Source organism: Mustela putorius, unplaced genomic scaffold (genome assembly GCF_011764305.1).
Source record: "Mustela putorius furo isolate JIRA1106 unplaced genomic scaffold, ASM1176430v1.1 tig00003962_pilon_pilon_pilon, whole genome shotgun sequence".
NCBI classification, from domain to species: Eukaryota; Metazoa; Chordata; class Mammalia; order Carnivora; family Mustelidae; genus Mustela; species Mustela putorius.
In genome coordinates, this window is record NW_025422106.1 from 13,365,468 (window position 1) to 13,502,001 (window position 136,534).

At 45.9% G+C, this 136,534-nt stretch overlaps 1 protein-coding gene and 1 long non-coding RNA gene across 8 annotated transcripts; one reads left to right on the forward strand and one right to left on the reverse strand.

Annotated features, from left to right (window-relative positions):
- Positions 1-41,219: 41,219 nt before the first annotated feature.
- TBX4 (T-box transcription factor 4) lies at positions 41,220-72,580 on the reverse strand. Of its 6 annotated transcripts, none has more exons than XM_013053633.2 (9): positions 72,384-72,580; positions 67,584-67,790; positions 66,712-66,806; positions 58,279-58,398; positions 56,822-56,969; positions 46,081-46,233; positions 45,033-45,121; positions 44,659-44,894; positions 41,220-43,419 (listed from the first exon to the last, which is right to left on the reverse strand). In XM_013053633.2, the coding sequence occupies exons 2-9, from the start codon at positions 67,785-67,787 to the stop codon at positions 42,800-42,802; spliced, it is 1,665 nt and encodes a 554-aa protein (XP_012909087.1). In that variant the 5' UTR covers positions 67,788-67,790; positions 72,384-72,580; the 3' UTR covers positions 41,220-42,799. The 6 variants fall into 6 exon arrangements, with proteins under 6 accessions (XP_012909087.1, XP_004747304.1, XP_012909088.1 ...); XM_004747247.3 differs by having other exon boundaries at positions 72,378-72,580; XM_013053634.2 differs by lacking the exon at positions 72,384-72,580 and adding an exon at positions 72,249-72,371.
- Positions 71,904-121,527, forward strand: LOC101675378. Of its 2 annotated transcripts, XR_006603701.1 has the most exons (7): positions 71,904-72,290; positions 108,492-108,661; positions 114,006-114,064; positions 114,165-114,342; positions 114,517-114,688; positions 115,344-115,556; positions 120,114-121,527. It is a non-coding gene; the product is annotated as an uncharacterized LOC101675378 (long non-coding RNA). The 2 variants fall into 2 exon arrangements; XR_001178604.2 differs by lacking the exon at positions 114,006-114,064 and having other exon boundaries at positions 71,908-72,290.
- Positions 121,528-136,534: the final 15,007 nt, after the last annotated feature.

The window sequence follows — 136,534 nt, forward strand, 5'->3', positions numbered from 1 at the left end:
TTAAAAGTAAACAGATATTCACTTTTTCTATTTATTGCCAATTTACTCAACAAAGTGGTAAATCAAATTATACTCCCACCAGCAGGTTCCGCTTCACTATTTCACCAACACTAAACATTATAAAGCGTTTTAATTATTGTTAATCTGATGGGGGTGAAATACCTCATTTCTTTGATTACTTAATGAGGTTTAATATCTATTTCTTTATTGGCTTTTCATTTTTCATCTTCTGTGCAATATAAGCTTATGTCTTTTGTCCTTTTGGGGGGCAAGGGTATTACTTGTCTTTTTCATACAGATTTGTAGAAATTCTTTTTTTATTTCAATATTTTATTTATTTGTTTGAAAGAGAGAGAGCATGAGTGGGGAGAGGGCACAGGGAGAGGGAAAAGCAGACTCCTCACTGAGCAGGGAGCCCAACATGGGGCTGGATCCCAAGAACCCCACAAATTCTTTATATACCCTGAGCATTTATCCTTTGTTGGTTCTATGTATTACCAGTATATTTTTCTAGTGTGTTTCCTTTCTTTTCAACTTTTTTTTTATGATGTCATTTGATAAACTGAAGTTTTAATATTTAAAATAGTCAAACTTTTCATTCTTTATGGTTTGTGTTTATTGTGTCTTAATTACTGTAGCTTTATAATAAATCTTGATTTTTGGTGGGACAACCCCCCCCCCATTTTTCTTCATGACTATGTCCTTGGTTGGAAGGGTGCTTATTCCTGGCTTTTTTAATAGTGTAACTTTATTTTAAATATCTATTTCTAGCCATCTGATAATTTCCACAAATGAGCTGAATATAACTTCCCTGATTCTGCTCCTCCTTTAAGTCCATCTCCATCCCAACCTTTCTTTTGCCTTCTCTGATTTTCAGAAAAGTGTGAAAAATTATGGTTATCCTTATGCAGATTGCCAAATAAATGGTTCTATAAAGAACCATGATTGGGGCGCCTGGGTGGCTCAGTGGGTTAAGCCGCTGCCTTCGGCTCAGGTCATGATCTCAGGGTCCTGGGATCAAGTCCCGCATCGGGCTCTCTGCTCAGCAGGGAGCCTGCTTCCTCCTCTCTCTCTCTCTCTGCCTGCCTCTCTGCCTACTTGTGATCTCTCTCTGTCAAATAAATAAATAAAATCTTTAAAAAAAAAAAAAAAAGAACCATGATTCATGGCCCCTGGGTGGTTCAGTTGATTAAGCATCCACGTCTTGATTTCAACTCAGGTCATGATCTTAGGGTCATGAGATCAAACCCCATGTCAGGCTCTGTGCTCAGTAGGGAGTCTGCTGGAGATTCTCTCTCCTTCTCCCATCCCCCATTGCTCTCTCTCTCTTTCTCATAAATAAATAAATCTTAAAAAAAAAAAAAAAAGAACCAAGTGGTGCCTGGGTGGCTCAGTGGGTTAAAGCCTCTGTTTTTGGCTCAGGTCATGTCCCAGGGTCCTGGGATCGAGCCCCATATCAGGCTCTCTGCTCAGCAGTGAGCCTGCACCACCCCCACCCCCACTCTGCCTGCCTCTCTGCCTACTTGTGATCTCTCTCTGTCAAATAAATAAATAAAATCTTAAAAGAAAGAAAGAAAGAAAGACTCACCCATCTTTAGTTTGGGGCAATTAAAAAAAAAAAAAGAAGAACCAAGATTTATAAACTTGTTTTTAATGACCTAGCTTTGAAAGTCATATAGCATCATTTTTTAATATATATTTTTTATTTCTTTTCAGTGTACCAAAATTCATTGTTTATTCACCACACCCATGCTCCATGCAATATGATTCATAAACTTTAAATACGATTTAAAACTTTTTATTCTAAAAGGAATCAAATAAATTATTGATTAAAACCCCACCATAAATGGTATGAAGATGAGAAAAATTTAGACTAAATAAAATTTGTCTAAACAATAGGAAACTAACTCGTGATCAAGTTCAAAGGATATATGCTATAGATTCAGGTAGTTCTTCCTCTTATATATACCTTATTCAACCTCTCTAAACTTTGGTGTCCTAATTTATAAAATTATCTCACAAGATTTTTGTAAGCATGAAATGTTAAGGATCCTGCATAATGTCTGAAAGATGGTAAATACTTGACATTATTCTCTCCATAGCCTCAACCTAAATCTTCCCCATAATGGTAAGCATAATGTTATGGGAAGAGGTAATGCCTTAGCTAAAACCTGAAAAATATGTAGTAGTTAATAGTAGGGAAGGACCTTTAGGGTTGCCAGCTTCAGCAAATAAAAATACAGGATGCCCTATAAAATTTGAATTTCAGTTAAGTAACAAATAATTAGCATAAGTATGTCCCAAATATTGCATGGGATTTAAATTTAATTGGGTGTCTTGTATTTTATCTGGCGGCCCTACTTCCTTTTCCAGGTCTCAGTTTTCTCATAAGATGAAGTTTCAGGCTAAATTACTATATGTCTACTCTTGAAATGATACTGGGCTATGATGGTAAAATGAGAAAAATCAGCAATATATAGCATGTTTGGGGACATGTATTGATATAAAGTTGTAAACTATTCTGTGTTGAGAAGGCCCACCATTTATTTTGAGGTTATTCTTCTACCACATGAATTCATAGCTTCGATGTCTACCATCTTCAACCCTACTTCTGATTCCATTATTCCAAATTCTGTTACTTTTTTCTTTAGAACCCAAAGTTTCTTCTCCCTCTAATACCAGCAGTTATCAAACTTTCTGGTCTCAGAGTGCTATAATATCTCCTCTTTTCATAAAATGACAGGTGTTGCTTCTCTAGTGTCCTTTTCTGGGATAAATTTATGGTTAATCCTTAAAATTGTTTTAAAATCTAACTTGTAAAAAATTTTACTTGTATGTAAAATCCAGACTATCAGGAATCACTCCACTAGATGATGTCCGAGTTTCTTCCCAACATTAACATTCTGTGGACTTTGCCATAGTCATGAGGGGCATACAGATTCTTCCCCCACAACACCCTATGTGACTCTAACACAATTTCTTTTCTAAGCCACATTTTCCTCAATATGCAATAAAAAAAAAAAAAAAAAAAAAAAGCTCTCACTCTCCTCTGCACTGTTACTGGAGAGTGAATGAAGTCATGTCTGGAAAGTGCTCCGAGCTCTTAAGAAAAGTACCTAGAAGGAGAGAGAGGTGCCATTACTCTGTATTGGGAGTAATAGTTGATTTTTTAGGATGAACTGAAAAGCTGAGAATATGTTTAAAGTATTGTTTTTGATTTGCACATCTTTAGTTTGATCCTTAACAACATGTTTGCTAGGATTCCAGAAATTTTGTGATCTTAGTTCAGTAATGACATTTTACATCCTTCCCAGGACTTTAAGTACCCTTTAAGGAATGCATGGTTAATGTAGTAGAGAGAAAAATTTTAAATCACACTGTATCTCAGAGCCAAAAAGTCCAGCCTTTTTATTGGCTTTCAATACTGACCTTAAACAAGCATGACTTGTTTTTCTAGAAACACCTGTCAACTTAAAAATAGAAAAAAGGACAAAGCCAGAATTCTTAAGGTTCACTGAATAGCTAAGTCAGACATCATTTCTATTCTTCCAAAGGTTGTGATTATTTGTTTTTCCACACAATTTCTTAGACTATCTATGCTAAATCTGATGCATCATGGGCAGAGAATTCTTGGTCCAAAGCCCCAGAGATTACCTGACTTGATTATTCCACATACTCTGTATTCTCAACCAAAATAGACTTCTTTTTAAAGAGAATCCAATTTCCAATGGGTTTAACCTAGAAAAATAGCAGAAAGCTAATAAAAGCTAGGAGGCTGGTCCAAGGAAAGCATTGTGGCTGCTACACATTTGGAGGCCTGGTCTGGTGGAGAAATTTGGAGTAGCTGCCAGTTCCTCTAGTGAATTTGCTGTTCTCTGAGATGTGGGATGGGGCACCTGGTAGACTCCTGGCAAATCTTATTCAGGAACAAATTTTACTTGACTTCTTTCCTGTATTGCCAAGACTCGGAGTAATTGAGATACTAGAGTTGCTAACAGAGTCTTGGGAAAGAAAGAAAGAAAGATATGAAGATAAATTCTTCTCCAAGTTCTTCCTACTCATTCCTTATCACTCAAATTCATATTTTGGCAAATTCATATTTTGTGGTGCATCGGAGAATCAAAGTTCTTTAGGAAAGCATATTTTAAATGCCCAGAATAATGTCTGCCACTCCCCTATCCATTTTCTGCCATAGTATCCCACACCAGGAGTTTTTACTTATTTTACCAAGGAAATATAACCTACAATCACTATTCAAAGTTGAGTTGATTATTCTTTTACCAGTAGCTGGATAATCTCAACAAGCATCAGCTGGGCAATGACCTTTCCTTTTCTCCCCATACTTATAAAATCTCTGAGTACAGTGCTCTAAGTTCTATGTCTCTAAGATCCATGTATCTACATATATTAAATGTATTATCTTCTAGTGTAAGATCTGACTAGGAATTTCTTCTTTCTCTCCTCCTGGGTTTCAAAATCAACCTTGTTTTCCTCATTCTCAGCTAGATTGACTGAACACAAGAAGCTCATACAAATTTGGCTGTCAAAGCTATTAAAGTGAGGGAGTCCCCCCCGAGACAAAGGACATAGTATGTCCCAATACTTCTCTGAGTTCCAAGCTTTTTGACTGCTTCTCTATATCTTAGAAAAACTGATGGCACCCTCTCTAGACAAGAAGTTGTACCTCATCGGTAAGTGTAAAGTGAACAATTATGAAGCATCATGACCTCCAAGCAGAAAATAGTAAATATCGCTATGTATAGAAATCTATTGAGGCATGGATTGATGCCACCATGATATGTCTCATTTCTAGAGCATTATACACATGAGATCCTAACATTAATTAGTGTCTTGGGAAGGCAAAGGCCAAACAGAAAGGTTTTTATGTTAAATGAATTGAACCTATTGGGTTATGATGGGCTTCAATGACTGAGAAAGACAAATGATTCCAAACCAGCTCTTAAGACAGGTTCATAGAACTTCCCTCTCTGATGCCAAGATGAATGTACTAGATCACTCCCCTGGACCATAGAAAAAATTGATAACTATCATTATCTAAAAACATAACAAAATTCATTTGTTGAAGGCCTATCATGTACCAGTAAGTATGCACATGTCATTCTCCCTTTTTTTAAGATTTTATTTATTTATTTGACAGAAAGAGATCACAAATAGGCAGAGAGGCAGGCAGAGGGAGGGGGTAAGCAGGCTCCCTGCTGAGCAGAGAGTCAGATGTGGGGCTCGATCCCAGGACTCTGAAACCATGACCTGAGCCAAGGAAAAACCCACTGAGCCACCCAGGCTCCCCTGCTTTGGGTTTTTATAGATGCTTTTCATTAGAGTGAAGTACCTGCTTTATATTCCTAGCCTGTTGAGTGGGGTTTTTTTTAATCGTGAATGTTTGTTGAATTTTGTCAAATGCTTGTCTCTGTCCATTGAGATGGTTATGAGGTTATGTTTTGTACTCTCTTAATATGGTGCACCACATTAATTGATTTTTAAATGTTAAAACAATCTTGTATTCCTGGAATAAACCCCATTGCTCATAGTATGTAATTCTTTTTATAAGTTGCTGGATTCAGTTTACTAGTATTTTGTTGAGAATTTCTGTGTTCATTTTCATAACAAGTATTGCTCTATAGTTTTCTTCTCTTATCTTCATCTGGTTGTAGTATCAGGCTAATAATGGTCTTATACAATGATTTGGAAAGTGTTTCCTCCTCTTCTGTTTTTTTGGAAGGGTTGGTGAAGAATTGATATTAATTCTAATTTATATGTCTGGTAGAATTCACTTGAGAAGAGATTTGGTCCTGGGTTTTTCCTCTGTGGGTAGGTTTCTTTTTCTTTCTTTCTTTCTTTTTTTTTTTTTTTTACTAATTCAATCTCTTATAACAGATCTACTCAGTTCATCTATTTATTCTTGTGTCAGTTTTGATAATTCTTGTGTTTTTAAGAATTTGTCCATTTCATTTAGATAATCTAATTTAGGGGCATATAATTCCTAGTTTATTGTAGTTCTTTATAATTCTTTTTATTTATTTATTTATTTGATGCAATGTCTTCTCTTTATTTCAGATTCTAGTAATTTGAGTATTCTCTCTTTTCCTTTGGTCAATCTAACTAAAGTTTTGTTAGTTTTGTCGAACTTTTCAAAGAGCCAGTTTTTTGATTCATTAATTTTCTCTATTGTTTTCCTATTCTTTCTTTCATTAATTTTGTTGTAATCTTTATTATCTCCTTTCTTCTGCTTGCTTTGGGTTTAGTTTTTCTCTCCTTTTCCCTGTAAGGTGGAAAGTTAGGTTATTTATTTGAGATCTTTCTTTTTTAAAAAAATATAGGCATTTAAAGCTACAAAGTACCCTCTATGTATTGCTTTAGCTGCATCTCCTAAGTTTAGTATGTAGTGTCTTCATTTTCATTCATCTCAAAATTTCCTTTTTTTGAGTTCTTTGATCCATTGGTTATTAAGGAGTGAGTCAATTTCCCCATATTTGTGAGTTGCCCAAATTTCTTTGTGTGATTGATTTCTAATTTCATTTCATCATGATAGGAGAAGATACTTTGTATTATTTCTTTCTTTTTAAATCTATTGAAGTTTCTGTCTTATCGTCTACCATATGGCCTATCTAGGTCCTCTTAAGCTGAGGATGAAGAGTCATGAAGAATCCAAATACAATAGAAGAAGCACCATCCAACTGAATTTTAACTCCAGGTTTTTCTACTTACCAACAATATGGACTTAGAAGTCCATTTTTTTCTCTGGTATTTAGTGTCCACATTTGCATAGAGAGGACCACTTAGACTAGAGCACTTCTAAGACCATAGGAATGATTTTAAACTCCAGTTCTTTTACTAGCTTGAATAAATCCTTTAATCTGTCTGAAGCAGTTTCCTTATTTCTAAAATGGGGAGAGTAAATCTCAATTTGCAGAGTTGTCATAAGAATGACATGTGCAGGGTACCTGGGTGGCTCAGTGGGTTAAAGCCTCTGCCTTTGGCTCAGGTCAGGATCCCAGGACCCTGGGATTGAGCCCTGCATCGGTTCTCTGCTCAGCAGGAAGCCTGCTTCCTCCCTCACTCTCTGCCTACCTCTCTGCTACTTGTGATCTCTGTCTGTCAAATAAATAAATAAAATCTTAAAAAAAAAAAAAAGCAAAAACCAAAGCTAACATCCATACTTAATGGTGAATGACAGAAAGCTTTCCCTCTTAGATCAGAATAAGGCAGGATTGCCTACTCTTGCCACTTCTATTCAACATTGTACTGGTAATTCTAGCCAGAACAATTAGACAAGAAAAATAAATTAAAACATCCAGGTTAGAAAGGAAGAAGTAAATCTGTTTGCTAATGGCATGATCTGTGTAGAAAATTCTGAGGAATCCACTAAAAACTATTAGAACTAATAGACAAGTTCAGCAAGGTTTCAAGACATGTAATCAATATACAAAAATCAATTGTATGTATAATTGTATATGTAATTTACATATGATATAAAGAATCAGTTGTGTTTCTATATTTTTGCAATGAATAATTCAAAAATAAAATTTTTAAAAATTACATTTACAATAACACCAAAAAGAATAAAACTTAGGAATTAATTTACAAAAGAAATATAAAACATATACTCTGGAAACTATAAAAATTTCTGAAAGAAACTAAAGGTGATCTTAAATAAATGAAAAAAATTGCATGTTCATGAGCCAGAAGATATATAATTAAGATGGCAATATTCCCCAAGTTGATCTAAGATTTGATCTCTATCAATTTGATCTCTATCAGAATCTCAGCTGGCTACTTGATAAAATTTATGTGAAAACTTCAACCTTGAAAAAGAACAAAGTTGAAGGACTCACACTTCCGATTGCAAAACTTACTACAAAGCAACGATAATCAAGATAGTGTGATACTGGCATAAGGATACCCATGGAAGAGAACTGAAAGTCCAAAAATAAACTCATGTGTCTATGTACAAGAGTGTCAAGACCATTCAGTGGAAAGAATTAGACGATTCAGCAATTGGTTCTGGGACAACTGAATGATAGCCACATGCAGAAGAATGACATTGGACCCTTACCTGATATAATATACAAAATTAACTAAAAATGGATCAAAGACCCAAATATGATAGCTAAATGTATACAACTCTTAAGAGAAAACATAGGGGTAAATCTTCATGACTTTGAGTTTGGCAATGGATTCTTAGATATGGCACCAAAAGCACAAGCTACCAAAGAAAAAAATAGATAAATTGGATTTTATCAAAATTAAAAAAAAAAAATCTTTGGGTCTCAAAGGACAATCAAGAAAATGAAAAGCCAACCCACAGAATGGAAGAATATACTTGCAATCATATTTCTGATAAGGGAATTGTATTTAGAATATAAAAAGAACTCTTACAACTCAATTATGGAAAGATAAATAACCCAATTCTAAAAGTGGACCAAAGATTTGAATAGACATTTCCACAAAGAAGATACACAAATGTCCAATAAGCACATGAAAAGATGCTCAAATGCTAATCAAAACCACAACGACATGCCAGGTCATATCAACTAGGATGGCTATAATCAAAAAAGTCAGAAAATAGCAAGTGTTGGTTTGGTGTGTCATAGAGAAACCAGAGCCCTCACACACTGCTGATGGAATGTAATATGGTGCATCAGTTTTGGCAAACTGTCTGGAAGTCCCGCAAACCATATGTTACCAGATGACCCAGCAATTCTACTTCTAGATATATACCCAAGAGAAATGAAAACATATGTTTTCAAAGAAACCAGTCACAAGAGACCATATATTGTATGACTGCTTTTATGAAATGTCCACAAGAGGCAAATCTATAGAGATAAAAGATGATTAGTAGTTGCTTAGGGCTAGAGTATGTGGGAAATATGGGAGCAAAAATTAATGGATACAGGGTTTATTTTTGATGTGATGAAAATGTTTTAAATTGATTATGGTAATGGTTGACTACTCTGTGAATATACTAAAAAATCATTGAGTTATACACTTTAAATAGGTGAATTATACGGTATGTGAATTATATCTTAATAAAGATGTATCAGTGGCAGAGAATATTATACAGTATTTATTTACTCAAATAAAAATTTTCCAAAAGTTTAAAAATGAATAAAGAAAAAAATGAAAAAGAAGAAGCTTAAATCAGAAAAAAAAAAGCTAAATGAAGTACAAATCTGAAAGTTTACAAAATTAAGGCTGGCTAGAATCAAATCACCTACCACGTTTTCATCTCATGTATTGGAATCTTTATATATCTCACAAGGGTTTCCAGTCAGTTTCAAGTCCTGTATATTTTCACACTTCTTTTAAAATTTTTGACCAAGAGGTAAAGATTTAGTTAGTGATATCAATGAAAAAAGAGGGAGAATCCCTTCTCAATTGGTTGGGGGGAGGGCCGTGAAAAGGGTGATTAAAATCCACAAAGATTTGAGAGCTTGCTGTATGTTTTGTACTAGGCTTTGTAGAGAAAACAAAGATGAATATGTTCACATGGATGTTATAGACTCTAGGAGAAATTTGACTAAGTGACCAAGCTATTTGGGAGTGAGAGACAAGAGGGAGGAGAGAATATCTACCTTGAAGTTTTCTGGGAAGTTTGCATGTTTCACAAGTGTAACAAATTGAAAAATACTAGTCTGGACTGGATATGGTTCACTACACTGTGATAGATGATCCTTTTTCATTTGTCTGATCGGTTTGGTCTAAACTTTTAGAGTTCGGACCCTCTAACAAATGCAAAAGTCTGTCAGCATTATGTGTTTTCTCCCTTCCTCCCCTGCTTTTTTAAATTCATCAACTCATCTCGTGTTGATCTCTCCACATCTAAGTGGAGGGCTCAAAGCAGAGTTCTTCCTGACCTTACTGATATCCTGCCCTATCTCCTAGGACAATCATAGTTTACCCGTTGGAGCCCTAAATTGACCACTTGTTACACACACAAGGTTTCTGTTGCTTTTTCTTTTTTTTAATAGAGCCAGTAATGTTCTGGATGACTCTGTGGTTAACTCTGGTCTGACCCTGCACCTTAGTGGTTTTATTAGCTGTGTGTTTGGCTCTGAGATCCTCTCTCTAGCTATTGTCGTTATTGAGACTATTTGTGTCTCCAGTGAATCTCTCCTAAATCCCCTGCTGTTATCTGGCTTGGGTATGTGTGTCTAAGAAGTGAGTGCATTCTTGTCTGAAGTATGTCCTGACTGTCTCTGATAGCAGCCATTTCTGTCCTAACTTTACTGGGTACTCAGATTGATATGATTAAGACTAATGAGACTTACTCTCAGTCAAGGACCTACTCAAGGATAAACTTGTAAATCCAATGAATTCTGAAAATGACTAGTAACTACTTACCTTTCAACCTTTAGAGGATTTGAGGGATGATTTATAACTACTCCTTTTCCATCCAACAACATCATTAGAAAGATGTTGTGAGAGATACTGCTGTGCAGCCCACAGATTCTCACTCACAAAAAATGTGCCTTTATTAACAATGGTTCATAAAATATATTTATATGTTTGTACAAACTCTACCAATGAATGGTGATTCAATAAAGTCATTGCCACAAAGGCAGGACAACACACACCCCAACTGAAAAGTGTATAGTTCTCATGATTACTATGACAACATTTTTCCTGAATTGGATTTTCTTCAAAATGTCACTGAGGTAACTATATCAGATCATCTACAAGAAATACAGACATGAAAATTACGATATTGCATGAAGAGTAAGGAAAAGGTGGGAAAAGTATAAGGCTCTGGATTACATAGCAGCTCCTTCGTTATTGTGTATCTGGTCATTCTGGAGAGCTAAGTCTTCCAGAGAACGGGGTGCTTTTCCACTTTTCCACTAGTTTAACCAATACGATTTCCTTGAATTTTTCCACAGTTTTAAAGTCATCTTCTTTGGGGGCGCCTGGGTGGCTCAGCCAGTTAAGCGTCCAACTCCTGATTTCATCTCAGGTCATGATCTCAGGATTGTGGGACTGAGCCCTGAGTGGTTGGGCTCTGTGCTCAGCTTGGAGTCTGCTTGTCCCTCCCCCTCCCCCTTTGCTCCTCCTCCTACTTCAGCTCACACTCTTTCTAAAATAGATAAATCTCAAGAAATATAGATTGATACTATTTTTAATTTGAATGATTTTAATGACTCAGAGCCATGCCTATGAATGTGGCGGCAACATGAGATGGGAAAAGCACAGGCTCTGAAAAAGACCTGCGTTTGAATACTGACTGGTTCCTCCTCTTCATAGCTACATGACCTTGGGGGACATTTCTTAGTAGTTTTTGAGCTCCAATTTCTCATCCATAAAATGGAAATGGTAGAATCAACCTGAACAGTGATGGGGCGCCTGGGTGTCTCAGTTGGTTAAACATCTGACTCTTGATCTCAGCTCGGGTCTTGGTTTCAGCTCAGGGTGGTAAGTTCAAGCCCCACATTGGGCTCAGCGCTGGGCCTAGGGCCTGCTTCAAAACCCCAAAAAACCAGAAGAGTGATGATTTGGTAATTAAGTGATATAACGCAATGGTTTCTCGGTATTTTTCACCCCAAAATTCTTTTTACAAATGAAATCTTGGCCAGAGCTGTGTCATGAACAAGTGAAAGTAGAAATGTTCTGAGTTTTTAAAATCGTGTCAGAGACCAACACTTAGTAGATACTGTTTAAATGATAGACATTTAGTTATTAAGATCACTTAATATGAAGCTTTTATTCATGTTTATGGTTTTATACTATGTCAGCTTTTATTTTTATTTTTTAAGTTTTTAATTTATTTATTTGACAGAGAGAGACACAGCGAGAGAGGAAAACACAAGCAGCGGGACTGGGAGAGGGAGAAGCAGGCTTCCTGCCAAGCAGGGAGCAGGAGCAGGGAGCCTGATGCGGGGGTTGATCCCAGGACTTGGGGATCATGACCTGAGATGAAGGCAGATGTTTAATGACTGAGCCACCCAGGCACCCCTTCTATATCTGCTTTTAAAGTTTTCTGTCTTGCCATCAAGCTGTCTGTCATCTTTCTCTTCTCACTGTCATCATCGTACTTTCTCACAAAACCTCTTCTCCCATCTTTTAATTTGCTACTTCTTTCTGATCAGCTCTGGACTTAGAACCCAGACAACTGTAACTTAGAATTATGTGTAAAATAACAGTGACCGAGTTCTGCGAGAAGGTTGTAGACTGCTTATGTGAGTACAATACATTATCACATACTTCGGGCCTGTACTTTGTAACACAACCCCTGGTTATTCAGAGACATTTTCAGAAAATAGTGTGGTCCAGTAGAAGGAATATGAGTTTGAAAGTTAGACCTACAATCTGCATCTTAACTCCTCTACTTGTTAATTGTGTGACCATTGGCAAGTTACTTGATCTCTCTGAACCTCAGATTTATTATCTTTAAAATACAAAGAATAAAACCTGTATCATAGAATTATGATTAAATGAAGAAAGTATATAATGGAGCCCTAGATACCTAGTAGATGGTATATAAAGTTTCGTTCTCTTTCTTTGCTTTGCCTTTCATTTTCCTTTCTTCCTGATTTTTCACTGTGTTTTTGGATAGATTAAATTGCTGACTGGCTCAGGTGCAGTATATGGTCTAATGGCAGAGATTTTGGGATATGTTAGGAACGGAGTGGTGGGGAGACTATAGAAGACTGAGACCATGAGAAGCTGTGACACAGAGGATGGCTATAATTTCCCACCTATAAAAGAAAAAGGGAAAGGCGCCTGGGTGACTCAGTCAATTAAGTGTTTGCCTTTGGCTCAGGTCATGATCCCAGGGTCCCAGGATGGAGCCCCACACTGGGCTTCCTGCTGGGCAGGGAGCCTGCTCTCCCACTCCCTCTGCCGCTCCCCCTTCTTATGCTCTCTCTCTCTCTCTCTCAGATAAGTAAATAAAATCTTGTGGTGCCTGGGTGGCTCAGTGGGTTAGGCCGCTGCCTTCGGCTTGGGTCATGATCTCGGGGTGCTGGGATCGAGTCCCGCATCGGGCTCTCTGCTCGGCGGGGAGCCTGCTTCCTCCTCTCTCTCGCTCTCTCTGCCTGCCTCTCTGCCTGCTTGTGATCTCTGTCTGTCAAGTAAAATAAATAAAATCTTTAAAAAGATAAATAAATAAATAAAATCTTTTTTTAAAAAAGGAAGAAAGAAAAAGGGAAGAAAAATACCAAGATGTTAAGGCAATTCTGTGAAGGCCATTGCGCAGTCAGCAATGCAAATTAGCATCCCGGATGCAGTTGCAAGTGTGGAGCCTCCTTATTCAGTCTGAGCTGTCTACCTTGCCTGTTCGTTTTTCACATAAAATCTTGACTTCAGCTGTGAGCTGGAATCCAGTTCATTCAAGTGTCATCAACAGTTAAATGGTTTTGTGCGTCTGAACTCAAGACTTCATAAAGACTTTTATAAGTTTCTTTTGATAATAACTACATGTTATAGAATGAACCATATTTTATCAAATAGTTAATTTAAACATAAATCTATAAATACAACTATAGGAATAAAGAACTCGGCTTTGACATGAAGCACTGGGGAGATAGATGACTTTCTCCTGGTCCTGTTAACACTGTTCTTCTTACACTGTGTGTCCTGTCTATCCTGTCTATAGGGCACTGTTGGCCCATATTCTGTGTCCCACACTGTCTCACAGTCATCCCTGTCCACCTAGTCCAAATGCTTTTAACCAAACACAGAGAATTTTCAGCTTTTCTGTCTGCAATTGCTCAAAGTTTAGTCTTTAATTATAGGCCTTTTGAACTATATTTCCACAGCACTAGCAAAACTGTTCCACATCTGCTCCTGAACAGAACCATTTAAAGCTATAACATATGAAGGTTCATTTTCTTTTACTGTGCACCCTGCAAAATGCAAGCCACGACCATCTACTCTTTATCTTGTACAGCTTTGATATCTCTTGCTCTCACTTACTTGTTTGTGTTCTCTCCCTTTCTCTTGCTCTGTTCCTTTTTTTTTTTTAAAGAAAGAGAACAGTTTCCAGGTTGGTAACAATCTGAAAAGTCTTCTCCACTGTACAGAAAAAAACGATAGTTCTTATAGCACACCATTTCCTCTCTGGTTGTAGTGAACTAGATTTGTGTATGTTTAATTATTTCAGGCTCATATAAAAGCACATTTTACCAAGTTGTGAAAAATTTCCTGGCAGTTCCCTTTGATTTTATATTGTTTTACTCTACTGTTTGCTAATTAAAGTCTGATCATGGAGTGAAAGATTTTTAAGACAGTTTTTGAGGAAAAGAAAATAACTAAAACCAAAGTTGGAGAAAGTGTGAAAGAAAGAGGAATTAAGTTAGTTCCACTTAGTTCCATTTAAAAACATGCCGTGGGGAGCCTGGATGGTTCAGTGGGTTTGGAGTCTGTCCTTGGCTTGGATTATGATCCGAGGGTCCCGGGATTGAGCCCCACGTTGGGCTCCCTGCTCAGTGGGAAGCCTGCTTTTCCCTCTCCCTCTGCCAGATGCTCTGACTGCTTATGCTCTCTCTCTCTTTCTCTCTCTGTTTAATAAATAAATAAATAAAATCTTTTTTAAAAAACATGCTAGAATTAAAATAAATGGAATTAACATATTCCATTTTAAAACATTTGAGCCTTGATTGTACCAATCCCAAAGTATTTTCTGGGGTTCTCTCTTAAAAAAAAAATGGGATATGCTTTCTTTAGATAGTGAGTGTTCTAAAAGGTGTAATATCAACCTTTTAGAGTAAGATCCCATAAGGTGGGGGCACCTGCATGGCTCAGTCAGTTAAGTGACTGACTCTTGGCTTTGGCTCAGGTCATGATCTCAGGGTCATGATCTCAGGGTGGTGAGATCAAGGCCCACATCAGTCTCTACACTCAGCATGGAGTCTGCTTGTTTCTCTCCCTCTGCTCCTCCTCCTGGCTCATGCTCACATTCTCTTTCCTTCTCAAATAATAAATAAACAAACAATAATATCTTAAAAAACAAACAAACAAAAAAGGAGCCCACTGGGTGATGATGACTCCACCATCAGCCATTCCTTCTAGTTCCATGAAATCCAGGGAACGTTGAAAGGAGTACCAAACTTAGTATCAGGATATGGTTCGAGCCCTAGTTTTTCACTTTTTAGCTTTTTGGTCATGGCCAAGTACTTAATCTCTCTGAACGTCAGTCTGTAAAATGGAAGTTCTAATTAAATTATGAGACCATAAATGTAAAGCACATCGAATTTTATTTTAATTTCTATCTTCTCTCCTTTGGTTCACTCATGTGCAGGCCTTCCAGAGTCAGTCCTCTTTGTTCCTGATCCTGCCTCTTGATTCCGTTGTATCCTAGTGTCAGGCACGTGGTTATATTACCTCACTGAATCTTGAAAACAATCCTGTGAGGTTGGTACCATGTGGATTTGAATCCAGGCATTCTGACAAAAGTCTGCGTACTTGAAATCATGCTGATTTGAGGTAACTTTCAGGTAGCTGTCAATACCTATCACTCTTGCTGCCATGAAGGAAGAAGTCTCTGGTAGAGGTTTTCTTTCAGGAAGATGCACCAGCCAAAAGCCACTGATAAATCCGGGTTGGGGTGGGGGGGTCCTGGATACCTCAGGAATGGTGGCCTTTTGCATCATGGGAAGGATTCCCAGGAAGGTGGTGGCCTGCCATAGGACAGGAGCTCAATGTAGTACCTCTCAGGGTCACTTGGGAGACGTTAGACTAAGAGACCTTGTAGACAGCTCTGAGACGCACCACAGAGCTCTGAAAATAGGAAGCCTTCCACAGGCTGGCCTCGGCAGTCAGTCCAGACATCACCCTGAACATCTCCAGATGGGCCTGTATCTAAGCTGCCTTTCCTAGCTGGGCTAGGGGAAGGCTTGGTGAGATCTGAAAGGAGAAAAAGAGGCCCCAAAGTAAGGAAAGCTGGACAGGAAGTTTCCCAGCACAGAAGAGGACAGGAGTGGCAAGAGGATAGCATCACCCCCACCAGCACTCGACGTTCTGCGAAGTGCAAAAATTGTGTCAGCATTTCCATTTTAAACCCCTCATTTCATAGGCTTACAGCTCAGGTCATAAAAATTCACTCCGGGCTGAAGTTTGGCATCCAGTCTCTTAGCTGTTCTTAAGCAGTGTGCCCCAAAATAGAGATGTTTCTAGTTTCAGACATTTGGGGGACTGCTACAAACATGCCCCCAAAACTTCATCGGGTAAAATGGGCTTCTAAGCTGTTGATCTACAGTGCGTCAAAAGCTTGCCTCTATAAACCTATAGGAAACATGTTTTGAAAAAGTAGTATCATTCCACCGCAAATATGGATTCCCTACACGCTGAGCTGGAGAAGTGGATGTCAGAATCTGCTGCTATTATTACTGCGTGCTTGGAGTAACACGTCAGGTACCCTTCACTGCCGCTCATCACCAGAGCTATTCTCACCCCAAAAGCCATTTGAATTTCCAACCATTGTAGAAGTCTGGAGTCAGCAATTGATTCAGATTTTTACAGGTTATTGGACTTTGACCAACATGTATTTAAGCCTCAATTACACTTTCCTTACAAATTTAGTATGAACAGAAAAGATAATATATGTCAATACAGCCTGATGTAAAATAGACCCACCTTTATTGGTAGCAACTGATTGGCATTTTGGAGATGAGAAGGTATCTATGGTAGTCATTAGTGAAAAGTCCTTTAACTTCTTGACTGTGAGGTTTCCACCTATTCTCCTTTTCCCCTAATACCCCTCACTGGCCTCCTAAGCTATACAGACATTCAAAATAGTAGACAAATTGAAACATAAATTCCCAAGAGAAGACTCCCAATGTTTTAGAAATCAGACAAATGACAAGGAGCTAATAATTATACCAGAATGATGGGGGTGCCTGAGAGCTATGCAAACTCGAATCAGATAACTTAGCTCAGGTAAGTAATACTCAGCCAGCTTGGGGCATTATAACAGCCTGACCTGAGGGAATTTTGAAGAGACTGATCTCCTCAAGTGTTAGGACTTCAGCAGTTAACAAAGAAGAGGAATAACCGTAATTTCAACATATGCCCTAGCTGAAGGAACGGCAGAGCAGTAGCCAGGCAGCCACCATTTTGGACCTCCGCATCGCTGGGCAAGAGGTTGCCCCTAATTCTCAAGTAGTCTGTGACTTGGGGTGTCAACGCTTATCTTAGGGGTAGAAAGGCAATGTCTGGCTATGGCACCTGGTTTGGGAGCAAACAGAGGAATCCATGGCTCTGAGCCCCAATCCTAAACTTCCCACTTAGTATCTATCTCTGGAAACAAACCTCCAACAACCGAAGGATTTTCAAAAACATCTTCTTCACTAATGGAGGCACTGCTGAAAGGTCCATGGAGCTTTTGGGGGTCAGTTAAACCTGAAGGTTAGCTTTTATTTTTAAATGTCAAAAGTAAACTGCAGATCTACCAACAGTTAACAGTTTTACCTACTTCTGTCTAATCCTTTTATCCACTGCACATTTCATTCCAAAGGGAGTCATTAAGGTAAAGTAAAAATGATGAATACTGAGTACAGAGGGGAAAGTAGTGAGGTCCTATTAAAACTAATGCATTTCTAAGCCCTCAACGCTATTTCTTTCTTCATATTGTTAAGTTATGGACTCAAAGGAATGCATTTTATATATATATTAAGATAAACACTTTTGTACCCAAACACAGGCTAAGAAAAAGAACACCATCCATACCACCAAAGACTTCTATGTGATTCTTCCTCATTTCAAATTCTCTCCCTCCTCCCTGGAGGTTAACCTGTCCTGAATATCATGTTTATCACTCCTTGACTTTCCTTTAGTGTGTGACTCACTTATGGGAGTAAATATTCCTAAACTAACCTGCTCAGTTTTTTGTTTTGAGCTCCGTAAAAATGGTATCATACTGTATGTATTCTTCTGCAACTTACTTCTTTCATTCAGCATGCTTGCAATATTCACTCATGTTGATCTACATGGCAAAATTCATTTTCACTGCTGTATAATATTCCATTATCTGACTATACTGGAATTTATTTAACCATTGTCCTCTTGAGAGACATTTGGGTTGATTCCAGGGCTTTGCTATTGCAGACAATTCTGCTTCGAACATTATTGTACCTGCCCCTTGGGGAACATAGCAAGAATTTCTCTAGGGATTTATTTCTTCTAAGTCATGGAGTTTATACATCCTCAGCATCCCAAATCATGCCAAACTGTTTTCCAAATGGTTGTACATTGTACACAATAGCCAGCAGTGTGTATTTCTTCCAGTTGCTCCATAATGTTATCCCTTTGTGATTTTAGTTAGCATTTTCTTTCTTTCTTTTTTTTAAGATTTTATTTATTTATTTGAGAGAGAGAGATCACAAGTAGGCAGAGAGGCGGGTGGGGAGGGGGGAAGCAGGCTCCCTGTTGAGCAGAGAGCCTGATGCGGGGCTCTATCCCAGGACCCTGAGATCATGACCTGGAGGCAGAGGCTTTAACCCACTGAGCCACCCAGTGGGTGAGCCACCCTAATTAGCATTTTCTTGATTTCCAATGAGGTTAAGCATCTTTCCATATACTTATCAATCTTATTTATTCTTTTATGAAGTGTTTATTCAAATCTTTCAGCCAGTTTTATTTGGAATTATTTGTCTTTTTCTTGTTAATTTGTAGAAATTCTTTATATACACTATATCTTCGTCACTTGGTATGTTGCACATATATTACTGACTTGTCTTTCACTTATTTATGCAGACTTTTGATAAGCAGAATTTTCAATAGTTTGTTATTACTATCTTTGTTCTTTCTTTGCATAATTGTTTCTCACAGGAGGAAAAATAAGTTGGAATTTGGTTCATCCTTAGTGAGTGGCTCCCCTAGTCCCACTTGGATAGTATTGGTTGGGATGAATCTGGACTTGATTCAGTTTATTTTACACATATTTTTTTCCGAAGCAAGAGTCTGTCTCTAGAGGCCCTCAAAAAGTGTGGGCTTTTGTTGATAACTTTCACCTGTTTCTGGGGGAATTCTGCTTAGCATCAAACAACCATCAGAGTCTCACAGAGATTTTTTTTTCCCTGAGAGTACGTAAGAAATTGTAAAAAAGAGTCTTACTTAGGGTTCAGGGTAATGTGGTAATAGGGTGATATGGAGCTAACAGACCTGGTATCTAAACCAAGTTCCATTCTTTACCCACTGCCTAAGCTCTCAGACCCTCAAACTTCTTGTTTGTTAAATGAAGATAATTGCACTTGTTTTATTCCCTTGTGAGAATCAATAAGATGATATAGTTCAAGTGCCTGCATGACACACAGCTCTCAACAAATGTTTGTCCCCTTCACCTTAGGAAGTGGGGTCCTTTTGCAGTCAGCCTACTCAGTCCATCTGTGATCTTTGGCCTAAAACCTTTCTTCCACCACTCTCCTCAAATTGCATCTGCACATTGGGCATAGGGGAAGACTATAGTAGACAAATAACTGTTGGCCAGGGATTCTGATTTCTTTTTTCTCTTCTTTAAATACTCAGGAATATTAGCACCGTGTGCTTAACCATTCCAACTCAACTCACTCACCATGTTCCATATATTTGTCAAATGAAAAGCCAATATTATTTTTGCAAGTACAAAATCTGGGGAGGAATCCTTACAACAAAATATAATTGGACATATTGATTTTCATTTTGTCAATCACAATGTTTCACTACAAATGCCTCATACACCTTCATTCATATTCTCTTCCCCTCTCTCTCCACTTTCTCTCTCTGCCCCCCCTCTTTCTCACTCTTTCTCATTCTCTCTCTCTCTCTCTCTCTCTCTCACACACACACACACACACACACACGCATGTGCACACACACACACAGGCCTCCTTGCTTCGTGCACTGGTATTTCTTAGTTATCATAATCAGCGATGACCCCATTGGTGTCATAAAGTTATGACCCTGGAATGAATCAGGAACCGTTGCAGTGAGGCAGTGAGGTTTTAGTTAAAAGCCTCCAATTCCACCTTTATGGCTCCTCATACCAGAATTTAAGAAGCTTCTAAGGCCTTGATCAGTCTTCCTCAGTTGACCTCACCCTGGCTGCCACCAGGGTTTGTGATCTTGATAAAGAGCATCTATGCTGTTCATTCTTTCTTTAGTCAAATTTATTTTGTAGTCATGCACCCGTTCAGGATCTCAGACACTCTTTGTAAGCCATCCCTTATTTTACAGTCTTTCCTGCTTGATCCATTACACTGGTTCATTTATCACTTTCCCTTCTGCATTACTTTAACAAATTCTCTGCTCATTATTTATTTAAGCAACAAACGTTGTGTTAAGTTTCACTTTTAGGGATGTCTGGGTGGCTGAGCTGGTTATGCCTTGGGCTTAGGTCATGATCTTAGGGTCCTGGGATGGAGCCCCATGTCGGGCTTCTTGCTCACCGAGGAGTCTGCTTCTCCCTCTCCCTCTACCTGCCAACCTTCCTGCTTGTGCTCTCTCTCTCCATCAAAAAAAACCAAAAAAACAATCTCTAAAAAAAATTAAAATGAGCTCCTAAATTTACTATTGGAGAAATCACTGTTAACAGTTTTCAGTAACTCGTAGCACATTTATCTGTGTGTTATTGGTATGCATGTTGCTTTTATTATATGTGCATTCAGATACTTCTATCTCATTCTACTTTCATTAATATCAAAGCCCTCCTTGGTGTGGTGATTTTTAATGTTGCTATTTTCCTATTCTATACTCCAGTAGTTCTTTGTATATACACCTGTCTTACGGCGTGTATTTTATGGTTCTTTGTATCATGATTTTACTCATGTTAATCTCCTTTCTAAACTGTAAGTATAACCTAAGTGACTGCTTGGGCCCTTTCAGAGGTCACTTTCTTCTGATATCCTTTCTGAAGGCTGTTTTGTTTAAAGAAAATAGTCCTTAATCATCCTCCCTCAACAAAGTGCTGCTACCGGCCACACTGGCCTTGAGGAGGGGTGATATAGGGAAAGCTTCATTTCTTTTTATTGTCCACACCTCTACTTTCCTTCAACACCATTTATGCAAGTCTGTTATGGCTAGTATACTTTTATGAGAGTCACAGAAGGGCTAACACATAGCACAGCAAACAACTTGGAAATGAACATCATTGTCATAGAGTTTCCACGCCATCCACCTTCCAGAAAATCTCTCAGGAAGAAAGGAAATTTCTTCCCTTTGGTTCTAGCTTCCGGGCTATCTTCTTGGGCCCTCTTGTCTCCCTAGGCCATCTTCACATCTCTGGACATCTCTGGTCCCACCTCATCTCTTTCACAATGATTCTGTAACTCAAGCCTTCTTCCTTTCTTCCTGGAAATACTCAGCTTTCTCTTTGTTTAGTACATTGAGGCTGTGCCTTTCTCAGCCAAAAAGTTCCATCAAAGTGTTTTCCTTGACCTTGAAAATCAATTTTGCAACTTTCCTGTAAGTAAGAAGGGGCTGCGATGTGTGTGTGTGTGTTTTAATAGCATTTTTTCCTACCACTACAAATGTGAGGATCTTATTTCACATCATTCATAATGCCTTACACATGAGATGATCTGATTGTGCTCTTCCAACCCTGTTGACCCCCATTTAATAAAAACACCTGCATTTCACCAGTATGTATATATATATATATATATATATATATATATATATATATATATATATATTTCACCTTCTCCTATAAAAAGGAGAGGGGAGGAAAAGGAAGGAGATAAAAGTTTTCCTCCTTAGATGACCAGGTGATTGGTAAATCATGAACTTCTGCTTAGGGCACACAGGAAGAGGGGCTTTTTTGTGGGAAAAAAGATTTCAATTTTGAACACATCAAGCTTGCAGTATCCATCAGGTAACAATACCCAGAAGGCACTAGGAATACAGATGTTAGTGCTCGGGACAGAAGTGATTTTTCTCTTGATTTGGAAATCATTAGTGTGTAAGGCATTGGTTAAGCTGTAAAAGAAATCACGCAGAATACCAAGGAAAGGAGGAAAACTATGAGAGACCAGATGATAGATCTAGAAGTCAGTGGATAAATGAGGCTCCTAGAAAGGATAGTATAAATGGGGACAGATGCAATAATCAGATGTATTATATAAGAAACGTAAGGATAAAATACCAGAGGATTTCAATAGAAGTCAGGGTCAGGAAAGAAGGCCCACTATCACTACACTTATTTATCATTGTTGTTGACATAAATTCTATCTAATAAAAAGATAGAAAGGAAGGAAAGGAGGGAAGAAGGGGGGATGGTTTATTATTTGCAAATATTATCAGTATTTACAAATAATAAGATTGTGTAACTAAAAAATCTAAGAGAATCAAAGCTACTAGAACAAAGATAGTAATAGTACCCATTTACAAAATAAAAACTGTTTTCCAGGGGCACCTGGGTGGCTCAGTGTGTTAAAGCCTCTGCCTTTAGGTCAGGTCATGATCTCAGGGTCCTGGGATCGAGCCCCGCATCGGGCTCTCTGCTCAGCAGGGAGCCTGCTTCCTCCTCTCTCTCTGCCTGCCTCTCTGCCTACTTGTGATATCTATCTGTCAAATAAATAAATAAAATCTTTAAAAAAAACTGTTTTCCTATTACATCTCAGAAACAACCCTTTAGAAAATATAATGGAAATGGAAAAATATTGAAATAAATATCATGCACAATAAAAAGCAAATAAAGACAGGGCTACGTTTGGAAGTGCAGAGGAAAAAAGTTAAAGGGACTTCCTTCTTAGGGCCCATGTTAGGGGTGGTAACTATATCCTACCTTTTTGCTGTTTGTTGCACGTGTGCTAGTCCTGAATCCCCAGTCAAATAGCAAGCTCCTAGACTATCGGACATGTCTTCCCTTCTGCTTCTTAGCTGAAATTTACTAGAAAGGCTTAAACTATCTGATTCATGCTGTTTTTGTGCATTTTTTTTCAATTTGACTTAAAGTAGAGATTTAACCGGAGAAAACAACCACTTTGTAAGCTAACGAAAAAATATCACTATATCAAAATTAGAGTACCTCCCCCCACTGAGAACTAATAGTTCCACAACACAAGATTTAGTGTCCACATTCCTGTTCAATTTCCTTGCTTCAACTAAGCACATTTTATAAAAAAGACCTTGTAAAAATGAATCCACTAGAATAACCGTAAGAACCAGCATCCTCAAACAGACTAAGATCAGGGAAAGTGAAAGCAAATTCTTTCAAACCAGTTTATACTCCCCTGTCATTTCTCTCTCCTCATGTTGCTGGCTGGGGGATTACCTGGTGGTACAACAAGGAAAATACTTAGTACATCTAATTCATAAGGAAGTAAGTCACAACACAGAAGATAATTAGTACATCTAAGTCAGAGTAAGACAAATACTGTATGATCACACTTACATGTGGAATCTAAAATAAACAAACAAACAAAACTCGGAAAAAGAGATCAGACTTGTTACCCAAGGTAGAAGGTGGGGAGAGAAGGAATTGAAGAAAAGTGGTCAAAAGGTACAAACTTCCAGTTATAAGATAATTAAGTACTAGGGATGAGGTATACAACAATAGCTAAATCTATTGTGGCAATCATTTTACGATATATGTAAATCAAACCATCATGTTATATGCCTAAAACTTAATACAGGGCTATATGTCAATTATTTCTCAATAGATCTGGGAAAAAAAGATCCAGAGGAATCCAGAGTAATATATGAAGAATCATTTGTTAACTTAAGACTTTTTTTTAAATATTTATTTATTTATTTGAGAGAGAGAGAGAGAGTGTGAGCGCACAAACAGGGGGAGGGGCAGAGGGAAAGAATCTCAAGCAGACTCCCCACTGAGGGCAGAACCAGACCTGGGGCTCCATCTCATGGCTCTGTGAGATCACCATCTGAGCCAAAATCAAAGGACGCCCAACCAACTGAGCCACTCAGATGCCCCAAGACTTTTCTAAATCACTTTTCTTTTGCTGTGTGGTTGACTAAGCCTAGATCCCTGCTTTAATTAGAACAGAGTCACTTGAGAAGTAAAAATGCTTAAGAAAATTCAAACAAGTGGGGGTTATAATTTGCATTTTCCTGATGACAATTGAAGTCAAACATCTTTTCAGAAAAGACTTTTGGTTTGGCAATATTGTGTCCTAGAGAACCTGAAAATGTGCTCCTGCTCAAAAACCTTTTGAAAGATAAAGTATAAGTAACTTTCTGCCAAGAGAGTAGATCTTAAAAGTTCTCATCACAAGAAAAAAAAATTGTAACTATGTGTGGTGGTGGATGGTAATTAAACTTCTTGTGGTCATCATTTCACAAGACAGTTCCTTGAACAACATGGCTGTGAACTGCATGGTCCACTTTTACACAGATATTTTTATAGTACAGTGATGTATTTTCTCTTCCTTATGATTTTCTCAGTAACATTTTCTTTTCTCTAGCTTACTTTATTTTTTTAAATATTAAATATTAAATTCAGTAGAGTTAACATACAGTGTTATATTAGTTTCAGGTAGACAATATAGTGGTTCAACTATTCCATACATTCCTCAGTGCTCATCACGAGTGTACTCTTAATCCTCTCCTACTATTCCACCCATCCCCCAGTCCACCTCCCCTCTAGCAACCACCAGTTTGTTCTTCACAGTTAGAGCATACTTTATTTGTACGAATACAGTATATAATACGTATAACATACAAAACATGTCAATCAGCGGTTTACTTCATCAGTAAAGTTTCCATCAACAGTAGGCTATGAGTAGTTAAGTTTGGGGAGAGCCCCAAGTTATAGCCAAAAGTTTCAACTACATGGAAGTTAATATTCCTAACCCCCAAATTGTTCCAGATTCAACTGTATATATGTATATCCAATCATTATGTTGTATACCTAAAACTAATATAATGTTATATGACCATTATATCTCAATTAAAAAAAATAAAAACAGAACAGGGGCACCTGGGTGGCTCAGTCGGTTGAACATCTGACTCTTGATCTCAGCCCAGGTCTTGATCTCAGGGTCACGGGCTCAAGCCCCATGTTGGGCTCTACACTGGATATGGAGCTTACTTAAAAATAAAAAACAAAGAAACAAAGCAATTTTCATTTAAGTGTATAACTGAATCTTAGGAAAGTAAGAAAAATCCTTAAAGATGAAAAATGTAGGAAGACTGAAGACAGAGTTGCAAATCAAAGCTGATGCTAGGACTGCCTAGAGATAAAGAATCTATCTTATTAAACCCAGGGGACTGAATTTTGTTTTTCTCTTTTCAGTTGGTTATGGAGTGTCTTTTTTTTTTTTTTTTTTTAAGATTTTATTTTTTTGACACAGAGAGACACAGCGAGAGAGGGAACACAAGCAGGGAGAGTAGGAGAGGGAGAACAGGCTTCCCAGAGAGCAGGGAGCTCTCAGAGGGGATGGATCCTAGGACCCTTGGATCATCACCTAAGCCAAAGGCAGACGTTTAATGACTGAGCCACCCAGGTGCCCCTGGAGTGTCTTTTCTAAGTTAACTTTTTTAAGTAAACTTTTATGAAGTATGACATGCATAAACCATAATTGTATTCTTCGATTAATTTTAGCAGCACGAACACACGCATGTAAGGAGGGCTCACACCAAGAGACAGACTTCTCTGCCATCACTCCAGTAGCCTAGCCTCCTTTGTGTCCCATTTAATCACTACTCGTGGCCTCAAGGGAAATCCTACCTTCTAACAGCATCAAATTAGTTTTGCCTGTTCTGACTTTGTATAATGAAAACACACAGTAAGAACTCATCTGAGTCTGGCTTTTTTTTTTTTTTTTTTTTGCTTCACATTATGTTTGTAAGATTTATCTATGCTTTTGCATTAAGTTGTAATTCCCTCATTCTCATTGCTGTATATGAGTCCAGTGTATGAATATATTGCAGTTTATCCTTTCTACTGCAGAAGGACATTTGGGTTGCTTTCACTTTTGAGTTACAATGAATAGTGCTACTGTTAACATGCTATACCTACCTTTTTGTTAACATCTGCACATATTTCTTTTCCATATATACCTAAGAAGGGAATTGCTTGGCCATAGGGTACATTCCTGCATTCCTCCTAACCATAATTGTAGGATGCTGACAATTCAGTAGATACTGCCAAATAATTTTCCGAAGTAGTTGTACCAATTTACATTTCTACCAGCTGTATGTGAAAGTTCCACAAACACTCAGTATTGTTTGTCTTTTTCATTTTGGCCATTCTGTTGGGAGTATAATAGTATAATAGTATTGTTTTATGGTCATAATTTACTTTTTCCCAGTCACTATTGAAGTTGAGCACTTTTTCACATGTTTCTTAGAAATTTGAATATCCTCTTTTGCAAAGAACCTGCATAAGTCTTTTGCCCATTTATTTTTTCAAATTGTCTGCCTTTTTCTTATTAACTTATAGAAGCTTTTTAAATATTCTGGACTTGAGTCCACATATATCCAAAGATTATTTTCATTTTTTTCTATTCTATTTCTATTCATTTTTTATTTCTATTCTATTTTTTCTATTCTTGTATTTGGCTTTTCATTGTCTTTTGATGACCATAAGTTTTTATTTTTTTTACTTTTATTTTTTTTTAAGATTTTATTTATTTATTTGACAGACAGAGATCACAAGTAGGTAGAGAGGCAGGAAGATAGAGAGGGAGGAGCAGGCTCCCTGCTGGGCAGAGAGCCGGTGTGGGACTCGATCCCAGGACCCTGAGATCATGACCTGAGCCAAAGGCAGAGACTTAACCCACTGAGCCACCCAGGCATCCTGACCATAAGTTTTTAATTCAATATAGACTAGTCTATCAGTTTCTTCCATTATGGTTAGTGCTTTTTGTGTCTTCTTTAAGAAATCTTTGCATAGCCCAAGGTCATGGAGACATTCCTCTTTGTTTTCTTTTAAATATTTTATTTCATATTTAGATCACAATCCACCTGGAATTTATTTTTTCTTTATGGTGAGTCAGGGGTCAAACTTCCCTTTGTTTCAAATGGATATCTAATTGACACAGGACCCTCCTTTCCTACTGCACTGTCATGTTTCTCATAACTCGGGTACTATAGGGGCACCTCAGTGGCTCAGTCAGTTAAGCATCTGACTCTTGGTTTCAGCTCAGGTAATGATCTCACAGTTAGTGAGATTAAGCGCCCTGTGTTGGACTTTGTGCTCAGCAGAGAGTCTGCTTGAGATTCTCTTCCTCAGCCCCTCCCATCACTCACACACTTGCTTTTTCTCTCTCTCAAATAAATAAACTTGGAAAAAAAATAATTCAGGTGCCATGTATGTGTGGGTGTATTTCTGGACTTTGCGTGCTATTCCATTGGTCTATCATCTATCTTTGCACTAGTACCATACTGGTAATACCAGTAAGATAAAGACTGGTGTAGGATGAATTTTTACAAAATTGCAAAACAGGGTGCCTGGGTGGCTCAGTGGGTTACACTTCTGCCTTCAGCTCCAGTCGTGATCCCAGGGTACTGGGATCAAGCCCTGCATCGGGCTCTCTGCTCAGCAGGGAGCCTGCTTTTTCCCTCTCTCTGCCTGCTGCTCTGCCTGCTTGTGACCTCTCTCTCTGTGTCAAATAAATAAACAAAATCTTTTTTTAAAAATTACAAAACAATAGAAGAAAATCCTGTTGTGAAACATCAGTAAACTCAGGAAATGTCATATCATTTCAATGATGGTTTCCCTAAGAACCTTAGATAACAGAACAGCCACAAGCAGAAGAATGAAACTGGACAATTTCTTTATACCACACACAAAAATAGACTCAAAATGGATGAAAGAACTCAATGTGAGAAAGGAATCCATCAAAATCCTTGAGGAGAACATAAGCAGCAACCTCTTCGACCTCAGCCACAGCAACTTCTAGCAACTTCTTCCTAGAAACATCACCAAAGGCAAAGGAAGCAAGGGCAAAAATGGACTATTGGGACTTCATCAAGACAAAAGCTTTTGCAGAGCAAAGGAAACAGTTAACAAAACCAAAAGACAAGTGACAGAGTGGGAGAAGATATTTGCAAACGACATATCAGATAAAGGGCTAGTATCCAAAATCTATAAAGAACTTATCAAACTCAACACTCAAAGAACAAATATTCCAATCAAGAAATGGGCAGAGGACATGAACAGACATTTCTGCAAAGAAGACATCCAGATGGCCAACAGACACATGAAAAAGTGCTCCACATCACTCAGCATCAGGGAAATACAAATCAAAACCACAGTGAGATACCACCTCATACCAGTCAGAATGGCTAAAATTAACAAATCAGGAAACGACAGATGCTGGTGAGGATGCAGAGAAAGGGGAACCCTCCTACACTGTTGGTGGGAATGCAAGCTGGTGCAACCACTCTGGAAAACAGCATGGAGGTTCCTCAAAAAGTTGAAAATAGAGCTCTGCCGTGACCCAGCATTCACACTACTGGGTATTTACCCTAAAGATACAAATGTTGTGATCCGAAGGGGCATGTGCACCCCAATGTTTATAGCAGCGATGTCCACAATAGGCAAACTATGGAAAGAATTTAGATGTCCATCCACAGATGAATGGATAAAGAAGATGTGGTGTGTATATATATATATATATATATATATATATATATATAATGGAATACTATGCAGCCATCAAAAGAAATGAAGTCTTACCATTTGCAGCGACATGGATGGAACTAGAGGGTATTATGCTGAGCGAAATAAGTCAATCAGAGAAAGACAATTATCATATAATCTCCCTGTTATGAGGAATTTGAGAGGCAACATGGAGGGTTTGGGGGGTAGGGAAGGAAAAAAATGAAACAAGATGGGATCAGGAGGGAGACAAACCATAAGAGACTCTTAATCTTACAAAACAAACTGAGGGTTCCTGGGGGGAGGAGGGTAGGGAGAGGCTGGTTGGTGGTTATGGACGTTGAGGAGGGTATGTGCTATGGTGAGTGCTGTGAAGTTTGTAAACCTGGCGATTCACAGACCTGTACCCCGGGGCTAATAATACATTTATGTTAATAAAAAATAATAAATTTTTAAAAATCAATCAAAATTTTTTTATTTTTTTTTATTTTTTTTTTAAAGATTTTATTTATTTATTTGACAGAGAGAAATCACAAGTAGGCAGAGAGGCAGGCAGAGAGAGAGAGAGAGGAGGAAGCAGGCTCCCTGCTGAGCAGAGAGCCCGATGCGGGACTCGATCCCAGGACCCTGAGATCATGACCTGAGCCGAAGGCAGCGGCTTAACCACTGAGCCACCCAGGCGCCCAATCAAAAATTTTTTAAAAGAACCTCAGATAACAAAATTATCACCTAGAGATTATTCTAAAATATGTTTAAGGTACATAAAAAGCAGAGATCACAAAAGAGAAAGCAGTATTTTTTTTTAAAAGACTATATTGACTTAAAAAAAAAAACAGAATTTCAAGGAATGTAACACATACTCCTCAAAATTGAGAGTATTCATTGATTCCAACAAGTGGCAAGTCTTAGTTAAATAAATGACAGGTTTTAACTGTGGAAGCATAAACATGACCCCTGGTTATTGTCCCTTCAACTGTAGGCATCAGGCAACCTTCCATCTTTTGTTGTGACCCACTAATGCCAGCAGACATGAAATAAGCAAGAAATGTGCTGAATGGGCTGGGCAACCCTATGGATTCATGTCCAGCGTATAGGTCTGTTTTAAATATTAGGTTGGCATTAAAAAATATATATTTTTTAAATTTAGTATTTATTTGAGAGAGAGCACACCAGTGGGTGGTGGGGAGGGGATAGAGGGAGAGGGACAAGCAGACTCCCCACTGAGCAGGGAGCCCAGTGCAGGGCTCGATCCCAGGACCCCAGACTCATGACCTCAGCCAAAGGCAGACACTCAACCTACTGAGCCACCCAGGCGCCCATAAATGTGGCATTTTTGTGAAACATCACCAGGAGGATAACGCTAAAAAAAATGACCCAGCAAAACAGAAATTTAAATGAAGCTTTCTGGGTAGCTACACAGTGAGCTTTGGAGGGGGTTTTTGATGCCTCATAAGCGGAACAAGCCCCATCTCGCTGATTCAGGCTTAGGCTGTGTTACAAGCAGCTGACATAATTCTCAATATTTACCAACTTGGAGAGTGGACTCCAAGGTTTTGGACTCCAAAACTCCAGGTTTGGGAGACAGACCTGAATGTAAATTCTGATTGCACCAGTTATTGCTATATCTGGCCCAGAATGGGAATCCAGTCTCTGAGGCCTCCCTTCTCCCACTCCAGAAGGCTGAACAACACCAGGGTCCACACAGCTGGTGCTTTTGCCCATCTGAGTCCTAATGACCCTTAGGAAGTAGGAATGGTAACAATTTGCAATCTCTGGCAGGCACAGCACTAGATGTTTTATATACATTACTTCATTTCGATCCTCACGATCACCCTGAGATAGACAGAGACACAGATATAGATGATTTCCCCCATTTTATTTGCCCTGAATCCCATGCTAAATTGTGCCAGAAATGAGATTTGAACCTATGTCTGTTCCTGGTTCTTTCCATAATGCTACGTGACTTATTTTGAGGCTTTTTACATTCATTTTCTTTCTTTCTTTCTTTCTTTCTTTTTTTTAAGATTTATTTATTTGACAGCGATCACAAGTAGGCAGAGAGGCAGGCAGAGAGAGAAAGAGGAGGAAGCAGGCTCCTCGCCTAGAAGAGAGCTTGATGCGGGGCTCGATCCCAACACCCTGGTATCACGACCTGAGCCAAAGGCAGATGCTTTAACCCACTGAGCCACCCAGACACCCCATTCATTTTCTTTCTGAACAAAATATTTTCATAAAACTTTAAACACTGGCCAGTAAGCAAAAGGACTCAGCTGATTTTCTTCTAGGCAGCTTTGTGGTCTTTGTGACAGTCGGGTTTCTGTTGCAGGTCAGGCTGCTCCCCTCCCCTGTGCTTGGCGCACACTCTTCTGTCAACCCCTCATCCAGAGACAGGCTTTATTGAGCTTTCTTGATGCTGCCTTCAAAGCTAGGGTGGCCATCTGAGGGGATGGAAGAAACCAGTAAAAGACGGGATTCTGAGGAGCCATCCCAGGTAGAGCTGTGTTTTCACGCACCCGCGCGTTGGTGGAGCAGCTCTGGTGTAGTGAGGACAGCGAATGAGCACAAGTGAAGTTCAGTTCTCTGTGTAAGCAAGGGGGAGAGCATGTGTCTGAATGTAATTCTGACGGCATCAAGGTCATGTTAGAGCTGGTGGAGCTCTATTTGTCTTAGGAAATCTCGAAAACTTTTATAGGGAATTCGGAAAATATTTTCAGCCGGCAGGAAAGATAAAATCCCTGCTCACAAAGTACAGGCACGGGCCCAGAGACTGAACAGACAGACTGCTGTAAAACCCCCATTTAATAAGGCATTAAAATGCCATCGACCTGGACACATTAAAAAAAGAGAGAGAGAGAGAGAGAGAGAGAGAGCAATGAAAACAAATACCATTCAAGTAATTAGGATCTTATGCCTGAGGCCCGCCTGGATGCCAAGCAGGGACTTCCCTGCAGGAATCCGCGTGGAGTCCGATCCCAGGAAGGAGGGATCGGCTAAGACAAAGGCAGCTCTGGGCCGGGATTTTTCTCCGCAGTCCCCCTCGACCGCCTGCCCCTGGATGCGGAAGGCGGGACATTGGGAGCGGTCCCCTTCCCCCCGCACCCCACCAGCGGCTGGGAGCACGCTCCTGGCTCCAGCTGCTCGGCCAGCAGCGCCTGGGCTTGTGCCTTCCTGCTCCGCCAAGGACAAGGAGGCATTTGAAGGTCTGCCTTATTGGGTAAATATGCTCCGAATTGGGGTGAGGGCTGGAGAGTGAACATTTGTTTACGAAGGTAGCTGTGAGGGGGAAAAAGCTGTCTTTTCACGAGCTCCTGCAAATACGGAAGCTGCCTCCCGGCTATTTCCTGCCGCCCCCGGGCTTCTGAAGAGTGGAAGGCCAGGTGCACAGCCTCCAGCCCGCACACTTCTTCCCCGCCACCCCCAACCCCGGAGGTAGTTCCCCAGGGCTCAGCCCTAGAAATGTAAAAAAAACAAAGGACTTGTCCTCTTCTTCTTTCTGGAGTGACCCCGTGTGTGTTTGTGGCACCAGCAGGGTGCAGGGCTGCGTGTCACCGAGCAATGCCTACTAGCAGGTCTCCCGGTAGGAGAGACCCGTTGCATTTTCAATCGCCTCATGCCTCTGGTACAAATTTGAGAGGGTCTGGTATTTTTCGCCTTTTCATTCACTTTTTAAAACTTCCCATCTGAATTTATGACACTGATGAGTAACTTTTGTTAAAGACTCCCACAGAGAAACTTGTTGACTCTGAATATGTTTCTGTTCGATTTCTTCGTCTTCCCGGACCCTTTCCTTTTCTTCCAGTACATTGTAATCGCCAGCAAAATGTGGCAGTGAGAGATGGGAGAAAAGGAGAGAGGAAGAAAGGGACAAGAATGAAAGAAAGACAATTAAAGTCTAAACATTTTCTGGGGTTACTTCGAATCGGACCAGTTGGTTTCGTTTTGCAATACAAAAGAAAAATTCAGGCCTTAGGGCCTAAAACTTTCATTAAGTTCAGCTTTGGTGAGTTCTAATAATACAGAGGTTTATTAAAAGCGTGAAAAATGTCATTGCGGAGGCCTTCCCTGGGCAGCAGCCTCACCTCTTGGGAATGACTCATGCTTCCTCCATGGCTGCCTGAGCTGTAAAGTTGTGGGTAGGATATTTAAGGTCCAGTGAATCTTTCTTGCCATTTTACTGGGATCACGTCCCAATTAGCAATCTTGCCATCCAGGGCGGTAGCCCGACAGCAAACGTGAGAGAAGGGCCGGGCGCTTAGGGCTGTTACAAATGATTAGTCCAAAAGGGTAGCGGTAAAATTTAGAACTTAGTCTCCGGCAGGAGTCTGCAGGAGGAAATGAAGGGATCAACAACATGAGAGGAGCACTGTGGCCGATTGTTCCCGACCACAGCCACAGGCTTTTCTGTGTGTGCTGGAAATTGACCTCGTCCAACGCTGAGGACGCAGGCAGGGCAAAGACACCGATAAGGCAGATGATGATGCTAAATCCTCCACCTCTCAGAGCCAAGGAGATTGCTCCATACCTTGCCAGCTGTTCCCCCTCCTTAGTCTATAAAAAGCGGTGATTTTTTTTTTTTTTCATGAAAATACAGACATGAGCCTGGATGGTACTAAGTGGACCAACAGGAAACATAATAATTGCAATCCCTTTCTTTTCTCACTAAGTATTTTCATGCAGGCCATCTCATTGGGCCCATGAAGCAGGCCTAGGAGGTTGGCGGCACAGATCGTACTTATCCTTCTTTGTAAAGAGGAAATCAAAGCCAAGAAAGACGGGGGTGGGGGGAGGGAACCTCCAACAAAATAGTGGCAGAGTTGGGACTTTCTTTCAGGAATAGGGTAATTCCCAGCATCCCTGAATATGGCAATGAGCTTTGAATGAAGGAGCAGAAAGCCCAAGCTTCCTGAGGCACCCGTGAAGATAGCTGTATCTCCGCTGGAGGGATACCCTTTCCTAAATGTCCTTGAATGTTGTCCGGAATCCTGGTTGAGTCCCAAGCCCCTGGAAGTGTGAGGTGCTCAAGGGGCTGGAAAGACCAGGCGGGGTTCTTCCCAGAATGGCCCTCCGTCTCCCTTTGGCACTCTATACCTAACTGCTCATAGGTTTTGGCGTCTGTTAAAGGAGGCTTAACTGTGAGACAGGAGAAGCAATAAAGTCCTGAAAAGCAATAAAAGGAATTTCCCAGAAAAAAAAAAAGTCTACATCTTTTCGGCATCTAAAATAAAACCTGTGCAGACTGGCATCCCATGTTGGGGGAGGGGACCAAGTTAATTGAGCTCGGTTTTATCTGTATTGTTGTATTTAGCCTTATCTATAACCTTGGAAGAGAGGGAGCACTTCATTACCCATAATTAACATATAGGGGTATAGAGGCTCACAGAGATTAGGCATACAGCTAATAAGTAAAGGGCTCCAGGACCATTCTCTCTCCACTGCCTTGTTTTGCCTCTCCATTTCTGGGAGGTCACGTAGAGCCCAGACTCTTGCAGGGACTTCTCTAGCACCCCTTAGCCTCCATACTTTTTTATTTATTTTTTTTTTAAGATTTTATTTATTTAAGAGAGAGAGAGAGAGAGGCAAGAGTATGAGCAGGGGAAAGGGGATGGAGGGAGAGAGAGAAGCAGGTTCCCCACTGAGCAGGAAGCCTGACACAGGGCTCTATCCCAGGACCCTGAGATCATGATCTGAGTCACTCAGGCATCCCTCCATACTTTTTTAAAAATCTCACCTCCCTTCAGCAAAAAGCTTTCAAGCACGTACCCTAATATATTATTTATTTTTTATAAATTTACTTATATAAATTATACATATTTACTACTGTATTAATCTAGACCTTAGATATTTGAAAAGGATGAGATAAATATAGAGAAAGAAGTTTCTGTATTTCCTACCATTATCCTTCTTTGGAGAGAGTCTTGCTATAGATTCAGAGTCCTGGATATAACTAAGAAATTCATGATTGCAGACATTATCCATGGAATTATAGACTTTCAGTGCTACAAGGGTTAAGAGGAGCTGCGCAGAAGAAGGAAAAGGAGGCTCAGAAAGAGGGCGAGTCACACAGCTGGCGAGGGACAAAACGGACCAGAACCTGCATCTTCTGCATCACCCAGTCCCAAGCACTTTTCACTGCTCACCATTGATAATAATATGCCAAAAGCTCATTTGGGAGGTCTTCAGATAATAATATGCCAAAAGCTCAGGTCTTCAGTGTAACTGGCCATAGCTTAATGCCTGAACCTTCGGGACCGAGTTTGGAGTAAATACAGGCCCATCAACTGCCCTGAAGAGACAGCCCTTGGCTTTGAGTCTGGGCCACAGAACATGTGGGCCAGGCCGTCAGCACGTGGGGTCTAAGGGGAGGAAGACTGTGCTGTGCTGTATTTGGTGTTAGTAAAAGCAGCTCACATAGTTTCCATCATTCCTAATGGAACAACGTCATTTTACAGACCCAGCCCTTGCTTCAGCCACCCTAGCTAGGAATTCTTGGTGTAAAGAACAGTGACTCCAGATCGAGTCTCTTCCAGGCCATCCCAAGGAAGAGTTCTGTGACCAGGAGTTGCAAAGGCAAGGAAAAGACACCCAGGCTCTGCCACCCAAGCCAAGAAGCCTTGGGGCCATCCCCCCCCCCCAACACTTTGAACAGTTGTTTTAGAGTGACCTGGATTATTTACTAAGTCTGCTAGTTTGGACCAAGCTGTCCGTCTCATGGATAGGATGAGACCTAATGCAGTGGCCTCCTACCCACCCCCACCTCCCCAACCCCCGCCCGGTGAGGCAGAGGCCAACAAGTTCATGGCCAGCCTATGGGGAGTGGTGGTAGAGGCAATGATAAATCTAAGTGCCACAAATTCTTTACTAAACTATGTTTAGACAAATCTCCAGCTTCCTTAGGCCTTGAATATAAAGAAGTTTCAGATTAGATCATTCTAAGGAACTCGTCTACTCAGGTGGGATGGTGAGGGGCTCATCTGCGGCTGTCCTAGCTCATAGGCACCTGTGTTCTAGGGAGAGAGGTCAAGCTGAGAAGGGATGTAGGACGAAGACGCACCATCCTTTCCTAAGCATATACCCTGTCCTAGGTACTTTATGCAGGGAGTCATGTTTGGGGGCTTCTTATCTGGCTTTGTTGGGGTTATCTCTTTCTAAGGGAGAGACAAGGCCAGTCCTATCTTGGCTTAGGCTGAGTGGTCTCTTATAGAAGGGCTTGGGAGAGGGTACTATTTGGAATCCCTGAAACAGAAAGAGATATAAAGACCTGGAGAGCAGAGGCTGGAAACAACCCCCGTCTAATACTCCCAGAGCTCATTTGCCCTGTAACAAGCAATTAGGTGAGACAACAGAGAGTTTTAAGTTTGGGCGTCACACTCTCAATGTAAGCCTGCTGTGCAGGAAGGTGCTCAGACTGCTTGTGAGCTTGGGGGGCCCCAGGCCTGGCCTGTGCGCCTACAGAAATAGCTGCAGGGTGTCCTGCTCTCTCACCACACCCCGGTGGTGGCCAGAGCAAAGCAATCAGGCCATACCAAGCTGAAAGCAGAGTCACCAGTGAAGACAACTCTCCCTTGCTTGAGCAACCTCTTGTCTTCTGCCTGGGCCATTCCCTGGCTCCAAGTCTGAAGAGCCATCACCTCACAGGCAATGCTTTTGTGCCCTGGAGTGCTGCTTCCCACAGCCCTATGCTCTGCAGCCTCACACTGACAACACTAAACACTGGGCAGCCCAGACCCAGGGATTTGCCGCCATGGCGGACTCTGCCAGCCCCGATGACAGAGCAAGAAAGTATACAGATGTAAGCCAGCTTTAGAAAATAGAATCTGCCTCAATTAGCACGGGTTTGGGAATGTGCAGGTAGGGAACTGAAGCCCAGGTTTCTGACTTGAGCTGGTAGTGCTCAAGTCATTGGCTGGTGGTACCGTTTACCAAAACAGAGACGGCCAAGAGGACATTTGGAAGGCTCCGGTTTGAGCCGGAAGAGTTGGAGATCCTGACATCTAGTAAATGAAACATCCAGGAGACAGTCTCAGGAGAGAGAAAAAGGAGATTAGACCTGAGATTGGTCAGCGTATGTCAGTGAAAGACCTAGGGAGAGTGGCTAGTGAGGATACATGGCTAAAGCCCCAGTCCTGGAACAACAGCTGCATTACAGGCCCAGGCAGAAGAAAAGGTGTCTAAGTAGGAGAGCCCGAGAATCGGAAGGGAAACAAGCCCGGTGAAGAGGCCCAGAGTCAGTCTCTGTCCACGTGACTGGGAGCAGCAACCACTTCCCAGACTTACTATCATAGCATTTGGGCACGATTTCATCGACTCCTTCTTTTATTCCAGGCACTTCTATAATCACAACTTATTTTTCTTTGTTCCTTAGTGAAATCTGTTAATTATAAAAGTAATACATGCTCATGTTAACAAGGCAAATAAAGCAGAGATGTTTGGGGGAAATATCAGAAAAAATTACTCCTTAACCTCTTAGCCCCTATCACACACACACACACTTGCACACACACAAGCACATGTCACAGGTTCACACATCACACACACACACATATATAGACAGATACACAGAACACACACATATCACGCACACATACATGCACACACACAGAGGGGTTTGGGGTTTTTTTGGTTTTTTGTTTGTTTGTTTGTTTGTTTGTTTTACATTTCACACAAATGGGAAACCGTATCTATTACTTACAAAATTTTTTTCACACAATAAATACATCATGGAGCTATATATTTATATATTTCATTCCCTTGTTGATTGTTGTTTAATGATCTGTTGTTTGGCTGCAGCAGTGTTTTTTTTATTCCCGAGTATTCTTGAGATCATACTCTATGTTATGATCCTCTTTTGTCACTTAGTATTAAATCAGTTCCCTATGTCATTAAACACATTTTGTAAGTATAATTTCAATGACGACATCATAGTCCTGAATATGAGTATATCATAATTTATTTAACTATAATTTACTTTCTGCCAATTTGGGCTATTAAAAATAATACCATAATGAACATTATAGAACACTAAGCTATGTCTCCACATTTCTGGCTATTTCCTTTAGTATATGAACACTAATCTTAGAGTCTTTGTCCAAGTTACCAAACTGCTTTTCCTAGAAAGACTGTAGCAATCTGTGTTCCCACTGACAGTGATTGAGAGGTGCTCCTCACATCTTTTCTTAAATGTTTATTAATCAGTTAGATAAAAATGGTGTTTTATCACTTTAATTTGCATTTCAGGTATTCGGGAGATTAGCTTTGTTCAAGTTCATTATCCCTTTGCAAGTCTTAAATGATGCTGATCACAGGCACCCAGGGCCGTTCATTTCTAAATCAGCCCTTCCTCTTTTGCCACTTGCCTACCTCAGATGCTTCTTTCCCACCCTGGGCTCCAGTGTGGTCCTCTCCTTCCTGGGTCTGCATCCCTTGCCATCAGCTCACAAGCCTCTCATTCCTTCCTTGGTCCCAAAGCTGGTCTCTGTCATAGCTTCCATGCCTGGGGGTGCCCTGGCTCAGCCTACGCCAGTCCCCCTGCCCTGGAGGACCGAACAGGAGCCTGAATTTTCAATCAGGCTTCCAGGGCCCAGCATCAGACTGGGGTCAGTGCTGACCTTGGGCAGACATAGCCAGGGCCCTTCCTGCCCTGCCCTGGGCCCAGGGAAACCAGAGGGCCGCTGTTAGGGCCTTACCTGCTGCGACTTTGTACAACTCTGTCTCATCTGTTCCTCTCCCATTTTCCTCCTCTCCCGATTACTCCAACTCAGGCTTTAATTTTCACAAATGATACAATTTGGTGGTTTGGGGTTTCTGCAGGAGAATTTCTGTGATCCTCTGAGCACTGGGACCTGTTTGCCCTTGTTAGAGAAGAGGGACTCTGGATGCTCTGCAGACCCCGTCAGGCTGTGGTAATAAGCAGGGGCTGTTTGAGCGGCAAAGTGTAAACCTGGTCCTTCTTAGTGAGACTTTGCAGAAATCCCACTGGAGATTTTTCTGCCCCTGCCCTGTCTACTTTCCTTCATAATGATAAATGGCTGAAAAGAAAACTATCTAATCTCCAAACTGCTTGCTTTTTTTCCTCCTCTTGCTTCAAGAAGAGAAAGAAGAACACAGTCACATAAAACAGAGTCCTTCATCGCCTGCTTCTCAGGAGACAGTTCCTTCCCTTTTCATCCCAGGCCTGTTTCTGATCTCTGATGGGCTCGCACTGAAAGCTCTGGCCAGCCTCTCTAATCAGCTGCGACAGATGACAGACGCTGCAGTTGCTTGGGTTGCCCATCGAAATTGAATTGATTACCCGGCCCCTTTGCCATTTTGTTCTGCACACAATTGCTTAATAGCTGTCACCTTGGCTTTCAGTTCCAGCCGGCTGCAGGCTGACTGGTTCCCATTACTTGGGATGGCCAGTGCAAGTTCATCACCTTTACAGGATGTCCCTGATTGATTCCGTATGCCTCGGAGACCTGTAATATATTTGCATAGGAGGAAGCATGGCGCTGTTGGGGGACGGGATAGAACTCTCTCGGCTGCGGGAACTGCCAGGTTTCGCTGCAGGGCTCGCCATATTTGAATCATTACCAAGGCTTCTTGTCAGGAGTCTGGCCTCTGCTGACACAGCTGCTAATGAATTTGTAAATTTTTAAAAAATACAAAACAACCCAGCCTGATCTAACCTTTGCTGTCGCCACCTGCTGCCTGGGTGGGGACGGCCAACAGAACCGTGCTTTTCCTGCTGAGTTTGTGCTGGTCTTTTGCAATGACAGCCTCTCCTGTTCCCCTGCCTGCCAAGCAGGAGAACTGGGCTCAGAGGGGAACATCTTTCAAGTGAAATCGTTGCACTGGGAACTGCTTCAATTAGACAGCAGGGGGAATGTTAACATGCCCTCCGGCCTTTTAAGTGGGTTTTAATTTTATGTTGTAAGATAAGACACTGCGGGGCCGGGGCTGCTACTTCTCCAGCAGGCTCCATTAGTGGGGCGAGCCGAGGCCTCTTGACCCCCTGAGGCCCAGCCAAGACTGGAAGTTGGTTTGGTTTTTTAACAATTTGTCAGTCTGACCCAGCTTCTCTTTCATTCTCCCTTTTGTTGTGCCAGGCTCTTCTGTTGTTGGAGGGCAGCTGGGTAGCCGAGTTGTAGCTGAGAGCCGAGCCCCCTTTCCCCAAGCGGCCGGGCCTGGGCTAGAGAGGAGAGCCCTGGGTGGGAGCCGCCTGTCCATGGCCTCACAGCTGAATATTCTTCGGGTTTTTTTGTTTTTTTTTGTTTTTGTTGTTTTTTTTTCCCTTCCCAGGCAGAGCACTGTAGAAGCAGACACTTTTCACGTGGCAGGTTTCTGGCCCGATGATGTATGACCTGTTGGCGCTACTGAATGGTGCCCTTTGTTCCAGGGTATCCCATGTGCCCCCTTTTTATTGACTTGTTGATTCAGAGGGGCAGGAAAGTTCCACAAATCCCACTGCAGGCCCTGCTCTCTAGCGGTGCCCAGGTGGGGAAGCCCAAGGACCTCATGCTTCCCAGAAAGCAGGTAGGAAGATAGGGGCTGCCTAGAGGCAGAATATTCCTTAAGAGACAGCATTCTTTGCCTTGGACTCAGGCAACTATGTGTCTAGAGAGCCTGGGAACCCACATGTAGCTCCCAGCCCTCTGTCTGGCGTTCTAGAAAGTGTGGGGTATCCCAGAATTCAGTCTTCGCCCAGAAAGAAAAGAGCAGAGCGGTTGTGTACACAGGCACACATACATGCAGACAAAACCCACTTAAAATTAAAATTAAACCCACCCCTTCCCTGAACCCTAAGCCAGGTTCAGATAAGTTTTTCTCTGTGACCAATGAGCCCAAGATGGGAACCAACAGCCAAGGAGAGAAGGAGTTGGCCTCCTTCTGCAGCAAGAAGTTTCCCCAGAGAGCAGCCCTACAGCCACAGGGAAGGACTTGGGGGGGGGGGAGATGACAAAGTCCACTTTTTACCCAGCAGGAAACCTCATCATCCTAAAAAAGATGAGGGCTTAAAGAATACCCTTATCCTTGCTTTCTCTTCTGCTGACTTCCCAGACCAGCCTGCTGTGCAGACAGTGAGTAACAACGAGCAACTTTGGATAAAGGAGCCACAAGGGGAGGGGGCAAGAGGCAGGATTGTAAGGAAGGAGACCCAACACACCTTTCCACACCAGCTTCTCTTCTATCTAACAGGGTGAAACTAGACTGAATTTCATCTCTCCTTTTCACACTCCATCTTATGGCCAAGCTGTAGGGTATCTGGCGGACGGGTGGGAAGCAGAGGTCTCTGCCAGGTCTTCATTCTGTTCTCTGGGATGCAGCTGGCTGATGAGCTCAGACATCTGACTTCTCCAGGAAACCCCAGGCTCTCGCTTCAACCTGCTCTTCAGTTCCTTGTCTGAAGAGGCCACACAAATCCCACCAAGAATTCCCTCCTGCGTAAGACCACCTCTCCCAAATCACCAGGTTGTGTGTTGATTACTAAAAGGGGACGAATTCTGGTGTCTTGCCTGCCTTGCCCTTCTGGGGTCTTTGTGGGCCCTGGAATCCAGACCCGTCATCTGGGGAGTAACATGAGAGCAGAGGTACAATTGTTCCGTTGGTTCTAAATTCCTTCACTCGAGGCTCAGAGGCTCCATGGTATAAATGCTCAGAGGCACAGAAAAAAATACCAGCAAAGGGGACACTAAGACCATTGCCGAGCCAAGAAATGACAAGTCAGTAGTAAAGAGCATCCACACACTTCACAGTTGTAAAATGGCTTTATGTTACGATATGTAAAATAAAATGTCCATGCTATATAACAAAACACTTGAAGTTCCATATCCCCTGTTGGCTATTGTGTCTTCTAATATAGTTTAATCTGTGGTGGGTGTATATTTATATATAGATAGATTTATTTATTTATATATTTATTATTTATTTATTTATTTATATGTTTTCTCTAAACCATTCTTAGTTTTTAACATCAAATGTGTAATAAAAATTTAAATAGATGTCTTTTCCAAATACCCCCTCCAGCGTTTATTTTATTGTTTATTCGTTTGTAAAAAGCAAAGCTGAGTTTGACATGTGGCCTGCGTTTGTGAGAGAGAGAGATATATATTTATTTATTTATATAATATATAAATAGCTATTCAGCATGCAAAGAGTTTAGTGATTTCCCAAATTAGATTACAGAGTTCACACCAGCCGCATGGATGGTCTGGTGACTTTCCACGCTGAAGAGCTGGGCTGGGGGACGACACGATCCACCTCACGGGAGAATTATCCTCGCTTCTCTGAGCTCACTGGCTGAATGTACTGGAAGAAATGAATGTTTTCTCGATTCTTGTTTTTATTTCTGACGGGCTTTCTTGCTCCAAAGGCGAGGATTTTCTGGGAGCTGAACAGGCTCTGCCTGGCAGCAGCTCCAATGTGGTCTCCTGGGGACGTTGCCAGGTGAAGTGTGTTTCATGATGGCCAGTCATTGGATGCAGATGGTGCCCGAAAGGCCGAGTCTTGTACACCAGAGAGAGAGTGGGAAACTGGATGTCGGGGGCTGAGGGGAAGGACTTTGTACCATATTAAAAAACCTGAATGATGACAGAGATGCTATTGGTCGCATTTTCCCTCCTCTTGAAGGAAAAAACTAAAATGTTTTAATACCCATCAGGTGGCACTTAGCACATGACCTTCTCTGAAAGTCATCCCTCAGACCTTGGGACTCTAGGGATCAATTTCCAGGCCACTGACTGAGCCGTGAGCTCTACTCCCAGAGAGTGCTTTGTGGCTTAGCTAAGCACACGCCTCAGGTCATCTCACAGACTCTCCAGAGGCTAAAAGAGGGGCCCCCTACTCCCCAGACAAGATTTCCAGCTTCTCTTGCTAACAGAAGGCCAGGAACTCAAAGATGTGCACAGAGACCTCCCACCCCAGCAATGAGAGTCTTCTCCAACCTTCCCTACGAGAGAGACCTCATCACCTGGCCCCTGAGTGAATCAAAGATTATTTTATCAAAACCTCTCTAAGTAACTCACATGAACTCTCCACCCCCGTCCTATCCATGCACCTGTCAGGAGATGTGAGGTAACAGTGGACCCAGGTACCAGAGCCAAAATCACTTCTTAGGTAATTGTGGTTTTCTTCCTCGTCGTGGCCTCAGCTGTATGTCAGAAGGCGGATATTCTCCAAACGTAGGCACGCACACAGGCACACATACATGCAGACACACACGCAGACACCCTCCCCTTTGAAATACCTTCCCGTGTTTCTTGGTAGCGCAGGCCACCCACAGAGGTTAACACCGGATTACCGTGGTCCTGGGGCTATCGATGGACATGGGAGTCATCCGTCAGTCCAGTTCTCTACCGTTCCCATTCCTGAATGATACTGTAAGGAAGCTTCCCGGGACAGGGAGAAGCTCTGAGAGTAGAGAAACTCGTTGGCAGCATTCAGGTGTGGAGAGGGCGGCTTCCTCTCGCACACGGCAGGGAGGCCGCGCTCCCTGGGGAAGGAGGCAGTGGGGCCCCGCTCCCGGACCTGAGACTGTGAGAGCTGATTGTAGACGCTGAAGTGGGTGTTTCCCGGCGGCTGGGAGCTCTGAGCAGAGAGAGTGGGCAGCCGAGGCATCATAGTGGTGGCGGTGAAGTGGGTGGGGAAGGACTGGTAAGGCACAGTCTCCATTGTCTGAACACTGTAGCTTGTGTACGGGGACACTGACGTCCACATGTTACAGCTCAGCGGGGGTGGGGGCAAGTCGTCCACCCCAGACACCCCCGCAATCTCCGGCCCCGAACCTGAGTACATACAGGCTTCTCTTGGGGTCACCTCACTGCAGTAGGAGGGGCTCAGCATCTGCTGGTCGTAGGGAGGGGGAGAACGGAAATAATGATCTTCTCCCACTGCGGGGGGAGCTTCCAGATAGGATCGCTTGCAGGGTAAGTCCAGATGGCGGGCACTGTCTGCTGGAAGACAGAGAAACCTTCAGGAAGAGCCATTTCCACCAGCCCAGGGCCCAGAACCCTCTTCTTGGATGCCAGGACAGCCTGCCACTGTCACTTAGGACTTGCCCCTCAGCCCATGTGGCCATGGCACTTCCACAATCACTTTAATCAGCTACAGCTTTTATAAGGTGGCAGCAGCCAAGAAGTGGTCAGATTATGGACCCTGCTCAGAGGCCACAGGGGACACCACATCAGTGGACACGCAGTGATGTGGTCAGCCAGGCGGCATATAGCTTTCATCCTTTGCCACCATGACTCCTGGGAATAGGAAGAGGCCTTAATGTGCCCTGGCATTCTTAGCCGAGGCCCACCCTGGCCAAGGAAAGTGGAGGCAACTGCCAGGCCAAACTAGGCCCAGAGGCCACATCTGTGTGAATTAGCCAGAAAATTAAAGCCACAGTGTTTCTGCCTTAATCCTCAGCTCCCAGGAAGGCCTTTGCAAGCCAAAGATACTTGCAGGCACGTTCCTGTTGCTTTTAGAAGAGGAAGTAAACTCTACATGTGTTCAAAGGAGTCCCAGCATTGTTATAATACAGATTCCAACCAGTGTTTACAAAATGGAAACGGAGCTGATAATCAGTAAAAGGTGACTTGGACTTTTAAGGCTAAGCTGATACTCTCTTTGGGGAAAGATGACATCAGCTGCCCCAAACCATCTCTGTGTGTCTTTCGATGTCCTCAGCCATGACGGCTTGACTGTCTGGAGCGGCATATCCTCTGGGTCACCCCTGTTTTAGGATTGAGGGGGCTTTGATAAATGATAGCTCCAGTCCCCACACCTCTGGACCCTGAGGTGTCGGCCTCCTCGCAGACTTAGAGACAAAGCCCATGTGACTTCATGGGCTCTGTGACCCCATGAAGGCTCTGAGCAATGGCTATGAAAAGCACCTGGCACGGGGCAGGGGTACCCACCGGGGTCCTGGGGACATGAGGCCAGAAGGGGTCTGTGAGGATTAAAATCAAGAATCAACATCCCTGCACTAAGCCGGCCATGCTCCTAACCCTCCAGGTTTGTTCTCCCAGGCCACTCGATAACCAAGTATGTGTGTGTGTATGCATGTGTGTGTGTACATGCACACATACACGCATAGGTATGTGCCCACACGGCATGAATGTTTGCACATATGATGGAGAGTGTTTGTAGGAAGAGCTTTACCCCTTGTCTGACCCTCTAGGGCTGCCAGCCTAGGAGAGAGCTACCTCGTCTTTTCAGGCAGTGGTAGAAGAGGCTGGAGTCCCTCTGGGCTGGGAAGGTGTTGAGGGGAAGGTCCTGTGGCTCAGCTGTGGCGAACTGCATGTGAGCCCCGTTCTCGTACTGGTAGTGCTGGAGCGCCTGATGGGCACCGTGCAGGGGACTGACGTCGGGCTTGGCTGAGAGCTGGGTGGAGACGAGCCTCTGCCTCATGATGCTTTTGGAGATCACAGGATATTCTTTGCTGGCGAGGCGGGGAGGACAGGGACAGGAAGACAGGAAGAGAGTAAAGATACTTTGAGGGTTACCCTTCGTTCTCCTGAACCCAGTCTGCATCCCGACCCCCGACCCGCATCCCGTCCCCCGGGCCAGGCAGCCCCACCTCTGCAGCCGGGCCACACGCAGGTCACTGTCGTCACTGCCCCGGAATCCCTTGGCAAAAGGGTTGTTCTCAATTTTCAGCTGTGTGATCTGTCAGGAGAGGACACACAGAGTCACCATAGTAGAGGACTGAGCTGGTCCTCCTCACCTGTCCCAGACTGTTCAGAGCTCTGGGCAGAGTCAAGGGACGGGGTACACCCCAGCCCTCGGCCAGCTGGCCGGCAGCCTGGCCGAGTCCTCCGGGCCCTCTCCATCCATGACTGGCCCCTTGCTGCCTCCCATCCATTCTCCTCACTGCAGACCTTCTGACTCTGCCTCTTGTTCTCCTATCTGTGTGCCTCTCACAGCTTCACATCTGTGTCACCCTATCCAGGGCATCTGCCACATCAGCTTCTGAGGGACCATACTAAATGCAAATCTGTCACTCTTCTGCCTGAAATCTGCCACAGCCTATGGCCCTTCCTCAATCCCCCAAGCCGACCTGGCCAGTCCCTTGCACGATGTGACAAGCCCCCTGAGAAGTGTTGCCTGGGCAGCGGCAGACGGACTGGAGAGAATGGCCCATGCATGGCCCCAGAGGCAGTTTGGGGCAGTCAGGCTGGGGAGGGGCGTGGCAGGGTGGGAGCTAGACCCATCTGACCACTGGCTGACCACAGGCTCAGTCTCCCGGCTCCCACACAGCTGACCATACCCCGAGGCTCCTTTCCCCAATCTTTCCCCTTTCCTGGCAGGCCCTGAGTCCGATCTTTGAATCCCAGCAAGGTCAAGAAGTTTGTAGGACAAAACGGCCTAACACTCAAGCCACAAGGCAAGATCCACGCTCTTGGTTCTTATAGTGCCGACTTTGTCCATTCCCCATAATTAGTTCGCACTGGAGATTTAGGAATCTGGTCTCCCTTCTTACTCAGCATTTGCTTTCTCACTGCTCCGAGGGACAGTCCAGGTGTCCAAGGCGCCTCTGCCCCGTGCATGGGGGCTTCCCTTTCTGCCTCCCTGATGGCACAGAAATGCCAGGCAGGGTCAGCGGTGGGGGCTGGGGAGGACTATACCTTGTGATTCTGGTAGGAGGTCACAGAGATGAAGGAAGTCTCTGGGAACACATGGGTGCAGAAGGCTGTGTTTTTGGAGCCGAAAGCATTGTTCTCATCAGCCTTCACGATGTGTAGCCTTGGCTGGTACTTGTGCATGGAGTTGAGAATGATCTGGAAGACAAGGGTCTCTTTCTGAGCTCTAGGTCCCCACCCCCTCGTCCCTGGTCTCAGTCAGCTGGCCTCAGGCTGGCTTTCATGCTCCTAAAAGCCCAGGTTCCAGGGCCTGACTCCTGGGACAGGCCAGAAAGGTGCCAATGCTCCCAAGCAAAGAAGCAGGCTCCTGGACCCCCGCTCAGCCTCCACGGCCCCCGCTCAGCCCCTCTGCTCCAGAACGAATGCCTGGCCCCAAGACCTTCCTGATGGCACAGATGTTTCACTGCAGTAATGGAGAACTGAATAGTTTAAAGCCCAAGTGACCTCAGCACTGTGTAGCAGGTGGAATTCCGAGCTCATGCAAAGGCCCAGGGTGTCACGGACTCGCTGTGTGACCTCAGGAGAGTCACTGGACTTCTCTGAGCCTCAGTTTTCATATCTGTAAAATAGGATCCTAATTCGTAACTCATCTCCCTCAGGTTTCCTGCTCCAGCTGCCTCTTTACCCTGCCCGTCCTGTCCTCTCTTGCCTCTCCTGTTCCTCACCACCACCGCCCCACGCACTGCTGTATGACCCGCTTTTCATAAAGATGCCCGCCAGGGTGTGCAACATAGGGGAGGAGCAGAGGAGAGTGTCCCACTTGGGGTTTTTTCATCTGTTTCAACATGTGCAGAGGCCTGCTGAAGGGATTCTGGGAGACCCAGATGCATCCTGCCGGCAGACCTGCTCAAGGCTGCCCACAGCCTGGAGGGAAGCTCCGTCATAAGCTACAGTTCCAGGTGCCAGGGTAGGAGATAGCAAAGTTCTAGAAATAATGCCACAGAAGGCCAGAGGCCCCACGCACCTACAGGCCCTTGAGGATTCCTGGGGCTGGGGAGGTGGGCCGACCCACCAGACCAAAAGAACCCAAGAGGCCTGGCCCTGGAGCCCTGGGAGTAACATACAGTAGTTGCGGCTCCAAACCTACTTCATTCGGCTGTGCCCCACGGTAGCGGCTGCATCATGTGCCATTAAAATGTATTTTTTATCGTTGACATTTGCCAGACGCCCTCCCTATTGGAGGCAGGACCAGGAATTTGGGGCATTTTATCAGCACCGCTGCTTTTGTTAACCCTTTGGCTCCTATACTGGCTGGGCAAGGCTGGCCCTCTGGCCCCATTTCTCTCTGAGCTCCCTTCTCTCCTTCCTTTCCTTCTAGGGGTGCCCCTTCCTGGGCTAGCCCTGCTGGCTCCCATCTTCCCAGTTCCCAGGGACAGGTCTGGGGCCAGATTAAAACCCTGAGTGACCAGAGTGCCAGAAGAAGGGCCAGAATCAGACTCCTCTAGGGCACACCAAGGCAGAAGGGTTAGTCTAGGGAAAGGTGCCAGGTTCAGCACGGCCTGGGGACAGAGAAAGCCTAGGGGACAGGCACAGCTGAAGAGCAGGTGGGGTAGCAGCTGGGCCGTGGCCTCTGGCTCTCCCTGGGCTCCTCAGCTTGCCTGGATCTCTCCATCCAGCAGAGCTAGTTTTTCTCTCTTCTGCACTGGCTGTGACAGCCTCCTGTGACAAATCTTTGGACCCTCTCGGGGCAGATACAGAGCACCCCAAGCCCTCAGCCAGGGCTTGCAGCTGAGGACCCATTGCCCAACTGGGAGCCTGCCAGATAAGCAAACGCAGAGTGGACACAAGTCCTGCCTCAGGAGGCCTCAATGGACATCTGTTTCAAGAGGTTGGGGATAGGGGATGGGTCTTGGGAAACACCTCTCAGTCCCTTTAGGTTATTCTGCCACCCCGCACTGCCCCTCAGCTGCAGGAGTCCACAAAGGACCCAAGTTCCCAGAAGACCAGGAAACTAAATCCCTGGGAGGTGGTCAGGATGCCTCCAGAAGTCTCCAAAGTCCCACCTCCTGGCCTTTTCACATGCAGTTCCTTTGGCTTGATCTTCCGTTTGCCCCTCTCTCACCTTCTAGGGTTATCTTCTCTAAACCTGACTCTTCCGGGAAGCCTTCCCAGATCACTAGGTCCTTTTGTGAATCCCTGATTCTGAAACTTCCTCCCTGCACATTGTCTACTTGGCTGTTGTGTTGCTCCCTAGTGGTTTCCTGTTCCTGCTTGTCCCTTCATTTAAACTGTGAACTCCTCAAGAGAAAAAGAGAAAGGGCCATATTTTTTACTCCTTTTGTACCTCTGGGCTCCTTTACCCTCAGACAGGAACTAGTAAGTGCAAGGCAGCCTCTAAGGCATTTTTCAGGTAAAAATTCAAGACTAAACCTGTGCACAGCATGCTGCCATCCCCCACGGCAGGACTAGCCCCTGGCCACTTGGGGAGAACACAACCAGTGAACTGACAGATCTAAGCAATGCCAGGACCCAGCACAGTGAGGCTGGGCTGTCCCTCAAGGATACCATCAGACAGATGACAGCACCCTCCCTGCTCCTTGGCCACCTGGGGAGTCCTAGGCTCTGTCAGTCTGTCCAGAGCCCTGGGTACCATCAACTCCCTACTCCCCACTGTCACTCACCTCCAGGTCCAGTCAGTGACCAAGTCCTGTGACTCCATCCACAAGATAAATGTCTCTCTGTTCCCACTGCACAGCACTGATTCAGCAACCCCCCCTCCCCCCGCCATCTCTCTCTGGGTTTGGGGCTGCCTCCTCCCTGTCTCCCTCTCCATTTTCACTGCTACACACCAAATCAGGTCACTCCCCTGCTTATAACATTCCGGTTCATCCAGACGGACTGTCCACTTGCTTTGTATTTCTTCCTCTTGCCTCCCAAGTTTTCCTCCCTCCATTCCTGCCAACATTCAGAGCTCAATAAATGTCTTATATTCATAATGCCACCTTTGATGGTTCCCTCTTGCCCCTTGGGATAAAGGCCAAACTCCTCAGCCTATCAGACAAGGTCCTTCATTGACTGAGGTGGAGAGATTGCCAAATACACCTTCTAGGGGAGGGACCCAGTCTGGCTGGCAGGGAAAACTGGGAAGAGAGAAAGTGCCAGATGTGAAGGACAGGGAGGAGCCATAGGGGGTTGCAATCCTGGAAAACAGAGAAGTCGGGAAGAGTCCAGAAGCTTCAGTGGATCTCTGCTCAGCAGCTGCAAGTCTTGAGCAAGCTCTTTCCGCCCAGGCAGATGGGGTCCCTATCTGCAAAGGGAGGCCTTCGACTAAGAAGTGGTCCCGAACACCCCTCATAACTCAGACACTCTGGAATCCATACAGGTGTCTGGAAGAATGTCCTGCTTATTGAACCAACACAATTTTAAACTGGTGCTTCCGCCCCAACAGCCCAGGAGAATGTGGAACCAACTCCATGACTCACACCTGGCTTTACTCGGAAGTTCCTCAGGCGCCACATTAATCTCCTTTGCCAGAGTCTCCCATTTATACTTGTGGCAGAGGACGTTGGGCCAAATGGACCAGCCAAGTCAACAAACCCCACTACATAACTGGTCTCATCATTGTTTTACAGACATGGGATTCATTACGTTCTGGCTACAATTCAGAAGCCTGTTCTATTTTAACAAATTGTGATAGCGCCAAACATCCATTTCCTCAAGAGATCACCCTAGCGTGCTTGGCCAATGAGGTTGAGATTTATCTGCATTAGAATCACAGAACATAAGCACATGGAGAGGCAGACCTTAGAAATCATTCTAGTCCAACCTCCTAATTTACAGATGAGGAACAGGAGGCTTGTAGTGGGAACGTGACTTGCCCAAGAACACATAGCTGGCTGGAGACAGAATCCTGAGAAGAGTCCAGATGGCCTTTGAGAGAGCACACGCTGCTTTCCACAACACGCTCAGAAATTAATGATAAAGTGTCAGCCCAACACTGTGAGAGACGAGGATTCACCAGGCCCTTATGTCCATCACGGAACACAGTGTATCTGGATGCTGGCCGCACAAATGTGGCCAATGTCCATTTTGTCATAGATTAAAACCAGATTTTCCCCTGTGTCGTGATTTTACTTTTAAGACCACCTTCTCCATCTTCCTTCTTACCCGCTCCGGTCCTGCGAAGAGGTAAGGATGGAGGCAGGTTCTAGAGCTTACACAAAAAGAGGAAAAAACTGAGACCCAGAGAGGTAAGCGATTGGCTGAAAGAAGACCCAAACTAGAGCTGAGTCGGGCAGCCCATTAGCCAACTCAAGAGACCTCGGCCAGGTATGCCTTAGGCCTCACTCCCAGGGCAGCAGCCCAGGGGCCCGGAAAGCTTTCTGCCTTCTCTCACAGTCACTGCAGTGTTCACAGAGCATAGCCTATGTGCCAGGCCCTGTGCTGAGGAGCCTACCCACATCGAATAAGTAACTCTTTACAACATCCTTGTGTAGTAGGCATTATTATTGGGTGCATTAGGCACAGCCTAAGGGCACTGCAGCTCAGGGAAGTGAAGGCATCTACCCAACCTCAGACAGCCAGTGGGAGGCGGAGCTAGATTTTGGACGAATTCCTGAGCCTGAGCTCATACATGTCCCTGGCTGGAGAGCACCAGGCCCTCTTGGGAGTTGTACAGGGCATCTGTACAACTCCCCAACGCACCCAGCAAGGGCTCAGCCCATTGTCAGGGTGCAAAATATGTGGGAGAAAAGGAGGAAAAGAGGGAGATCAAGAGCCCTGGGTCCCCACCGACATGCTGACAGCATAAGCTTTGGAGGGAGTTCAGCCCCTAGCAGAGAACAAGCCTTCTCTAGCTAAATCCCACCGCTGTCAGCCAGTTCTCTCATTCACTTAGTGCTTACCAGCACCCAATGTGCCAGACCCAGTGCCAGGCACTAGGATACAATTGTGACTTAAAACCTTGTGGTTTCCTATCTAGTGGGGAAAGTCACGCAGTAATCCAAAAACTAGGCAAAAGTAAGTAGTGAGAAAATGTACTGGAACAAAGACTACATGTATTTATTTATTTTTTATTATGTATTTTAAAGTTTAGCCAATTTTTATCTTTTAAAAAAAATTTTTTTTTAATTTGTCAGAGAGACAGTGAGCAAAAGCAGGGGGAGAGGGAAAGGGAGAAGCAGACTCCCTGCTGAGCAAGGAGCTCATTGCAGGACTCAATTCCAGCCTGAGCCAAAGGCAGGTGCTTAACCAACTGAGCCACCAGGTACCCCAAGACTACATTTATAATAGTGATGACTAAGATGAAATACCTAACTGAAAATATGTGGGTTCTGATGAAGAAAACTTTTGGGGGGGTGGTAAAGATTTTTATTTATTTATTTATTTATTTATTTATTTATTTATTTATTTGACAGAGAGAGATAGTGAGAGATAGACAGCCCAAGGAGGCAGAGCAGCAGAGGGAGAGGGAGAAGCAGGCTCTCTGCTGAGCAGGGAGCCAGATATGGGACTTGATCCCAGGACCCTGGGTTGATCCCAGGACCATGGGTTCAGGACCTACGCTAAAGGCAGACACTTAACAATGGAGCCACCCAGACATCCCTGTGATGAAGAAAACTTGAGGACACTTTTGAAAAACAAAAAGCAGGCATCCACAAAGAAAAAGGCATTCCTATCCATCCCTCCCTAAGTCAATTTATAATTTTGAGTGATCATAATAAAAATACAAATAAGTTTCTTTTTTAATTATATGCTGATTCTTAAAGTTCATATGAAAAAAAAAAAAATAACAGATAAGACGAGCCAAGAAAACTCTGCAAAAGAAGAGCAATGGGGGACCAGCCCTGCCAGACACTAAAGCTTATCATGAAGTCTCAACAGCGAAGGCACTGGCACATGAACAGACACAAATTCAAGGGGGATTTAGTGTACAGAAATAACGCATCTGAAGCCAGGAGGGAAAGAGAACCAGTCAATTATTGGTGTGAGGACAACTGGATAGCTTTTTAGAAAAAAAAAAAAGTTGGATTCACACCTCCTATTGAATGCCAGAATAAATTCCAAAAGGATCAATGGTTTAAATGTAAAACTAAATCCATAAAATATTGGAAGAAAACAGAAGAAATTTTCCTTCAAAGTAAGGAGTGGGTAAAGGCTTTCAGTCACTCAAAATCCAGTATCCATAAGGAAAAGAGCAATTATTTTCAGTCAAAACCTTCTGTGTGGGATTACCCCTATAGGCGTCACAAGGCAAATTGCAAACTGGGAAAACACATGAGCAGTTCCTGTCACATATAGGGGCTAAGCCTTCCTCATTTATAGAAGCTCCTAGAATGGATAACTGCTCAAAAATCTGAGAGAAAAAATGAGCAAAGGATAAGAAGAGCAGTTCACAGAAGAGGAAAAAAGATGTTTAACTTCACTCAGAATAAAGGAAATGCAAACTGAAACTACAACCAGCATCTACAGTTCACCCCTCAGACTGGGAAAAGCCCAGAACGTCTCTCCCACCTGCTAGGAAGGCTCCAGCCATGGCAGGAATACACATCAAAAGGCGAAACCACGAGTTACAAATCCAAACACCTCTGAGCAAGCAACTCGCCACACAGATACTTGACGCAGGTGTAAAGTGATATATGTACCGGTTTAATTGAAAGAGCAAAAACGGGCATCTTCATTTCTTCAATAAGGACTGGCTACATGATTTATAGAACCATCGCACAATGAAATTCTACGAGGCTACAAGGAAAGGAATCAAAGGAAACTCTAGATGAACAGCGTGATCTCCATTTTATACAGTTTACAAAGCAAGGTGCAAAAAGCTTTTATAGTCTACTACCTTTTGCATATGAAAGAAAGGACTTGAGATTCTGCATCCTGCTCGTTTATGCAAAAAGAAATGCCAAAAAGAAATGATTAACAGAAGTTAGCTGTGGCTGGGGATTAGAAGAAACTAGGATATGGAGAACCAGAGGATAAAAATGGTTTATTACAAACATTTTTTAAATTTACTCATTGGTTTGTTTCTGAATCACGGAACTGTATATTTCCTATTCAAAAACAAATCTGATGTATAAGTATAAAATTCTAGGGGGTGCCTGTGTGATGCAGTTGGTTAAGCATCTGACTCTTGGTTTCAGCTAGGGTTGTGATCTTGGGGTCATCGGATGGAGCCCCAAGTCAAGCTCTGTGTTCATTGCGGAGTCTGCTGAGGACTCTCTCTCCTTCTCCCTCCACCCCTCACCCCTACAATAAATAAATAAATCTTTAAATAAATAAAATCCTAACTGCGGTAAGGACTAGGACAGAAAGGTGGATGGCACGTTGGGAGCATGTAATGGGGACCCTGAACTGTCTCCCTGAAGAAGGGGCATTTGAGCTTAGATCCCAAGGCTCAGGAATAACTAGGTGAAGAAGCCCAGGGTCAGAGGAGGAAGTGGCACACCGAGGGGACAATGTTGTGTCACTTGGTGACCAAAGAGCCACAGCCTACACCCCCAGCCTGGAGCCAACCAGGCCTCTCGAACAGTTAGACTTACTGTATCAGAAATCGTAAGCTGGTCTCCCAACTCAGCAGTCTGGGAGTCCTGGGGCATAAGAGGTCTCTCTTCTCACACAGAAATGCGCAGACGCACAGACACACCCTGCTGCAGCCATTGGCTCCCTGCCTCCAGATCAGGAGAAGAGGTAAGACCCAGCCATCATCAAGTCCTGCTGTAGGAGACAGGCCTTACCCCAGGGAGGCCCTCCTCAATTTCCAGAAGCTGCTTCTCTTACCATTTCTTGGTGTCCTGGCCCAGGACCCTGTGGGGGTGGGAGGCAGTGCAAGTAGGAAACAATGGGCACCTGCCCCTCCCTAAGCAGAGGAACAGAAGTGGAGCTGAATTAGGGCCCTAAGGCAGCAGCCCTAAGGTGCTGCCCAGCACCCCCTGATCCTTTCTGCCCATCTCTGGGTTTAGGCTTACTCCCAAAAACTTACCCCCAGGGTATTACTGGTGGTAATACCCTGAACCTACCCCAGGAAGGAATAGAGGGCCCTCCTGGACTGCAACAAACACCCACCAGGAATTTTCTAGGGAGAACCTGGTCCTAGAACACATGGGCCATGTGGCCCAAGGGGTCCCTCTGGCCTGTATGAAGGACTAGCTGCCCTGTCCAGGCCTTCATTGGGACCCTGAACCCTCTCCCGGGGGTGGGCTGCAAATGAAAGGCAACAGCTAAAATCCCCAAGATACTAGGAGACCCAAGCCAAAAGTCCAAAGTTCACTTGGTTGAGAAAGTGCCTCGAGGTCCAGGAGGTTTTAAGGAAAACTGAAACTGTGGAGGTGAGCAGTGCAGAAGCAAGGGCTTGTTTGGGGCAGACTCGGAGCCCGACATAGCTCTTTCCCAGGCTCCTGCACTGAGAAGCCAGGCAGGGTGACGAAGGGCTCAGCACTCCCACCGGAGCAGGCCAACAAGCAGAAAGCCCTGGTCCACCTTGCTTATCTAGGAATCCATCCTCCACAGCCCATGCCTGCATGGTCAAAAGCTGCTCCCTCTCCAGGGATGTTGCAAATAGTTGGAGATACCACAGCTCAAGCCCTGGGTACAGAAAAAAACAGGCGGAGAAGCCAAAAGAACGCTGGACTGGGAACAGGTATGGGTTCAAGACAGCTCCTTCACACCCAGCCCCTGAGATAATGGCCTTGTCTCTGGGTCCTGCCACCATACATGGGGAGCTGTCACCACTGAGCTGCTCATGCTGGGCAGATGCAGGGCTAGGGGAGGCTCTGCATCTCAGCCCTCTGCAGAGAGCTGAGTTAGTATGGGGAGTATCCCTATCGCCAAGGAAAGATGAGCTCCAGGCAGATGTGGTGAGTGTAGTCGGGGGCACCCCCAACATCACGAGCCCCTCAGGCAGCCCCATGGGCTCAGACTCAAGACAATATGCAGGGTTATGGCAAACTCCTTGTGGACTCGAGAGCCACCGAGGAGCAAGCCAGGCTGGGAAGATCTACTGCTGGGCTAGGAAGGCCAGGTCTCTCTCCCACTTCTTAAAAAAACCCCACTTTTCAAGCACTTGAGTCCCACCCCTGCCACCTTCTGCAGGGGTTAAGGGTGGGGGTAAGGGTTTGACGAGTCCCCTCAGGCATCCCTGCAACTGGGAACCATGGTAGCAAGGTGTGCCTCCACCATTCTCACCAGGACTTTGACCTCTGGGTACTTTGGACAGCTCACTCCAAGATCCAGCTTTTGCCAAGCTCTGTGCTCACCCCAGTGGTCAGTCCCATGGGGTCCCTGTGTGCAGTGTTGGGCAGAGACAGGCCTGCCGGGGAGGTTCCCACACACCCACCACAGAGGCCCTCATTAACTTCTCCACGTTGATGCCATGACTTGGGCAAGCAAAGGAGGCCGGGTAGGAGCCCATGGGGAGCGAAGTCTTGGCCAGGATAGTGCCCAGGAAGACCCAGGAGGCCCTTCTCTTCCTCTGTTAAAAGGCCCCGTGCTCTGGGAGGTGGGGGCTTGGCCCACCCTTCCATTAGATTGGTGGTTTGTCTCTGCCCCCATGAGAAGTGGGACTGCATCTTTCTGCCACCCCCCCCACAGCACCTGCCTGCATCGCATGAGAAAACCTGCACCCCTTAAAAACAGAAAAGTCAGGAGTTAAATACACTAACTAAGCTTTCTCCTAGTTGCTTGTTTATAGATTACCAACTCAGAAGAGAACTGAACAGACCCAGTAAATTAGAAGGGCTGCTTGTCTTATAAACCACTCATAAATGACCACTGCTGGCATTTTCCATGAGGAACTATGATTCAAAGGATTCTGATATGCATGGAACCCCTCAGTAACAGAATTTAGGTATAAAAGAGGCACCTCCCTGCACCCCCAGCCCTACCCCTGTGTCCCCCACCACCAGCCACACCCTGAGGATTTCATGAACAGCCTGGGTAACTGCATCTATCAGCCTCTGCTGCTCCCGTGCCCCACCCCACCCCCACTCTGTACTTCCAGAGTAAGGATGGGTAGCTGAGAGGGGCTGGGCCTGTGCCCTGGCCGATAATACCAGGTCCCCAGACTTCAGTTTGCCACACACTTGAGCTAAAAATTTCCACATAAAACGCTTTTTGTGGGTCTGCCAGAGCCAGATGAGGAAAGAATGAGCTTTAGCAGCCTGGATCGGGCGTCAGCGGCAGCATCCCTGGAGCTGTAGAGTCTCCCTTGTAAGAGCCAGGTCCGGGGCAAGGCCAGGGAGGAGCGGCCACCAGGGCCAGAGTGAGGCCCTCCCTTCCAGAGTGCAGGCGCTGCCAGGCCAGGCAGATGGCTCACGCCAGAGGCCTCAGAACTCATCAGTGACTCTTTCCGAAGAAAGTTAACGTGTGTTAGGCTCCGGCAAGGCCAGATTTGGGGACACTGATGCAGAGAGAGTTTACCCATCATCATCTACCTTGTCAACCATTGCCATTTACTTAGAGCCTCCCACGTGTGCACGGGGTTTCCTGCGCATTCTCTTAGTTAATTCTCACAACCGTGAAAGGTTTCCAGATAAGAAAACTAAGGCTCAAGAAGGCCAAGAAACTTGCCCAAAGTTACCCAGCCAGCAAGTGTGAGGGGAAGGATGCAGGGCCTTGGGGTGGGGGGACTCAGACCCTGGCCTCCTTCCTCACTCTGGCCCAGGCACGGACCAAAGCCCGGAGCTGGATTCCCGGAGGGGAGTCTCCACATGGCCACCCCTACCCAGCCCCCCACCAGCCGGGCGCTGCGCCAGGACTGGTTCTCAAGGCCAGGCAGTCTCTTTCTTACATGGCCGAAGGGGTCCAGGTGGTTGTTTGTGAGCTTCAGCTTCTGGAAGGAGACGAGCTGCCGCATCCAGTGGGCCCCAGTGGCAGGAGAATCAGGGTGGACATAGAGCCTTCCTGGCATGGCGGGCTCAGCCTTCCCTGCCACCATCCTGCCAACAGAGCAGACAGAACCACAGCAGCTGATTACTCTGGGGTCTGGAAAAGCCCAGATTCCCTGCCCCCTCTGAGAGCAAATCCCCATAAACCTGAGGGGGGCCGGGTGGGAATCACTGCTTATCCTATACTCTCAATTTAGGGCTCTGGGAGTTTGAGTGTTGGTCAGAGAGCGTGTTGAGGAGAAGCCACGACTATGAACATTTTATTTCATTGCACTATAAAGAGAAAGGGAAGTTACAGACAGATGTGATTATTTACTTCAAAGAATGGGGCTAATCACAAATATATTGTGGGCAGATTTAGGCACTCGTGTATACGTGTTATCCTTTCAATTTTGAAATGTAATTATTTATATTATTTGGAGGGAGCTTCTTAGAGGACCTAGACAGCTTTCAAATTACTTGTCTCCAATATAGTGTTTACCCCCAAAGAAGTTAATTGGTAACTGTCCCCTCAGCTAGAGCCTGCTCTGAATGATAATTCAACCTGAAGAGAGAAGAAATAGAAATATGGCCCTTACTAGGACCTGGCCACTGAATCCTGCGGCCTCTACCCAGTCTCTGCTGACCCTACTTCCAGCGCACTGTGGAACCCACATCCCAGCTGGCTACTAATTCATTCAATCTCTCTCTCAACTTGAGCCCTGTCCTGGGCTCTGGGGATAGACAGTGTACAGAGGAGGTGGCCTTAGGAAAAGCAGCCCAATGTTTATTTACCCACCCCCTAGGTAAATGTTTATTTACCCAACAACCCACTTGTTTCTCCCAGCCCCTTGCTGAAGGGTCCCCTCATCCAACCACCAGGCAGCTGCCCCGCGCTGTGGATCAACCGCTTAAAGGAAGGGCTCACAGCCAGAGAATGAGCAAGTGGAAAAGCAGCAGAAGACACCACAGACCAGGCACCGGGATGCTAACCATCCGAATCAAAATCACCCAAGAAAATAGCTCCCATCCTCCAACCCAACCAGTGATTGATTGCACCCAATCAGTGCAGCCCAACCAGAGCCTGTATCCATCCAGTGTCGGTGTCCATCTGTCACCCCACAGCACAGCCCACAGCTGGAGGGAGAGAACAGACTCTCGAAAGCCACCAAACAAACCCTGCAGCTCATTTCTAGCCCCAGCCTCTTCGGCAGCAGGTGGGCAAACATTTGTGGACCCTGCAGCCCCTGCGAGTTTGGTTCCCAAGTCTACTGGTCCAGGCAATCCTTGGAACTAACTGGGGAGTCCCTGGACCAAACATCAGGTGGTGGGGTGGGGGTGGCGAGAGAAGACAGGGGATGTCAGGGTCCCAGGTTCTTACCATTTGTTGTCACAGAACTTGTAGCGGTGGTCATCCGCAGGGACGATATCAATCAGCAGGATGTACTTGGTCTTGGGATTCATGCCTGTGACTTTGACCTTGTAGCTGGGGAACATCCTCCTGGGAGGCACCAAGGTGTGAGGCAGAGGCATAGAGTACCAGGAGAGATGGCACACAGGGGTGAGGGGACAGAAGGCCCTATATCAGAACTGCAAGCTGGGTAAGGCCCTTCCCTCTCTGGCCTCAGTTTCCCCCTACACAAGGGAAGGCCTGCACCAGATGCTCTGAGCCCCCGGAGCTGTGTCTAGGAAGAGGGCTTACCTGGCTTCCCCAATGCAACACAATTCCCTACTATTTAGTTCTCCTGGTTGTGAGACCTAAGGCATAAGAACCCTCAGGGTCACAAGAGAAGATTTCAACACCAACCTAGCTGCTTAATTTCGCTTCTGTCCTTTGCCGTCCATACACAACTAAAGTTCTGGGCTGCCATTACGGGGGCCAGAGCAAAAGACCTCAAAGTCAGGGTGCCTGGGTGGCTCAGTGGGTTAAAGCCTCTGCCTTCAGCTCGGGTCATGATCCCAGGGTCCTGGGATCGAACCCTATATCGGGCTCTCTGCTCAGTGGGGAGCCTGCTTCCTCCTCTCTCTCTCTCTCTCTCTGCCTGCCTCTCTGCCTACTTGTGATCTCTCTCTCTCTGTGTCAAATAAATAAATAAAATCTTAAAAAAAAAAAAAAAAAAGACCTCAAAGTCACTGTCAGCTGCTTCTGTAATCAGTAGAGTGTCTCCTCTGGGCCTTGTCTAGGTGGAAACCCTCAGGCCTCAAACCAATTCATGGGAAAACAGGAGAGCGCTGCTAGGTCTTTGGATTCCTTTGGAGTGTTTAGAAAAAGTGTTTAATTGTGTGAAGACCTTGCCCAGGCCTATGCACACTAACCGGGGACCAGGGAAAGTCAGTTCAGGAGCCTCATGGAGAAAAGCACAGATTCTAGAACCACTGTGCCAATGAGCCCCACCACTGGCAAGTTGTGAGGCGTTAAGCAACTTGCTTGGATCTCTCTGTGCCTTGGATTTCCTTATCTCTAAAATGGGGATATTGCCACCTATCTCATAGGCTGGTGTGTGGATTCACGGAGTCCATCTGTGATTCTTACCCCTGGCCCTCACTGCACTCCTCCCTCCACAAACCGGTGGACGACCGACCTCTGCGAAAATGGCCTCACTAAAAAAATAGGATGTTTTCCAGTTTCCATAGCCCTTGCTAAGCCTGGGACCCTCAGTCTCAGTGACTATTCTAGAGAAGGGCTTCCCCAGACCCCCATTCACACACATGAACAACAGCATGTACACAAACCTACAAGGGTGCCGCTCTGCCCCCTGGTCACTAGGCCCCTGATACTGGATCTCCCCAGACAGAGCTTCCTCACAATCCTCCTCCAACACCCCCACCCTTTCTTAGCTGATCTCCCACAAAAGTGTTTCCCCAAGAGAGAGGCCGATCCAAACCTAACTGAAGATGCTTAAGGTGTCAGGAAGCAAATCCCCTGAGCTGGGACCCTGCCCAACCAGTCCCCTCAAGGAAAGCCATCAAGTGGTCCTCTGCCTCCTCACTAAGCTGAGAGTCTGTAAGGGGAACCTCAAGAGAAGCTGTCCTAGACACCTCAAAACAGATGACTGGAGCCCCTCATTTTGTCAACAGGGGTTTCAGCTCACCTGGACAGCACAGGGCTTCCAGAAGGGGTCAAGGCCTCCATAAACTGGCAGACCTACAGCAAGCCCCAGCCAGGACCCTGAGGTAGGAGGTTCAGTTCTACCCCTGGCTCAGCCCCAGCCTGCTCACCCTCTTTCTTGTGGGAGGAAAGGCCTGTGGGAGCACTGCAGTGGGCCAGGGACACGGGAGGTATTTGGCCCAGTGTATGCACGAGCGCATGTACTTGAGTACACAGTGGAGTGCGCATGTGTGCATGTGAGCGTGCCTGGAGGGAGGAGGGAAGTTCTAGCAGCAAGTCTAGGGACTTATAAACCGTGTGGAAGAATTTGTCTCAGATGTCAATTGAAAGCATTTTCAAAAGTCCACCCCACCCCCTCTCCAGGAACAGGGGAAGTGAGAGGGCTCAGGAACCCAGTCCTGCCTCCTGCTTACCAGTCCCTGCCTGGCCTGGGGGCACAGCTGCAGCCTGCACCACCCTCTTCCCCAGCTCAGCCTCTTCCCTGATAGGCCTAAAGCTGAAGTGGGGCCGGCAGCAGCTGCCTCCCCTCCCCTCCTCCCTGGGGGAAGGCCAAGAATCCTGTCCCCTCCAGGCCACCATTTTGTAACTGTTACAGAAACTGCCACAAAATGGGACAGCCCTGGCTGTGCTTGGGCTGACCTGGCACCAGTGCCCTGCACTTAGCCTTAGCCTGTTTCTCCTGTAAATCACTCCAGGTGGCAATGGCAGAGGACAGATATGACGGCCCCCACCCCCTCCCGGCTCAGGCCAGTATCTACCAAGAGGGCCGGGCGAAAATGGCTCCTTGCCACTGGAATAGTCTCCCAAACCTAGACTGAGAGGAGGGTGAAGGACCCCGCCTCTCCCCTTCTCCTACTCCCTACTGCCCTTCATCTCAGTGGCTCAGGAGGCCAAGCTGACATTGGCTAAATGCTTTTTAGAAGGCCTATAAGCAGCCTTGGCCCAGCTCCTCCAGGCACTGAGCTGGGGTCCTGTGATTTGGCTTCTCCCAGAAGCTGACCATGGACCAGATTCCTAACGGAAAACACCCTCAGGGAGGTTTTGCCAAGACTTGGGCAGGGAAGGAAGGTATTCCCCAGCCTCTGCCTACCAATTCCCCTCTTCTTAGGGCAGGAGCCCCTGTGGCAGGGGATATCTGGTTTGAGAGAGGGGTTCAAAAGTCTACTGCTCCAGGCTGAACTATCGAGGCTCAGTAAGTTCCCACTGCTTTCACCGGAATAAGCATCTCCCCATCTGTCAGGGTCCAGTTTGGTGACTGCTTCTGAGAACACAGGCCTTGGGGACCCTGGGCACTATCATTTCGCCACCTGCGCGGCTCCAGTAGAATGAAGGGCGCAGCAGGGCGGGGAAAAGGCTGCGTATGCGGTCCACGCAGCCTGCAAACCTCTCCTCCGGGCCAGAGGGGGCTCAAGCTGGATCCTAGAGGCCCAGCGAGGGAGCGTTCACCAGGTGGGCATGGCTCCGACCACCGACAGCAGGATGGGTCTGGGAGCTGTGGCATCCTCGGGACTCCCCGTCCACTGTGAGGGCCCTCTCTACTGAAATCTATGAAAGGATGGGGCGCGATGTAAGTTGTTTCTGTGATTTAGGACATAAATGTAGCTGAAAACCACCCCTGGGTGGGGGTGGGGGGATGAATACCTAAGCGGGTCGGGGAGGGAGGGCCGGGAGGAGAGGGAAGGACTCGGAGCCGCCTGGCTCGCCCTGGGCCCCGCCGCCCGCGCTGGCCGGGAATCGCCGGCTCGCCCGTCCCAGACACCCCGCGGCAACCCGCCCCCCTAGTCCCGCGCCGTCCAGCCCTCTCCCCTACCCCCTCCCTGTGCCCGGCGGGCCTCTCGTCCGCACCCCTGGCGACCCCTCGGGGCTCCGGGCCCCGCAGGCAGAGCTGCGCTCCGGGCGCACGCGGAAGCGGCTCCGCCGGGGAATAAACAAGCCGCCCGCCCCGCCGCCCGGGAGGAGATGAAAGCCGGGGGTTTCTCCTCTGATCATGAAACAGGCTCTGAAAGGGTGCGGGCTGGAGCCTTTATCTACTTCGTACTCGGAAATGGTTTTAGAATGAACTGCTAAGATAAGCTTCCTTGGACGTTTCTCGGCGTGGGAGGCTTGCGGGGCGCGGGGCAAGGGATTCGGGGCATTGTGATTTTGGCAACAACCCCTCAACTGCTCGCTCGCTGCTGAGAGGGGACGTGCAAGGTCAGCTGGGCTCCCAGACCCGCGGGGGCTCCCGGCTCCCCAGCTCCCCGGCCAAAGCCGTCGCCAAATTCCTGGCCTTGACCTGTGAGCCCCCCACCCATCCAGGGGAGTGCAGGGAGTAAACTAGGAGACCAGCCAGATTTTCTCCACCTAGCCAGGCCGTCAAACCCCAAACCCAACGGCACCCGACTTTCTCTGAGGGCCCGGAAACCCCAGGAGCAGCCAGATGTGCCTTCCCTTAAACATAGGCACAAAACCAAATCGAAGGGGTGAGAAGTCGGGAGAGGGGCTCTGAGGGGGGCGGGGAGTGGTGGGGGGTTGGGAAGGCACGCAAGAGGATTTGCTTCTGTTTATTTGGGTGGTGCTTTGATGGGGGTATTCATTTTGCGTAAGTCTCTAGAGCTGTACAATTAAGGTTCGTTCATTTCTATGCAGAAATTTTCCACTTCAATAAAATGGGCATTGAAAATTATATCCCTGTATATACGGATACTGTATATATCCCTATATATATATATTGATATATAACAGAATATATCAGCAGCAGAGCCCAGAGTCTGAAAGGAACCAGTTACAGGCAAAAGACAGGGTTCCACAGAAAACCCCACCCTTCTTTCTATCCTTAGTGTCTGGGAATCTTGAGAGAGATTTCTGGGAAGAGCTTAAGGCCCATCAACCAAAGTTCAGTTTGCTGGAGGAGGGGGGCCTGTGTTGCTGGTACGGCCTATACTGAGACCAAACTTTCTAGAGCAAAATTATTTCTGAGAGCATGGCAAAGCTTCATAATTTTTTCCCACTTCATACACACACACACACACAGTTTTCTAATTCACTCAATGCATTTTTAAGAAATATTTTCCCTGAGGTGGGAGGCAGGAGTGAGGGTGTGTGGAATGGATGCTGTTTTGGGAGATCAGTTGCTTCTCAGATTTTTTTTTTTAAAGACACTTCCTTCTGATAGACTTTTGCTTTCAGAAAATACTTTAGAAAGAGATCAAAGGACTCTCTCCCCAACCCACTTTCCCAGTGTCTTCAACCCTTACTTGTCTTATCACCCACGCCACTGGGCTCTGACGCTCTGTATACAGAGCGAGGGCAATTGGCTTTGAAGCCCCGGATTAAGCTGGGCCAAATCCTTGCCTCAGAATAACAAACAATACAGGTTCAACAGGAGTTCTCATCGGTAGTTCATTTTTCAAACGCAAATTCACTGTCACTAACACAAGCAACATTGAACTCAGCAGGCTATGAAGGCTGATAGTGGAGATTTATCTGGTGGCAAAACCATGACCTAGGAGGAGAGCAGTCAAACGGTTAGGAAATTTTCATTTTGGGGACGTTTATATTTAAATTTTTTGTGGAGCTCACTTTTATCTATGTTTGGGAGAAAATGCAGTTTCTCACATGTATCAAGCTTGGCAGGCTATGTGAAGGAGGGAGAGAGAGGAGGGGTCTGCTCTCTGCAGCAAACGGCTTAAAACGTGTGAGTGCAGGAGGCTGAGAGGGACCGAAACTGGCTGGGAGCATTCTGGCCCCATTTTACACCTGACATCATGGGTTTCTGAGCATTCAGAAATTGATGTCTCCCTAGGTGATTGGCATTTTATTCCCCAGATCAAATGGTTTGAGAATCCAAACCACTATCCGATGAAGGGGATAATTCTCTCCTTGGCCTGCAGACCTTCAAGGGCTTAAGGCAAGAGGCTTGTGACCCAAAGACAAACTAGCTTGAGAATATTCTGGTTCCCCTTCTCCAGGGCCTGCCTCTCCCTCAACCAGAGAGCAATGACCATGCCCCTAACCAGCCAGGGTTCCTACGGTAGAGCAACAACCCCGCATGGAATGGCCTTGTAATAAGCAGTAAGGGGAATTTCTCAAAGTTGGCGTGTTGTTCTGGGGGTGGGGTGTTGTTCTGGGGGTGAGGTGTTGTTCTGGGGGTGGGGTGTCACCCACTTGACTTGTGCAGACCCGGCAACTGCCTAATCTTGCTTCTGTCTATAAGAGCCAAGTGCCTTCTCTTCTCTGGGGTAAGGTTCATGTTCCCTCGGTTTTCCTCCAGCTCGAGCAGTCTAGGAATCTGTGATTCAAGGTACAGGAGAAGAGTCTAGGCTCTTTACTAAGAAATGCAGGTGTCCCAGGAAGGGTGCCGGTAGAGATATGAAGAAGAGAACTGGGAGTCCGCAGGGTAGCCCAAACAAAGCCAGGTGCCTCCCAAGGCTGCCCAGTCAGGAGAGGCAGGAGGAGGGATCATGGGGGTGGGTAGAGCCCTGATTTTGGTCTCTGAGGTCAGCGAGCAGCTATGCAGGAGGAAAGAGGGTCTGTGAGAACCATGGGGAGGGGCAACGAGACTAGTGACTTTCTTAAGGACTAGACCTGTTGCACAAATAACATTCTGCCAGAGAAATGAAAGAGTGTGATGAAACCATAGTTGGCCAACTTCATCGCAGTCACTTAAAAATTATCATCATTCTCTGAGGTCCATCTCTTAAGATCAGGCACAAACGTCTACCTGACATTGGTCACCTATGGAAGTGTGTGTGTGTGTGTGTGTGTGTGTGTGTGTCTGTCTGTCTGTTGCAGGGAGGGAAGGAGGAGGACCCATACAGATGCAGGAAACCCCACTAAGGAGAATCACAAATGCCTTTTGTTTTAAATAGCAGAAGCCAGCCTTGCCCCCAAGAACATGCTGGCCATTTATTTTCAAAAGACAAGGTTATTTCTGCTGCCTAAAAAGGAAATTCTGGAAAATTCTCTTTCTTCTTTCCTTCCCTCAACTCTAGCAGTCGTAAGAAATAAATTCCCCCTCTTCACACCTGTAATCCACTCAACAATTGACCATACATAGCTCACAGGACCCCTGGTTTGAGTCTCATAGTAACCAAGAAAGGAAGGATGGCAGGTAAGTCTGCAGTCACCAGCTCTGTTTTACCCAACACCATTGAGCCACAGGAAGCTTAGAGACGTGTCCAAGTGCACTCAGCTAGGAAGAGGCAAGGCTTGTGACACCTGGCTCCCCACTGAACTCAAGGACTATTCCAAGTGGCACCCTCTACTGGGTTCCCCTCATGTGTCCTCCTTCCTCATTGCCCAAATGGAGCAAATTCAGGCTCTGATAGCCCCCTGCTTCTTCTCGTGATAGCATCCCCAGGTGCCCTTACCACCTACTGGGGCAGGTGGCCAAGTGCCCAGACCTTTATCCCCCCCCCCCCAAAAAAAAACAAAGGAAACCTTGCATGCCTGCCAGGGAGAGGACATGAGGGGCCACAGCACTCCTACATCACACACTGCAAACCACCAGCTTTTTGTTTCTTTTGAACAGCCCACCGTTCTCTGAGCAGGTCAGCGGCGTTCTTTAAAAAGTAGAAGAAAAATGCGGAGCGGATGCCAGACGTTTCTCTAATTAGGATTAATTTTAGCTAGCATTTAGGGCGCGCTTACATGTGCCAGGAGCTATGCTACGTGCTTTGCATACAACTGTATGCATGGTTTTTCAGAGAGGGATGAGGAGAGGGGGATGAGCGAGTGGAGAGACTCTTGCCTGGGGGTTGCACAGATGCCAGCAGCTGCGGTCTGACTCCCCATTCCTGGCTATTGATGCTTCACCACCTTATTCCTTGGAAAACCTAATTACGGGCACACAGCCAGGCAACGGGACATTTTCACACCCACCCTGTCCTCAGGGATCAAAATCAAATGTGAGCAAGTGGGGAGGAGGTAGTTCCTACACCTGAACTCCCCAGCTTCTCGGTCTGCGGGTCAATCCCCCTTCACTGATAACTGCTGGCCAAGCCCTTCCTGCCCCGCTCAAGGGCCCCATCCAGTCTCTGGTCTTGCCCCCTCTGCATCTCCCTCCTCTCGCCCTCTCCTCCAGGCTCTCTCCCACAGACACCAGCACATTTTAAAGATGTTTCCACTTTATAAATCATTATTTCTGGCAGCCACCCGAGAGCTGCTCCCTAAACAGCACACACACAGGGCCCAACGTTGCCTTTCCCTTTGCCGAGGGGGTTGCTGGCCAAAGAGGAACAGCACCCCTGAGATGAGAGATCTGGGGTTCATGCTGCCCTGGAAAAGTTACGGAAATAGGATAACACCATCAGGGCCCCTTCTGCTATCTGTTGAGGGTCATCTCCGGGTCCCCAATCAATGCAATCCTGATAAACCAGGCAGGTCCCCAAAAGGAGGAGGACAAAGCAGTCCCCCACAGGGGCCTATAGTGCTTGAAGTGGGACCTCCGACCCCCAGATCTTTATTTGCATTTTATTTGCATAGAGCTGCCCCTCCCATCCTTCCATCCCTCTGGGCTTCCTAAAGGAGGAATCCCCTGGGTGAAGTTCTGTGGCCCAGTCACAAACTGTGGTAGGATGCCGCTGGGCTAAGGCCAGAGCGTCCAAGGGGACTCCCATCGCTCCCCTGTCTCCAGCCGGAGATGATTGTTAAGCAAGTTCCTGGGGATCCCCATCGCTCCCACCAGTCATCTTCCAAACCCCAAGTAAACATCCCAGAGCTGACCTGCCCGCTTTGGTGATGATCATCTCGGTGCCCGCCTCGTGGAATTTCTTCCAGAGCTCCTTCTCATGCAGGCCAACCTTGATGTTCTCGATGGTCTAGGGGCAAGAAGGAAGGGGACTTATGTTGGCCTGGGATGTGGCTCCATGCGGAGCCCTGAGGACCGAGAACACAGGCCCAAAGAACTATGCAGAGTGCTGCCAGCCCCAGGACTCCTTGCCTGAAGGTTTCGTTTCATAAAATTATAACCTACCATTGGTGAATTTTTCAAACTTTAAAAAGTAGCTAAAACCCGCTCCTCTGCAGAGGACACACACTGACTGTGTCAGGGTAGATGACACACTACACAAACATAAACACTCCATGTAGTGGGATGTAGCCACAGGCTTGTGGACAGACACACAGACACAGGAGGGACGTGCGCACCCGCACACCCTATGCAGACCCACGCAGGCCGAGGGCGTGCACACACGGATTCCTTTCATTGTGATCATCAGGTTATCACCGAGACCCTCTTAGGGACGTCCCCACAGCGGCTCCCGGCTCGCACCCGCCTGGATCCGCTCTTCCCTCCCGGGGCCAGGCTTTCGCCCCCGCCCTCCCAGCGTCGTCGGAGCTGGACACTTGGCCGGGGCTCGCCCGGATGCCAAAAGGGTGCCCTCCGCAGCCTGTTCCAGAGTAGCCCCGAGGGCGTGAAGCCGAAGAGGGACAGAAGGCAGAGTGTGAGCCCTACTCCGCGGAGGAGAACACACAGTCCAGGACGCAACCAGATCCCGGGGAAGCGAGTCCTGTCCTCTTTGGGGCGGACTGGCAGACGCAGGCGGCCCTATAGACAGACGGATGCCCAACCTCTGCCCGACGGCCACAGGCCCTACCTGCTCGGCGGCGGCGGCGGCGGCAGCAGCTACGGCTTCGGCGCCGGGGCCCGGGGGGCTGCCGAGCGCGGCTCCGCTGAGGCCCGGAGCAGCCAGCGCGGGCTCGGGGGCGTTGGCGGCGTTGGAAGCGCTGGCCTCGCCAAGCGCCGAGCCCGGAGCCCGGAAGGCCTCCTCGCTCTCCGACAGGCCCTTATCCTGCAGCATCTCCTGCGGGCACAGCACACACCGAGTCACATGCCTGGGTCAACACTCGCCAGAGGCCCCGCAGCCCGCTCCAGGCCAGCGGAGGGACTTCGGCCCGGGACGTAAAGGCAGCCCTGGCGCACGTGGACACCGCCCCCTTCTGAGCCGGGGGAGGGAGAAAATGCGGAGGGTAGGACCGTGGCCGCCTCCCTCTGGGTTCTGGACCTGGGAGGGTCTGTGTGCGGTTCAAGGTCTGGCGGGTCCTGGGTGTGGGGCTATGTGATGAGCAGGTCTAGGGGAAGGACCGCCCTCTCGGCATTGCCCCAGCTGCACCCCCAGTCCCTCCCTCCTGCTGGGCTCCAGTGGAGCCTGAGGCCTAGGTCTCTTTTCGCTGTTTCCTAATAACGGTCCAGGCTCACTCTTGGGTCAGGGCAGCCAGGAGACTTCCTGGGTAGGCACCAGAGGACAGCCAGGCCAGGAGGGCAGGGCCCAGGCTCCTGAAGCTCCACACCTGCAGAAAGGGCCTAGGGCTGGGCAGTCGCTCAGGTCTCTGCTCACCCATCTGCCCTCACGCAGTCCCTTAGACACCAGTCAGGAAAAGACTTCCTGAACCAAAGGCTTTCACTCCTGCCCATTCCCACTCCCATAGACACCCTATGGGTCCCTCCCACAGGCACATACAGCCTCACACGGACACAAGCACCCTCACAGGGCCTTCTAGTCCTTCAAGCAGCCACACTCTCCTAGTGCAGCATTGATTCAGGCCTTGAACTCAGCCAGGGGCCTCACAGCCTTCCCCACACATTCACATGGGCTGGTTCACTCTGTCACACTTCAGCTCCAAAGGGCTCTGCTTTGGGGCAAAGGACTGAGACCCTTCCCAGCTAAGGACCAGGCCAGCTGGGTGGGTTCAGGTCACAGGCTAGTCCTGCTCCCAAGCACAGCCATCCTTCCCCAAGTGTCTAGAACTATTCACCAGGCTGCCCCAAGTGCCTGCTCCCTTCTAGAAGTTGATCCTGGGATATCAGAATGAGAGCCCAGGCTGCAGGTCCTGCCTTTCCTGCCTCCATCATGGATGCACCCCTACATTATCCCTGCTTCTCCTTTCCAACTTCCTGCTCTTTTCCCTTCTTTTGCATCTGGTGGGTCTTTTTTCTGTGTGCATGGCTGCCTCTCTTCCTGTCTTATTTCTGTTCTCTTCTGGGTCTCCCTGAGCATCCCAAGGCCCAGGCCTCTGACCATCCTGCCCACTGGCTTCCCCATCCCAGGTCCTAGACATTGGCTCCCAGGGCCTCACAAAGTAAACAAGCCAAGTGCAACCGAGGGAGATAAAAAGGGGCCTGGGCAACTTGGGGCTGGGAAAAGCCCATAAAGATAAAGCTGACAGCCCTCCCAGTCCTCTGGCCACAAGCAGCAGGAAACAAGTCTTGCTCATCATGGTTAGCACCAGTACCCGCCTTGGGCCACGTGTGGTTCCGAGCCAAGCCTAGGAAACCTGAAGCCCCAGGGCGAAGGGACACAGCTCAACGAGGGGAGTTGCACTCTCCGGCCCAATATACTGGTTCCAACTGTATCTGGGGTCAGCCGGTTGGTCCCCCGCGATCCGCTTGGGCCCTCCGCTTGGGCCTGGAAGGCGAGCCGCCTGTTGCAATGCTGTTTTGGCCATTGGGTCCTCTACGGGGCACTTGTCACACCAGAAGCCATACAGGGCCGCTATCTGACTCACTCCCGGTGCTCTCAGTCCTGTGCACGGAGCTCCTCGGCCGCCGGTATCCACTGACGCCAGTCCCATGGCTCCGACCATGGTGCTCTCCTTCGCTTCTTCCTTCACGCGGACATCGCGACAGCTGGCCCTCGCCCTGGCTGGAGCTCCCCGCCGATTTCCTTTTCTTCCCTCCCGGCTGGCCCAGAGTGGCCCCCATGGTTCCCCTCGCACCCCCGAGCCCTGGCGCGAAGTGCACAGCCGCGTTCCGCACCAAGCGGAGCCCACGGCCCGCGGCCTCCGCAGCCTCAGCGCTCTCCCCACTCTCCGACTCCTCCGTGGACGCGGCCCGCCAGCTCGGCGCCCTTCTGCTCCGTCTGCCGCTTTCAGGCAACTCGTTTTCTAAGGAGAAGGGCATTTTACTTTTCATTCTAGATTACTGATCATATAATTCTCGCACTGCGGGAATTAACATTTTGTATTATTTTAAATATTTTAATTATCTCTATTATCAGCAGTATTCTGATCAGTTCAATGACATTAAGAATATCCTAGCACATTAAATTATTAGTACTTTTAATTTTTAATACTGTAAAATCAAAGCACTGGTTTGATTTGTTAATTCATCATTATAAAATATGTTGGTGTTTCCTGTCACTGCTCCATCATTCTAGGGTCTCCTGGGTACCTTAGTGATACTGTTACCAATAGTCAGGTAATTATTAGATATCGTATTCCCATAGATCATTGCAATCTATTGTTATCTTAATTTTTATTCTGTACCCCTAAAATGCTTCCATTGCTGGCTCCTCTGTCTCTGTATTTTGTCACAGTTTCGGTAACTTGTTATCTACCATTACTTGTAATATTATTGTTCTCAATATTGATGTTAATTTTCTTCACATCCTTATAATACTTCTTATTTTGTCATTATTTGTTTTGTTAGAATTGTTCACAATATTCTAGGTATTCTTCATCACATCGTTGTAATATCTTGTCATTATTTGTAATTGCGATCTTGATTCGCTGGCTATTTTTCATCAAATCATTACTCCTTGTTACTTTGTCAGAATTGGTGATATTGCTGTAGTTCCTAATACTCTGATTATTTTTCATCACATTGATATGGTTCTTCTTATTACTCTACCATTATTTATAATGTTGTTGGGACTATTAATACCTTGGTAATAAATTGTCATAATATTCCAGCAATTCTTGCTGTTGTCTTTGTTTGTATTAGTATTGCTCTAAAGATTTTGATTAATATTTAGTAATTCATTAGAGTATCTACAATACATTATATGATAGTATTCCATCAGTACTACTAATATTAGTATTTCCCTTAATAGTATTTTCAATTGTTCACCCTTTTCCATGGTTCTGTCACTTGCTACTATTTCCCATACTATTATTATCGATCTTAATACAATGGTTCTTATTACATTGTTCCTATATTTGGAGTTACTTTGTCTATAATCCGTTTACATTTGTGATTACAATTTTCACTTGGTTCTGAAACTGACTTCTCTTTTACTCTTGTTTTAAAGTGTGAACACTATCAGTTTTGCCGCTTAGCCCTGTTTCTTTGGTAATTGCTCACATTCTGATAATTCTCGATGATCGATAATTATTCGTATATAATGCTCCTTGCTTTAATTTTGATGAGCCTGTTGCATCAAAGGCTCTGAAGTCCAGGTTTCCGATCGCGCACTTTCACAACGATATCGCCGCAAGTACCCGGGCCCTCTTCTTGGCCTTTCTTATTCTGCAAACACCAGTTTCTAGACCACCGCTCCGCTTGTCGCGGCTTAACCTTGTTCCTTTGGAGCTGGCGCTGTCCCTTCTTTGCCTTTGGGTCCCTAGACCCAATCCATCCTGTTATTCAGAGGAGATGAGGGCTCGCGCCCCAAAACGCGGGGAGTCCGGCCGAGGCAGCAGCCTGATCTGAAGCACATCTCGCCACCCTTCTGCAGCCTTGCGGGTCCCTGAGGTCCTTCTCCCGGTCCCGTTACTCGCTTCTTTTCCAGTTCAACCTCTTCTGCCCTGCAGCCTAACCCTGGGCTCAGGGTAGCCCCTGTCCCGCACGCCCGGCTCACCCCCATCCCGCCGGAATCACACTCACCCTAACTGCGCTGCCGCATGCGGAGGCGCCTGCGGCCCGAGGTCCACTGCAGGCTCGGGTCCGAGGGGCACGGGACGGCTGGGGCACTGACTTGGGACCGCTGGGTCAGTGTCCCGCTGCCCGCCGTGCCCTCGGGGCCGGACACATCCCGGCTCTGGAGCGGGCTCTGGAGCGGGCCCTTGATCTCCGACGCTGCACTTTGGGGCCTCAGCTCCCTCCTCCTCCCTCCCTCCCTCCGGGGCCGCCACCCCCCTGCGCTGACGTCGCCGCTGTCAATCAGTCTGCGCCCGCCGCCCCCCCGGGGAGGGGGGCTCGAGGGTCCCCTGGCTTCACGGGCCCCAGGACGCCGAGCCCTGTGCGGGCCTCGCACTCCCCCACCGCGCGGCTTGGTGCCCTCCCTGCGGCCCTCGGGCCCCGCCGGCCCAGCCGGGCTGGGAGCCCCGCATGGTTTAGATTAGAGGGGGCGGGAAGAGAGAGAGCGGCCCGGCCGGGCCGCACTGCTCGCACCAAGACTCGACAACCAGGACGGCACGCCCCGAGTCCCGGCGCTGCCCGCACACTGAGGCGCGGCGCAGCCAGGCCTGGTCGGGCCGGAGCCAACTTCCAGACAGCCGCCCTCAGCCGAGCCCCAGGCCGCGGGCTCGGCGCCCGCACACACCTCGGTCCGAGACCCGCTCCCAGCCGTGCACGCAGCGGCTCGGTAAGCCCACGTCCCGCGGGGGGGCGGGCGCACAGCGCCTCACAGCCCCGCACTCGTCCACCGACCATGCCCCCAACACATTCTCACACCTACGCGCTGCGGCCCGCGCGCTACTGCTCCCCGGCTCCCCGCGCGGGCGCGACGGCCAGGGCGTGGACCCTCTGCTGACCGGCCCCCGCCCCCGGCTTGTCCCGGCCTGGCGAGCAGCGGGCAGCGGGCGCCGGACCCGGCCTGGCGCGCCTCAGAGTCGGCCGCGGAGGTCACGGGTGAGGGCAGGCCCTTCGCCCGGGCGGGGAGGAGGCCGGGCGGTCGGGCCTGGAGCCGCGGCAGCGGGGAAGTGCTGGGCCGGCTTCTGAATCTGAGCCGAGGCCCGGGCTTCAAGGTGCCAGGGCTTGGCAGAGTCCCTGGGGGAAACTGCGGCGAGGGCCAAGACTCCGCCAGCCGCCTCAAAATCCCAGAAAGCTGAGGAGGAAGTCCAATGCCCGCTCCAGTCTAGGAAGCTTAGACCACTGTGCCGGGAGCCCTCCGGCCTCTGTGCCTCAGAAAGGGAGGCCCCTTCACTGCCTAGACCTCCCTGCCCAGCCTCTGACTCTCCACTCCCTCTGTCTCCACTTACCTCTCCTTCTCTATATCTGTCTGTACCTTGACACAGGACCCTTCAGCGCGACAGGCAGACAGGTCCATGTGGACCTTAGCCCATGTCCAAGCCTCACAGCCTGTCATATGCCCAGGATACTGAGGCAGGATTAGGTCTGCCCACCAGAGTCCTCTCTCAGTAGGATTCCCAGGTTAGCCTCTTGGTCCTCAGAGTGAGCTGCATCCCTCCCTCCACTCATTTCCAATGAGCCTCTGTTCCTTTCCAGACTTTTACCTCAAAATCAGATTGACGGGAACAAGACGAGGCAATAGCTTCCCTGGATGGATTTGTCCTTTTTCTTATGCTAGGAAAGGAAAGCCAGGATCAGTGCCTCCCCTACTACCCAGCACTCAAAGGTGGAAGCCTAACACCAACTAGGAAAAGCCAGCTGCTGCTGTCGGGAGCCATAAGCCATCTCCACGATGGGCTCACTGCTCAAGAATCCCTATCATCCTTAGCAGTACCAGATTCTGCTACCCCATCTTCCTTTCCCAGTTTGTCTCATGGAGTCCCAAACCAGGAAGAGGAAGTAAGATCTAAGGGATGGAGAAGTTTAATCCTCCTCCAATCCTGCCTTCTCCTGGAGTGGAGAAAGGAAAGGCCCTGGTGTTTCAGAGATGCCTGGGGAGTCATGTTTCCTGTGTTAGGGAGAATTGGATGACACATCTCAGCTTCTGCTCCCAAGCCCTCCTCCCATGCCCTCCCCAACAGCCTGTAGGGAAATCCCTTGCAAATAAATAGTGTACAGATGAGCCATCCAACTACTGTGTGGAATGGTGAACAGGGAGGGCAGTGAATCACCAGGTACCATGGGAAGACTACATTTAGGCCAGAGTCTGGAAAGAACTGGTTGATAATCATTGGAGGAAGTTCATAATGAGAGCATCTAGAGTTGTTCTTTCCAGAAACTAGAGTGGAGACTTTCTATAAGTGCAAGGCTTTCTGAAGACTCACAGGAGATACTCCAAATCAGCATTAAGTAGTTCGTGATGACATGGAGAAATGAGATACAGAAGGGACTGGCAAGCCTTTGGTGATGAAAACAACAGGGCAAACCAGCCAGCATGTAAGAGAGAAAGGGAAGGTATGTATACACATTCTCTGTTAGTAGAATGGAATTCTTTGTTTCATTGATTCTAACAGGTACCTTTCTTTCCACATTTTGACAGCTCTGAAATGGGGATGCATCTTAGAATCAATGGAAGTTTAATTCATTGCAGTGCTATAGTGTAATAAATATTTTTTCTTCTTAGTGGTACATAAAATAATAGAAAGGTATAGTATTTGTTGATAAACAGCCTATGGAAAAAAGAAAAAGACAGGCGGTTTTTTTGTTCGCTTTTTCCAAAGTGAATTTGACTAGCTCCGAGTACAAAAGCTCTCCTCAGCTAGCTAATTGAATAATTGACCATTTATCATACAAACTTGGGTTGGTTTAGGGGAAAGCCATCAGGTTTGGCGTCAGGCTCACCTTGGTTTTGAAACCTGGCTCTGAATCCTGGCTCAGCATTTAGCAGCTGTGTGACCTTGGGTAAGTCCCTTAACGCTTAAATAAAATAGATACAATCACTCCAATTTACTAGCTTATTGTGAGGTTTGACTAAGTTAATGCATGTAAATTTCTGGCACGTGGTAGGTAATTAATAGGTTAATTCCCAAATATTTCTAAAATTTATTTTATCCCCCCTCTTTTCCAAAAAGGCTTGAGATGGTTTATAACCAAAATAAGCTAATAAAAACACAAGTAAAAAGACAAAATAGGAGTAAGGGAAAAGGAATAAAAATACATGCTATCACCAAGTGTTGACAAAGTCACTATAATTGAGAGCAAAATCTGACTGATCAGCAGCAGGCCAAAATGGTCTTTTTCCATTTCAGAAATGTGGAAACAGTATTTCTTTGGTGAAGTGTAGGGAACAAACTTTCCCTTGGCCCTAACTTTTATTTATTTAATTTTTAAAGATTTATTTATTTATTTGAGAGAGAGAGAAAAGGGAGAGCACAGAGGGAGAGTGAGAGGGAAAAGCAGACTCCCTGCTGAGCAGAGAGCCAAGGCAGGGCTCCATCTTAGGACCCTGACATTATGACCTGAGCCAAAGGCATTCACTTAAGCAATTGAGCCACCCAGGTGCCCCCGGCCCTGATTTTTTGTTTTTTGTTTTTTTTTTTTTTGATATTTTATTTATTTATTTGACACAGAGAGAGAGATCACAATCGGCAGAAAAGCGGCAGGGGTGTGGGGGGAAGCAGGCTCCCCGCTGAGCAGAGAGCCAGGATGCAGGGCTCTGATCCCAGGATCCTGAGGTCAAGCGGAAGGCAGAGCTTTAATCCATTGAGCCCCCCAAGCAACCCGCCAATTTTTTTTTTTTTTAAAGATTCCATTTACTTATTTGACAGAGAGAACGATCACAAGTAGTCAGAGAGGCACGAAGGGGGGGGGGGAGCAGGCTCCCCGCTGAGCGGAAAGCCCAAGGAGGGGCTCAATCCCAGGACCCTGAGACCACCATCCCAGGGGAAGGCAGAGGCCCCAACCCACTGAGCCACCCAGGCACGACTCCTCCTCCCAATTTTTGAAGTAGTTTCTCATGTCAATTTTTACCTATGTCTGGTACAGTGTCTTACCATTTACAAAGTGGTTTCACAGTTACTATCTCATCCGATGCTGTATTAATTCCATTTTGTTTCCATTTTATGGATTCATTCATCCAAAGTATTATTTATCATGTGCTTGCTATGTGCCAGGCATAAAAAGGAAAGGTCAAGCTCTTGGTTAGTTTACTAGTTCTATTAGTCAACTGATCATCTAACCAGTTACTACCACAAATTCACTAATGAATGACCTGCAAACTTACTAATTAATCACCTAAATAGTCAACTCCGAGGGGAGCAGGGGCTGCAGGATAAACTGGAGAATCCTGGTCAGTGCAGAAAAATGGCTTGCACTGAGGCAAGGGGAGGTTTGGTTGAAGACGACTGCTTGAGCTGGCTCCATAGCGTGGTGAAAAGCAAATTACAATTAGAAAAAAAAAAAACAAACAAAACAAAACAAAAACAAAACTAGATTTTTGGAGTATTTAATAAATACCAATGTGAAGATCCACCCCAGACCAACTGAGTCAGAACCGCTGAGGATAGGAGCAAAGTACTGCCCTATGCCAATCCTGGAAATCCTGTTCCTTGCTTTCCTAACTTCCCTGGTAACTAGGAGTGGTCACGTGATCCAATGTTGGCCAATAAGGCCTAAACAGAAGACTGCCAGGAGGAAGTTAGGGAGGGAGGAGTTGGGTTTTTTGTCCCTAAGGATGAGAACCCTGGAATTCTCACCCCCTAGAGACCCTGACACAAAGACAAAGGGTACTATACTAAGGATATCGGAACAAAAAGAAAGAGCCTGAGGGCATCAATGAGCAGGTAAGCCAGTGCTGACAGTTTCTTGGGAGAAAAATAAGCCTGTTTCTTGACATCATTGTTAGTCTGGGTCTCGGTTACTTACAAACAAACACACTCCAGAGACATGTGTAATGGTTGCAACTATGTGTTGAGTGAGTCCTTATTAGGCACTCCACCGTGAGGGATACAATCTGAATGTTCATGTGTATCCTTGTGTGTTTGCACACACTTTCCTGTTCAAAGCCAGGACACAAAAATCCCTCCCTCCACATCCCCTTCCCAGCCATGCTCTTTAGTGTGCGCTATGACCTAAGGCCTGGGGTCCTTATTAAGTCCCCCAAAAGGAAAGGATGGGTGAGGAAGCACAGAATTCACTGTCCCCTGTGGCTTTATCCCACTGTGTCCCCAATAGCCCCAAATCTTGGTTCTAGATTTTCCAGCCCACATCCCATTAGGATTATCAAGCTCAGCTGGGGTGGGGGCAGGACTGAGCTCATTCTGGAAATTGAAGGATTGAGTAACAGGAATGGGTAGTAGGTAGCAGCGGCTGCAGGTGCTTCCCCTCAGGCCCCAGGTGCAGTTCTGCTCACCTGACCTCTTACCCTGGCCTCCCAGGCCTTCTCCCACCAAGAGAATTAAGAAACTTCCAGTTAGAAGAAATTGAGGAGTGGATTGGCTTGATCCCTGACCTGGGTGATATAGGCTGGTCTGAGCCCCCTCAGGCCTGAGGGCAGAGGCAGTGATTTACCATTTACCCTGTGAGTCCTTTCTATAACTCTTCAGTGGGGGCGCTACAGAGATAAGGAACGAATACTCCTATCTGGGTTTTGCATAGTCAGGGCTAGCAATCTAGGTCTTCTGTTCCCAAGGCCTTAGCCATGGGTGGGTTGTCTGCTGATCAGACTTTCTCCCCCATTGCACTACCTGCTCCTGCACTGCCACTTCTTCCCATTTCCTCCAGTACGACTGCTCTGAAATGCGCGCTTATTTTGCTATCCCTCTGAGTAAGGTATCTCTACAAGGGTGGGATTGGGTAACAAATATGCCTACATCAGAGAATTTGTCTCATTAGCCAACCCCCTTTTTCCTTTTTTTTCTTTCTCCCCTCTATTCTTCCTAAGCACAGACTATCCAAAACTGGGTTTGAATGTGGGTCCTCCGAGGGTATTTTTTGAATGAGGGGCTGAAACAAATTAGGACTAAGAATGAGAGAGTATGTGATCAATCAGCAGGTCCTTGGAATTTGAAGTGAAAAAACCTGAATTCAGGTCCTCTGCAGGCTGCTTACAGAGGGACCTAGATCACGATCCACTTCAAGCCTGTTTCCTCATCTGTAAAATGAATTGAATAATAACAGCCATCTTGAAGGATAGTAGAAAGGATGAAACACATAGAAGTGCTTGAAGGGCTCACAACAATAGCTAATGTTTATTGCGTGCCTACAACGTGCCTGGCAGAATTCCAAGAGCTTTATGTGTTTACCCTCATTTCAACCTTACCATATTATCAGGTAAATACTATCATGGTCCTCATTTCATAGATAAATATACCTAAGGTCATACAATGAGGAAACGAAGTCAGGATTTGAACCCAATTGATTAGTCTGGATCTCCAGTGCCCATGCATTCAAATATACTGTTCTATGGTCATTTAACCTAACTAAGCTCATTTCACTTGTTAAACAAAGATAACAGTACCTCCCCTACTGTTGTTGTCAGTACCTCCCCTATTGTTGTCAAAGTGTAATATACCACCTGACACAAGATAATCCTATTATCATTACTGTACTGTCAATTGATCTTACCCACGGTCTCACGCTTAAAAAAAGAGTTCATTCGACCTCTAAGTTTCTAGACCCCAAGATCTTTACTATCGTTATTGTTCATTTTCTAAAAAATACAATACCTACCTAGAGACCAAAGACTTAGTCATCTCTCTTTAGACTCCCCAAAGATAGGGGCACCTAGGTGGCATAGCCTAGCTGAAGCCTCTGCCTTCAGCTCAGGTCATGATCTCAGGGTCCTGGGATCAAGCCCCACATCGGGCTCTCTGCTCAGCAAGGAGCCCGCTTTCTCCTCTCTCTGCCTGCTTGTGATCTCTGTCTGTCAAATAAATAAATAAAGTCTTTAAAAGAAAGAAAGAAAGAGTACAGGGGCACCTCCTGGGTGGCTCAGTTGGTTAAGTGTCCAGCTGTTGATCTCAGCTCAGGTCTTGGTCTCAGGGTCATGAGTTCAAGCCTCCCCCCTACCCAAAGACATAGTACATCCTTCATGGTCCCAGAAACATCATGCTCTGTCTCCCACTGACCCCCACCAAGCTGGCCACGAAAGAGTCAGCAGGACTCATGGAAGTGGGCTGCTCAGTCACCAGGACATGCTGGTAGTAGAATGGAGAGCACTGATTCTACTGCAATCTTTTCTTATGCAAAGATGGTGCCGATGGCCCCTTCTAGCTGGTAACACCATCTTGGCCAAAACAGGGCAATGTTTAATAACCCAGGCACAGATGGGGATGAGGATAAACACACTTTCGTCTGGAATAAAATCCACTATAACAGGCTTTCTTCCTTGCCTCCAAGATCCTTAAGCTCCCTCCATCTAGATAATGTTTGGGAAGTGCCTCCTAACATCTAGCTTCATCCCCTCTTGCTGCAGTTGGTCTATTCCCTGTCTCTAAGGAATCAGAGGCATTCTGGGGCTTTATTAACTGGTCAGACCTTCACAGTGGAGTTGCCATTCTCTAATTTCAGCCACCAAAGCTGGGTGGATGGAGCTGTCCAAGGAACCCTGAGCCTAAGAGCTATGCCACACTGGCATTGAGCAGGGCACAGACTCTGGTCTGTGTTCCTGGGAGGCAGAGCCTGAGGTTGTGGCTCCCCTAGAATTCAACAGACCCTAAAAGGGGAGGCCAGGAAGGAGTCTCTAGACTCAATCCCCCATGTCCCTGCATTTTCTGAAGTTCCTTCTTTGAACATGTCCCTTTATTTATTGGGCTTCATTTAACCTCAGCCTTGTCCTCTGAGATCATTTATTTGGTAACTGTCACTCAGCCTGCTGTGACATTAACTTCATAATCCTATTGATTTCCTCCAAGCCAGTTGGGGGCTTTCTCAACATCTTCCTGGGTCAGTAGGGGCTGATTGCCAGTTCTGGTCATTACAGAGTATACTGGAGGGCCCAGACTGGTATGGATTTGCCCAGAGGACCATCTTCGTGTTCCTTTGTCCCACACTGGCCCTTCTCAGGCTGTAAGAGATGGATTTGTGCGGCTGCCTTGGCTGCGGAAGTGTGAGGTAAAGTGGCAAAGTGCCCACTACCACCGCCAGGAGCTCCCTGAATGGCTACTGAGGCCGTCCTTCAGCTCAGAAGTCCTGGGCTTCACCAACTGCAGCTTGCTTGGGCCGGAACCCCACCCCCTCCGCCATCTTGGATCCGGAGGGGTAAGGGGTCCAATCAGCACAGGAGAAGCGGGTGAGGGTGGGGTGAAGCTACAGCTCGAGCCCACGTGGCCACCGACCTGCGCCTTCCCGCCACCTGCGGCCGGGGCCTGGCCCCTGTCGAGCTGCAGCTGCAGCTCCCAGACACCACCCCAGCCCGTCGCCAGGGGATTAGTGTCCGTCTGTGGGTTGGGACAACCTCAGTGGGGGTTGTCCTGGTCCAGACGAAGGCTCTCCTTCGCCTTCCGCAGGACCACTTCCCCAGAGTCCGGCTTGGGCAGAGGGGATTGTGTTGGGGGGTCTGACAGCCTGGGGTGCTGATCTCTCCCAGAGCTGAGGTGTGGGGTGATGGGAGCCCCCCTCCCCTCCAAGCCTGAGCCACATGTGCTGGGAAGTTCATTTCCCCTTGTTTTGCACAACGGGCTGAGGGATTGACCCCAGGAGTGACCTCAGTGTCAGGAGGCATTAATGATCTCCATACGGGCAATAAACAGGCAGACCGGCTGGCTTGGTGTGGAGGTGCCCTGGAATGGGGCCGCCTTATTAGCCTCACATTCGTTTTTGGGTAGAGGCTTAATTAGCAAGAGCTCCCTCATTCGTCTTCCCTCCCCCAAACATCCTGGAGCGCGATGGGAACATGGTTGGAGACACTGGACTTCTCTGGCTGGTTCCTTTGCTCCTCATGGGCCTCCTCAAGAGGCAGACTCTTCAGGCGTCTGCTCGGTCATTTGTCTGCCTCTAACAGAACTTTGGGCTTAGTCCTCCTGATAAAATCTCTCTTGTTTTTAAAAGCCCCCAGAGGTCAAGTCCATGCATTCTGAGTCAGTTCACTTTTTTGTCTATAAGAACCCAGGAACAAGAGGATCTTACTCTTCTTTAACTTAAATTTCCCCTGACTCTTTGAGTTTGAGCCCAATTTTCTCAAAGGGAGATTTCCCAAGGGAGTAAATAAGAGAATAAATAGGTGGTTACCAGCCTGTATGTGGGTGCAAGGTGGGTGGTGGGTGCTATAGGGTCCTTAGCAACTGCCCAAGCTATTAAAATCACCATCTGATGTATCCTATCTCCTCCAAATCCATTTCCCTCAGGTTGGTTCCTTTTTCTAGGTGTGTGATTTACCCTCTTTGGGCTTCAGTTTTTTTTATCTGCATAGTTCCTTTAAGATTCAGCAAACACTATATGCCAGGCACAGTGCTAAGTGCTACAGAAATGAAACAGAGAAAAACCCAGGCCCTACTTGAGATGGAGCTCCCAAACTAGCGGGGAAACAGACTTGTAAAGAAATGCAGTAATAAAATGTGCTTGGGGCTATAATCTAAGTCCATATTGGGTATGATGAGAGTAAAAAGAGGGAGTTACCAACTCATCCTACCTTTTCGAGGAAGGCTCGCTCCATGAGCAGGTACCATCTGAGCCCATCTTTGAAAGACAAATATGTATGGATTCCTGAGGAAGAATGTGAAAAGGGAGGAACCTGTACAAAGGCACAGAGGCCATGTTTGAGGAACAGCAGGGCTGCGGTGATAGAAATTGGAGCTTTGTGGGAAGGGAGCGCTTGGGAAGGGCCTTGTAAACCATATTGATAACTTCATCTAGAGAGCCAAGGCAGTACCTTGAGTTCTGCAGAAATAGCATCAGGGCCCTTGAGAGCCAGATGGGCACTGGGTGACTCAGCCTCAAGGAGGAAAAAATAATTAAACATAGGCAAAGGAGACCCTAAGAAGGATCCTGATAGGCAGAAAACATCGTGTGCATTCTTTCTGCAAACTTGCTGGAAGGGGCACAAGATGAGGCATGAAGATGCTTCAGTCAGCTTCTCCAAGTTTTCTAAGTAGTACTCAGAGGGGTGGAAGACATGTCTTCTAGAGAGGAAGGAAAATTTGAAGATCTGGCAAAGACTGACAAGGCTCATTATGAAAGAGACATGAAAACCTGTATCCATACCTCTTAAAGGGGAAATAATAAGGAAATTCAACGATCCTGATGTATCCAAGAGGCCTCCTTTGGCCTTCACATTGTTTTGCTCTGAGTAGCATCCAAAAATCAAAGGAGAACACCTGGGCCTGCCCATTGGTGATGTGGGAAGGACCTGGGAGAGACATGTGATGATGCTGCTGGAGACGACGAGCAGTCTCCGGAGGCTGCCTAGCTGAAGGGAAAATAGGAAAAGGATATTGTTGCATATTGAGCTACAGGGAAGCTGATGAGGCAGAAATGGGAGTTATCCAGGGCTGAAAAGAGCAAGATAAAAAAGGAAGGCAAGGAAGAAGATTTTTCTGGTGGAAAAATTGGTTTGAGGGCAGCTTTTTTTCTTGTCCCTAAAGCATTTAATGCTCCCCCTCCTTTTAATGAAAAAAAAAAATAAATAAATTGTTAGGCGGTGTAAGATCTCTTTTTAAACTTTACCATGTCTTTTTTAAAATGGAGTTTACATACTACCGAATTTGTCTTTAGCTAGCCTTATCCCCGTGGTATTTTCAATAGCTATTAAATTTGTTAGCAGTATGGGCATAAAAATGTAAAGCAAGTTCTTGGTGCACCGCCCAAATCAGATAAAAGGGGGATGATGGTTTTTTTCATCTTTAGTTGTTTCTGATGCGACTTATATGAAATTATTGTTTTTCTGTTCACTTTGTAGTTGTTAAAAAAAAAAAAAGTTGCGGCTGTTTTGTTGACTTTTTTTTTTCTTTTAAAGGTTTTATTTATTTATTTGACAGAGACGGACACAGCGAGAGAGAGTATACAGGCAGGGGGAGTGGGAGAGAGAGAAGCAGGCCTCCTGCCGAGCAGGGAGCCCAACTTGGGGCTCAATCCCAGCACCCTGGAGTCCCAGGACTCTGGGATCATGATGTGAGCCAAAGGCAGACGCTTAACAACTGAGCCACCCAGATGCCCCTCTATTTTTTTTTTTAATTTTATTTATTTGGGATGCCTGTGTGGCTCAATTGGTTAAGCCTTTCCCTTCAGTTCAGGTTGGGATCCCACAGTCTTGGGATCAAGTCCCACGTTGGGCTCCTTACTCAGCAGGGAGCCTTCTTTTCCCACTGCCTGCTTCTTCCCCTGCTTGTGCACTCTCTCTCTCTGACAAATAAGTAAGATCTTAAAAACAATATTTATTTATTTATTTACTTGAGAGAGAGAGAAAGCATGGCATGTGAACAGGGAATGTGACAGAGGGAGAGGGAGAAACATTCCCCACTAAGCAGGGAGCCCGATGTGGAACTCCATCCTAGGTCCCCCAGGATTATGACCTGAGCTGAAGACAGACACTTAACCGACTGAGCCACCCAGGTGTCCCTGTTCTGTTGATATTCTGAATGCTTCTAAGTAAATACAAGTTCTTAAAATGTGTTATCCTTTTCATAGGTCTGAATTTTTTCTTCTTGAGGGGAAGCTATAATCTTTTGCTTTTGCCCATTTTGGATCACACGAATGATTTACACTATTTATCTTTTCATATAGTTAGCTGATAAGAAGCTTTTTGCTACACACCTGCATATAATGAGGGTAATAAAATTTGAATTGAGACAGAAACAAAACAATTTAAAAAACCACCTCTATCTAAGGGCAGTAGGAATCCATAAAGGGTTTTTAGGAGGGAACAGGGCTGGATGGGTCAGACTTGTATTCTAGAAGATGACTAGTGATGAAGGAAGGGAAATTATTAGAATAATATTTAGAAGTGGAGTAGGAAAAAGGTAAGGCAGAAGTTGGATGTTTCTGGGCAGGAGTATGGTAGACATTTGTCATCTTCACCCCCTGCATCCACACTCAGAAAAGTTTGTAGTTTTAGGGGAAAGAATCATTCCCGCTGAGTATTTTGGTGGACTGTCCGTGAAGGGGCTCTGTCCATCCTCAGCCAGGACCATGTTAGATGCTCTCAGAATTCTAAAGTTGAGCATAATGGCTAAAGAAGGAAGGAATGTGAGTTTAATCATCCTCTTTGGGCCTCAGTTTCCTCATCTGTACGTATCATTTAAGATTCAGCAAACACTCCATAGGAGGTAGCATTATTTTTTCTTATATAACTCCAATATAATTTACATTAAAAAAAAAAAAACAAGTCCATGGTATCACCCAGTATTTATTCCACATTCAAATTTCGCCAATTTTCCCAAGTCTATCTTTTACATTTTTCCGCAATTCAAGATTCTTGTTGTGTTTGTTTTTTCTTTTTAAAAATTAATTAATTTTTTCTAAACATATAATGTATTATTTGTTTCAGGGGTACAGGTCCCTGGATTGTCAGTTTTACACAATTCACAGCACTCATCATAGCACATACCCTCTGCAATGTCCAGCACCTTGCCACCCTATCCCTGACCCCCCACCCCCTAGCAATCCTCAGTTTGTCTCCTGAGATTAAGAATCTCTTATGGTTTGTCTTGCTCCCTGGTTCCATCGTGTTTAATTTTTCCCTCCCTTCCCCACAAACCACCCCTGCCACCTCTCAAATTCCTCATATCAGAGAGATAATATGATAATTGTCTTTCTCTGATTGACTTATTTTGCTTAGCATAATACCCTCTAGTTCATTCACGTCATTGCAAGTGGCAAGATTTGGGGGGTTTGATGGCTGCATAATATTCCATTGTATATATACAACTTCTTTTTTTTTCTTAACTTCCTGAGTCCTCTGTTCATTTTTTTAAAGATTATTTATTTATTTATTTGACAGAGAGAGACACACACACACACACACACACAAGTAGGCAGAGAGACAGGCAGAAAGAGAGAGATGGAGGCAGGTTCCCCGCTGAGCAAAGAGCTGATGCAGGGCTCAATCCCTGGAACCTGGGATCATGACCTGAGCTGAAGTCACAAGCTTAACCCACTGAGCCACCCAGGTGCCCCTATACCACATCTTTATCCATTCATCTGTTGATGGATATCTAGGCTCTTTCCATAGTTTGGCTATTGTGGACCTTGCTGCTGTAAATATAGGGGTGCACAAGCCCTTTTGGATCACTACATTTGTATCTTTAGGGTTAAATACCCAGTAGTGCAATTGCTGGGTCATAGGGTAGCTCTATTTTCAACTTTTTCAGGAAACTCCATGCTGTTTTCCAGAGTGGCTGCACCAGCTTGCATTCCCACCAACAGTGTAGGAGGGTTCCCCTTTCTCTGCATCCTTACCAGCATCTGTTGTTTTCTGACTTGTTAATTTTAGCCATTCTGACTGGTGTGAGAGGGTATCTCACTGTGGTTTGGATTTATATTTCCCTGATGTCAAGTGATGTTAACTTTTTCATGTGCCTGCTGGCCATTTGGATGTCTTCTTTGTTGAAATGTCTGTTCATGTCTTCTGCCCATTTCTTGACTGGATTATTTGTTCTTTGAGTTTTGAGCTTGATAAGTTCTCCATAGATCATGGATACTAACCCTTTATCTGATATGTCATTTGTGAATATTTTCTCCCATTCTGTTGGTTGTTTTTTGGTTTTGTTGACTGTTTCCTTTGCTGTGCAAAAGCTTTTGATTTTGATGATCTCCCAATAGTTCATTTTTGCCCTTGCTTCTCTTGCCTTTGGTGATGTTTCTAGGAAGAAGTTGCTGCAGCTGAGGTCGAAGAGGTTGCTGCCTGTGTTCTCCTCAAGGATTTTGATGGATTTCTGTCTCACACTAAGGTCTTTCATCCATTTAGAGTATTTTTGTATGTAGTATAAGGAAATGGTCCAGTTTCACTCTTCTGCATGTGGCTGTCCAATTTTCCCAACAACATTTGCTGAAGAGACTGTCTTTTCTCCGTTGGACATTCTTTCCTGCTTTGTCGAAGATTAGTTGACCATAGAGTTGAGGGTGCATCTCTGGCCTCTCTATTCTGTTCCATTGATCTAGGTGTCTGCTTTTGTGCCAGTACCACACTGTCTTGATGATTACAGCTTTGTAATAGAGCTTGAGGTCTGGAAATGGGATGTCGCCAACTTTCGGTTCCTTTTTCAACCTTCCTCTGGTTATTTGGGGTCTTTCTGGTTCCATATAAATTTTAGGATTATTCCATTTCTTTGAAAAAAAGTTGATGGTATCTTGATGGGGTTTGCGTTCGATGTGTAGATTGCTCTGGATAGCATAGACATTTTCACAATATTTGTTCTCCAATCCATGAGCTTGGAAACATTTTCCATTTCTTGGTGTCTATCTCAGTTTCTTTCACAAGTACTTTACAGTTTTCTGAGTGCAGATTCTTTGCCTTTTTGGTTATGTTTATTCCTAGGTATCTTACGGTTTGGGGTACAATTGTAAATGGGATCGACTCCTTAATTTCTCTTTCATCTGTCTTGTTGTTGGTGTATTGAAATGCAACTGATTTCTGTGCATTGATTTCCTATTCTGACACTTTACTGAATTCCTGTATGAGTTCTAGCAGCTTTAGAGTGTAGTCTTTTAGGTTTTCCACATGAAGTATTATATCATGCATAAAGAGAGATAGTTTGGCAACTTCTTTGCCAATTACAATGCCTTTTATTTCTTTTTGTTCTCTGAGGCTTTTTTGTTGTCTGCTGTCTTTTTGTTGCTGAGGCTGGGACTTCTACTACTATTTTGAATAGTGAGAGTGGACAGCTCTGCCATGTTCCTGAGCTTAGGGGAAAATCTCAGTTTTTGTCCATTGAGAATGATATTGCTGTGGGTTTTTCATAGATGGCTTTGATGATATTGAGGTAGGTACCCACTATCCCTACACTGTGAAGAGTTTTGAACAAGAAAGGGTGTTGTACTTTGTCAAATGCTTTTTCAGCATCTACTGAGAGTATCATAGGGTTCTTGTTCTTTTATTAATGTATTGTATCACATTGATTGATTTGTGGATGTTGAACTAACCTTGCAGCCCAGGAATAAACCCCACCTGGTCATGGTGAATTATGCTTTTAATGTACAGTTGGATCCTATAGGCTAGTGAGAATTTTTGGTTAGAATTTTTGCATCCATGTTCATCAGGGATATTGGTCTGTTAATTCTCCTTTTTGATGGGGTCTTTGGTTTTGGTATGAAGGGAATGCTGGTCTCCTAAAAAGAGTTTGGAAGTTTTCCTTCCATTTCTATTTTTTGGAACAGTTTCAGGAAGATGGGTGTAAATTCTTCTTTAAATGTGTGGTAGAGTTCCTCTGGGAAGCCATCTGGCCCTGGATTCTTTTTTGGGAGATTTCTGATGACTGCTACAAGCTCCTTACTGGCTATGGGTCTGTTCAGGTTTTCTATTTCTTCCTGGTTCAGTTTGGGTAGTTTATATATCTCTAGGAATGCATCCATGTCTTCCAGATTGTCAAATTTGCTGGTGTACAGTTGCTCCTAATATGTCCTTATAATTGTTTGTATTTTGGTGTTAGTTGTTATCTGACCTCTTTCATCATGATTTTATTAATTTGGGTCCTTTCTCTTTTCTTTTGGATAAGTCTGTCCAGGGGTTTATCAATTCTATTAATTCTTTCAAAGAACCAGCTCCTAGTTTTATTGATCTCTTCTACTGTTCTTTTGGTTTCTATTTCATTGATTTCTGCTTCTATCTTTATTATTTCTCTTTTCCTGCTGGGTTTAGGATTTCATTTTAGCTGTTTTTCCTGTAACTCCTGTAGGTGTAGGGTTAGATTGTGTACTTGAGACCTTTCTTTTTTCTTGAGAAAGGCTCTGTTGCTATATACTTTCCTCTCAGGGCCGCCTTTGCTGTGTCTTAAAGACTTGGAACAGTTGTGTTTTTATTTTCATTTGTTTCCATTCCAATCATTTTTTAAAAAGATTTTTTTTTTTAATTTGAGACAGAGAAATCACAGTAGGTGGAGAGGCAGGCAGAGAGAGAGGGGGAAGCAGGCTCCCCACTGAGCAGAGAGCCCGATGCAAGCCTTGATCCCAGGACCCAGAGATCATGACCCGAGCTGAAGGCAGAGGCCCAAACCACTGAGCCACCCAGGCGCCCCAATTCCGAGAATTTTTAAAATTGCTCTTTAATTTCCTGGTTGACCTATTCATTCTTTAGTAGGATGCTCTACTGCCTCCATGTATTTGAGTTCTTTCCACCTTTCCTCTTGTGGTTGAGTTCTAGTTTCAAAGCATTATGATCTGAAAATATTCAGGGAATGATCCCAAACTTTTGGTACTGGTTGAGACCTGATTTGTGACCCAGGATGTGATCTATTCTAGACAATGTTCCATGTGCACTGGAGAAGAATGTGTATTCTGTTGCTTTGGGATGAAATGTTCTAAATATATCTGTGATGTCCATCTGGTCCAGTGTGTCATTTAAAGCCTTTATTTCCTTGTTGATCTTTTGCTTAGATGATCTGACCATTTCAGTGCAGGGGATGTTAAAGTCCCCTACTGTTATTGAATTATTATTGATGTGTTTCTTTGATTTTGTTATTAGTTGGTTTATATAATTAGCTGCTCCCATGTTGGGGGCATAAATATTTAAAATTGTTAGGTCTCCTTGTTGGACAGACCCTTTAAGTATGATATAGTGTCCTTCTTCACCTCTTATTATATAGTCTTTGGCTTAAAATCTGACTTGTCTGATCTAAGGATTGCCACCCCAGGTTTCTTTTGACGTCCATTATCATGGTAAACTGTTTTCTACCCCCTCACTTTAAATTTGATGTGTCTTTGGATATAAAGTGAGTTTCTTGCAGACCGCATATCAATGGGTCTTGTTTTTATTTGTTTGTTTTAATCCATTCTGATACTCTGTGTCTTTTGATTGGGGTTTTTATCCCATAACATTCAGGGTAACTACTCAAAGATATGAATTTCATGACATTGTATTGCTTATAAGGTGACTGTTACTATATATTGTCTCTGCTCCTTTCTGGTCTGTTACTTTTAGGTTCTCTCTTTGCTTAGAGGTCCCCTTTCAATGTTTCCTGTAGGGCTGTTTGATGTTTGCAAATTCTTTTAGTTTTTGTTTGTCCTGGAAGCTTTTTATGTCTCCTTCTATTTTCAATGACCAACTAACTGGTTATAGTATTCTTGGCTGCATATTTTTCTCATTTAGAGCTCTGAATATATCATGTCAGTCCTTTCTGGCCTCCCAGGTCTCTGTGGATAGGTCTGCTGCCAATCTAATATTTCTACCATTGTATGTTACAGACCACTTGTCCTGAGATGCTTTCAGGATTTTCTCTTTGTCACTTAGACTTGTAAGATTTATTATTAGATGACAGGGTGTGGACCTATTTTTATTGATTGTGAGGGGGGCAGGTCTCTGGGCCTCCTGGATTTTGATGCTTGTTCCCTTCACCAAATTAGGGAAGTTCTCTGTTGTAATTTGCTCCAATATCCTTTTTGCCCCCCCTCTCTCTTTCTTCCATCTTTTGGGATTCCAATTATTCTAATATTGTTTTGTCTTATAGTATCAATTATCTCTCCAATTCTCCCCTCGTGGTCCACTGGTTGTTTATCTCTCTTTTTTTCAGCTTCTTTATTCTCCCTCATTTGGTCTTCTTATCACTAATTCTCTCTTCTACCTCATTTTTCCTAGTGGTAAGAGCCTTCATTTTTGTTTGCACCTCATTAATAGCTTTTTTTAAAATTACAACTTGGTTAGATTTTAGTTCTTTTATTTCTGCAGAAAGGAATTTTATTTCTCCAGGAAGGGATTCTCTGGTATCTTCCATCCTTTTTTCAAGCTGAGGTAGCATCTTGATAATCATCACTTTGAATTCTGGTTCTGACATCTTACTGTCTGTATTGATTAGGTCCCTAGCCATCGGTACTACCTCTTGTTCTTTTTTTTTGAGGTGAGTTTTTCCACCTTGTCATTTTATCCAGATAAGAATAGATGAATGAGAGAACAAAATAATAAAAGGGTAGAAACAATCCTAGAACAATATACACTAACCAAATCAGAAGAGACCAAGACTGGGGGAGAAGAAAGGAGAGAGAGAGAGAGAGAGGGAATATATATGTGTATATATATACATATACTCATATATATACACATATATATATATATATACATCTCAAAGTCAAGTGTGTGGCTCTGTGGGGATATATATCCCTTTTTAAATCCCCACAGAGCCACACACTTGATTTTGAGTGTGTTTTGGTCTGTTAGAAGAAATTGCCTCCCTGAATTTTAAAGAAAGAAAAACATACACACACACACACACACATCATACATATACATACACACACACAAGGTTAAACACGATGAAGGGATGGAATATGACTGTAAAGATGAATATTGAAAAAGATTCTAAAAAAGGAATTGATAAGAAGTTGGTTGGCAAAAGAAAAACAGAAGAAAAAAGAGAAACTATGATCAGGCTCAGATTAGAACAAAGCTATATGCTAGATTTAGGGTATATTTTGGTTTTTGGAAGAAACTATATCCCCAAAATTTTAAAGAATGAACAACTTATAAGTCTACAAAAAGTATGGTTAAATACAATGAAGTGATAGAATATGACTATACTAATGAAAATTTTAAAAGACTTTTAAAAAATGTATTGATAGGATAAAATAGTTTTTTTAAAAGGTAAAATAGGAAAGAGGAAAAATTTTAAAATATAGAATATGAAAAAAATAAAATTTTAACAATTTAACTTGAAAAGATTAATGTATCATGGGAAAAAGCCATGAATCCTGTGTGGTGCATTCCCCTAGCTTGGAGTTCTGCAGTTCTCATTGATTGGTGAACTTGTTCTTGGCTGGGTGTTCTTGCTAATCTTCTGGGGGAGGGGCCTGTTGCAGTGAGTCTCAAATGTCTTTGCCCAAGGCAGAATTGCACTGTCCTTGCCAGGGGCCAGACTAAGTAATCTGCTCGGGTTTGCTCTTGGCAGTGTTTGTTCCCTGAAAGCTTTCCATACAGCTTTGGAGGACGGGAATGAAGATGGTGGCCTCCCAATCTCTGGCCCTGTAGGTGCTGAGAGCTTGGGGCCCCACTTCTCGGTGCACTCTCAGAGAAAAGCAGTCAATCCCCACCCCCCGTGTCCCTGGTCTCTGGCCACACTCTGTGCTTACCCAGCCTGTGACCGAGCATTTCTGTCTCTGGCACATAGCCCAGTTTGGAGTCTCCAACCCAGCAGATTTCTGCAGTGTGCACCTGTGCCACTCCTCTGGTGGAGGAAGCATTGGTTTCCCCAGATCTGCTACTTGTGGGGTCCTTGCTCAAAGAGAAGTGGCTTGAATGTGCCTTGGATCCCAGTTTAAGGTAACCCCAAGCTGAGAGCCCACTCCTCGGCTCCATCTCTGTACCTGGCTTCCCCACTCCAATACCTGGGAGCTCTGCCACACACAGGTAACCCTGGTCTTTCTGTGACTCAAAAGGCCTGAGACCACACTGTCCCCGTGAGGGCTCCACCCCCAGCTTAGCCTCTGGAGCAACATCCCTTAGTGGAGCAGACTTCTAAAAGTTCTGAATTTTTGCTCTGCTGCTCTACCACTTGCTGGGGGTCAACCCCTGCCCCCCCTTCCCATATATCTCTTCGGATTCACTACTCCGGATGTCCTACCTTCCAACAGTGGTCATTTCTCTGTTCCTAGAATTGCTGCTCTTCTTCTCTTTGATCTCCTGTTGAGTTTATAGGTGTTCAGAATGGTTTGATAACTAGCTGAATTCTGGACCCAACGAAATTTAGGTCTCCTACTCCTCTGCCATCTTGCTCTACCTCAGTAGGTAGCATTCTTATGCCAACTACATTCTTCAGTCCTCATGCCCTGAAGGAGTTATGCTCCTGCACCCTCTGTTTGGCTCTCCACAACTGCTCTAGCCTCCATCACTTCTAAGCCTGGATCTTCAGTCTTCCCTGTAACCTGGTGAGTGGATTCATCCTTCCAATACATCCCCTATCTGCTTCAGCCAGCCAGAGGTTTGTTCAGTCATGAGAAGCCTGAAGTTGGAAATACAGGAATTGAGGATCTAGAACACATCAATGTGTGGTTGGGGCTTTATATTGGTAGTTGATGAGCCCACTAATGGAGAATTCATAGAAGAAGGAGACCAAAAAGAGAGTCTGGAAGGTGTGGAAAAGAAGAAAGGACACCAGTGATGCAACCTAATAAGAGTCTGTTACGGTTGGCCAAGACAGAGTGCACTCCTGGCAGAAAAATAACTTTTTCAAAGTAAAGGAGTGGTCAGCAGTGTAAAATACTAGAAAGAGTGTCAAAGAGGAGGATGTAAATGATTAGGGGAGGGGGACAATTCAAGGTCACTGGGGACCTTAGGAAGAGCAGATCAAGCACAGAGGAGAGGTGTCTACCTGTTTCCCAGACTGTAGGAGGATCACATGAGCTGGCTCCAGTAAATGAGGAAGGGCCACCAAATAAGAGAGGCAGGCGTTCTGGTTTCTTTGGGCTTCTAGAAAGGGCAATAGTGCTAGCCTTCTATATCATCCTTCCCTCTTTTGCACAGTGACTAAAATTTAGCAGCAAGCCCCTGCACACCACTGGAGCCTTCACCCACCCAGCAGGCTTGTCCTGGGGGGCTCTGTCTCAGACTCACTTAGGAGCCCAGGGGCCCAGGGGCCCAGCTGAGAGGCTGAAGATAGCCCTGCCATCATCCTGGATTCTACTCCTGCTGCTGTAGAGTCAAGTATCCTCCTTGTAGAGCATCTGGCAGTTACAGCAAGATGTGAAGGAAACCAAAGAGATAACCACTGTCAACATCTTGTCAGATTACCTTTCTTTCCCTTTATTTAAAAAAAATATATATTTTAAAATTATGAAGCAAAACAGATCTAGAAAAGTCAGTTCTTGGCTTTTCAGATGAGGGTTGTTTTGATGAACACCACTTGTGTAACTTTAAGCATTGTTGCCCAATTTTTATAATTTTACAGGATTTTCTTTTTTTCCCCTAATTAATTTTAATCCATTATTTATGCTCTTGACTACTTTTAAGAGCAAAGAGTTGGAACAGCAGGAATATTATTTAATTAAATTATGGCCACTTATAGTGTATGTATGGTGTGATTGGAATTTTGTAACCAATTAATTCTATCTGTAGCAACCCACAGCCAGGTATGATTGGTAGTTGTCTCCGGGTAAGATTGTAGATGTTTTTCTTTACTTTTTTGGCTTACGTTTTTCTTTGGTTTGCATGTAAATTTTTCTATAAAGACTATGTATTGCTATTTTAATAAAACAAATAGGAAAAATAATGATAACTAATAGCTAACTGTACTTATCATATGCCAGGATGCTAAATGCTTGATATAAGTTCCCTTACTGAAAGCAACAACATAACCTAAACCCTATTATCCACCTTTTAAAATTTATTTTTATTTTTTATAAGATTTTATTTATTTATTTGACAGAGAGAGAGAGTGCACGCTCGAGCAGCAGAGGGAGAGGGAGAAGCAGACTTCCCTGCTGAGCAGGGAGCCCAATGTGGAACTCAATCCCAGGACCCTGGGCTCATGACCTGAGCCAAAGGCAGATGCTTAAATCACTGGGCAACCCAGGCACCCATATCCACTTTTTAAAAAAGATTTATTTATCTGAGAGAGAGAGAGAGCACATGAACATGTGAGCAGAGAGAGAGAGAGAGAGAGAGAGAGAGGATGAGAGAGAGATCCAAGCAGACCCTGCTGAGTGCAGAGCCCAATGCGGGGCTTGATCCCTTGACCCGGAGATCATGACCTTAGCAGAAACCAAAAGTCAGACGCTCAACCAGCTGAGCTGCTTCTCCTTCTCCCTCTACCCCTCCCCCTGATTGTGCTCCCTCTCCCTCCCTCTCTCTCTAATAAATAAATAAAATCTTTAAAGATATATGTGTTAACTGATTATGTTATCAGTAAGGTTTCTGGCTAATAGTTATTAATAGTTAAGTTTTGGGGGGAGGCAAAAGCTATTGCTAGATTTTCAGCTGTGCAGAGGTGGGCACCCCTATCCCCCATGTAGTGCAAGGGGTCATATCACATGTGCTGTAGGAGGTTAGCCTGGGGAAAGAGATGTTGCATCAGGCTCTGTGACCTGAGCCAAAGGCAGACGCTCAACCGACTAAGGCATCCAGGTGTCCCTTTATTTATTTTTTAGATGGCTTCTTGAAAAGATTTTATTTATTGATTTATGAGTACAAGTGGGCAGAGGGGCCAAGGGGCAGAGGGAGAGGAGAGGAAGAGAGAGAGTCTTGATGAGACTCCACACTGAGCACAGAGCCTGACATGGGGCTTGATCTCACAACTCTGAGATCATGACCTGAGCCAAAAACTGAGCCACCCAGGTGCCCCTAAATCTACTTTTAAATTTCTAATTCTTTTGTAGCTGTTTACTTTCTATGTTGTATATATTAGCACAAATTTGGAATAACTGAAATGTCCAGTAATAAACATTAATTGGAACAAAAATAAATATCTAAAACAAAAATTGGTGGGAAAAAACTAGATGATCTCTCCCACACACATACATGAAAAGAAAACCATAGCCAAAGATTGTGGATGAAGAGAAATTAGAAAAGTTTTGTAAGTGGGAAAATTTTTTTCCAAACTCTCCAATTCCTAAAAACTTCTGGACTTGTTATTTTTTTTTAAGATTTATATTTATTTATTTGAGAGACAGTGAGAGTGAGAGAGATCACAGAGGGAGAGGGAGAAGCAAACTCCCCACTGAGCAGAGAGCCTGATGTGGGGCTCCATCCCAGGACCCTGGGATCATGACCTGAGTTGAAGGCAGATGCTTAACCGACCAAACCATCCAGGTGCCCCTAAAAACTTCTGGACATCTACACAGCTGTATAGTTCCTACCTCTTGTGTGTGAGAATTACAAAGAAAGCAGGATCCTCAAAGGAAGGCTCCATGTGCTGCCCAGAACCATGTTGCCCGCCACTCCTGATCTCCTCCTCTATGTCCCAACCATACCTGGCTGTTTGTGACCCCATAAGGATTATCCTACCTTCTCTTGCTGGCCACCTGGGGGAAACCCTATGTCCACACACAGAAGACTACTCTGTAGGTTGGTGCTGCTTGGCCTTCAAGTTTTCCAAAACCCAGCCATGCCCTTCACTTCCCCTGACCCTCAGAGCAGCCCTCTGAAGAAGGCAAGAGCAGGTACCAGTGCTCAAAGGAGGAACTGAAGATACTGGGGTATAGAGGTTAAGTGACCAAGTCAGAAGGCAGAGTCAGCCAGAACTAGAACCCACATGTCCCCCTTCAAATCCAGTGATCCTCCCTGTTGCTGCAGCTGGTCTCTGTTCTGGACACTCTATCATGGAAGATGAGATGAGATACTGGCTCAAGACCTTGCCTGCCTTTATCATGCTTGGGCACCTCTTCAAAGGCAGTTGTCTCCTTCTGCCGACAAAGGAGGAAGCAGAAAAGAGCAGAGGGGTCCCAAGCCTCTCCCCTCTAATGACAATGTCAAGACCAGGACCAAAGTAGGTAGGATAAAAACCGATGCCAGGGCCAACACTGTGGGGTCCACAGGTACAGCACCAGAGAGCCTAGAGCAGTGTTTCTCGACCATGGACACAGGCTGACCTTTAGGGCTGGAGGATTCTTTGCTGTGGGGCTGTCCTGTGCATTGTAGGAGCAGCATTCCTGGTCTCACCCATACCTGAGGTAAAAGCCAAAAATGTCTCCAAGTATTGCCAAATGTCCTTTGGGAGTCCAAAATCACCCTGTTTAGAACCACTGGCCTAGATTTTTCAGGATATTATCTGCTTTGATTGCATTCCTTTCCAGAAATATAAGTTATTCAGTATGTAACTGTGACTTGATTTATATACCTTTTTAAAATCTTTATTTATTTAATTTATATACTTTGTTTTTTAAAAAAAGATTTTATTTATTTATTTATTTGACAGAGATCGCAAGTAGGCAGAGAGGCAGGCAGAGACAGAGAGGGGGAAGCAGGCTCCCCACTGAGCAGAGAGCCCTTTCGGGGCTCGATTCCAGGACCCTGGGATCATGACCTGAGCTGAAGGCAGAGGCTTTAACAACTGAGCCACCCAGGTGCCCCTAATTTATATACTTTTAAGGGGCTTTTCACATCAATCAATCCACAGATTTTTTTTTAATCAGATATAATGTCTTGATTTGGGATTTTAAAATATGGCCACCATGGCATGTTCTCAAAGACAGGACAGTCTACCTCTTCCAGAAGGAAGGATAGCCACTAAGGACTAAACCTTGCCTTCTGCCCAAAGGCCTGGCCTCCTAGGGAGGAACCTAGCCAGCTCTGGGAAGGGCATCTAGCTGCTGCCTCTGAGATAGTGAGTGATCTTTAGCTGTGACATAGACCTTTTCTGAGTGTTTTATTCCTACTGCCACCATACATCCTCCTGTTGCACTGGGGCATTGCCCATGAAAACAAAATGGTTGCCTGCAGAGTAGAAAGTGACCACATGCACACCCTCGCACCCACCATTCTCAGCATGGGGAATGTGTTCACTGGGTTTCAAAGCTTAGCATTGAATTCTCAGGCACGAGGAGCAGAAACACTAATCAAAGGACCAATATATTTGACCCAAGTTGCAGAACTGCTTAGTAAAAACCTTTACCCTTCTGAAATATGGTGGGAGTTGGGTACAGGGAACTTTTTTCTGTTTTTCCCAGGTTGGACCAAAAAGCCAAGAACTTCCGAAGGGAGAGAGAGTTAAGTAGATAGGAAACTGGCAGACAAGCTGAGACTGTAGGAATGGAGAGGAAGGAGTTGGTGGATTCTCATTGGTCAGGGGTAAATGAGTGGGTTGCCCTTCACATGCCCTTCTAGTTCAAAGTCTTCTGATTGCTGAAGACAGTGATTCCTACCTATGAAATGGAGATCAAGTCAAGCACTTTTTCTGAATTTACCTGATGTGGAGATTTACCTAGGATACTTACTAAAAATAAAGATTCTCCGGCCTTTTCAGCAATTCTGAATAAGTCAGGAATGGGGCCCTGACATCTGTAATACTTGTTATAAGCATCTTAGGCAAGGAAGCACCAGGGACACCAATTCTTATTCTTTCCCTTTGGCATATCTTTTTTTTTTTTTTTAAGATTCTATCTATTTATTTGACAGAGAGAGATCACAAGTCGATGGAGAGGCAGGCAGAGAGAGAGAGAGGGAAGCAGGCTCCCTGCCGAGCAGAGAGCCTGATGCGGGACTCGACCCCAGCACCCTGAGATCATGACCTGAGCCGAAGGCAGCGGCTTAACCCACTGAGCCACCCAGGCGCCCTAGCATATCTTTTTCATCCTAGCTTGTATCTCTTTGAAAACTCAGGGAGCTGTGTTATAGCCTTGGGCTTCCTGAGGGTACAACCTGCCTTATAGACTCACCAGTGCCAACCAGTGCCCACACTGGGCTGCTGTTCAATACTTACCTGTTGTCTGAATGAGTTTTCAGATAGACTTCACATGTAAGACACATATCTTATTGAAGTAAAGGATGTAGTACTTAAGGTCCACAGCTTCACAAATTTTTCTTTTTTTTTTGCATTTGAGAGAGAGAGGGGTATTGAATGCAAGCAGGCAGGGGAAGGGGTACAGGGAGAGGGAGAGAACCCTCCAGGAGACTCCCTGTTGAGCGCAGAGCCCAACAGGGGGCTCAATTTCAGGACCCCAAGATCACGACCCCAGCCAGAGTCAAGAGCAGGCTGCTTAATTGACTGAGCCATTCAGGTACCCTTAGAATTTTCTTCCTAATTAAGTTTATTGAGATATAGTTTACATACAGTAAACTGAACCCATTTAAACTATCAATTTGATGAATTCTGACAAATGTATACATCAGTGTAACCTCGACCATGGTCAAGATGCAAAGTATTTCGGTCAGCTTCAAGAGCACCCTTGTATCCCTTTTCAGCCAATCTTCTCTCTACCCCAGCCCCAGGTAGTTTCTGGTCTTTCTGTTACAGTAGATTAATTTGTATTCTCTAGAATTACATGTAAATGGAATATTATGTATTATTATGTATTATTTTGTGTCTGCCTTCTTTCAGCATGACTTTGAGATTTGTCTATACCGGTGGTTAGATCAGTCCTTTTTATTGCTGAATAGTATTCCATTGTATGGATATACCATTTGTTCATTCACTCAGATTTTTGGGCATTTGTATTGTTTCTAGATTTAGCTATTGTAAATGACATTTGTGTACAACTCTGTGTATGGACATGTTTTCACTTCTCATGGAATTTTCTAGGACTAGGGCAGAGTGGGGACATTAGTAAAACTCCCTCCCTCATCCCTTAAGTCAATAAACTCTTATTTGGACAATGATGTGGCAAGTCTGCTCCACAAACCAAGCACGACCGAGAGGGGTCTCATGTTCTTTTTGGTATGGTCAGTATTTTGGCAGAAGAGTCCTCTGCTGAATGAGCCAGCCCAGCCAGAGACACCAAGAAGGCCTTGAAAATCTAGACCCACATTCCAACAAGAAGGCTTCATTTGCAATGCAGGTATGTGAGGGAAAGTTTTTAATGCTAAGAGAGAAAGACTTTTTATTTATATATTTTTAAATTAACATATAATGTATTATTTGCTTCAGGCATACAGGTCTGTGAATCATCACCCTTACACAAGTCACAGCAATAGCGATAGCACATATCCTCCCAAATGTCCATCACCCAACCACCCTATCCCCTCCCATGCCGGTCCCAACACGTTTCATTTTTCCCTTCCTTTCCTGCCATGAACCCCCACCCTGCCTCTCAAATTCCTCGTATCAGAGAGATCATATGATAATTGTCTTTCCCTTGTTGATTTATTTCACTTGGCATAATACCCTCTAATTCCATCCACATCATTCCAAATGGCAAAATTTCATTTCTTTTGATAGCTGCATAGTATTCCATTGTGTGTATATACCACATCTTCTTTATCCATTCATCTGTGGATGGACATCTAGGCTCTTTCCATAGTTTGGCTATTGTGGACATTGCTGCTATAAACATTCAGGTGCATGTGCCCCTTCGGATCACTACATTTGTATCTTTAGGGTAAATACCCAGTAGTGCGAATGCTGGGTTGTAGCAGAGCTCTATTTCTAACTTTTTGAGGAGACTCCGTGCTGTTTTCCAAAGTGGCTGCACCAGCTTGCATTCCCACCAACAGTGTAGGAGGGTTCCCCTTTCCCCACATCCTCACCAACATCTGTCATTTCCTGACTTGTTAATTTTAGCCATTCTGACTGGTGTGAGGTGGTATCTCATTATGGTTTTGATTTGTATTTCCCTGATGCCAAGTGATGTTGAGCACTTTTTCATGTGCCTATTGGCCATCTATATGTCTTCGTTACAGAAGAATATCTGTTCATGTCTTCTGTCTGTTTCTTGATTGTATTATTTGTTCTTTTATGTTGAGTTTGATACCTTTTTTTAAAAAGATTTTATTTATTTATTTGTCAGAGAGAAAAAGGGCACAAGCAGGGGGAGTGGCAGGCAGAGGCAGAGGGAGAAGCAGGCTCTCCACTGAGCAAAGAGACTGATGTGGGACTTGATCCCAGGATGCTGGGATCATGACCCCAGCTGAAGGCAGCCACTCAACCGACTGAGCCACTCAGGCATCCTGAGTTTGATAAGTTCTTGACAGATTGTGAATGCTAGACCTTTATCTGATATGTCATTGCAAGTATATTCTCCCATTCTGTCCATTGCCTTTTGCTTTGTTGACTATTTTCTATGCTGTACAAAAGCTTTTGATCTTTTTAAAAAAATATTTTATTTATTTGAAAGAGAAACAGTGAGAGAGAGCATGAGTGAGGAGAAGGTCAGAGGGAGAAGCAGACTCCCCGAGGAGCTGGGACCCGATGTGGGACTCGATCCCGGGACTCCAGGATCATGACCTGAGCTGAAGGCAGTCAGCAGATCTTGATGAAGTCCTAAAACTTCATTTTTGCCCTTGTTTTCCTTGCCTTTGGCAATGTTCCTAGAAAGAAGTTGCTGCGGCTGAGGTCCAAGAGGTTGCTGCCTGTGTTCTCAAGGATTTTGATGGTTTTCTGTCTCACATTGAGGTCTTTGATTCATTTTGAATCTATTTTTGTGTGTGGTGAAAAGAAATAGTCCAGTTTCATTTTTCTGCATGTGGCTGTCCAATTTTCCCAAAAACATTTGCTGAAGAGACTGTCTTTTCTCCATTGGACATTCTTTCCTGCTTTGTCGAAGATCAGTTGACCATAGAGCTGAGGATGTATTTCTGGGCTCTCTATTCCGTCCCAGTTATCTAGGTGTCAGTTTTTGTGCCAGTACCACACTGTCTTGATGATAACAGCTTTGTAATAGAGCTTGAAGTCTGGAATTGGGATGCCAACAACTTTGGATTTCTTTTCCAACACATCTGTGGCCATTAGGGGTCTTTTCTGGTTCCATATAAATTTTAGGATTATCTTTTCCATTGCTTTGAAATAAATTGATAGTATTTTGATAGAGGTTGCATTAAACGTGTATATTGCTCTACATAGCATAGACATTTTCACAATATTTGTTCTTCCAATCCATGAGCATGGAATGTTTTTCCATTTCTTTGTGTCTTCCTCAATTTCCTTCATGAGTAATTTATAGTTTTCTAAGTGCAGATTTTTTGCCTCTTTGGTTATGTTTATTCCTAGGTATCTTACAGTTTTGAGTGCAATTGTAAATGGGATTGACTCCTTAATTTCTCTTTCATCTGTCTTGTTGGTGTATTGAAATGCAACTGATTTCTGTGCATTGATTTCCTATCCTGACACTTTACTGAATTCCTGTATGAGTTCTAGCAGTTTTGGAGTGGAGTCTTGAGTTTTCTACAGGAAGTATCCTATCATCTGCAAAGAATGAGAGTTTGACGTCTTTGCCAATTTGGATGCCTTTTTATTTCTTTTTGTTGTCTGATTGCTGAGACTAAGACCTCTGGTACTATGTCAAATAGCAGTGGGGAGAGTAGACCCCCCCTGCCATTTTATCTTGACCTAAGGGGAAAAGCTCTCAGTTTTCCTCCATTGAGAATGGTATTTGCTATGGGTTTTTCATAGATGGCTTTGATGATATTGAGTAGGTAGGCTCTATCCCTACACTGTGAAGTTTTGAACAAGACAGGATGCTGTACTTTGTCAAATACTTCTTCAGCATCTACTGAGAGTGTCATAGAGTTCTTGTTCTTTCTTTTATTAATGTGTTACAATGATTGATCTGTGGATGTTGAACAAACCTTGCAGCCCAGGAATAAATCCCACTTGATCGTGGTGAATAATCCTTCTAATGTACTGTTGGATCCTACTAGCTAGTATTTTGGTGAGAATTTTTGCATCCCTGTTCATCAGGGATATTGGTCTGTATTTCTCCTTTTTGATGGGGTCTTTGTCTTGTTTTGGGATGGTTCTGGTTCTGGTTCTGTTTTTGGCCTCCTATTAAGAGTTTGGAAGTTTTCCTTCCATTTCTATTTTTTGGAACAGTTTCAGGAGAATAGGTATTAATTCTTCTTTAAATGTGTGGTGGACTTCCCCTAGGAAGCCATCTGGCCCTGGGCTCTTGTTTGTTGGGAGATTTCTGATGCCTGCTTCAATCTCCTTACTGCCTGTGGATCTGGTTATGGGTTTCTATTTCTTCCTGGTTCAGTTTTGGTAGTTTATATGTCTCTAGGAATGCATCCAGGTCTTTCAGATTGTCAAATTTGCTGGTGTACTGTTGCCCATAATATGTTCTTATAATTGTTTGTATTTCTTTGGCATTGGTTTGTATTTCTTTGCCATTCTTTCCTTCATGATTTTATTAATTTGGGTCCTTTCTCCTTTCTTTTGGATGAGTCTGGCCAGGGGTTTATCAATCTCATTAATTCTTTCAAACAGCCTCCTTCTAATTTTGTTAATCTGTTCTACTGTTCTTTCAGTTTCTATTTCATTGATTTCTGCTCTGATCTTTATTATTTCTCTTCTCCTGCTGAACTTAGACTTCCATTGCTGTTCTTTCTGCAGCTCCTATAGGTGTAGTGTTCAGTTGTGTATTTGAGACTTTTCTTTTTTCTTGAGAAAGGTTCTATTGCTATATACTATCCTCTCAGGACTGCCGCCTTTGCTGTGTACCAACGATTTTTTTTTTTAAGATTTTATTTATTTATTTGACAGAGAGAAATCACAAGTAGATGGAGAAGCAGGCAGAGAGAGAGAGAGGGAAGCAGGCTCCCTGCTGAGCAGAGAGCCCGATGCGGGACTCGATCGCAGGACCCTGAGATCATGACCTGAGCCAAAGGCAGCAGCTTAACCCACTGAGCCACCCAGGCGCCCCTGTACCAACGATTTTGAACCGTTGTGTTTTCATTTTCTTTTGTTTCCAGGAATTTTTAAATTCTTCTTTAATTTCCTAGTTGACCCATTCATTCTTTAGTAGGATGCTCTTCTGCCTCCATGTATTTGAGTTCTTTCTACCTTTCGTATTGTGCTTGAGTTCCAGTTTCAAAGCATTATGGTCTGAAAATATGCAGGGAATGACCCCAGACTTTTGGTACTGGCTGAGACCTGATTTTGACCCAGGATGTGATCTATTCTGCACAACATTCTGTGTGCACTAGAGAAGAATGTGTATTCTGTTGCTTTGGGATGGAATGTTCTGAATATATCTGTGATGTCCATCTGGTCCAGTGTGTCATTTAAAGCATTTATTTCTTTGCTGATCATTTGTTTAATTGATCTGTCCATTTTGGTGAGGGGGTATAAAGTCCCATACTGTTATTGTATTTTGTGAATATATTTTTTTTATTTTGTTATTAATTGGTTTATATAATTGGCTGCTCCAATGTTGGGGCATAGATATTGAAATTTGTTAGATCTTTAAATACTGTTGCACAGAGTCTTTATGTTTGATATAGTGTCCTTCCTCATCTCTTATTATAGTCTTTGGTTAAAACCTAATTTATTGGATCTAAGGATTGCCACCCCAGCTTTCTTTTGATGTTTATTTGCATGGTAAATTGTTTTCCACCCCTTCACTTTAAATCTGGAGGTGTCTTTGGGTATACAATGACTTTCTTGTAGATAGCATATCAATGGGTCTTGTGTGTTTTGTTTTGTTTTGTTTTAATCCATTCTGATCCCCTGTATCTTTTGCCAAGGCATTTAGCCCATTTTCATTCATGGTAACTATTGAAAGGTATGAATTTAGTGCCATTGTATTGCCTATAAGGTGACTGTTACTGTTACTGTTGTCTCTGTTCCTTTCCGATCTGTTACTTTTAGGCTCTCTCTTTGCTTGGGGACCCCTTTCAATATTTCCTGTAGGGTTGGTTTGGTGTTTGCAAATTCGTTTAGTTTTTGTTTGTCCTGGAAGTTTCTATCTCTCCTTCTATTTTCAATGACCACCTAACTGGTTATAGTATTCTTGGCTGCATATTTTTCTCGATTGGTGCTCTGTATATACCATGCCAGGCCTTTCTGGCCTGCCTGGTCTCTTTGGATAGGTCTGCTGCCAATCTAATATTTCTACTGTTGTATGTTACAGACTGCTTATCCCAAGCTGCTTTCAGGATTTTCTTTTTGTCACTGACACTTCTAAGCTTTACTATTAGATGAATATTAGATTTACTATTAGATTGACCTATTTTTATTGATTTTGAGGGGGGGTTCTCTGGGCCTCCTAGATTTTGATGCTTGTTCCCTTTGCCAAATTTGGGTAATTCTTTGCTATAAATTGTTCCAATATACCCTCTGCCCCATTTCTCTTCTTTTTCTGGGAACCCAATTATTCCAATATTGTTTCATCTTATAGTATCACTTATCTCTCGAATTCTCCCCTCGTGGTCCAGTAGTTTTTTATCTTTTTCTCAGCTTCTTTATTCTCTGTCATTTGGTCTTCTATATCACTAATTCTCTCTTCTGCCTCATTTATTGTAGTGTTAAGAGCCTCCAATTTTTATTGCATCTTATTCATAGCTTTTTGATTTCTGCTTGGTTGGATTTTAGTTCTTTTATTTCTCAAAAAGAAGGATTTTATATCTCCAGAAAGGGATTCTCTAATATCTTCTCTCCTTTTTTTGAGTCCAGCTAGCACCTTGACAACCATCATTCTGAACTCTAGTTCTGACATCTTATTAATGTCCATATCAGTTAGGTCCCTGGCCCTCAGTACTGCCTCTTGTTCTTTTTTTGAGGTGAGTTTTTCTGCCTTGTCTTTTTATCCAGATAAAGATAGATGAATGAGAGAAGTATAAAAAGGGTAGCAATGACCCCCCAAAAATATACACTAGCCAAATCAGAAGAGACCCAAAACCGGGAAGAGAAGAAAGGAGAGGGAAAAAAAAAAAAAAGAAAGAAAAACAATATGATTAGTCTGGTGAATAGAACAGAGCCACACACTTGATTTTAGGTGTATTTTAGTCTGTTATAAAAAACTGCCTCCCATAATTTTAAAGAAAGAGAAACATATACACACACAAAGAAAAATAAGGCTAAACACTATGTAGAAATGGACTATGACTGTAAAGATGAAAATTAAAAAGGATTCTAAAAGAGAAATTGATAAGAAGTTGGTTGAGGGGCGCCTGGGTGGCTCAGTGGGTTAAAGCCTCTGCCTTCAGCTCAGGTCATGATCCCGGGGTCCAGGGATTGAGCCCCACATTTGGGCTCTCTGCTCATCAGGGAGCTGGCTTCCCCCTCTCTCTCTCTGCCTGCCTCTCTGCCTACTTGTGATCTCTGTCTATCAAATAAATAAATAAAAAGAAGTTGGTTGAAAAAAGAAAAAAAAAGGCAGAAAGAATGTGATCAGGCTGAAGACTAGAACAAAGCCATGTGTTAGATTTTGGGTATATTTTGATCTTTTAAAAGAAACTATATCCCAAAATTTTAAAGAAAAACCTCTATGTATACAGAAAATAAGGTTAAATACAATGAGGGGGTAGAATATGACTATAACAATGAAAATCTAAAAAGATTATTTAAAAACGTATTGATAAGATAAAATAGTTTAAAAAGGCCAAAATGAGAATGAGGAAAAATTTGAAAAATAGAATAAGAAAAAATAAAATTTAAAATATTTAAGTTTGAAAGACTAACGTATCATAGTAAAAAAAAAAAAAAAAAAAAAAAAAAAAAAAAAAGCCATGAATTCTATGTGGTGCATTCCCCTAGCTCTGGAGTTCTGCAGTTCTCATTGATCTGTGAACTTGGTCTTGGCTGGATGTTCCTGATGATCTTCTGGGGGAGGGGCCTGTTGCATTCTCAAATGTCTACCTAAGGTGGAATTGCACCTCCTTTGCCAGGGGCCATGCTAAGTAATCTGCTTGGGTTTGCCCTTAGGAGCTTTTATTCCCTGAACGCTTTCTATACAGCTTTGGAAGATGGGAATGAAGATGGTGGCCTCCCAGTCTTTGACCCCGTAAGAGCTGAGAGCTCGGACCCCCACTCCTCAGTGCATCCTAAGAGAAAAGAAGTCAATCCCTCCCATCTTCCTGGTCTCCAGCCGTACTCCGTGCTCACCGGCTTGTGACTGAGCACTTCTATCTCTGGCACATGGCCCCATTTAGAGTCTCTAAATCTGGAAGATTCCAGCAGCATGCTCCCACACCACTCCTCCCAGAGGAGGAAGTGGGGGGGTTTCCCAGATCTGGCACTTGTGGGGTTCCTGCTCAAAGAATAGTGGCCCAACTATGCCTCAGATCATAGTTTAAGGTAACGCTGAGCTGAAAGCCCACTCCTCAGCTCTGTCTCTAGAGCCGGCTTCCCTGCTCCAAAACCTGGCAGCTCTGCCACACTCAGTTACTCCTGGTGATTCTCTTACCCTGAGGGTCTTGAGACCACACTGTCTCCACAAGGGTTCCACCCCCTTCTTAGACTATGGAGTGATGTCCCTCAGTGGAGCAGACTTCTAAAAGTTCTGATTTTGTACTCTGCTGCTCTACCACTTGCCGGGAGCCAGCCCCATCTCCCAGCAGTCTATCTTCCCATAAATCACCTCAGATTCACTTCATACATCCTACCTTCCAGAAGTGGTTGCTTTTCTGTTCTGGGAATTGCTGTTATTTTTCTCTCTGATCTCCTATTGAGTTTGTAGGTGTTCAGAATGGTCTGATAACTATCTAGCTGAACTCCTGGGACCTGATGATATTTAGGTCTCCTACTTCTCCACCATCTAACTTCTCCCCCAATGGAAAGACTTTTTAGCTAAATTATACTTCCCCCCGCCCCAACTTAACACCAAGGTAGATTTCCTTAAGAGGTAGGAGTTTCTGCTAAGAGCAGAGAGAAACGTGAACAGATCTTTACAAGAGGGAGTGAGCCCTGGGCAGAGTCTCTGGACAATCAGAAAAAAAGTTGTATTCATTTCCCAGGGCTGCCATGACAACTCATCACAGACTTGCTGGCTCAAACTATAGTCCTTTTATTCTCACAGTTGTGTAGTAGAGCCACACAAGTTGCTAGTAGAGCCACATTCCTTCTGAAAAATTCTAAAGGAGAATCTTTCCTTCCTCATTCCAGCTTCTGGTGGCTCCAGTTCTTTGGCTTGTGGCAAATCTAGTCTTCATATGGCCTTCTAGCCCATGTGTCTCCCTTTGTGTCCTTTCCCTTGTGAGGCCACCAGTCATTAGATTTAGGGCTCACTCTAAATCCAGGATGATGTCACTTTGAGATCCTTAACTGAGCCTGTCCAAATAAGCTGCTATTCACAGGTACCAGGGGATAGAACTTCATATATCTTAGGGAAGGGGACACGTTATTGAACCTACTACAGAAGCTGAAATGCCAAATTGTTTGAGAAAACACTAGCCCAGAAACTAGTAGTAATAAAAGTAAATATTAAGGGTTTCCTATGTGTCAGGATCTGTCCTAAACACTAGCCACAAAATATCCCACCTAATCTTGGCAATTCTGAGGCACGTAAGATCATTAGCTTCAATCTGACAGAGGAGGAAACCATGTGTGGTACCAGGAGCTTCATGAACATATCTGTAGTTACATGGATAAGCAGTCCAGCCCCAGCACCACTGCAGCATCTTACCTGCAGCGGGTATTGAGAAGAAGGGCATCCGAGGGCAGGCTCTGCCCCTATGGTGCTTGGAGCTCTTGGACATCTTTTAGGGCCTGGGAGAGAGGGGGATGAAGCAGTGGGAGGGGCCTCTCAGGACTAGCATCTGAGGTGTAGCAGTGTGTGGGTGCAGCCAGCCTGCACCTGGGGGGCTGCATTGGGAGTCCCATGCATCCAGGGCAGAGGTTTGCCCTGCCTGGGAGCCAGGCTAGGCTGGGCACCCATTTCTTGAGTTCTGTGCTTTGCTTTCTCCTCCTCTGGAATTCTGCTGCTCTCCTTGGTATTGAAACCGCACTTCTTGGTAGGTGAACTTGGTCTTGGCTGGATTTCTTGTTGATCTTCTGGGGGAGGGGCCTGGTGTAGTGATTCTCAAGTGTCTTTGCCCCAGGCGGAATTGCACTGCCCTTACCAGGGGCCGGGCTGAGTAATCCGCTCAGGTTTGCTTTCAGGAGCTTTTGTTCCCTGAGAGCTTTGTTCCCTGAGCGCTTTCTGTAGAGTTCCGGAGGACGGGAATACAAATGGCGCCCTCCTGGTCTCCGGCCTGGAGGAGCCGAGAGCCCGGGGCCCCACTCCTCAGTGCGCCCTCAGAGAACAGCGCCCAGTTACTCCCGTCTGCCTGACCTCCAGCCCCGCCCCGAGCTAACTGAGCCTGTGGCTGGTTCAAGGTAACACCGAGCTGTGAGCTTACTGTCAGCTCTGTCTCTGTAGCCGGTTTTCCCGTTCCAATACCCGCAAGCTCTGCGATACTCAGACACCCCCGATCCTTCTGTGACCCTGCGGGACCTGAGGCCACGCTGACCCCGCGTGGGCTTCGCCCCGGTTTAGCCTCTGGAGCGATGTCCCTCAGTGGAACAGACTTTTAAAAGTCCCGATTTTGTGCTCCGTTGCTCCGCCGCTTGCCCGGAGCCAGCCCCTCCCCCCGGGGTCTATCTTCCCGTTGCTTTGGATTCACGTCTCCGCCGGTCCTACCTTTCAGAAAGTGGTTGTTTTTCTGTTTCCAGAATTGCTGTTCTTCTTCTCTTCGATCTGCCGATGGATTTGTAGGTGTTTGCAATCTTTAGATAAGCTATCTAGCTGATCTCCTGCTAGCTGAAGTAGTCTCAGCCTGCTACTTCTCCGCCATCTTGCTGGGCACCCATTTCTTGACCTGATATCTGTGAATGGGCCATGTAAAGTAAGATTCTGACAGCATCACAAGTAACTAGCTAAAAGGCAAAAAAAAGAAAAGCAGTGCGTACAGGGGTCTTCCCAATTCAGCCAGGGTTGCTTCTTCCCACTTGAAGGATTTATACTCTATTTATTCTGCCATCTACTTCCTTCAAGTAACCAATTCTGAAACCTACCCACTACCCAGATGAACCCAAGAAAAGCTAAGACCAGGAACTGACCAACCCCTACTCCAGTGTGCAGATGGATGGACCAGCAATGGTCTGTGAGTGGTTCAGAAGAGCAACTGGCACCGATTCGTTACTAGGCATATTACTAGGAGTCGATGCTTATTGATCCCTGAGGTGCTAGGCACTAAGCTGTGTGTTTTCATGCATTCCCTCTGTAATTTATAGCTACTGCAGGAAGTGAGATTATTATCTTGATTTCAAAGAAACTGATGCTCAAACAAGTTAAGGACTACTTGACTGCAAAGTATTTGCTCTTGTCTCCACACATCAGTGGTTTTCAAGATATGGTCCTTGGACCAGCAGCCTTAATCTCACTGAGAACCTACTAGAAATGCAAGTGCTAGAGGGCCCCACTTGGACCTCCTGAATATGAACTCTTTGGGCAGAGCCTAGCACTCACTGCCAGGAGATCCTCATGCATGCACAAGTTGAATAACCATTGCCCTACATTATCCCCCTCCCTCCAAGATCCAGGCGTGCCAAAATAATCTCATTTTCTTTTGTAATAGGATGTCCAGAGTGCCAGACGAAGGACATACCCTGTCTCCAGAGTGCAGTAAAGCCTTTGATCTACTTCTTAAGAAATCTTCGAGGACAATGTAGGAGAACACAGAGGAGACTGGTGAAGAAGGAGGCAGGACACAGCATGAGGGGTCACTCCAGTTCTCCAGAGGCACAGGTAGGACGAGTGACAGTTACACAAATCTGGCAAGAGGTCTCTACTGATGAGCCACAGAGTTCTACCTGGTTTGACTGTTTAGTCAGTGGTGTGGAAGATGGTATAGGCTTGGTTCAGTAGGTATCACAGAGCTGGGGGAGATGGCAAGCCCAATGGATAACAAAACGCAGACCCAACATGATTTTGACTAACCAGAAGCAGACATTAAGTCTAAAGTCAAGCACGCTGTCACCGTGTATGGTTGTGTAGGCTGTTCCCTCCCCAGGTGCACCGTACAGGTTGAGGGACTAAATGGGAGCTGAAATGAAGGCACTCTACTCAGTTTTAGCCACGGGAAGAGGAACCCTTTTTGAAGTTCATCTTGAAGGTATTTTATGAACTTGCAGCTGTGCTGACCCTTTATTTATTTTTTAACTGGGGTAAGATATATACAATATAAAAATTGCTAATCATGTAAAAAAATTTTAATTATGGTAAAACAGATGATGTAAAATTTACCATTTTAATAACTTCTGATTGTATGGTTCAGTGACATTAAGTACATTCACATTTTGTGCAATCATCAGCAATACCTATTTCCAAAACATTTTCATCATCCTAAACAGAAACTGCACCCAGTAAGCAATAATCCCTCATTTTCCCCTTCCCTCAGCCCCTGGTAACCTCCAGCCTCTTTTCTGTCTCTAAGAATTTTCCTATTCTAGATATTCTGTGTGAGTGGAATCACACAATATTTGTCCCTTTGTATTCAGCTTATTTCACTTAGCATAATGCCTTCAAGTTTTATCCATGTTGTAGCAGGCATCAGAACTTCGTTTCTTTTTATGGCTGGATAATATTCTCTTGTACATATGACCCGTGATTTATTTATAGATTCATCTGTTGTTGGACACTCAGGCTGTATCTGCCTTTTAACTATTGTGAAGGATGTTGTAATGAACATGGGTATGCAAGTGTCTGTTTGAGTCCCTATTTTCAGTTCTTAGGGGTATATACCTATGAGTAGAATTCCTGGATCATAAGGTAATTCTTTAGTTTTTGGAAGGGCTGCCAAACCATTTTATACAGTGGCTGCACCATTTGAGATTCCCAGCAGATACACAAACACTCCAGTTTCTCCATGTCCTTGCCAACACTTGGCTGTTTTTTAATTCTAGTGATCCTAGCGGATATGAAGTAGTATCTAATAGGATTTTGACAGGCATTTCCCTAATGATTAATAATAATGAGCGCTTTTTCTCATGTCCTTTTTGGTTATTTATCTTCTTTGGAGAACTATTTATTCATGATCCTTTGCCCGTTTAATTAAGAAATTCTTTTTAGAGAGAGAAAGAGAGCATGTATGCACTGGGAAGGGAGGGGCAGAGGGAGAAAAAGAAACTTAAGCAGGCTCCATGCTCAATGCTCAGTGGAGCCCAGTGAGGGGGTTCCAGCTCATGACTCTGAGATCATGAACTGAAATCAAGAGTCAGTTGCTTAACCAACAGAGCCATCCACGTGCCCCTCCCTTGCCCCACTGACTCAGTTGGAAGAACACAGCCTCTTGATCTTGGGGTTCTGAGCTTGAGTGCCATGCAGAATGTGGAGATCACTTAAAGAAATAAACCTTTCTAAAAAGATTTTATTTATCTGAAAGCAGACAGTGTGTATGAGTACAGGGGAGGGACAGAGGGAGAGGGAGAAGCAGACTCCCCACTGAGTAGGAAGCCCAACGTGGGGCTCAATCCCAGGACCCTGGGATTATGACCTGAGCTGAAGGCGGATGCTTAACCAACTGAGCCACCCAGGTGTCCCCCAAAATAAAATTTTTAAAAATCTGGAGATAGTGAGAGACAGCCCAGACTAATCTGACTCCCTGGATCCAGTTATGCCTGAAGTCCACTCCTGTTTTTATCAGTTATGTGAGCAGCAAATTTCTTTTTTGGCTTAAGCTAATTTGAACTGGGCTTCTGTCAGTTGGAGCCAAAACAGCCCTGATCAACATAGCTTTCTGCAGGGCAGCTGTGTGGATTAAAAGAAATCCTACTATAAATTACCTACCACCTAGCAGGCATTCTGTGAGAGAGTAACAAGCCTGCCTGGGTTTCTAGTGTAACCATACCAGCAATAGTGGCAGATGGAAATGAACTGTGTAGGTGTATGAGGGACGTGAGCATTTGATCCCAGCTGAGCCAAACTGTTTCTCTGGGTTGTTCTCAGGGCCACTAAGCTGATTTCCATAGCCAAGCTCCCTGTCCCATGAAGAAGCCCATGTGTGGTAAGAAGGAATGAAACTGACATGCAAAGAAAAAAAACGAAAGGAGACCAACAGTGTTCAAACCCAGGACATGTGTCCCTGGCTATCAGCATTCGGAAGTCTGGCTGGCCCCCTCCCCTGTACTTCTAAGTACCATAGGCTCCACTAAACTGTTCCTTCTTTTCAGCTTGAACTGGATTTTTGTCCCTTGCCACTGAAGGATTCCTACTGTTCCCAGAGGCCAGCCAAGGCTATAAAAGACCCACTGGGTCAGCTCTGCAGCTGGGATGGTCTGTCCCTCATTCCTGGCATGAGAAAAGTCAACATCCTTTCCTGTCAAGTAGCTCTCACATCCAGGGTCTGAGGCAGACTGGGTCCTAGAGGGGGACAGGCAGGGACAATGCAGGGCACTGACATCCCTTCTACTGCCCTCTCCAATTGCCACCTTGCAAATCCTTGACTAAGCAGGTACCTTGTCTATGAACAGGGTCCTGACAGGTGGGCCTACTAGGTAATGACTGCATGGTGAACAAACTTGCCTCCCCCACCTTCTGTCTAGCTTAGGGGAGAGGTTCAGTCCCCCTTCACCCTAGCTGGTGAGGGTGTGAGCGTGAATGGTCTGAGCTGACCCACAGTGACAGATTTGACAGGTGGAGGCAGAGTCCAGGCTCGGTGATCTTGGGACTTCTTTCTGAGGCTTCACCATACTCTAGCCTGTGTGCCTAGCCTGGTGCCATCCATGTCTTCATTCATGTGTTACTCAGCAAACGTTTGCTGAGTGGGTGCTAAGTGCTGGGCACTGTGCTAGGAGCAAAACAATGAACAAAACAAAGCTCACACTCTAATGAGGGGAGACAATAAACAGAGTAAAAATTGCATAGTGTGTCAGATGTCAGTCATGACAGCCACAATCAGAGGAGGGGAGGGGGGCTTGGAGATGGGTCACGACTTGGTACAGGATAGCCTTTCCAAGCAAGAAACGGGGGAGCGAGGTGGAGCATGCCTGGCATATTCCAAAAATGGCAAGGAATTGCTGGTGGGAGTATAAAATGGTGCAGCCACTTTCGAAAAAAGTTTGGCAGTTTCTCAAAAAGTTGAACAGTTACCATTTGACCAGCTCCACTCCTGAGCATCTACTCAAGAGAAATGAGAACACACGTCCACATAAAGACTTTCACATGAAGGACCAGAGCAGCATTATTCTCAATAACCAAAAAGTGGAAACAAACCAAATGTCCAGGAACAGATGGATGAAGATACTATGGTATATCCATACAGCAGAGTATTATTCAACCTTACAAAGGAATGAAAGCACTGATACATGCTACAGTGTGGATGAGCCTTGAAAACACTATATTATGTAAAAAAAAGCCAGCCGCAAAAAACCCCACAAATTGTATGACTCCATTTATATGAAATGTCCTGAATAGGCAAATCTACAGAGACAGAAAGTAGATTATTGGATTCCAAGGGCTGGGGACAGGGGCAGTGACTGTTATGTCAGGGTTTGGTTTGAGGATGATGGAAATGTTCTGGAATTGGATAGTGGTGATTGCTGTACAATGTTATGAGTATACTAAAACCCACGGAATTGTTACACTTCAAAGGGTGGATTTTATGCTATGCAAATTATATATTAGTTTTTTTTTAAGAATTTAAAAAAAAACAAAACAAGGAGGCCAGTGCCTCTGAGAGAGCAAGGATGAAGCCCGGCACACAATAGTGTAGAAGTTGCTTAATATATATTTGTTAAGTCATGTAAAAGTGAGAATAGTTAAACTCTTCATGGCTTCTGCTTTGTTCACCATGGGGGAGAGACTTCTGGCTCCCCACGCAGTGAAAAGCAGGCCTGGCTAGTTCTGGTGTGTGGACAGTGAAGGTTCTCATGCAAATCCTTCTTGCGGGGAAGGACCAGTGACCTCTGGGGAGGAGCCACCTAAAGGAAGGAAGAGACAAGTGATCTAGAATGAACCGTTGCAAGCTCCATGTTCGGCTTCCCTGGGCTTGTCCTTCAATTTTCCTGTTTGTGGAGCCCACACTGGGCTCTCTGAACCTCAGTGTTTCTGTCAATGGGGGAGAAGGAAATTATCCGTCAGCCCTGGCCCAGGACTTAAAGGAGGCAGAGGAAGCAGTGCCTTTTTGTGATGGGGAGGAAACTTCTGAGCCTCTGAAGTGAAGCCTTGGGACCCAGGCCAGAGTCTGACCCCTAGATCCTGAAAGAAGCTACCAGTGTGGCATCTGGGGGAGAAGACACAGTAAGCTGAATGTACCTTCCCCAGCATGTCTCCAAGGGAGGAGTCCTGGGAAAGCTAAGTTCCCACCAGTGAGTTGGGGGGGTACGGAAGGTTTGGAAGACAGGCATTGTCTAGAAAAACACGTGGGAAGTCAGCATGCAGGGCCATGAGACGGGTCCTGAGGACAAGCTATACAGATGCCACAAGCCAGCCTGAGGCTCAGGCTCTGCCAGGACGAGGGCCCAGCCTCTGTGTAAGAAAAGAAAAGGTGGGGGTGATGCAGGGAAAACCAGGAACCACCATGCAGGGCGGAGCAGGGCAGGGGGTACCAGGGACCAGAGTCTACTCCTGGGCCCTTGGGGAGGATAAAGAGTATAACCATTCTGGTAAATGCATTGGTTCCTTAAAACTTAGGACAACCTGGTGGGGACAGGGGAATGTTCTCATTACTGTTTCACAGGTGAGGAAACACTCTGTTCAGAGGGGGGGCCACTTGCCCAAGGTGACCCAGCTAAGGGATGGCAGAGCTAGAAGGACATCAGTTCCCTCTGACCCCACAGTCGAAGCTCTTCCCACTCTTCCCCCTAACAAACCGAGAAAGAACTGAAAACAGCCCTCAGTAGGGCACACAGGGAGCCACCTGGCCTTCCAGCCTTATCACAGGCCTTGGCTCCACTGACTCTCCCCTAGGTGGGGCTGAAGAGAAGATGGGGCATGGTAGGGTGAGGGGGGTGTGGGGATGGGGTCATGACCCCCAGATAAAGGCTGGATATGCCCCAGGCTCTTGTCCCAGGACTGTGGCCAGGCAAGCGAGGAGTTTCAGATTGGGGGCTCCAAGGAGACCCTCTAAGGAACCAGATCCTTTCCTTTCCAGGTCTTCCAGCTACCTCTGCCCTCCTGGACCTACCCTCCTCTCAGGGCTGCTTGCTCTGAGTAAGTTCACATCTTTTCCTGAGCTGGGGATGGTGCCCCCTTCCCTGCACAAGCCCAGCCCTTTGCCCCTGTGCTCTTGAAATGTCTCCCATCTTCTTAGGGCACCTCTCCATGAAGTCTTCCTCACCTTCTGGCAATGTTCTCTTCTGTGCATTAAACATCTCCCCTGTGCCAGAGGCCCAAATCCAGCCCTAAATATCTGGCCTGAGGAGCCATCGCCAGCAGAGAGGGATATACCAGGACTGTGGGAGCCCAGGATTGGAGGAAGGAAAACTCAGGTAAGGCACGATGAAGTGAAGGATTTTTGGCCTAAGCCTTAGAAAATAATGAAATACTCAGAAGGGCATTCCAGGCAGAAGGAATGAGGGGTTGCCCTGTCTCGGAGGACGAACAGCCCAAAGCTGTTTATTCTCACCTCCCTGTGGACTTGCCACATTTTTTTTTTTTTTGAGGGGTCGGGGGAGGAGCAAGATGATGGAGAAGTAGGAGACCTAAATATCATCGGGTCCCAGGCGTTCAGCTGGAGAGTTATCAAACCATTCTGAACACCTGCAAACTCAACGGAAGATCGAAGAGAAGAAGAGCAGCAATTCCAGGAACAGAAAAGCGACCACTTTCTGGAAGGTAGGACGGGCGGAGAAGTGAATCCGAGGCGATACGTGAGAAGATAGACTGCGGGGGGCGGGGCCAGCTCCTGGCAAGCAGTAGAGCAGCAGAGCACAAAATTGTTACTTTTAGAAGTCGGCTCCACTGCGGGGCCTCACTCCAGAGGCTAAGAAGGGGTGGAACCTCACGGGGACAATGTGGTCTCAGGAAGACCAGGGGTGTCTGAGTGGCAGAGCCCCCAGGTATCAGAGTGGGGAAGCCAGCTGCTAAGACAGAGCCAAGGAGGGGGCTTTCAGCTCAGGGTTACCTTAAACTGTGATCTGAGGCATAGTCAGACCACTGCTCTTCAAGTAGGGACCCCACAATGGCAGATCCAGGGAGACCCCCCCTCCTCTGGGTGATAAGGAAAGTCTGTGTTCTGAGGTGGCTGACCAATCCAGCAGGGGAATCCCAGTCCTATTCCAGGCTTTCCCCCAGCCCCATTGGCCACAGCAGCAAGAGGGGCACAGATCGAGAAGTCCAAGTGTGTACGATACCCCCTTTGTTTGTGCTCCAGGCTCAGACCTTGAGAGATTACTCTCTCCTGGGCCCGCTAGCATAAAATAAATCTCCGATCCTCCAAGGTCTCTGAGTGCTGCTTGTTTTTTCTTTCTTTTTTTTTTTTTTTGGCCAGGATCCAGTCTACAGTCGTAACATTTGTTCCCTGACCAGGAAACCCAACCACACTGGCCCACTGTTGCCAGTTTGGGGGCAACAGCAGCGCAGTGATGGAACAAGGGTCATAACAAAGAAGGCGCACCCTGCCTAATCTTTGGCAGTCTCCCACCCGCTTGCCTCGGAGCAGCCCAGCTCTGCTGTTCCCGCTGGACTCCAGGAGATTTGGCAGGTGAGGACCTGGTTCTGATATTGGATTCCCGTCAGGCCTGGGGCCCCAGGACCAGTCAGACCCACCTGGCAGGGTGGAAGCGGAAGCTTGACCACCTCCCAGAGACCTCCAAGGTCTCACAGAAAATCCCCAAAAGGGGGATCAGAAAGGAATTTCCAAAAGGAATTCCACAGGTAGGGCCTCCCAAGGGGGGAGGAACTATAATAACTTCGGTATGAATGAATGTACAGTTTGACCTGGTAATTCTGTAGCTATGGAGTCTGAATGGGTCCCAACCTATTTCCGTGGTGACCTCATAGGTTAGAGAGAGCCTTTTGGGGCACCAGTCCAGGGTTTATACAGACGCGCTACAGCTAAGAGGCACCCAAGTCTCCTCTGGGAGGGCGGACAGGCGGGCATCTGATTGTTCTCTCCTCTGGAGGGGCACCCACCCTTTATCTGTCTCTGTGCCACCGCACAGGGGAGTGTCACTATGGGATCAAGGCAGAGTAAACCTACAGTCCTAGATTGTATGATCAAAATTTCAGAAAGGGGTTTTCAAAAGACTATGGAGTTAAGATGCATCCTGGAAAATTGAGAACTCTGTGAGTTAGAATGGCCCACCTTTAATGTCGGATGGCCTTCGGAAGGGACACTGGATGTCCCAACAGTTAGTTGGGTGTGACAAGTTGTAACAGGGGAGCCAGGACTCCCCAACCACTTTCTGCACATTAACTCCTGGCTAGGAATCGCCCAGACCCTCCCCTCTGGGTGCGATTTGCTTGCAATAGGCAGGGACAGGCCAGGGTCTTAACTGCCTCATCCAAGCAGCCCAGAAAGACCAACAGAAGCCCCAGCCTCCACAGATCTTAGCTGGAGATCCCAAGGATAAACCGATCCTGGCCCCTCCATACGCACCCCAAGGCCATCTATACCTGGCCCCCTCCAGTTCCAGACACTCCATCTCCCCAGCACCCCAGGCCCAGAGGATCCACTTTCTCTGGGACCAGCAGCCAGGATGCACTCCAGGCCAGACCAAATGCCCTCCAAGTGCCAGTACAAGAGAAGCAAGAACCCAAGAGGCACAATAAAGACAGACAATCCAGCCTGGCCATTCCATGATGTATTGTCAAACTTTCTCCACCACGGACCCCCTCAACTGAACACATGAGCCCACCTGTTCATTCTGGGAAAGTTTTCAGAGTCGTCCTATTGGCAGGTCTATAAGGTGAAGAGGCTCCAACCACCGAAAGGAGGGAACCCAGAACCCCCTTGGCCAGGGATCAATGTCCCTACTGTAAAGAAGAGGGGCATTAAAAAATAAGTATGTCACAACTGGGAGAAGTCTCAAAAGCCCTGCAGCTACAAGGAAAAACCCCCAAAAGGGGACCTTATAGGCCTTGCAGAAAGACTCAGACTGAGGGGGACCAGGCTGTCTTCTTCTTGGCCTCCATGAGCCCACAGTCAGAATAAAAATAGGGGGCCAACCAGTGACTTTCATGGTTCATACTGGGGCCAAGTACTCTGTTGTCACCTCCCCAGAGGCCCTTTTTCAGCAAAGAGGACTGTGACCATCTTTGGGGCTACTGGGGCACAGACAATACAACAGCACTTCTGCCAGGCTCACCAGTGTAAACTCAGACGCCACAAGGTCCAACATGAATTCCTTTATCTACCTGATTGCCCCATTCCCCTCCTGAGCCAAGATATACTCTCTTAAGCTTGGGGCTCAGATACACTTTGAGCCCACCGGGCACACCAGCCTCCAATTAAACCCAGGGCAAAAGGAGATGGGGGTCCTCTGGTACTAGCAATTACCACACCAAGAAATAATGGAGAGAATTCTGCACCCAGGCCCAGCTGAATGGCCTGCCAGAGTTCAGGTTCACCTACAGTACGAGCTAAAGACAACCCAACCCACCTGGACTAGCCCAGAATCAGGCCCCTATCACTGCTAAACTGATCCCGGGAGCCCAACTCCAGAGGCAAAGGCAATACTCCCTCAGACAAAAAGCTAAGATTGGCATTCAAGAACATCTGGCCAAACTTACAGAAGCAGGTATCCTAATCGAGTGCCAGTTGGCCTGAAATACCCTACTCCTGCCAGTTAAGAAGCCAGGAGGGGGATATCGACCAGCCTAAGACCTGCAGGCCATCAACAAGCGTAGCCGTCTCCCTGTACCCAGTGGTCCCAAATCCATGCACCTGCCTCCAGTATGTGGACGATCTCCTCGCCAGTGACACACAAGAAGACTGCATGAAAGGCACAAAGGCCTTCCCACAGTTCCTGTCAGACCCGGGGTACCAAGTCTCCTGGAAGAAGGCACAAATCTGCCAACAACAGGTCTGTTATCTTGGCTTCCTCCTTACCCAAGGGAAAACAGAACAAGGGCCAGAGGGGAAAAAAGTCATCTCCTTGCCACAGCCCCAGACAAAAAGGGGCCTATGAGAATTCCTGTGGGCTACAGGATTCTCCTGCATCTGGATTCCTGGGTTCTTGGCCATAGCAAGACCCCTCTGTAATCTCTTGGGGGACTAAATCGAGAACCTCTGCCTGGACTGAAACAGCAGAAGCCACCTGCACAGAGAGAGGGAGGCTGCCCTGAGGCAGGCTCCAGCCCTGGGCCTACCAAATATTAAAAAACCTGTCAATCTCTTTGTACATGAAAAAAATAGTGCCTGGTGTACTCACCCAGACTGTTGGGTCCTGACAACGGCCAGTTACATATCTGTCAAAGAGACTGGACTCCATGGCAGCAGGATGGCCACCGCCTCAGGGTGCCAGTAGCCGCAGTCCTACTCAGTAAGGAGGCAGACAAGCTCAACCTGGGGCAAGAACTTAACGCCAAGGTCCCTCATGCAGTTACGACCATCAAGAACACACAGGGGCACCGCTTCCTTTCCAGCTGTGAACTAGCACAATACCAAGGGCTCCTCTGCAAAAAACCCTTGGGTCACCCTTAAAACAGTAAGGACATTAAACCCAGCAACCTTTCTCCCCAAGGAAGAGGGGGAACCAGATCATACCTGCTCCAAAGTAACTGGTAAAGGCTACACGAGCCGTCCAGACTTATGGGATCAAGCCATAAAAAATTCCAGAGCTCACACCGTTCAGAGACAGCAGCACTTATCTACAAGAAGATGCCCAAAAAGCGGGTCCTAGGACTGAAGTCCTAGAAGGTAGGGCATTACCAGCTGAATGGTCAGCACAAGGGGCTAAACGATACACCTTCTTCCAAGCCCTCACCCTCAGTGAAGCCAAGCCCGTCAACATCCAGTGACTCTCGGTACGCCTTTGCTACTGGGCCTCTACAGGGGCCCGGCTACAAGGAGAGGGGCTCCTAACTGCTGCAGAAAAGGCTGTCAAAAACAAAGAAGAGATACTGAAACTCCTCGAAGCTGCCTGACTTCCAAAGGAAACAGCAATCCCGCACCGTAAGGGACACCAAAAAGGAGACATAGTGCAGACAAATCGTCTGGCAGATGAGGCTGCCAAGACCACAGCCAGTAAGGACACGGACAGAGCCCCTTCCCTCACCATGGCCCTGACCCCTGGAAGAAGTCCCTCCACCCAGTTACACTAAACAGAAAAAAATGGGCCACAGCTAAGGGGGCCACCCTGACTAAAAAGAGATGGTGGGTAATACCAGACAGGCATATTTTCATCCCAACAACAGGAGGGCATCTAGTCAAGAAGTAGCACCAGCTCACCCACCTGGAAAAAAACGCATTAGAGGACCTCCTCCAGAAGCACTGCTACATCTGCCAGCTGCCAGCCCTGGGCCCAGCAACCAGGGAGCAAGGAACAACCTGTGCTAAATGTCATGCTCGGCCTGCACCAAAGCCCCCACCAGGTGCCCAGAGGATAGGAGTAACTAACCCCTTTCAAAAATCTAGAAAGAAATTCACAGACGTCCAGCCAAGCAGGGGGTTCAGATGGCTCCTAGTAATGAAGTGCCTATTCTCTGGATGGGTGAAGGCCTTCCCAAACAAGACACAGCAAAGCCGGAAAGGAGCCAAAGTTATCTTGGGGGAGCTCGTGCCCTGGCTTGGCCTGCCATTAACAATCAATAGTAATGATGGGCCTGCATTTGTAGCGGACATTGTTCAGGTCTTAACCAAGTTTTTCAACATTACCTGGAGGCTCCACACCACCTACTGACCCCAAAGCTCAGGGAAAGTAAAGCAGATGAATCGCACTCTCAAGGGAACTTTAGCAAAGTTTTGTCAGGAGACTAACCTCCCATGACCGGATCTGCTACCCCTGGCCCTCCGTGCCCGCTGCACAGCCAGGATGCTAGGTTACTCCCCTTCCAAATCAGTGTATGGACGGCCTCCCCCGTGCCTGGGGAGCCTTCAAGTAAACTTACATCAAACTGGGGATAAAAAAAACAACTTCAGGACCTGGGGGCCACCCTAAGTAAATCACAAAGGTACCATTGAGAGGGCCCCAATCTCCTTAGGGATGCACTCCTTCCAGGCAGAGACTCAGTCTGGGTCAAAAATTGGAAAAGGAACTCTTCAAACCACAGTGGACAGGGCCTCACTCTGTTGTTCTAACACCCTCCTGCCCTTAAGGTCTCGGCTGTCACCCCATGGGTCCACCACTCCAGAGTAAAAAAGCCCATCACCTGGATGAGAAGCCGCAACAGTGGAAAGTCCAGCCAAACCCGGCAGACCTGCTCCGGCTTCACCTCCAATGAGAACCCACTGACTGACTGCCCGCCGTCATCCTTACTTCTCACTTGCACGATATTCCTCATCCTAGGGGTCAGACTCTACACCGTTGTCCCCTTCTGACTGGACATTCCCCGAGAGACTTGCTGTTGTTATTGTTTACCAGATGACCCTAGGCTGTTTTACTGCCCTTACTTGTCCACAGGTTTTATCTGCTGTTGGGCTAGCCATAATGGCTCCCTCTAACTAAGGCGTGGGCCCCACTTTTATTGGCCCTCTGCTCTCTACTCCTACAGGCATTCCACTGTTGTTTTCCCAACCCCAGTCAGTCCTGGTCTTCTGCTACCTTGGTGTGTTGTTCCTCCTCCCTGCCTTTAGCTCACCCGACCCGGCAGTGGAGGGCAAACACCCACACAATCAGTCATGCATGCCTGTCCGTCTCTTACCCGATCTTTCAGTCCTCCCCAAGAGCGGTGCTCCACTTATACAAAAACCTCCTAGCTGCCCTGACACACCCCCATGGCCCTTCCCCTTCTTGGAAGCCTGTTGGCCGTGTCAGGAGCTGCCCTAACGCCATTGGCATGAAAATGTCACAGGTTCAGCACCAGGGACTAACTCAACAACTCAAGGCCCTGACCCTACAGCACTAACCTGATTCGCCAGCTTCAGTGTCCTCCAAAACAGGCGTGGACTCGACTGACTCATAGCCGCACAAGGGGGACTCTGCCTCTTCTTACGGGAAAAATTTGTTTCTGTGCTCATGAGTCGGGGGTACTCCAAGAAACTCTAACCCAATTGCAGGAATGAGTAATTTGCCAGTGGGAGGCACTCCAGCAGGCGACTTTGTGAGATTCCCTCTCACAACAGTTCCCTTGGTTTGCCCCCCTCATTGGCCCCCTCCTATGCTCCTCCTCACAGTAGCATTTGTCCTTGTATTTTTAATGCTCTTACCAGGTTTATCACTGCTTATATTGCCAAGGGCAGACTCCAGTAGCTCCTCACTCACTCTCGCGCTGTAAATAATAAAAATGATGCCCTCTAAACCAGGTATTTAAAGGGGCATCAAAGGGGGAATGACAAGGAAAATCTGTGTTCCGAGGTGGCTGACCAGTCCAACAGGGGAATCCCAGTCCTGGCCCCAGGGCCATTCCAGGCTTTCCCCCTAGCCCCACCAGCCACAGCTACAAGAGTGGCACAGATACGGAAGTACAAGTGTATAAGATACCCCCTTTGTTTGTGCTCTGAGCTCAGATCTTGAGTGATTACTCTCTTCTGGGCCCACTAGCATGAAATAAATCTCTGATCCTCCAAGGTCTCCAAGTGCCATTTGGTTTTTTTGGCCAGGATCCAGTCTGCATTCCGTAGCACGGGAGGAGTGGTGCAGGAGCAGGGTGCAGGAATCTGCTGGATTTGGAAAGTCCAATCAGGGCGATGGGCCAGAGACAGAAACGGTTGGTCACAGGCCAGGAGAGCATGGAGTGTGACCAGAGACCAGGAAGACAGAAGAAATTGACTGCTTTTCTCTGAGAGCACACTGAGCAGTAAGGGCCCGAGCTCTCAGCTTCTATGGGGCTGGAGATTGGGAGGCCACCATCTTCATTTCCATCCTCCAAAGCTGTATGGAAAGCTTTCAGGGAACAACACTGCCAAGAGCAAACCCAAGCAGATTACTTAGCTTGGCTCCTGACAAGGGTGGTGCAGTTCCACCTTGGGCAAAGACATGTGAGAATCAATACAACAGGTCCATCCCCCAAAAGATCACCAAGATCATCTGGCCAAGACCAAGTTCACCAACAATGAGAACTGTGGAACTCTAGAGCTAGGGGAAAGCAACACATAGAATTCATGGCTCTTTCTCTTTTAAAGCTAAATATTTAAAATTTTAAAAATTCTATTTAAAATTTTTTTTCCTCTTATTTTAACCTTTTTAAATTATTTTATCTTATCAATACCTTTTTAAAAATCTTTTAAAGTTTTCCTTGTTATATTCTATCCCTTCATTGTATTTAACCTTGTTTTTTTATATACATGTAAGTTTTTCTTTCTTTAAAATTTTGGGATACAGTTTCTTCTAACAGGTCAAAATATACCACAAATCTAGCATATGGCTTTGTTCTAGTTTCTGGCCTGATCACATTCTCTCCCCCCGCCCTTTTCAACTAACTTTTTATAAATTCCTTTTACCTTTTAAATTTTCATCTTTACAATCATATTCTATCCCTTCATCGTGTTTACCCTTATTTTTCTATGTATTTTAGGTTTTTCTTTAAAATTTAGGGAGGCAGTTTCTTCTAACTGACCAAAATATACTAAAAATCAAGTGTGTGGCCATGTATGTATATATGTATGTATATATGCATGTGCATGCACACACACACACACATACACACACATATATAATTTTTTTTCCCCTCTCCTTTCTTCTCCTCCTAGTTCTGGGTCTCTTCTGATTTGGTTAGAATATATTTTCTGGGATCATTGCTACCCTTTTAATATTTTGTTCTCTTTCATCTATTCTTATCTGGATAAAATGACAAGGTGGAAAAAAACACCTCAAAAAAAAAAGAAAAAAAAGAACAAGAGGCAGTACTGATGGCTAGAGACCTAACTGATATGGACATTAGTAATATGTCAGAACTGGAGTTCAGAATGACAATTATCAAGATGCTAGCTGGGCTTGAAAAAAGCAGAGAAGATACTAGAGAATCCCTTTCTGGAGAAATAAAATAACTAAAATCTAGCCAAGTTAAAATCATAAGAGCTATTAATGAGGTACAATTAAAAAAAATGAAGGCTCTTTCTGCTAGGATAAATGAGGCAGAAAAGAGAATTAGTAATATAGAAGACCAAATGATGGAGAATATCTTAAGGGATATCCACACTATTTTCCAAAGTGGTTGCATTCCCACCAACAGTGTAAGAGAGTTCCCCTTTCTCCACATCCTCTCCGATACTTGTTGTTTACATTCTTGTTGATCTGGCCATTCTAACTCGTGCAAGGTAGACTGAGTATTTACCCCAAAGATACAGATGTAGTGAAAAGAAGGGGCATCTGTACCCCAATGTTCATAGCAGCAATGGCCACAGTCGCCAAACTGTGGGAACAACCAAGATGCCATTCAACAGACAAATGGATAAAGAAGATATGGTCCATATATACACTGGAGTATTATGCCTCCATCAGAAAGGATGAATACCCAATTTTGTATCAACATGGACAGAACTGGAAGAGATTATGCTGAGTGAAGTAAATCAAGCAGAGTCAATTATCATATGGCTTCACTTACTGGTGGAGCATAAGGAAAAACACGGAGGACACTGGGAGAAGGAGAGGAGAAGTGAGTTGTGGGAAATCGGAGGGGGAGACAAACCAAGAGAGACTGTGGACTCTGAGAAACAAACTGAGGGTTTTGGAGAGGAGGGGATGGAGGGTTGGATGAGCCTGGTAGTGGGGATTAAGGAGGGCATGTTTGCATGGACCACTGGGTGTGGTGCATAAACAATGAACTTTGGAACACTGAAAAAAAAATAAATTTTAAAAAATGAAAAAGAGAGAAAGAGAGGTAAACAACTACTGGGCCACAAGGGGAGAATTCGAGAGATAAGTGATACCATAAGACAAAACAATATTAGAACAATTGGGATCCCAGAAGACAAGAGAGAGGGCCAGAAGGTATATTGGAGCAAATTATAGCAGAGAACTTCTCTAATTTGGTGACAGGAACAAGCATCAAAATACAGAAGACACAGAGAACCCTCCTCAAAATCAATAAAAATAGGTCCATACCCTGTCATCTAATAGTAAATCTTACAAGTCTAAGTGACAAAGAGAAACAAAGTCCGTAACATGCATGGGTGGAAATATTAGACTGGTAGCAGAACTATCCACAGAAACCTGGCAGGCCAGAAGGGACTGGCATAATATATTCAGAGCACTAAACAAAAAAAATATGCAGCCAATAATACCATATCCAGCTAGGCTGTCATTGAAAATAGGAGGAGACATAAAAAGCTTCCAGGACAAACAAAAACTAAAAGAATTTCCAAATACTGAAGCCCTACAGGAAACATTGAAAGGGGTCCTCTAAGCAAAGATAGAACCTAAAAGTAACAGACCAGAAAGGAACAGAGACAATATACAATAACAGTCACCTTATAGGCAATACAATGGCTCTAAATTCATACCTTTTGATAGTTACCCTGATGTAAATGGGATAAATACCCCCAATCAAAAGACACAGGGTATCAGAATGGATAAAAAACAAAATCAACAACAACAACAAAACAAGACCCATTGATATGCTGTCTGCAAGAAAGTCATTTTAGACTCAAAGATACCTCCAGATTTAAAGTGAGGGGGTGGAAAACCATTTACCATGCTAATGGACATCAAAAGAAAGCTGGGGTGGCAATTCTTAGATAAATTAGCTTTTAAGCCAAAGACTATAATAAGAGATGAGGAAGGACACTAAAAGGTCTGTCCAACAAGAAGACCTAAGAACTTTAAATATCTATGCCCCTAACATGGGAGCAGCCAATTATATGAACCAATTAATAACCATATCAAAGAAACACATTGACAATAATACAATAGTAGTAGGAGACTTTAACACCCCCTCACTGAAATAGATAGATCATCTAAGCAAGAGATCAACAAGGAAATAGGGCTTTAAATGACACACTGGACCAGATAGACATCACAGATATATTCAGAACATTCCATCCCAAAGCTACAGAATACACATTCTTCTCTAGTGCACATGGAACATTCTCCAGAAGAGACCACATCCTGGGTCACAAATCAGGTCTCAACTGGTACCAAAGATTGGGATCATTCCCTGGATGTTTTCAGGCCACAATGCTCTGAATCTAGGACTCAATCACAAGAGGAAATGTGGAAAGAACTCATACACATGAAGGCTACAGAGGTTCCTACTAAAGAATGAGTGGGTCAATCAGGAAATTAGAGAAGAATTGAAAAAATTCCTGGAAACAAATGAAAATGAAAACACAACTGTTCAAAATCTTTGGGACACAGCAAAGATGGACCTGAGAGGAAAGTATACGTGCTTACAAGTCTTTTAAAGGAACAAGAAAGGTCTCAAGTATACAACCCAACCCTACACCTAAAGGAGCTAGAGAAAGAACAGCAGGAGAAAGCCTAATCCAGCAGAAGAGAAATAATGAAGATTAGAGCAGAAAACAATGAAATAGAAGGCAAAAGAACCATAGAACAGGTCAACAAAACTAGGAGCTCATTCTTTGAAAGAGTTAATAAGCCTCATAAACCCCTGGCCAGACTTACCAAAAGAAAAGAGAAAGGACCCAAATTTAAAAAATCATGAATAAAAGAGAATAGATCACAACCAACACCAAAGAAATACAAAAAATTGTAAGAACATATTATGAGTTACTATAGACCAATAAATTTGACAATATGGAAGAAATGGATGCATTCCTAGAGACATATACATTACCAAAACTGTTCAGGATGAAATAAACCTGAACAGACCCATAACCAGTAAGGAGATTGAAGCAGTCATCAGAAATCTCCCAAAAAACAAGAGCCTGGGGCCAGATGGCTTCCCAGGGGAAGTCTACCACACATTTAAAGAAGAATTAATACCTATTCTCCTGAAACTATTCCAAAAAATAGAAATGGAAGGAAAAATTCCAAAAACTTTTTAAGAGGGCAGCATCCCCTTCATCCCAAAACCAAACAAAGAACCCATCAAAAAGAATTACAGACCAATATCCCTGATGAACACAGATGCAAAAATTCTCAACAAAAAGGATCCAACAGTACCTTAAAAGGATTATTCACCACGACCTGGGGTTTGTTCCTGGGCTGCAAGGTCGATTCAGCATGCACAAATCAATCAATGTGATACAGTACATTAATAAAAGAAAGAACAAGAACACTATGATATTCTCAGTAGATGCTGAAAAAACATTTGATAAAGTACAGCATCCTTTCTTGTGAATATCACTGTCAATGGGGAGAAACTGAGAGCTTTTCCCCTAAGGTCAGGAACATGGCAGGGCTGTCCACTCTCACTGCTGCTATTCAACATAGTACTAGCAGTCCTAGCCTCAGCAATCAGACAAGAAAAAGAAAGAAAAGGCATCTGAATTGGCAAAGAAGGAGTCAAATTCTCGCTCTTTGCAGATGATATGATACTTCATGTGGAAAACCCAAGAGACTCTACTCCAAAACTGCTAGAACTTACACAGGAATTCAGGAAAGTGTTGGGATATAAAATCAATGCACAGAAATCAGTTGTATTTCTATACACCAACACCAAGTCTGAAAAAAGAGAAATTAAGGAGTTGATCCCATTTACAACTTCACCCAAAACCGTAAAATACCTACGAATAAACCTCACCAAGGAGGTAAAGAGTCTGTATCAGAAAACTATAGAGTACTCATGAAAGAAATTAAGGAAGACACAAAAAAATGGAAAAACATTCCAAGCTCATGGATTAGAAGAGCAAATATTGTGAAAATGTCTATGCTACCTAGAGCAATATACATGTCTAACACAATCCCTATCAAAATACCAACAACTTTTTTCAAAGAAATGGAACAAATAATCCTAAAATTTATATGGACCCAGAAAAGAACCTGAATAGTTGGAGGAATGTTGAAAAAGAAGTCCAAAGTTGGTGGCATCCCAATTCCAGACTTTAAGCTCTATTACAAAGCTTTAATCATCAAGACAGTATGGTACTGGCACAAAAATAGACACCTAGATCAATGCGCAGATTAGGGAGCCCAGAAATGGACCCTCAACTCTATGGTCAACTAATCTTCAACAAAGCTGGAAACAATGTCCAATGGGGAAAAGACAGTCTCTTCAGCAAATGGTGTTGGGCAAAATGGATAGCCACATGCAGAAGAATGAAACTGGACCATTTCCTTATACCACACACAAAATAGACCCAAAATGGAACAAAGACCTCAGTGTGAGACAGGAGTCCATCAAAATCCTTGAGGAGAACAAAGGCAGCAACCTCTTCAACCTCAGTCGCAGCAACTTCTTTTTAGAAACATTGTCAAAGGCAACAGAAGCAAGGGCAAATATGAACTATTGGGAATTTGTCAAGATCAAAAGCTTTTGCACAGCAAAGGAAATGTCAACAAAACCAAATGGCAACTGACAGAATGGGAGAAGATATTCACAAATGACATATCAGATAAAGGGTTAGTATCCAAAATCTATAAAGAACTTATCAAACTCAACACCCAAAGAGCAAATAATCCAATCAAGAAACAGGCAGAAGACATGAACAGACATGTCTGCAACGAAGACATACAGATAACCAATAGACACATGAAAAAGTGCTCCACATCACTCAGCATCCGAAATAGAAATGAAAACCAAAATGAGATACCACCTCATGCCAGTCAGAATGGCTAAAATTAACAAGTCAGGAAATTACAGACGTTGCCAAGGATGTGGAGAAAGGGAAACCCTCCCATGCTGTTGGTGGGAACCCAAGCTTGTGCAGCCACTCTGGAAAACAGCATGGAGGTTCCTCAAAAAGTTGAAAATAGAGCTCCGCTATGACCCAGTATTTGCACTACTGGGTATTTACCGTAAAAATACAAATGTAGTGATCCGAAGGGGCACATACACCCCAATGTTTATAGCACAGTGTCCACAATGGCCAAACTATGGAAAGAACCTAGATGTCCACCCACAGATGAATGGATCAAGAAGATGTGGTATATATACACAGTGGAAAACTATGCAGCCATCAAAAGAAATGAAATCTTGCCATTTGCAACCATGTGGATGGAACTAGAGGGTATTATGCTGAGTGAAATAAGCCAATCAGAGAAAGACAATTATCATATGATCTCCCTGATATGAGGAATTTGAGTGCCAGTGCCAGGAGTCGTGGAGGGCGGGGAGGGAAAAATGAAACAAGATGGGACCAGGGAAGGAGACAAACTTTAAGAGACTCTTAATCTCAGGAAACAAACTGAGGGTTGCTGGGAAGGGATAGGGTGATTGGGTGATGGACATTGGGGAGGGTATGTGCTATGGTGAGTGTTGTGACTTTTGTAAGACTGATGATTTACAGACCTGTACCCCTGAAACAATACATTATACGTTAATTTTAAAAACTTATTTGGGGGTGCCTCAGTGGCTCAGTTGGTTAAGCATCTGCCTTGGGATCAGGTCGTGACCACAGGGTCCTGGGACTGAGTCCTGCATCAGCCTCCCCACTCAGTGAGGAGTCTGCTTCTCCCTCTGCCTCTCTGCACCTGCTTGTGCTCTCTCACTCTCAAATAAATAAGTAAAGTCTTTAAAAATAAATAAATAAAAGATTTTATTTTTAAGTAATCACTACACCCAAGAAGGAGCTCACACTTACAACTCTGAGATCAAGAATCACACACTCCACCCACTGAGCCAGGGAGGTGACCCCTGCCAAGTTCTATCCTATGCCTGCCTACAGACAACCTAAAGAAGGGGACCAGGCCATGCTTCCTTGGGAGAGTCAAATGGGGACCACCTTCCCTGGCCCCATCTTGTTTCAGTGTTCCCTCCCTACCCTCCATGACCCCCTACCTTGGCACTCAAATTCCTCATATCAGGTCCCTCCTCCTGGGTCAGGATGTTTTGTGGACCTGAGCAATAACCATTCCCCACCCTCTCTGTGGGGCAATCAGGGAGCCCCACATTTCCTCTTGCCCTTTGCAGACAAAGTGTACATAAGTCTTTTTTTTTTTAAGAAATGACACGTGAGGCTCAAGGGATCAAAGCCACAGAGCGAGACGTGCAGCTGGAATTTGAACTCAGAGCTCTGGCTGCACAAGGGCCATGGTCATTCGCTTCCCTCAGTGTCATTGCCTGGGCAGCAGGACCTAGCCAGAAATTAGAATGGCGGCACAGGAAGGAGGCGTGGATTCCCCCAGAGGCAACAGGCAGGTTGGGAACCCTTGATCTGAAACAGGCCTAAGGCAGGAGGGGCCGGGACTGTGGGCAGCAGAAGCTGGAGCCCCAGACTCTAGGCCCGTACAACTCCAGATCCCCATCTAGTGGTAAGAGGTTGCCACTGCCTCATGGCCCAGGAGGCTCATAGGCCCGGCAGATCTAGTCAGGTCATCAGCAAACCATCCTCCAGCAAGAAACACCCCTTCCCTGGGCCTGGGTTCTGCAGGAGACAGAGGAGGCCCCATTGAGGGGCATGTGTACTGGCGTTCATGGCCCTCAGGATTTCTCTGCAGCAGCACAGTCCCCTGTGAGGGCTCGGTCCTCAACCACAGACACCCCAACATACAGGCCCTGAAGTCTAGGCCACATTCCTTCCCCAGACTCAGCGACTTAACAACCTGTCGCCCCAGGAGGCCAGGTCTCATTGGCCTGTGCTGGCCTCCAGTGCAGGAGGGGTCACCTAATTCTGGTGGGCTGGCCCCTGGGTGCTGCCCAGGACAGAGGGGAATTGGCACTGTCTCCAGATGGCCCCTAGGACCCCATCCCAGGAGCCGCTAGGCGCCTCTTCAGGAGGGGAGCAGAGGGGCAGCATTCACTTTCCAAATAGCATCTCAGCCAAAACCCCCCATGAGCTCGGTCCTGTTATCTCCCTGCAGAGGAAGCAAAGGGGGAGGGGTACAATGATGAGCCCAGGTCACCCATTCCCTGAATACCAGCTATAAAACATGGTGTTCGGGCCCCTTGCCCAGAAAGGAGAAGGTCCAGGGGAAGCTTCCTGGAGAAGGGTGCAGTGGGCCAAGTTTTGAAGGAAGACAGGAAGAAATTCCAGGCAGAGAGAAGAATGTGTGAGTGTGAGAAGGACACAAGGCCACAGGGGCAAGGTTAACCTAGACCTGGGTAGGCAGGCAGTGAGGGTAGAGCCCTGGGGTGGGGGTGGGGAATGGGGGGCACGGTGGGGTTCATAGGCAGAACTCACTGCCAGGTTGAGCATTCTGGACTCCAAGATCATGGGAAACCCACCGTCCTTCCTTCCTTTCTCTCTTTCTCTCCCTTTCTTTCCCTTCCTTCCTTCCTCTCTTCCTTCTCTCTCTCCTCCTTTCCTTCCTTACTTTTTTTTCTGAGCAAGAGAGACAGCACAGCAGAGGACAGAGGCAGAGGGAGAAGCAGACTCCCTACAAAGCAGGGAGCCCGATGTGGGGCTCGATCCCAGGACCCTGAGATCATGACCTGAGCTGAAAGCAGACGCTTAACCAACTGAGCCACCCAGGTGCCTCCCTGGGCAGCCTTTAAATAGGGCAGTGACCCCGTCTCATCCCTGTTTCAGGAAGGTCCTGGCTGGCAGGAACTGTGGGCAGGCAGGCCTGCTGTGACTCTCAGGGCTCTGGGTGGAGAGGCTCACCAGGAGTTGGGGGTGGTGGGGAAGGTTGTTACTCAAGGCAGGGGCTCAGCAGCAGCAAAGACCCAAAGTCCAGAGGGCCCCAGAGCCTCTCAGAAGGGGTGAGGGCTGGGAGGGCTTGGGTATAGGGGGTCTTCAGTCCCCTTGGGCCACTATAACATAATACCACAGACAGGGTACCTGAGAAACCACACACATTTATTTCTCACAGTTTTGGAGGTTGGAAGTCTGGGATCAGAGGGCCAGTGGGGCAGATGAGGAACCTCTTCTGGGTGGCAGATGTGTCACTGCATCCTCACGTGGTGGGAAGAGTTGCTTTTATAACAGCACTAATCCCATCATGAGGACTCTGTCCTTGTGACCGAATTACCTCCCCAAAGCTGTACCTCCTCATACCAGCACCTTGGCAATGAATTTTGGGATGATACAGAAGTTCAGACTACAGCAGTCTGGAGTACTTTCCTGCAGAGGCAAATCCTCACACAAGATGTACACCCTCCCTGGGACTCGGTTCCTCAGGACAGAAAGGAGCCCCTGTTGGCCCTCAGGGGCCCTCTGGCCAATGCCAAGTAGACTTGGAGCGGGGGCTTCTGGGTCAGGGCTTGGACAAGCATATCCTGGAGGGACCAGGTGTGGGCCCTGCTTCCAAAGGGTGTATTTCATTCATTCATTCATTCATTCATTCGTTCAGCAAATGCTTTATGTATGCTAGTCATGTGTTTATTAAGCAGTTTTACGTCTGGGGACATAGCAATAAGCCAAACAGACACCAGCCCCGCCTTGAGGGGCTGTTATAGGAGACAGACCTTAAACAAATATAGCCCTTCCCAGAGCAGATGTGGCCATGCTGAAGGGTAGGGTGGGGTGGGAATGTGCATGGCTCCAGCAAACAGGGGTTGGGAGGGGGGCACAGGAGCCTCATAGTCTGGAGAAGCTGTTTCTCCAGGGAAAACCACCAGGCGCCTTGTGTAGGCATATCTCTGCTTGTTTATGTGCATGTGTGTCCCTGCGAGTGTGCATGTCTGTGTATGTGTGTGTGTACATCTGTGTTTGTGCATGTTGTTAAATGAGTGTGCCTGGGGGGGTCCATACATGGATACATCTGTATGTCTGTGTGGGGGTGGGTGTTAGCTCGCTACGCGTGAGTCTCCATGGGTGTGCAAGCATGGATGTCTCTAGAAGGAATCCATTGGGGAGGGTCTGTGTGTGAAAGGTAGAAGGTAGGGTGCCTACTGGGTGACTTCTAAGGGGTTTCTCAGAACTCATGATATCAGTAATAAAACTAGAACTGCCATGAACACAGGAGGACAGTCACGGGAGGCCAAAGCTGGAAGGGTAGACAGCCCCTCGAAGAAGGGAATAAGACCCCAAGTTGGGGCAGGGTGAAGAAACGGGCCAGCCACACCAGGGCTGAGGAAGCACCAGTTCCATAGGAGCCTGCCATGTGGGGCTGGGCCAAAAGCCTGATGGGACTCAGAAGCCTCAGGTTCTGTAGAGCGGGAAATCAGGTCTCCAGGAAAGAACATGGGCTTGGGGACAGGCAGACCTGGGTGTGGCTCTGGACCCGCGTCTTAGCAGCTGAGTGACCTCAGGTATGTCCAAGCCTTGGTTTTCTCCTCTGTAGAATGGGAATCATCATACCCACTGCCCAATGCCAAGAACCAATAAGAAAATGTATGCCCAGTGTGAAGCACACAGTGGGGACTCCGCAGCTCCTCCCATTACCTCCTCCCCTTAGGGCCTGAGGATATCTTTTTCTCTTTGGGATGGAAATCAATAATAAGGAAAGCAAACCTGAGCCATGCCTGAGCTAAGCCCTTGCCAGGTGACATCTCAGGTAACCCATGGACACCCTTGCTATTGTTTCACACAGAAGTCTCTGTGTCCCCCTTCTTCCCCACCCCCACTGGCCTCCCTGGCAGGTCCTGCTGGGCATGCGAGGCAGGGAGCCTCCAAGTCCGGAGGCGGAGGCGTCTTTCATGGACACGCCACCTGCTGGGCCAGAGGGCATTTGCCCAGCCTCTCTGCCCCTGCCCAGCAGAGGCTGATCCTGACTGATCAGGCAAGCTGATCCCTTATCAGCTCACATTTCCAAGGATCAGGCCCATGGGACTGTGAAAGACCTCTTCCTTTATTCGCTGGACAGCCTGAGGCATCTCCCTTTATTTCTCTGAACCTCAGTGTCTTCATCCCTGAAATGGGGATTCACAGCCAACACCCTGCCATCGAGGACTCAGCGGGGCCCATGGGTGCAAGTGCTTTAAACAGAAACTTCCACACAGGTAAGGAATTAGTCCCCCAGGTATCCCAGGTTGGGGGGGGCATCCTTCAACATGGGCTGAGAATGTCCTCCCCTGGTGTCCCTTGGTCTCTTTAGAAAGAAGTCACACTACTCCACACACTGGTGCCAGGTGGCCAAGTCATGTCCCCCCACCAGTCTGTGCCTCACCTACAGTTGGCTCCAAGGTGGAAAGTAAGGGAAGAAATAACCACGTCCCACAAGGGGTGGAGGCAGCTGGAGCCAGCGTCTTCCCTGAGGCTTTCAGGACCTGGAATGCACTTCCCCCACTGGGAATTCATCCTGGCCACCAGCCCCGCCCCCACACCAAGCTCCACAGCAACAGCAGCACCCCTCAGGCTTGAGTTCCTTAAACACTAAATAGAAGTCTAGCCCCTGCCTGTGGTATGAAGTGGAGACTGGGGATCCCTGGAAACTGGACCCAGGTCGACGGGTCACTCACAGATAACGTGATTTTGGCCCAAACTCCTTATTCTCAGGAAGAGGATTCTGAAGCCAGACAAAAAGTCACATTGTCCAAGGTCGCCCAGCTAGAGCCAGAGCTTAGCCTTGTACCTATCTCCCCTGCCAGCGGTAGATGAATGTATAGATAACTACTGAAGCACCAGAGGTTTGATTCTATCCTGTATTAGACATTGAAGAGGAAAGAGCTGGAAGTCTAGTGCAGGAAAGACACCTGGCTTGGGTCACAACAAGCTGATGACTGTGTCCTGCTGGAAACCACCCTAGCTGCTGTGGACTGGGCTGCTTTCTAGCTATGCACCTTTAGTTAATAATAAAGGAGATAATCTCCCAGAGTGCCAGAGCTCATCCAGGGGCATAAGGGTCAACTGGAATCAGGCTTCCAAAGCCTCTCCCCACCCCCCAATCAACCTAGCAATCTGGCCTCACACCTTTCCCCTCTCCCTTCAAACCTGACCCAGAGCCTTGGTGGCTTTTAACCCAAGGGACAAATTCTCACGCTGACCACTGTGCGGTCCCCATTCCCCACCACCACCTCTCACTGGAATAATGCAGCCCCAAAGCTACCCCAAGGCTTCTGACACCCAGGGGTTACCGCAGGTCACCAGAGCAACTCTGCAGGGCTCACCCCAGGGGCCCCATCCTGCATCTTCCCCCACCCCTCTGCGCTCCACCTTGCACTCGACCTTGAAGACCACAGAGGGAAGGTGGAGGAAGGAGTTTAGGCTGACTTCTGGGCGGAGGAGCGCTGGATCCCGCCCTTGGGCCCCTGAGCCACCGCAGCCTCCTATCTCGCACAGCTGCACCGTCCAGTGGGCCCTGCAGGCCAAAGCAGTTTGTCAGGCATGCAGCGGAGGATCCAAGCCCGGAACCCCACTTCTGAGAGGCGTGGAAGGCCAGAGTCGGGACCTCGAGAAGGCCCCAGCCCAGCGGAGCACTCAGAAGGTGGCCGGGCGGTTCTGCAGCCAGGGTCTTGCAGGCCAGAGAGCTGGCACTGCAGGACAGTCCCAAGGGGAAGGGAAGAAGCCTGGCTCGTGTCCGTGTGTCTACAGTCCCACCACAGTCCCAGTGGGGCTCTGCGGAGCCTCTTGGTCCATCTGATGCTTGTGCCCGTCTCTAGGCCTGGATCAACGTCAGTCTGTGGCTCTGTCTTCGTGCCCATCTCGGCGGATCTCAATGTCCACCGCTGGCTCTAGTCTGGGGCTGGCTGTCCGGCCGCGGTCTGGCCCCTGGCCTGGAGCGCCATCTCGTGGGCACTCGGGGAGTTGTCGCGGCTCGTGGACCCGGCAAGCAGCAGGTTTGCTTTGGGCGGAAGGTTGCGGAAGATACCCAGGTGAGGAGCCGGGAAAAGAGCGGCGGTGGGCTCTGAGAGCCAGGTGCTTTGGAGGAGATATGGGGTGCGGCGAGCAAATCTGACCCTCCCAGAGCCCAAAAGGAGCTCCAAGAGCAAATCAGAATCCCAGAATCCGCCATGGGCATCAACGCATTCACCGAGGAGTGACTAGGCTGCACTCCCGAGGGTGCTCGCTGGGGAGTGCCCCAAGGGACCTGGGGCTCAGGTTCCGCTCCCTTTGCCTTCTTCCCCGGGCGCGCAACGGTCTTCCCTCTGCTGTCCAGTCCCTAGAACACGAGTGCTCGGCCCCTCGCCGGACCCTGCCTGCTGGGCTGGTGCTCCAAACTTTGAGAACCAGGTCGCCAAAGGAGAGAAAAGAGTGGGATTGGATTTAGGGTATTTCCCAAAGCTGGGAAGAAAGGCAGGCTCAGCATTTAGACTTCGGTCTCATCCAGACTCAGTCCCTCGAACCATCCAGTATCTGGGGAAAGGGATGGAAGGACTCGAGCCAAGGCGTTCACCTGTGTGTGTCCTGGCAGCAAGAAGCTGAACGTTGCCTTCCAGCTCCAAGGGATGCCCTGAGTGGGCGTTCACGATACGCGGGGGAGGCGGACCCCAGCTCAGCGCCTTTGGGTGGCAGGCAGGGCCAGGCTCCTAATGCTGTACGTTTCCTCCGCCGCAGCGTGAGTGGGGATGGGGGCAAAAGAATGGCTAGAGGGACTCGGGAGACTCAGATTAACCAAAAACGAAGTGAGTAGCTCCAGGTCTCGAGATCCGTGCTGCTTGGCCGCCAGGGGTCTCACAGAGCCCCCATACCCACATCCCCGGTCTCCAAGATCCCATGAGTCATGCTCACCATCTCGCACCCACAAGAACAGTTCCCTCTCTGACACCACAGTCTCAACGCACACGACCCCGCAGCGACCCCTCAAAGCCCATCACCCCAAACACGCCCCCCGCACATATCCGCGCACTAGCCATTCTGCCGTCTAGGGCCCCTGGTGCCAGGCCCACAAGGGTTAAGTCCTTGGGACACCAGAGCGGCGAGATGTGAGGCGCCTGGGCTAATTGGCGACCCCAGGAACAATGAGGGATGTGAGGCAAGGGGAGGTGGTCGGCTTAATTGGGCCAGGGAGCGTCCTGGTCTTTGCCTGGGACAAGGCCCTGCGGCCGGCTTTCCGCAGCCAAACTCAGGTGGACTCAACTTTCCGCAGCTCCGACCCAGTGGAGCGCCGCGAGGGCGACTCCGGGAGGAGACTTGCCGGTGGGAGTATGGGGGGCCACTCCCCAAACACTCAGAGCCTGGGGCCCTCGAGGCCCTGCAGTATCACTCCACCCCATATGGAGTCCTGCGGCAACCGCACCTCGAGAATGCGGCCGCAACCCGGCCGCCCCGCCTAGCGTTGGCAGCGACCCTCCTGGAGTTCCCCACTCCGCACCCCGCCCCTAACGCGGCTTGAGGTCGGTGCTGCCCCCTGGCGTCAGCATCCTGCTGAGCACTCGCCGATTTCCCTTCCTAGACGTGCAGGGAGTACCCGGAAGAAGTGAACGCGCCCCCGCTCTTCGAATCTGAGAGGCGTTTCGAACCCAAAGAGACCTCGAATAAGCACACTGCCACGAGGGATTCTACTTGAGCTGAGAAAGGGGTCTCTCTGCCCCGCCCCGTTCCGGGCAAACCCTTCTGTGTCCTGCCTGCGAAAGGTCAGAGACCGGAAAGAAGCAGCCCACTCACCCTCTGGGGGCTTGGGACTGGCTTCTGCGCCCTTTCACGCTCTCACTGGCCAAATCTCTCACCGAATTCAGCGTAGCCTGGGTCCAGCTTCCTACCTGGGAGAGGCGGGCATGGTTTTCTTTCCTTGCGGGTGCGTTGGCCCACGGAGGTGT

What these genes read in the sequence shown, in the direction of transcription:
- TBX4 (XM_013053633.2), bottom strand. Translation starts at nt 67,787, where the DNA reads ATGCTGCAGGATAAGGGCCTGTCGGAGAGCGAGGAGGCCTTCCGGGCT. An exon ending in ATCATCACCAAAGCGGGCAG is followed by an intron (nt 58,399 to 66,711) that starts GTCAGCTCTGGG and finishes GGTGCCTCCCAG; the next exon opens with GAGGATGTTCCCCAGCTACA. An exon ending in CGTGTGGCCCGGCTGCAGAG is followed by an intron (nt 44,895 to 45,032) that starts GTGGGGCTGCCT and finishes CCGCCTCGCCAG; the next exon opens with CAAAGAATATCCTGTGATCT.